The sequence below is a fragment of the Ranitomeya variabilis genome, chromosome 6, assembly GCF_051348905.1.
Source record: "Ranitomeya variabilis isolate aRanVar5 chromosome 6, aRanVar5.hap1, whole genome shotgun sequence".
NCBI classification, from domain to species: domain Eukaryota; kingdom Metazoa; phylum Chordata; class Amphibia; order Anura; family Dendrobatidae; genus Ranitomeya; species Ranitomeya variabilis.
This window is the reverse complement of record NC_135237.1, coordinates 203225457-203369635: the sequence shown is the minus strand read 5'-3', so window position 1 is coordinate 203369635 and position 144179 is coordinate 203225457. Positions and strand designations below refer to the sequence as shown.

The 144179-nt window shown below is 46.1% G+C and overlaps 1 protein-coding gene across 1 annotated transcript; it reads left to right on the top strand.

The window, feature by feature from the left end:
• Positions 1 to 43629: 43629 nt before the first annotated feature.
• On the top strand, positions 43630 to 97914 carry LOC143783250 (uncharacterized). Its single transcript, XM_077271665.1, has 2 exons — positions 43630 to 43784; positions 97534 to 97914. Exons 1-2 carry the CDS (start codon positions 43630 to 43632, stop codon positions 97775 to 97777), a joined length of 399 nt encoding a protein of 132 aa, XP_077127780.1. The 3' UTR covers positions 97778 to 97914.
• The last annotated feature ends 46265 nt before the right edge of the window (positions 97915 to 144179 follow it).

Here is a 144179-nt window from a genome sequence, read left to right as displayed (position 1 = left end):
TAGGAGTTAACCCTTTCACCCGATCTGCAGGGACGCGATCATTCCATGACGCCACATAGATTGGTACCGACTTTCATGACGCCTACGTGGCGTCAAAGGTCGGGAAGGGGTTAAACCAGAGAGGTATGTGACACAAAATAGTTAATAAATAACATTTCCCACATGTCTACTTTACATCAGTACAATTTTGGAAATAATTTTTTTTTTCTAGGAAGTTATAAGGGTTAAAAGTTGACCAGCAATTTCTCATTTTTACAACAAAATTTACAAAACCATTTTTTTTAGGGAACACCTCACATTTGAAGTCACTTTGAGGGGTCTATATGGCAGAAAATACCCAAAAGTGACACCATTCTGAAAACTGCACCACTCAAGGTGCTCAAAACCACATTCAAGAAGTTTATTAACCCTTCAGGTTTTTCACAGCAGCAGAAGCAACATGGAAGGAAAAAATTATCATTTTACTTTTTAGTCACAAAAATGATCTTTCAGCAATAATTTTTGTAATTTCCCAAGGGTAAAAAGAGAAAATGGACCTCAAAAGTTGTTGTCCAATTTGTCCTGAGTATGCTGATACCCCATATGTGAGATCGGACGCCATGTCGCGTTTGGCGAGCACCTGATGTGCCTAAACAGTGGAAACCCCCCACAAGTGACCCCATTTTGGAAACTTGACCCCCTAAGGAACTTATCTAGATGTGTCGTGAGCACTTTTATCCCCCAAGTGCTTTACAAAAGTTTATAACGCCCGGGCGTGAAAAAAAAAACCTATTTTTTCCCACAAAAATGATCATTTAGTCCCCAATTTTTAATTTTCCCAAGTGTAACAGGAGAAATTGGACCCAAAAGTTGTTGTCCAATTTGTCCTGAGTACGCTGATACCCCACGTGGGAGAAAACTACTGTTTGGGTACACTTCGGGGCTCGGAAGGGAAGTAGTGACGTTTTGAAAAGCAGACTTTGATGGAATGGTACGCGGGCATCATGTTCCGTTTACAGAGCCCCTGATGTGCCCAAACAGTAAAAAAAAACCCACATTTTGTAAACTAGACCCCCAATGAACTTACATAGATGTGCCCCCTTTTTGGAACTAATCTACTGTTTCCTGTAAAGTAAGGCTGGTTTCACACTTGCGTTTTGATCTGCAGCGTTTTAGCGCTAAAAAACGCATGCGTTTTTTTTCTATACTTAACATTAAAAACACATGCGTTTTTGAGCATGCGTTTCGACGCGTTTTCGGCAACGCATGCGTTTTTTGACGCGTGCGTTTAGTTGCAGAAATGCAACCTGTAGTAATTTCTAGCGGCGTTTTTTTGCTGCAAAAAAATGCATTGCTGCCTATGTAAACGCATGCGTTTTTAAGCACATGCGTTTGCATGCGTTTTTAAACGCATGCGTTTCTATAGAAAAACACAAGAAAACACAAAAAAAACAAGAAAACCCTAACCCTAACCCTTGGGTTACTAGGGATCCTAACCCTAACCCTAACCCTAAGGTTAGGATCCCTAGTAACCCTAGGGATCCTAACCCTAACCCTAACCCTAGGGATCCTAACCCTAACCCTAACCCTTAGGGTTAGGGTTAGGATCCCTAGGGTAACGGTTAGGGTTAGGGTTAGGATCCCTAGTAACCCTAGGAATCCTAACCCTAACCCTAGGGATCCTAACCCTAACCCTTAGGGTTAGGGTTATTTAGGGTTAGGGTTAGGGTTAGGATCCCTAGGGTTATGGTTAGGGTTAGGGGTAGGGTTAGGGTTAGGATCCCAAGGGTTATTGTTAGGGGTAGGGTTAGGGTTAGGGTTAGGTTTAGGGTTAGGGTTAGGATCACAAGGGTTATGGTTAGGGTTAGGGGTAGGGTTAGGGTTAGGGGTAGGGTTAGGGTTAGGGTTTAGATCCCTAGGGTTATGGTTAGGGTTAGGGTTTGGATCCCTTTATCACCTTGATGGTGGGGGGTGGCTTATCAGTGACCTGGTGACCAGGACATTCTTCTAATAAAAAGCTACCCCTAACCCTAGGGATCCTAACCCTAACCCTAACCCTAGCTAATTCTATTAATAGTGGGTTTTCTAGTTGATTTTGATTGGCAGCTGTCACACACTTCTCAGCATGCTTTTCAAAAACGCAAAAGCAGGAAAAAACACATGTAAACGCGTCAAAATGCCGCGTTTTTTTTTCTGCATGCAAAAACGCGTGTGTCTAAAAAACGCAGCGTTTGCATGCGTTTACATGCGTTTTTTCACCACCTGCATTTTTTTTAAAAACGCTGCAGATCAAAACGCAAGTGAGAAACCAGCATAAATTAGTAGTGCATGGAGGTGTGGTACAATTTGAGGCATTCCTTCATACACAGGTGTCATGGTTCCCAATGGCAAGGGAACGTAAAAAACACATAAGTAACGAACGAGCTCTCGGGTGATGGAAACTCGAGTTGACCGTGAGCTAAATCTACCACACAACTAACAGTAGCCAGGGAGCATACCTACGGCTTCCTATATGCCACGTGCCAGCCGGAGGACTAACTACGCCTGGTAGAGGAAGAAACAGACCTGGCTTACCTCTAGGGAAATACCCCAAAAGATGATAGCAGCCCCCCACATGTAATAACGGTGAATTAAGAGGAAAAGACATACACAGTATGAAAGTAGATTTAGCAAAGAGAGGTCCACTTTCTAGATAGCAGAAGGATACAAAAGAGGACTTCACGGTCAACTGAAAACCCTTTCAAAAAACCATCCTGAAATTACTTTAAGACTCCTGTGTCAACTCATGACACAGGAGTGGCAATTTCAGCCCGCAAGAGCTTCCAGCTACAGAGAATCACAAAAACTGCAAACTGGACAATAGGTACAAAACAAAAGGACAAAGTCCACTTAGCTGATCAGCAGACTAGTAGCAGGAACATGCAACCGAAGGCTCTGGTTACAATGATGACCGGCAAGGAAATGACTGGAGAGCAAGGCTAAATAGGAAACTCCCAAACACTGATGGAAGCAGGTGAACAGAAGAAGCAAAGTGCAAACAAGTCACCAGTACCACCAGCAACCACCAGGGGAGCCCAAAAAGCGGATACACAACAGTACCCTCCCCTTAAGGAGGGGGCACCGAACCCTCACAAGAACCACCAGGGCGATCTGGATGAGCCCTATGAAAGGCACGAACCAAATCCGAGGCATGAACTTCAGAGGCAGTTACCCAAGAATTATCCTCCTGACCATAGCCTTTCCATTTAACCAGATATTGAAGTCTCCGTCTGGAAATACGGGAGTCCAAGATCTTCTCCACGACGTACTCCAATTCACCCTCCACCAGCACAGGAGCAGGAGGTTCAGTAGAAGGAACCACCGGTACCTCATATCTCCACAACAACGACCGATGGAACACATTATGGATAGCGAAAGATGCCGGGAGGTCCAAACGAAAGGAAACAGGGTTAAGAATCTCCAAAATCCTATAAGGACCGATGAACCGAGGCTTAAATTTGGGAGAGGAAACCCTCATAGGGACAAAACGGGAAGACAACCACACCAAGTCCCCAACGTGAAGGTGGGGACCAACACGACGACGACGGTTAGCAAACTGCTGAGTCCTCTTTGAAGTTTGCCGCTAAGGCGCACTCATTCCACTGAGTAAGCACAGACCACCTACGAAATTTTTGGCAGTATATCTCTGCTTCATCTTGCCCTTGAGATAGGGCTATCAAAGCTTTTTCAGCTTGAATCTCCAAATTAGGTTCCTCATAAAGCAACCCTAAAGCCAGGAAAAATGCATCCACATTGAGCAACGCAGGATCCCCTGGTGCCAATGAAAATGCCCAATTTTGAGGGTCACCTCGCAGCAAAGAGATTACAATCTTAACCTGCTGGACAGGATCTCCTGAGGAGTGAGGTCTGAGAGAAAGGAATAATTTACAATTATATTTGAAATTCAAAAACCGAGATCTATCTCCGGAAAACACCTCTGGTGTAGGGATTTTAGGTTCAGAAATAGGAGCATGTATAACAAAATCTTGTAAATTTTGAACCTTCGTAGCAAGATTATTTAAACCTGCAGCCAAACTCTGGACATCCATGTTAAACAGCAAAGGTCAGAGCCATTCAAGGGTTAAGAGGAGGTAAGAAGCAGCTAGACAGCAATTAAGGGCTAGGCAGCAAAACTCTGAGGGAAAGAAAAAAAAAAAAATTTCCCTTCAACACTTCTTTTTCTCCTGCTTCAGCCCAAACAATTAACACTTTGTTGGCCGGTCATACTGTCATGGTTCCCAATGGCAAGGGAACGTAAAAAACACATAAGTAACGAACGAGCTCTCGGGTGATGGAAACTCGAGTTGACCGTGAGCTAAATCTACCACACAACTAACAGTAGCCAGGGAGCATACCTACGGCTTCCTATATGCCACGCGCCAGCCGGAGGACTAACTACGCCTGGTAGAGGAAGAAACAGACCTGGCTTACCTCTAGGGAAATACCCCAAAAGATGATAGCAGCCCCCCACATGTAATAACGGTGAATTAAGAGGAAAAGACATACACAGTATGAAAGTAGATTTAGCAAAGAGAGGTCCACTTTCTAGATAGCAGAAGGATACAAAAGAGGACTTCACGGTCAACTGAAAACCCTTTCAAAAAACCATCCTGAAATTACTTTAAGACTCCTGTGTCAACTCATGACACAGGAGTGGCAATTTCAGCCCGCAAGAGCTTCCAACTACAGAGAATCACAAAAACTGCAAACTGGACAAAAGGTACAAAACAAAAGGACAAAGTCCACTTAGCTGATCAGCAGACTAGTAGCAGGAACATGCAACCGAAGGCTCTGGTTACAATGATGACCGGCAAGGAAATGACTGGAGAGCAAGGCTAAATAGGAAACTCCCAAACACTGATGGAAGCAGGTGAACAGAAGAAGCAAAGTGCAAACAAGTCACCAGTACCACCAGCAACCACCAGGGGAGCCCAAAAAGCGGATACACAACACACAGGCCATTTTTTTCGGGGCAGGTGTCGCATTGATAAATGGTGTCCTTGCGTATTCCCCTTTTGTAACACACTCGGCACCTTTTTCGCGACTTACCTCTTTTTCCAGTTTGCGGGACCTCCCCCGGGAAATGCTGACCTGGTACGATACGAGCACCTTCAGTTCTGGAAGTACTGGGGCCCGCTCCTTCCCTCGTGCCAAATATCAGGGCCTTAACCGCTACCTCCTGGAACTGAAGGTACGACGTATCGGTGTGGCGTGCACATCGTGACAGCAGGAAAGCGTTGAGCATTGGCATTTGTACGATGTACACGGACAGCTTTTTGTACCACACCTTGGCCTTTCTCAAAGCACTGTACGGTTGGAGGAGTTGATCAGAGAGATCAACACCCCCCTGTGTTTTGGTTGTACCCCAGTACACAGTCAGGTTTGCTGACCTGTGTAGAGGTACCCCGTACAGTGCTGAGGGAACTGCCATCACCGTGTATGGTGGTCAAGAGACAGACATCCCTCTTGTCCTTGTACTTGACCACCAGTAGGTGGTCGCTACATTGGGCTCTGCTCTCACCTTTTCTAAGCATCTGCCCAAGTAGCATCTTTGGAAGGCCTCTCTGATTTTTGCAGACAGTACCGCAGGCTGCGGTACCTCGCGCAGAGAGGGATTTGTAGAGTGGGATGCTGGAATAAAAGTTATCAGTGTAGAGGTGAAAACCTTTATCCAGCAGTGGGTGCACCAAATCCCACACAATTTTCCCACTCACTCCCAGGATAGAAGGACACTCAGGCGGTTCAATCCTGGTGTCCTTCCCTTCGTAGACTCTAAAGCTGTAGGTGTACCCTGAGGTACTCTCACACAGCTTGTAGAGTTTGATTCCGTACCTGGCCCTCTTGCTGGGCAGGCATTGATGGAATCTGAGCCGCCCCTTAAAATGAACCAAGGACTCATCCACGCAGATGTCCCTTTTGGGCACATACACTTCACCAAACTTTTTGTTGAAGTGTTCGATGACCGGCCGAACTTTGAACAGACGGTCAAAGTTGGGGTCATCTCGTGCGGGACACTGTGCATTATCGGAATAAAGCAGGAACTTATGGATGGCCTCAAAATGCGTTCGGACCAGGACCATTCGGAACACTGGAGTGTTGTATAAAATATCAACACTCCAATATTGCCGAATTTCTGGCTTCTTCAGGAGCCCCATATGAAGCATCAGGCCCCAAAACTGCATCATTTCAACGGCGTCTACAGGAGACCAGTTAGAATATGATGAACCGGTGTTTTGCTCCAAAAATTGATGAGCGTACAAATTAGTTTGCTCCACCATGAGGTTAACAAAATCCTCAGAGAAAAAGACTTTGAAAAAGTCTATTTCTGTGAGGCCGGTGGTGTCAAACCTGATTCCTGATTCTGCCACAAAATCAGAAATCAGTGGCTTGTAATTTTCGGGGGGTGAGGTCCATACGGGGTCCGAAGAGGGGCGCGCTGGTTCATCTTCAGGAGTGAGCCCTGCCTCATCTTCATCTTCATCAATGATGGGCACTGCTTCTGTCCTGCGGCGTCTGTGTGGCGGTTCCGCAGGGCCGGAGGAGGAAGATGAGGAGGGGGAAGAGGATGAGGAAGAGGATGAGAAAGAATCAGAAAAATAAAGAAAAGTGGGATCCTCTCCCTCGCTATCAGTGTCTGAGGCAAGGAAAAAATATGCCTCCTCCGCTGAATAGCGCTGTTGGGACGAACTGGATGAGCGGGACATTTTTTTTCTTGAGTATGGTGCTTTTGTGTACTTTATTGGTAACTATGTGTACGTGTGGGGGGGATAGTGTTTGGTGCAAACTATTCTGAAAAAAAAAGCTAAAGGAAAAAGAAAGCAAATGGGGAGAAAAAAATACCTGTGAAAGGAAAAGTCTAAAACAGCAGGCCCTAGCTCTGATAAGTGAACCGCGTCACTTATCAAATTTTGGCGCCTGCTGGGTGTGCGAACGGGGATGTGAAAAAGACGGCAGGCACGAGAGCTCTGATAAGTGAACCGTGTCACTTATCAGAGTTCGGCGGCTGCTGGGTGTGCGAACGGGGATGTGAAAAAAAAAGAAAAGGGGAGGCACAGATTAGACGCGGCGGCTGGGGGAGCGCAATGGGATGGGGGAAAAAAAAAAAAAGAAAAGGCACGAATTAGATGCAGCGGCTGGGGGAGCGCACAGGGATGGGGAAAAAAAAAAAAGAAAAGGGAAGGCACAGATTAGACGCGGCGGCTGGAGGAGCGCAAGGGGATGGGGAAAAAAAAAGAAGAAAAGGCACGGATTAGACTCAGCGGCTGGAGGAGCGCAATGGGATGGGGGGAAAAAAAAAGAAAAGGCACAAATTAGATGCAGCGGCTGGGGGAGCGCACGGGGATGGGGAAAGAAAAAAAGGAAAGGGAAGGCACAGATTAGACGCGGCGGCTGGAGGAGCGCAAGGGGATGGGGAAAAAAAAAAAGGCACGGATTAGACGCAGCGGCTGGGGGAGCGCACGGGGATGGGGAAAAAAAAAAGGGAAGGCACAGATTAGATGCGGCGGCTGGAGGAGCGCAGGGGGATGGGGGAAAAAAAAAGAAAAGACACGGATTAGATGCAGCGGCTAGAGGAGCGCACGGGGATGAGGGGAAAAAAAAGAAAAGGGGAGGCACAGATTGGACTCGGCGGCTGGGGGAGCGCAAGGGGATGGGGGAAAAAAAAAGAAAAGGCACGGATTAGACGCAGCGGCTGGGGGAGCGTACGGGGATGGGGAAAAAAAAAGTGAGCACGAGTGTTGATAGGTGAACTGTGTCACCAATCAACGCTCGGCAGCGCTAAGGGGGTGAAAAAAAAGCGAGCACAAGTGTTGATAGGTGAACTGCGTCACCAATCAACGCTCGGCGGCTGCTAAATTTGGGCACGGATACGGCGCAAGGTGGAGGGGGATGGGGGAAGGGGGGATGGGGCAAGGGGGTGGGGCAAGTGGGAAGGGGGGATGAAGAGAGATCGGGCCGGGATCGGGGTATCAACACTTACGGTTTGTAGTCTCTCTTCTTTCTTCTCTCTTCTTTCTTCTTTCTTTTTTCTTTAGCAAGAATTGTGGTGTCACAGGCTACTGTGGCACCACAAGTCTCAGCACAGGAGGGGATCTCGCAGCGTGACCGCTCTGAAGGAATCCTCACCAAGTGTGAGGATTCCTTCAGAGCAGTTACACAGGTCAGGGGCAGGTGAGACAGGTCACAGAGCGGTCACACCGCTGCTGTGACCTGTGATTGGTGGGATCGATGATCACATTGATCCCACCAATCAGAAAAGGCCCTGGTGACGCTGGTGTTGCTAGGCACCAGCCTATGATTGGAGCTCACAACTCCGATCATAGGCAGGTCACTGGCAGGTCACCAGCAGGTGACCGGCAGGTCACCATCAGGGCACAGCGCGGTCACACCGCTGCTGTACCCTGTGATTGGCGTGATCATATCGATCGCGCCAATCAGAGTGGAAGGATTCGGAGCAATGGTAGGGGATCCGGAGCCATGGCAGGGGACACGGGGCTGCAGAGCGCGCAGGTACTGGCAGGGCACAGAGCGGTAACACCGCCGCTGTGCCCTGCGATTGGCGCGATCGATGTGATCGTCGATCGCGCCAATCCTGGGGGGTTTGGGCCCATGCCTGGCGTTGCCAGGCACTGGCCTAGGATCGAGTACAGCGGTACTCGATCCTAGGCTGGGACCTCACTGTTTCAGCCAAATTGATTGGCTGAAACAATGAGAAGGGCTGCAATTGGCTGCTCAGAATTGAGCAGCCAATCACAGCGATCGGGAGGCCGAGGGGGCGGCGACAGACCCTAGGATGCCGACACCATCTTCCTCCAGGTTAGATGGCGTCGGAATTTTAATGCGATCACTGCGACTTAAGTCTCATGTACAGCACCATGGAATTAATGGTGCTATATAAATAAATAATAATAATAATAATAATTAAAGGGCATGACGTACTATTCCATCCTTGGGAAGTAGAGCCCACCCCACATGGATGGAATAGTACGTCTAATGACAGAAAGGGGTTAATATTAATGTTCGCCTTTCTTCTGCATATCATCCTCAGACGAATGGTCAGACCGAACGAACCAATCAGACTTTGGAACAATATCTGCGATGCTACATCTGCTATCTTCAGGATGATTGGTTGGAGCTACTTCCTTTAGCAGAATTCTCCTACAACAATTCTCAGAGTCATATATATACACTCACTGGCCACTTTATTAGGTACACCTGTCCAACTTCTTGTTAACACTTAATTTCTAATCAGCCAATCACATGGCGGCAACTCAGTGCATTTAGGCATCTAGACATGGTCAAGACAATCTCCTGCAGTTCAAACCGAGCATCAGTATGGGGAAGAAAGGTGATTTGAGTGCCTTTGAACGTGGCATGGTTGTTGGTGCCAGAAGGGCTGGTCTGAGTATTTCAGAAACTGCTGATCTACTGGGATTTTCACGCACAACCATCTCTAGGGTTTACAGAGAATGGTCCGAAAAAGAAAAAAAATCCAGTGAGCGGCAGTTCTGTGGGCGGAAATGCCTTGTTGATGCCAGAGGTCAGAGGAGAATGGGCAGACTGGTTCGAGCTGATAGAAAGGCAACAGTGACTCAAATCGCCACCCGTTACAACCAAGGTAGGCCTAAGAGCATCTCTGAACGCACAGTGCGTCGAACTTTGAGGCAGATGGGCTACAGCAGCAGAAGACCACACCGGGTACCACTCCTTTCAGCTAAGAACAGGAAACTGAGGCTACAATTTGTACAAGCTCATCGAAATTGGACAGTAGAAGATTGGAAAAACGTTGCTTGGTCTGATGAGTCTCGATTTCTGCTGTGACATTCGGATGGTAGGGTCAGAATTTGGCGTAAACAATATGAAAGCATGGATCCATCCTGCCTTGAACGGAGCATCTTTGGGATGTGCAGCCGACAAATCTGCGGCAACTGTGTGATGCCATCATGTCAATATGGACCAAAATCTCTGAGGAATGCTTCCAGCACCTTGTTGAATCTATGCCACGAAGAATTGAGGCAGTTCTGAAGGCAAAAGGGGGTCCAACCCGTTACTAGCATTGTGTACCTAATAAAGTGGCCGGTGAGTGTATATATATATATATATATATATATATATATATATATATATATATATATATATATATACGTAATCAAAAAGCACCAGTTTATAGTAAACCTGAGAGTATAAAACTCTCCCCGGATGCCCCATGGGCATCCACTCAGCTGGACAACTCCAGAAAAGTTGAAACAGAAAAAAATGGAGTAAACCAGTCCCAAACAACATATTTAAGAAACAGATCCAAAACAAGTACAATTACAGTTATATGAAAAAGTTTGAGCACCCCTATTAATCTTAAGCTTAATGTTTTATAAAAATTGTTTTTTTTGCAACAGCTATTTCAGTTTCATATATCTAATAACTGTTGGACACAGAAATGTTTCTGCCTTGAAATGAGGTTTATTGTACTGACAGAAAATGTGCAATCTGCATTCAAGAGAGTTATATCTGCTGTATGCACTATATATCAAACAGGAAAGTAGAACAAAGGAGACATGACGGTACGTCAGGTTACATGTGGTTTAACCGGAGTTCATCCCTAAAGGATGCACACAATATATATATCATTAAGTCCAGGGACTAGTCAGGAGCTCAGCAGAGCATCATGGAAATCCATATGATTGGAAAATAGATTTCCCCAAGAACCTGCCTTCAGAGTGTATTTTAAATGAAAGGGAGTGATACCAGTGTGAGACATGTAATGACTAGTGATGAGCGAATACATTCAGCACTATTCATCACTCGCACAAATAGTTTAGTATACGGGCTATTCATTCCTCGGCGAGTAATTTCATATTCGCCTTGGTATATGGGAGTGACCCGCCCAGCATGTTTAGCACTTTATTTGAAGCCAATGAACATGCTGAGCTGGCTTGCCAAACACAGTAATGGCGGTGCCATCTTTGGTGTGGCATTACTGTGATTGGCTGGCCTTCCAGCATCATAGGGACTATTTAAAGGCTGCTGGTACCATCTTACGCACATTGCAGATGGAAACAGCATAGGGAGAGCATAGTTTGAGCATAGGGAAAGTGAAAGTAGTGCAGGGAGAGTGATAGGAGGTTATAGTGAGCGTTATTTATTCCTAAAAGCTCTTTTAAGAGCTAAAGACTGTCAATATTACTTTTTTTGTTTTTTAGGTGGGGATTTAGTAGTGAGAGATATAGTAACAAGGAAGGAGGGAAGGTGGTTGAAAGGCAGGCAGGAACCTGGGTGTTCTGATCATTGCAATTACATTCTGCAGCTCTCTGCTATTTTTCACTTAAACTACATAATATTTGTAATAATCTAGAGTAATAATATTTACAGATGATCGTTTGTGACAACTTATCAGGGGCAATAATCTTCATTACTCTGCATTTGCAGCATTATAGCAAGCTGATTGCCAAAAATTCTTAATTTTCTTTTGTTCTAAAAAATAGCGTACCTTTATCTAGCAGTTGTTTGACTGACGTAATATGGGTACAGAGTATTGTACGTGACAATTTATCAGGGGCAATAATTTTCATTACTCCACATTTCCAGTGTGTTGGCAAGGGATTCGATAGGGATATAAGTTTCACCATTGCACAATGTGTCAAGTTTTCACAAAGTTAAAAACATTAGCCACGTGGGGTATACATACATGTCCACTAAGTAGTTTTTGCCGAAGCAGGAGGAGGAGGAGGTGATTTCATGAACAAAATGAGTTTGAATGGTAAGGGATGGATGTTAAGACAACTTCCCAATTAAAAACTTTTGGGCTGCTTTTACATTATGTTGCTGTCAACTGTAGGGCTTACAAAGTCGGAGGAAATCCAGTTCTCATTGAACTCTTTTTTATTACATACCGTGCTGTCTTATTAGCTGCATAATGCAATGATGGCTGATGAAGCATGGGAAAGCTTCTTTTCTAATGGAGGAGCTGATGGACTTGTCATCTGGTCACAAACTTCTCCATCAGCATTCATTTTACATCTAACAAGAGAGGGGACTATGTAATTAAAGAGGGTGCAGTGAATAATAAAACTAACAAGAATACACTATGTAAGAGACAGTACTGTACATAACAGTAGAGGAAGCTATATAATAAGGGATGACACCATATATAACTAGAGAGGATGGTCCATAATAAGGGACGATGTTATACATAATAAAAGAAGAAACTGTGTAACTAAGGATGGTGTTATACAGAATTAGTGAGTACACTATATACTAGGAGACTGTGTTATAAATAATAAGTATGTTCACTCTATACTAAGGGACTGTGCTAGACATAATAAGCGATAATAATGTCTTCCTCCAACTCCCCCTGTTCCTAAGTCTATTATAAGTTTCCCTTCCTCCCATCCCAATGTCCCACACCCCTCATTATCCTCCTCCCCCGCATCCCATTATTGTCTTCTCCCATCCCATCATTGCCCTGTTCGCCACCTCCATCATTGCCTTCTCCACCACCACTATCACTGCTTTCTCCCCCACCACCCCATATCATTGCCCATTCCACCTTCTCCATCATTTACTCCTCCCCTCCACCCCATCATTGTCTTTCCCCCCACTACTCCCATCATTGCCCATTCCACCACCTCCATCATTTCCTACTCCCCCACCACCCCCATTATTGCCCTTTCCACCACCACCATCATTGTCCTTTCCACCACCACCACCATTGCATTCTCCCCCACCACCCCATCATTGTTCTTTCCACCACCTCCATCATTGTTTTTTTCCCCACCACCCCATCATTGCCCTTTCCGCCACCTCCATCATTGCTTTCTCCCCTATCACCCCATCATTGCCCTCTCCATAACCCCCATTATTGCCCTTTCCACCACATCCATCTTTTCCTCCTTCCCGACCATTATCTGTTGAAGTGATTATTGTTATTCTTTAATGTCTTTTATTGTCTGCACAAGTCCCCTGTAAAATGTAAAGTGCTGTGGAATATTTTGGCATTATAGAAATACAATTTTTATTTATTACTATTAATATTATTATTATTATTATTATAATAATAGGTTGAATTATAGCGTGTGGGCAGGTCACAAATCAGTCGGTGACAAGGAAAATTAAAGTGCTGCTGCAACAAATCTAGTCCGCAGTAAGCCTGAGATGACTTTCGGAAATGTACGCTGACATGCCGTACCTTGGCAAGTAGGTCTGGCAAGTCATGGTATGTCTTTAAAAACCACTGTACAACCAAGTTCAGTACGTGGGCCATGCATGGACCATGTACCAGCTTGCTGAGCTTTAAAGCGGCCACCCAGTTACACCCATTATCCCACACAACCAGACCTGGTTGGAGGTTCAGCGGGGAGAGCCACTGTTTGGTCTGCATTGTGAGCTTTATCACCTAAACAGATGAGCTTCAGCAGAGCATGCTGCTGCTTTGCCAAGGCAGTGTTCCAGACCTCCCAGCTGGGGAGTGATGGGGAGGATACTTTCGGTGAGAAGGAGAAGAGACAGGAACTGTAATACAATGAGACTGAAGCCCTGATAGGATTTGGGGCCGCTGTTCTTGGTGTGGGTAAAATTTGTGATGTTCCAGTCTCCGACTCTTTCCCAGACTACACCGGGTTCAGCCAGTGTGCCATAAGGGAAATGTAGGGGCTCTGTCCACAAGAGCTTGTTGTCACGCTCACGCCCTGACTGGTGGGCGTGAGCTCGGGAGGTTTGTGGCCCCACTGTGCCACAAACCAGACTACCCTGGAAGGGGCGTGACAATGACAGCTGCCTGGGTTTTCACTAGAGCCTCTGATGGTGAGGTCAGGCTTGTGCAGCAGGCAGCTGCCAGGTGCTACTCCAGGGTGGTGTCTGGCTATGGCTGCTGATCCCACTTGGGAGACAGGAACACCAGGATTGGTGCGGGCATCAGGCAGGACTGGCAGAAGAGCACGGCTGAAACTCAGATGAGTAGGCTGGCACGGCTAAGACACAGGGCTGGCAGCGACGCGGCAGAGAACACAGGGCTGGCAGAGACACGGCAGAGAACACAGGGCTGGCAGAGACACGGCAGAGAACACAGGGCTGGCAGGGATGGCAGGAAACACAGGACTGGCTAGGATGGCAGGAACACAGGACAGGAAAGCACGGCAGGACTGGAAGAAACACTGGATTGGAAGGCACGGCAGAGAACACAGGACTGGTTGATGTGGTTCATGAAGGAACAGGTAGGGACCTGTTCACACAGGAAGTGCAGGAATGGATATGAAATATGAAGGAACAGGTAGGGACCTGATCACATAGGAGGTGCAGGAAAGGAAACAAGCAGAAAGGAATGAGGTATGAAGGAACAGGTTGGGACCTGTTCACACAGGAGATGTAGGTACGGAAACAAGCCAGAAGGAAAGAATGAAGGAACAGGTTGGGACCTGTTCACACAGGAAGAGAACCGCAAGGCTGCGAATAGGAATGGCAGAGCAGCAAGAGATAGTGTAGCAACAAAAGATAAGCAGAGCAGAACTGCAAGGAATACGGAGAGTAGCTGCAGCGAGAGGTTTCTGCAGCAAAGCAGAGCAGAGCCACAAGGAATGTGGAGAGGAGCTGCAGCAAGGGATAACTGCAGCAGCAGAAGCTAAGCAGAGTAGAAAGGAGCAGAACCGCAGGAGTGCGGAGCAGAGGTAAAGCCACAAAGGTACAGAGCAGGCAGAGCCGCAAGAGTGCGGAGTGTAAGCAGACTGAGAACACGAGGAAAGATACAGCAGGGAAGGAAGCCACAGACAAGGAGAGCGAGATAAGACTAAGTTCAGACAAGGAACTGGAACAAGACAAGAAACAAGGACAAAGACACAGGGACCAGGATATTCTGCCTCCTGGAGGGCGGACACATTGCACAGGCCCAGACCACTGGATGGAGCTGCACTAAATACTGGAGGCCTCCTGGCAATTGGTCAGGAACAGATTAGACAGATGCACTTGATTCCTATAAGAACCAGAGAGTTCAGGTGCCGCCCCCCTATGCACACAGCCACGAAGCATGCATAGAGCAGAGACACAGAACATGGTGCTGGCATGAAACAGAAACCACATCATGACCTGGAGCAGTGGGTAAGATAGTGTGAGAGATGCGAGGCCATGCCGTGATGCCAGCAGAGTTGTTACACTTGTCCACATGTCTGTAGACCTTCCCTTAGACTGTGTTGTCCAGAGCATGGCCAGTATTGTGTGACATGACTGCTTATGTAACACATTGATGGCACACCGGGAAAAATAGCGTCAGATGGTAATCAAGTACTGTGGAGCTGCCACCGCCAAGAAGTTGCGAAAAAAACTCTGTTCCCACAAGTCAAAACATTTCCAGTGCTAACAATCTGGGTATGTGGGTGCTTAGCATTTTGGCCTGTGGGTGGGTCTATATTTATGCTGTTTGTTAAATGTTTGTGGCAGGGACAAGTGAACTCTGCGCTGGGACAACGAACTGGACATGGTTGCTGACTGTTGTGTCTGTGCAACTGCAGGTTGTGGGTAAGAAGCGTTAGCACCTGCTTCATGGACAGCAGATTGGGAAGGCCGTAACACAGGGGAAGGTGCACTGGTTTCACCATCAGACACAGATTTTGTACCCAGGTGTGAGGGACGAGGGAGACACCATTTTGATTTATTAATTTCAGGCCAAATATATTATCCAGACTTCTCCCTCTCCCCATGCTCCTGAACTGTGGCCCCCACCCATGGGATAAATACACAATTTCTCAAAAGAACAGGACCTTGCTATATGGCCAGAGAATTTGAGGCTATGTGTTAATTAATGCGAGGAGGAACAGAGCTGGGACCCCTGTTGCCTTTTGTGCAGGTCATCCAGCTATCAATTGAAGCCACAGACGGAGCAACACCAACTCATAGAGATGAATTATGAGAGTACAACGCATCTCAGGGTAACTGTTATGATCTGGTGGCCTAAGAGCGGCATGAGACGTACTCTGGAGAATGTGGTAACTGTACTGACCGCAGACCCTGGACTTAACACAGCAACTAGAAGTAGCCGTGGGATGTACCTACCAATCCTAGACACCTTGTCATAGCCGGAGGACTAATTAACCCTATAGATAGAAAAGGGAAAACTATCTTGCCTCAGAGAAAATTCCCAAAGGATAGGCAGCCCCCCACAAATATTGACTGTGAGAGGAGAGGAAGGAACATACACAGGCTGAAAACAGAATTTAGCAAAGGAGGCCAATCTAGCTGGATAGAAAAGAAAGGACAGAGAACTATGCGGTCAGTATTAAAAATACTAAGAAATGTCCACCACAGATAACACAAAAAAAACTCCAAATCTAACTAAAGACTTGGAGGGTAAATCTGCCTCTCCAGAGATTCCAGCTCGGCTGCATAAATCCTTACACAGATTAAGCTGGACAAGAAAAAACATGTAATGCACTGAACAATGAGGCCCACAACATGTGGGAAGAAAAAGAAGCAGAACTTATCTTGAAGAAATGAACTGCAAGCAGGGGCGACCAGGAAGGAATGTGAATCCTCCAGAAACAATGAACAACTGGCACTCACCAAAGGGTGAGGCCAGACTAAATAGCCCCGTCCGAAGTGGACGCACCTGATGACTGCTGTGAAGGACAAACAGCAGCACTACCACTTATAACCACCGGAGGGAGCCCAAGAGCAGAACCCACAACAGAATTCACAACAGGTAACTTCCAATATACCACTAGAATTTTGGGAACCCTCCACACACACACTTGAGTCTCATCATTCTCTTGCTGTCCCAGACACTGAACTATCGAGACTACAGCTCCAGAACCACTTAGCTGACCCAAGTTTAGATTCTCCATAGCTGTCAAGCCCCAATAAACCCGTTGAGATGTAAGTAGTCCCGTTTGGAGTTCCCACTAGGAAGTTATGACCCATCCTAGATATTGGGAATTATTTTAGCATGGAGGTCAGGGGAGAAGATTTCTGTTGAGCCCAGAGGGGTGGTGGAAAATATGGGAGGGGTGAGCTAAGGGTTAAAAACTAGCCACACACCTTTAGCCACTGTAATTGTTCTTCCTCGGAAACCGCGTCACATAATGCGTGGAGATGGACTGGAAACTAAGTAAGTACCTGTGGACTCGAGTGCTTTCGTAGATCCACATGATAAGGACCAGTAACATGACGCATACAGCTAACTACAATCCCATACCTGTAGCCTAACTTTATATATACTTCCTGCTGTAATATCTGTATATTTCTCTGTATATATTTGTATTATCTAGTGTGCCTTTCGGCAATTAAAATACCAATTAATTTTGGGCTGTTCTTTTACTTCGAATCCCGATTTCCCACGTCCGTGAGTCTGGCTAGTACTTATAAACCATCTTTGGTTGGTTTCAGACCCAATATAAGCTTGCTAACGGACCGGGCTTATATCTAACGAGGAACAAGTGGCAGCATACCGTTCTGTGGTTACTGGGGGATTCTGGCCGTGACGGACCGGAGGTTATGTATATATTCCTGGCTTGAAATTGGTGATATATACCACCCTCAGTGCAGAGAGCCTCGATAACAGTACGTAACAGGGCAGCTTCTCCGGCAACTACTTATCCTAGGTGCAGTTCCATGACTGACCTGAGGGTAATGGGGGAACCAGAGAGCTGCGACTTTGTAAACTCCTTCACAGATTGGTGACAGCAGTGGGATATCTGTATCCCCCAGCTCTAGCTCATCACACCAGGTGTTCCGCCCACCTACTGTGGTGCTTGACTGCCATGTGCTTTTGCATGCTCATGGTGCTCAGGTTGACAGTGTTCTTGCCTCTTCTTAGCTTGGTTTGGCAGATGATGCAAAGTTGTTTTGTCTGAAGGAATTTCAGAAAAACACTGCCATACACACCCTTGGTCTGTTATCTAGCCAAGTGTGGTGGGCTCTGTGCAATGTAAGCCTGCAAAGGCAGGGTACTCTAACCTCTGTATCAGTCTGTTAGGCTGTGTGCACACATAGTAGATTTTTCACGTTTTTTTCACATTTTTTCGCTATAAAAACACTATAAAAACGCAAAAAACAAACTCATATATTATGCATCCCATCATTTAGAATGCATTCTGCAATTTTTGTGCACATGATGCGTTTTTTCCACGAAAAAAATGCATCGCGGTAAAAAACAGAGCATGTTCATTAATTTTGCAGATTTTTTGCGGATTTCCCACTATATTATTGCATTGGGAACCTCCGGAAAAAATCCACAAAAAAAACGCACCAAAAACGCGGTAAAAACACGGTAAAAAAACATGAGAAAAATGCATGCAGATTTCTTGCAGAAAATTTCCTGTTTTGCTCAGGAAATTTCTGCAAGAAATCCTGAACGTGTGCACATAGCCTTATTGTTATTGTTAGTTTGTTTACTGTAACTGATATCTGTAATTTGTATATAACCCCTTCTCATGTACAAAACATGGAATCAATGGTGCTATATAAAAAAGTAATAATAATAATAACAGTTGACAGAGTTTTCCTTCTGGTCAAACCACTATCTCTTCTTGCCTGTTTTTGTGCTATGGACCAATCCTTGTCTGCACTTCTGTGTGATTGGATTGGATTGGATCCGTGGCCTCATCATCGACTACGTCATCTTCCAATTCCTCAATCTGATCATCCTTCTGAGTTGCGATTTTAGACTAACCTGAAGGGAACTGTGCTGTATGAGTATCCCCCACTTCTTCCGACATCAATTGATCTTCCCCAACGTGGCTTTCACCTGGCCTTGGGTGCTCAAATGTTTGGGCATCACTGCACTCCACCTCCTCATGACTCTCTTTAATGGTGAACATTGTGAGGCCTGACAAATTACAATAGAAAGTAAACAGTTCCTCAGAGTGGCCAGCATTGGGGTCATATGTCTCCTGGGACTCTTGATGGTGGGAGGAAGGAGGACCAGGTTGAGGATTCCGAAGCCCAGCCTCTTGGCTACTGAGACTGAACCATGTGGAAGACTTTGTGGTGCTGCTTGTCAACACACTGGAGCCTTTTGTCTGACATTCAACCCACAACATCCTGGCAATTGTCTGGGTTCATCAGTGGTGTACCGTGCTGACTACATTTTGACAGGAAACTAGAATGAGATCCAGTCACCTTCTGGTCTGTAACACGGCCTTGGCGGGCTCCACCAAATCCATGTCCCTTAACGTCACCTTTTCTCATATTGAATGCTTTATGCTTTTATAGAAAAGATTCCTGGGGGGGCGTGGCCGAGCTTTGGATGGCATTGGCTGCTTAGTGCAGGAGCTCCAGCAGAGATCGGCTTCATCTTGGCACAACAAGGTGAAAAATCACTCTGGAAAGCCCTAAATAAGTTACCTGGTGACCTGAGGACACAGTGATCCAAACAGTGTGGGGCAAGTCGGTGAGAAGGAGCTCCCCAAGAAAGGTGACTGCATATTTCTCCCAGGAACAGATACTGAGTGCAGCCTCTAAAATGGCTGCAGCTTCTTCTTCCCCAGCTCCTTCTTCCTGCTCATCAAGGGGGGCCAACGTGCAGGGGTGAGGAGGCACAGATAGATATCCCCCTTACACAAAAAACAATGGAGGCTTGCTGAAGTCCCTGAGACAAGAGCTCCAATTTGATCTGAAAGCAACGATATCAGACTTTAAGGAAGAGCTGCAGGAGCTGGGCACTAGAACTGATCATCTGGAGCAGACACTGGCAGGGCTTGCTACATCTCATAATGAACTAATAGATGCTAATGAGGCTTTAGAAAATCCTGGACCTTGAGGACAGATCTAGGAGGAACAATATTCGCATTAGGCTGGGTTCACATTGCATCAATGGCAATGCGCTGACGGCATCCATTACACAGCAGCACTAACGCTATGTAACGGATGTGTTAGTGTACCCATTGACTGCCACTCTGTAGCGCATCGCTAACGCATGTCATAAATGGCATGCATTAGCGATGTGCATCGCTAACGCATGTCATAAATGGCATGCATTAGCATTCTGTGAAGGACCCTCGGACGCGGTCTGCAGCTTTTCCGGAAATAAAAAATTGGAAGTCAGGCCGCACCCTAAATTAATAACGTCTCTATGGACAACAGGGTGCCCGTCCACACCAGGGGATCCATCCCAGTATAAAGTCCAAATGCAAAAGAAGAAACGGACAGCACCACAGCAATTGTGACAGAACAGCTTACGTGTTTATTCTGCCATCTGCAACGTTTCGGTCCTGAGACCTTTATCAAGCATAGTGAAAAGACCATATAACCACCATTATATAGCATCTGACCCAACCCATCAATTAACTAGTAACCAATGGGGTAGCCATGTGCAATTAGAAAAAACGACATTAAATATAACAGACATATACACAGTAAAGAACAATAACCAATAACCAGCCCTCTGTATATACTAACTACTAACATAGTTCAACCTACTCTGATCGTTCTCTACTATTGAATTGCGCCCATAAATCCACATAAACATCCCCAGAGTCCATGGTGTAAACAACACCAATCGCACCAATCAGAGCATAGCATCAGTGATTGCCATAGCAGCATGGGAGTGTTCATAGCGGTAACAGTCCAATCAATTCTCCAGCTCTCGCATCATGTGACCGCCATCTCCCCAGCATGCAATGTTCAGCGGTTTCCGGGTCCATCAACGATATCGTAGGTGGAGCATCTGCGCTATCGCGATCGCATAATGCGATCTTTAAAAGGCACTAGCGTTGGTGCAGTCCGTTTAACGCATGCATTGAACTGATTGCACCAACGCAATGTGAACATAGCCTTAGAGGCATTGATGAATCTACTCCTGACAGAGACCTGCCAGGTCTCCTGCAGAGCTTTATACAAGCATGAGCCTGGTAATGTCGAGCAATTGGGGTAAGGAGACCTAACCAACCCCCGCCCACCATTGACATTCCCCTTGCCGCATGCCCATAACCTTAAATAATAACCACGTACAACAAATTCTTTGGAATATTATCAGCCACAGCAGCCTTTTTATTCAACATAAACAAACATACATTGAAATATACATCCATTAAACTTTAAACTAGGAGGAGACCTTGTAGCTCCCAGGAATCTAGTGATCAACACAGCATAGCACGAATGTTATCAAAACCAAATTACTCCCAGCCGTTCCCACACTGGCTCGGGAGCGCCAAAAACCCCGGTGGGTTCACTGTTCACGCTAAAATTCCAGGGGAACCGACCACCCCTGCCGGAACCCACCCAAGTCACCAGATCCAAAACAAGTTGAACTCTAAATACAGAGGAGCCATAAGCCAATGGATCCCCCAACCCGATTTCCACCAACTCCAAGGACTGCACCCAGCCACCACGGCCACAATGACCCCTGATGACAGAAAAAACCTACCATCAAGAACAAAACACCACCAACTAAAATAACTGCAAACAATTAGGCCGGCGTCACACTGGCGAGTTTTACGGACGTAAGAGCGCAGAAATTACGTCCGTAAAACTCGCAAAATAAACGGCACAATTATTCTCTATGACCCAGCTCCTATCAGCTGTATATTACGGTTCAGTATTATACGGCTTTCTACGGCTGTACAAAATCGCAGCATGCTGCGTTTGTCAGCGCATTGCGCAAAAAAATCGCCAATGAAAGTCTACGGGGGCGAGAAAAATACGGATTCCACATGGACCAGCAGTGTGACTTACGAGAAATACGCAGCGGTGTTAGTGAAAAGTCGGTAATTCAATTGCCGGCTTTTCATTTCTCCTGCACAAACCCGAAAGGATATGAGACATGGTTTGCATACAGTAAACCATCTCATATCCCCTTTTTTTTTGCATATTCCACACTACTAATGTTAGTAGTGTGTATGTGCAAAAGTTTAGCGCTGTAGCTGCTAAAATAAAGGGTTAAATGGCGGAAAAAATTGGCGTGGGCTCCCGCGCAATTTTCTCCGCCAGAATGGTAAAGCCAGTGACTGAGGGCAGATATTAATAGCCAGGAGAGGGTCCATGGTTATTGGCCCCCCCGTGGGTAAAAACATCTGCCCCCAGCCACCCCAGAAAAGGCACATCTGGAAGATGCGCCTATTCTGGCACTTGGCCACTCTCTTCCCACTCCCTGTAGCGGTGGGATATGGGGTAATGAAGGGTTAATGCCACCTTGCTATTGGAAGGTGACATTAAGCCAGATTAATAATGGAGAGGCGTCAATTATGACACCTATCCATTATTAATCCAATTGTTTGAAAGGGTTAAAAAACACACACACACATGATTTAAAAGTATTTTAATGAAATAAACACAGCGGTTGTTTTAATATTTTATTGCTCTCTCAATCCATTTGCAGGCCCTCGCTTGGCAAAATAATAAACGCACAAGATACATACCCTCAGCTGAACCGTCACGTCCCACGATGTAATCCATCTGAAGGGGTTAAAATAAGTTACAAGCAGGAGCCCTGCTAATGCAGCTGTGTGCTCGTAATTCCCCGGCGAATGAATGAAATGTAGGTCATTGACCTACATTTCCTTCAGTCGCGGTGATGCGCCCCCTGGTGGATGTCCTCATATGACCTGGAGCGTGGGAAAAACTTCCCAGGCTGCAGTTAATGAGAACATCCAGCAGGGGCGCATCACCACGACTCAATGTAAGTACAGATCCAGCTTTCCTTTCAGCACCCGGGGGATTACAGACACGAGCGAGTGGTTTATCGCAGCTCGTGCCTGTAATATTAGTTAACCCCTTAAGATGGATTACCTTGTGGGACGTGACAGTTCAGCTGAGGGTATGTATCTTGTGCGTTTATTATTTTGCCAAGCGAGGGCCTGCAAATGGATTGAGAGAGCAATAAAATACTAAAACAACCGCTGTGTTTATTTCATTAAAATACTTTTAAATCATGTGTGTGTGTGTTTTTTAACCCTTTCAAACAATTGGATTAATAATGGATAGGTGTCATAATTGACGCCTCTCCATTATTAATCTGGCTTAATGTCACCTTACAATAGCAAGGTGGCATTAACCCTTCATTACCCCATATCCCACCGCTACAGGGAGTGGGAAGAGAGTGGCCAAGTGCCAGAATAGGCGCATCTTCCAGATGTGCCTTTTCTGGGGTGGCTGGGGGCAGATGTTTTTAGCCACGGGGGGGACAATAACCATGGACCCTCTCCTGGCTATTAATATTTGCCCTCAGTCACTGGCTTTACCGCTCTGGCGGAGAAAATTGCGTGGGAGCCCACGCCAATTTTTTCAGCCATTTAACCCTTTATTTTAGAAGCTACAGCGCTGAAATTTTGCACATACACACTACTAACATTAGTAGTGTGGAATATGTAAAAAAAAAGGGATATGAGATGGTTTACTGTATGAAAACCATGTCTCATATCATGTCGGGTTTGTGCAGGAGAAATGAAAAGCCGGCAATTGAATTACCGACACTTCACAGATATCGCGCTGAATGAAATCTAAATACAGAATATATATATATATGTGTCTCAATGACATATATACAGTATATATATATATATATATATATATATATATATATATATATATATATATATATATATATATATATATATATATATGTTTTCCCGAACATTTGAGCACATAAATCCATTAGATGTTGGTTTTGCAAGCCTGCGCGAAAATCTCGCAGTACGGATGCCATACGGATTACATACGGAGGATGCCATGCGCAAAATACGCTGACACACCCTGACTACGGATCAATATTTGGGGAACATTTCTCCGTATTACGGCCGTAGTATGGACGTATAATACGTGGCGTATTGTATTACGCCAAGTGTGACGCCGGCCTTAGGGCGGGAGGGCGGGACACCCGTTACCCAGAAAGCGGGAACTGGCTAGGCCACACCCCCCATCACCAGTTAACTCTCCTGATTCCCCCTAAGCCCCCACCTATTAACCCTAACCCCTCCCTCCATCCCATGGTCATGATGTCCTCCCCTTACGCCACGGGGGGAGGGACGGCTCAGCTCCGGCCATTACTTTACCCTGGTAATGAGCAATTGGGGTAAGGAGACCTAACCAACCCCCACCCACAGTTGACATTCCCCTTGCCGCATGCCCATAACCTTAAATAAAGACCACGTACAACAAATTCTTTGGAATATTATCAGCCACAGCAGCCTTTTTATTTAACATAAACAAACATACATCGAAATATACATCCATTAAACTTTAAACTAGGAGGAGTCCTTGGAGCTCCCAGGAATCTGGTGATCAACACAGCATAGCGTGAACGTTATCAAAACCAAATTACTCCCAGCCGTTACCACTCTGGCTCGGGAGCACCAAAAACCCCAGCTGGTTCACTGTTCATGCTAAAATTCCAGGGGAACCGACCACCCCTGCCGGAACCCCCCCAAGTCACCAGATCCAAAACAAGTTGAACTCTAAATACAGAGGAGCCATAAGCCAATGGATTCCACAACCCAATTTCCACCAACTCAAATGACTCCACCCAGCCACCACAATGAGGGACTTTGAGTACCTCAAAGACCCGAGACCCCACCAAAACGAAAAGCTATGGCCTTCTCCACACCTTCCTGCAAACCAAGCACCCAAAAATCAATCCCAACCGCATTTAAATGCACCCCGTCTGCCAGCCAGAATGCCCAATTCCCCTTCTCCAATTCAAAATGTCTCACGGCAACTCCACCATTTCTGGCCACAAACGCTGACACAGAACTGTAATTCTGGCCTTGTTAATTTTGTCCAACGACCGCATATTCCTCCAAAATTTTTGTGGTACAATCTCCAAAAAAAACACCGATAATCCAGGATATACCCGAGTATTACTGTGCTCGGTGTACTCGGCGAGCAGCGAGCATTGTCGCGATTATTCGGCTGGAGCTCGGGTCTCCTCCTTTTAATTTTGGCACTTTTTAGAGCGCCAATCAACATGCAGGGATTGTCTGCCATGCAATGTAATACCACAGCCATCTTTGTTGTGGCATTACAGTGATTGGCTGGCCGCACAACATCAACAGGTCTATAAAAGACCTGGCGCCGCCCTGCTCGCCGCATTCTGCTCCGGTCTCAGCTAGTGTAGGGAGAGCTGCTGCTGAGATAGGGTCAGATTTTTTCTTTTTTTAGTTAGTGTGGGTCTAATAGTGTTTAATCCACAAATAGTGATAAACCAATAGTCCTTTTTAGGGCTAATTCGGGAGACATACAGTAGATTAAAGCGCTAGGTAGGCAGGAGAGTCTATGTGCACATATCCATATCAGTGCAAGGCGTGCAGGCACTGTATGTGAGTATCTAGATCTCACTGGATACATCAAAAGGCTCCATTACTGTCTGCTGCTGCGCATTTTTTATATATGTAGCTGCAAGTATCTGTGGCTAGGATTTTTTTTTTGCATCTTATACCTGCTAATTTTATTACAAAGAAATCCATAGCCCTTTTTTCTACATTTATTTGCTTAGTCACACTGCAGACTACAGCCAGGTCATTTCAATACAAGAGCTGGAAAATCTAACAATTTAAAACGTTTTTTTTGTCCCAGGCATCAGATATGAGTGCGCAGAAAATTCTGGCCTTTTTTTGGACTATAGTATTTTTTGGAGTGTCTTACAACAAATGGTGTCTTTTTGGACACCATTTTGCTGATCAAAAAATCTGTAGCTGGGCCAAAAATATTTAGCTACAGTTCTTATATTTATCACTGTGATTTGTACACCACACGCATCACATATCATTGCACTAAATATTTTACAATTTTAGTACTCCAATTTTTTTTGTAGTGTCATAGCCTACTTATTGACACAATTTTGGTGGGACAAAAAAAATCAAGGCCTCATTTTGATCAGTCTGTTATCTCCGTCTGACGCCCGATCTATCTGTGGTCTCCAAATCCTTGCTTTTCAGGCATACATTCTAATTATTTGTCTTTCTGCTACCCTTGTTCTATACAGTATTTTGTAGTTAAAATTTAAAAAAAAAAAAAAACAGGCCATATATTGAAACAGTCTGTTATCTCAGTCAGACGCCTGGTCTATCTGAGGTCTTGTGGTCTCCAAATGCTTGCTTTTCAGGCATACATTCCAGGTTTTTATCTGCTACCCTTGGTGTATGCAGTATCTTTTTGTTAACTGCTACAGCGAGTCAATGTTTTTATAAGGGTGTCTATGATCCCCATAAAATATTTTTTTAAATTTACCCCATGGGGAAATGTTTGTCAGCCCAGGCACTTAGTGTTTTGGCATTACGAGTCTAGGAGACCCATTCATTTGTGATGGGAGAGGTTTTTTTAAGGAGGCCCTCCCTCATGTTTCTTCCAAGGGGGGATTGAGGTGCATGCAAATTTGGGTCAACGCAGCCATTGCATTCAATGCATAAGGAAACAGTATGGCAGGACCAACTGAAGAATGTGAAGTGGGTTTTCCTGTGGCCATCCAGTACCAGGGTTCAAAGGCTTCTTGTTGTGCATATGACTTGGTAACAGGGCAGACCTTTCAGTCAATACATAAGAAAACAGTTTAGGAGTGCAAAATGAATAATGTGAAGAGGGTTTTCCTGTGGCCATCAGTAACTGGGTTCAAAGGATTCTTGGACTGCATATGACTTGATAGCAGGGCAGGCCTTGCATTCAATGCAACATTTTTTCAGGAAGTCCTCATGTACCTCTTGTGAAAGGGATATTGGGGTGTGTCGTAATTCATGGAAGCCAAGCCACTCACTCCATAGTCAATAACAGCATAGGAGACCGACTGTTTAATAATGGCCACTTAAGAATATTAATGCCGCCTGATGCTTCCCTAAAAAGAGGCATTGTGACTAGGGTTGAGCGACTTTCATTTTTTAAAGATCGAGTCGGGTTTTGTGAAACCCGACTTTGTCCAGAGTCGAGTCGAGTGCAGTCGGCCGATTATCGCTAAAAGTCGGGGATCGACCGAAACACGAAACCCAATGCAAGTCAATGGGGAAGCATAGTCGGCAGTGAGTGGAGGCCAGGAAAACACCTACAGTGCCCATTTTAATGCCAAAAACATCCATTCTTGTTTCTGAAGCTTGTCAATCTTAATTAACTTTATAATAATAGTTGTTCATTGGAACTTGGGGGTCATTTGGCTAAAGTTGTGGGGGTTAGGGCTGGTTCAAGGTTTTAGTGGGCCCAGGAATCGTGGACTACGTCACGGCGGTGGAGCAGGGAGAGGTAAGTATTTCAACGTTGCAAGTGCTGTGATCCTGAGCAAGCAGGGGGGGCCCACTCGTTGGCATTGGCACTGGCACAGGGCCCCTCAAAGTACAGCGGTGTGTTTGCATGGCGGGGGCGCCTCCCACCAGCAGCGACACTTTTGCGTACTCTGAGGGGCCCTGTGCCAGTGACGTCGCCAACGAGTATGCCCCCCCCACCTGATGAAGGAACCTGCACTTTCATCTGCACCTTCCTCTTTGTCCCTGTGTAAGGTGGTATAACATGCGGGAAGGGGAACCTTACTTTCAGCAGGGTCAGATTCTGGCTGTGTAGAGTGCAAGGGGAATGTAGTGGTCTAGGTCAATGTACCAGCAGACTCATCTAGCAGTGGCTGGGCAATGGGCAGGATGAGGAGGAAACAGATATAGGGCCAAAGAATAAAGTAGGCTAAATGCAGTTCAAAATTGGTAACAGGACTAAACAGGCGGCATTGCTTTGTTCAGTGGAGTAGTAAACCCAGGAGCAGCAGACACTGTTTTAAGGGCCCAAACACACTAATAGGCCAAATGCAGTTTAATATCTGATACTTTAGGCCAAAAGTCAGAAGGTTGAAGCTCAGCTTTATACAGTGGAGAACAACACCAGGGAGCGGCAGACACCGTTAGTAGGCCGTAACCAAAGTTGAAGGCCAAATGCAGTTTAATATCTGATACTATAGGCCGAAAGCCAGAAGGTTGAAGCTCAGCTTTATTCAGTTGAGGACAAACACCAGGGAGCGGCAAACACCGTTAGTAGGCCGTAACCAAAGTTGAAGGCCAAATGCAGTTTAATATCTGATACTATAGGCCGAAAGCCAGAAGGTTGAAGCTCCGATTTAGACAGTGGAGAACAACACCAGGGAGCGGCAGACACCGTTATTAGGCCGTAACCAAAGTTGAAGGCCAAATGCAGTTAAATATCTGATACTATAGGCCGAAAGCCAGAAGGTTGAAGCTCAGCTTTATTCAGTTGAGGACAAACACCAGGGAGCGGCAGACACCGTTAGTAGGCCCTAACCACCAAGTTTTTAAAAAACAGCACTTAATGAGAGCCAGAAGGTTGAAGCTCAGCTTTATTCAGTTGAGGTCAACACCAGGGAGCAGCAAACAGAGGTATTATGCCCCAACCAGCACTTAAAAAAAAAAAAAAAAAATTAGAGCCAGAAGGTTGAAGCTCAGCTTTATACAGTGGAGAACAACACCAGGGAGTGGCAGACACCGTTAGTAGGCCGTAACCAAAGTTGAAGGCCAAATGCAGTTTAATTTCTGATACTATAGGCCGAAAGCCAGAAGGTTGAAGCTCTGATTTAGACAGTGGAGGACTATTTGAATTAGGGACTGCAGACAGACTTAGTAGGCTGTCCCCTGTGGACCATGCATCCACCACATTAACCCATTGCGCCGTAATGGACACGTAATCTTCCATGGCCATGCCTTCAGGTCCATGCGTCTGTTGTCAGGTGCACCTTTGTACTCACAGATTGCCAGAGTGCATGGACAATGCGGTTTTTTACATGCTGGTGGAGGGTTGGGATGGCTTTTCTTGCAAAAGGAGTGTCGACTGGTTAGCTTGTAGCGTGGTACAGCGTAGTCCATCATGGCCTTATTAATAGTAAATAAAATATATAACTAGGCTCTATGAACTTTTAAATAGGTTCCAGGGGTACACGGGCAGCATTGGTGTGGTCAGTGGAGGAGTATTGCAAGAAGGGACCGCAGACAGGCTAACGAAGGCCTAACATAACAAACAATAGGCTCATGGCAGTTTTAAATTGGTTACATGGATACACAGGCAGGCACTCCAGGCAGCATTGTGGTCAGTGGAGGAGTATTGCAAGTAGGGACCGCAGACAGGCTAACAAAGGCCTAAAATAACAAATAGTAGGCTCATGGCAGTTTTAAATTGGTTACATGGATACACAGGCAGGCACTCCAGGCAGCATTGTGGTCAGTGGAGGAGTATTGCAAGTAGGGACCGCAGACAGGCTAACAAAGGCCTAAAATAACAAACAATAGGCTCATGGCAGTTTTAAATCGGTTACATAGATACACAGGCAGCTTTGTGGTCAGCGGAGGAGGAGTATTGCAAGAAGGGACCGCAGACAGGCTAACGAAGGCCTAACATAACAAACAATAGGCTCATGGCAGTTTTAAATTGGTTACATGGATACACAGGCAGGCACTCCAGGCAGCATTGTGGTCAGTGGAGGAGTATTGCAAGAAGGGACCGCAGACAGGCTAACAAAGGCCTAAAATAACAAACAATAGGCTCATGGCAGTTTTAAATTGGTTACATGGATACACAGGCAGGCACTCCAGGCAGCATTGTGGTCAGTGGAGGAGTATTGCAAGAAGGGACCGCAGACAGGCTATCAAAGGCCTAAAATAACAAACAATAGGCTCATGGCAGTTTTAAATCGGTTACATGGATACACAGGCAGCTTTGTGGTCAGCGGAGGAGGAGTATTGCAAGGAGTGTCTGACACAGTTAGTACTCCCAAAAAATAAATAGATGTTAATGTCTCGCAAAACAACAATAAATTAAAAAAGGGTGGCATGCTTAGGTACAGGGGTGGGCTCATCTGCAGAGTTTATGACAAAGTAATTTGGCAGTAAATTACTATTTACTGGTGTCAATATAGGACACTGACCCAGACTACTTTAACTAGCATCATCGATGTCAACAAATTGGTATTGTTTGTCAGGGCCAGGCATTGAATGATGTCAGCGCATAGGCTAAACATTGGTGGAGCTGTGCGAGATAATTTTGAATGTGGTAGAGCACAGTTTGAGCTGGGGGGGGGGAACTCTCTTGTGGCCGGCAGTACCACCCCAGGGCCCCTCATGTTACAACGGTGTGTCTGACGTTGGGTGCGCACCACCACCGCCAGAGACACTACATTGTACTATGAGGGACCCAGTGGCAGTGCCGTCGACCAAAAGCGGGCACACCCACCTCTTCAGACAAACAGCACTGTAACGGGTTCTTGCGCCAAGTGGCGAGGCCCCGTGGGGGGAGTTTTCCCATTGGGGGAGGTGTAAACATGTCGTATGCTGGACAAACAGCTGCTGCAAATTAAGAGATTTGGAACACTCAGTAAGACCAGTCCACAAGCAAGCAATTTTTATAGGAAAGCTAGGCGTCAGCCGGGAAAGGTGGGGCAAAATAATTTGAAATCCAGGAGTGGTTCATTTTAATGAATGTGAGATCATCCACATTTTGGGTAGCCAGACGAGTCCTTTTTTCGGTTAATATTGAACCAGCAGCACTGAATACTCTTTCTGATAGCACACTAGCTGCTGGGCAAGCAAGCTCCTGCAATGCATATTCTGCCAATTCAGGCCAGGTGTCTAATTTGGATGCCCAGTAATCAAATGGGAATGACGGTTGAGGGAGAACATCGATAAGGGATGAAAAATAGTTAGTAACCATACTGGACAAATGTTGTCTCCTGTCACTTTGAATAGATGCTGCAGTACCTGTCCTGTCTGCAGTCATTGCGAAATCACTCCACAACCTGGTCAGAAAACCCCTCTGTCCAACGCCACTTCTGATCTGTGCACCTCTAACACCTCTGCCATGTAGCCCCCTGCAGCTTGTGTGAGAACCATCACCGGCGCTGTGTGCTGGGAATGCCTGAATCAAACGGTCTACAAGAGTAGCTTGTTTGGTTGCTAATATTTGTTTGAGGTTCTCATGTGGCATAATATTTTGCAATTTGCCTTTATAGCGAGGGTCAAGGATGCAGGCCAACCAGTAATCATCATCGCTCATCATTTTTATAATGCGTGTGTCCCTTTTGAGGATACGTAAGGCATAATCCGCCATGCGGGCCAAAGTTCCAGTTGTCAAATCTGCGGTTGTGCTGGTTGGAGGGGCAGTTACAGGCAAATCTACGTCACTTGTCTCCCTTAAAAAAACAGAACCCGGCCTTGCAATGCCACTAATTTCTGTTGGCCCAGGAGAAGCTTCCTCATTCAAAAAGTACTCATCCCCATCATCCTCCTCGTCCTCCTCCTCCTCCTCTTTGCCTGCTACCGCGTCCTCTACACGGCCCTGACCAGACAATGGCTGACTGTCATCAAGGCTTTCCTCTTCCTCGGCTGCAGACGCCTGCTCCTTTATGTGCGTCAAACTTTGCATCAGCAGACGCATTAGGGGGATGCTCATGCTTATTATGGCATTGTCTGCACTAACCAGCCGTGTGCATTCCTCAAAATACTGAAGGACTTGACACAGGTCTTGTAGCTTCGACCACTGCACACCTTACAACTCCATGTCTGCCATCCAACTGCCTGCCCGTGTATGTGTATCCTCCCACAAAAACATAACAGCACGCCTCTGTTCGCACAGTCTCTGAAGCATTGTCAGTGTGGAGTTCCACTTTGTTGCAACATCGATGATTAGGCGATGCTGGGGAAGGTTCAAAGACCGCTGATAGTTCTGCATATGGCTGGAGTGTACGGGCGAACGGCGGATATTCGAGCAAAGTCTGCGCACTTTGAGGAGCAGGTCGGGTAACCCCGGGTAACTTTTCAGGAAGCACTGCACCACCAGGTTTAAGGTGTGAGCCAGGCAAGGAATGTGTTTCAGTTGGGAAAGGGCTATGGCAGCCATGAAATTCCTTCCGTTATCACTCACTACCTTGCCTGCCTCAAGATGTACAGTGCCCAGCCATGACTGAGTTTCATTCTGCAAGAACTTGGACAGAACTTCCGCGGTGTGTCTGTTGTCGCCCAAACACTTCATTGCCAATACAGCCTGCTGACGCTTGCCACTAGCTGTCCCATAATGGCACACCTGGTGTGCAACAGTGGCAGCTGCGGATGGAGTGGATGTGCGACTGCGGTCTGTGGAAGAGCTCTTGCTTCTGCATGAGGAGGAGGAAGAGGAGGAGGGGGGGCGAACGCCTACAGCAAACTCTTTCCTTGACTGAGGGCTAGGCAGAACTGTCCCAATATTGCTGTCCCCTGTGGAGCCTGCATCCACCACATTCACCCAGTGTGCCATGATGGACACGTAACGTCCCTGGCCATGCCTACTGGTCCAGGTGCACCTTTGTAGTCACAGACTGCCTGAGTGCATGGACGATGCGGTCTTTAACATGCTGTTGGAGGGCTGGGATGGCTTTTCTAGAAAAGAAGTGCCGACTGGGTAGCTCGTAGCGTGGTACAGCGTAGTCCATCAGCGCTTTAAAAGCTTCGCTTTCAACTAACCGGTAGGGCATCATCTCTAATGAGATTAGTCTAGCAATGTGGGCGTTCAAACCCTGTGTACGCGGATGCGAGGATGAGTACTTCCTTTTCCTAACAAGAGTCTCATGTAGGGTGAGCTGGACTGGAGAGCTGGAGATCGTGGAACTAGCGGTGGTGCCGGTGGACATGGGTGTCTGAGAGAGGGTTGGAGATGGTATTCTTGCCGGTGCCCTACATGCAGTGTTTCCTACTGCAAACCTGGTGATTCCCTGACTGCTTTGGCCTGGCGATGAAAGCTGCACAGATACTGCAGGTGGTGCGGGAAATGTTGTGTTGACAGTGAGGGAAGGGATGTAGCGTTGCTGACTAGCTTCATTGGCCGAGGGTGCTGCAACCTTTAGGGACGTTTGGTAGTTAGTCCTGGCTTGCAAATGCATGGTGGATTAGTGTTTATGCATGCAACTTGTATTTAGACTTTTAAGATTCTGACCTCTGCTTAAGGTAGTTGAACATTTTTGACAGATGACTTTGCGCTGATCATTTGGATGTTGTTTAAAAAAATGCCAGACTGCACTCTTTCTACTATCGGATACCTTTTCAGGCATTGCAGACTGAGCTTCTTTAACCGGATGGCCACGCTGTTATGGTTACCCCAATGACCACGGGAAAAAAATACAAAACGGACTAGCTCTCGGGTGATGGAAACTAAGGTCGACCGTGACCTGAACCTGACCCAACACTTACAGTAGCCGGGGGATGTACCTACGATGCCCTAGACACCACGCGCCAGCCGGAGATCTAACTACCCCTATAAGAGGAATATACAGGCCTACCTTACCTCCAGTGAGGAACCCCAAAAGATGATAGTAGGCCCCCACAGATATTGACGGTGAGTTCAGAGGAAATGACATACGTAGGATGAACAGCAGATTTAGCACAGTGAGGTCCGCTTACTAGATAGCAGAAGGACAGGAAAGAGTTACTTCACGGTCGACCTAAAAATCACTATTCAAAAACACCATCCAGAAATTACTTTAAACTCCAGTGACAACTCATGCCACTGGAGTAGTAATTTTCTGTCCACAAGAGCTTCCAGCACTGAAGAGTCACATTGCAGATAGCTGGACAAAAATAGCAAAACAAGAAACAAAATTCAACTTAGCTGAACTGGAACTTGAGGCAGGTGAATGCAACAGAATGCTACTAGCACATTGTTGGCCGGCATGTGACTAACAGCCAAGCAGCCTTAAATAGGAAACTCCCCAAGAGGGTGGCGACAGGTAATCAGAGATGGAGGAAGGCACATAAGAGACACTACCATAACAGACCACCGGGGGAGCCCACAAACCGAATTCACAACAGTACCCCCCCCTTAAGGAGGGGGCACCGAACCCTCACCAGAACCACCAGGGCGACCTGGATGAGCACTATGAAATGCACGAACCAAATCGGGAGCATGAACATCGGATGCTGTCACCCAAGAATTATCCTCCTGGCCATAACCTTTCCACTTAACCAGATACTGAAGTTTCCGTCTGGAAACACGGGAGTCCAAGATCTTTTCCACCACATACTCCAATTCACCCTCAACCAACACAGGAGCAGGTGGATCAGCAGAAGGAACAACCGGTACCTCATACCTCCGCAATAATGACCGATGGAAAACATTATGGATATTAAAAGATGCTGGGAGGTCCAAACGAAAGGACACAGGATTAAGAACCTCCAGAATCCTATAAGGGCCGATAAACCGAGGCTTAAACTTAGGAGACGAGACCTTCATAGGAACAAATCGAGAAGACAGCCACACCAGGTCCCCAACACAAAGACGAGGACCAATACGCCGATGACGATTAGTGAACTGTTGAGTCTTCTCCTGGGACAACTTCAGATTGTCCACAACCTGTCCCCAAATCTGATGCATCCTATCAACCACAGCATCCACTCCAGGACAATCCGAAGACTCCAATTGACCGGACGAAAACCGAGGGTGAAACCCTGAATTACAAAAAAATGGAGAAACCAAAGTGGCAGAACTAGCCCGATTGTTAAGGGCAAACTCTGCCAATGGCAAAAAGTCAAGCCAATCATCCTGATCAGCGGACACAAAACACCTCAAGTAAGTCTCCAAGGTCTGATTAGTACGCTCAGTCTGGCCATTAGTCTGAGGATGGAATGCAGACGAAAAAGACAAATCGATACCCATCCTGGCACAGAACGTCCGCCAAAATCTAGACACAAACTGAGTACCCCTGTCAGACACTATATTCTCAGGAATACCATGCAAACGCACCACATTCTGAAAAAATAGAGGAACCAACTCAGAGGAGGAGGGCAATTTGGGTAAAGGTACCAAATGAACCATCTTGGAAAAACGGTCACAAATCACCCAGATGACAGACATCCTACGAGAAACCGGAAGGTCAGAAATAAAGTCCATAGAGATGTGCGTCCAAGGCCTCTTAGGAATAGGCAAGGGCAACAACAACCCACTGGCCCTAGAACAGCAGGGCTTGGCCCGAGCACAAACATCACAAGACTGCACAAACATGCGCACATCTCGAGACAAAGAAGGCCACCAGAAGGACCTAGACACCAAATCCCTGGTGCCAAAAATTCCAGGATGACCTGTCAACGCGGAAGAATGAACCTCCGAGATAACTCTACTGGTCCAATCATCAGGGACAAACAGTCTACCAGGCGGACAGCGATCAGGCCTATCCACCTGAAACTCCTGCAAAGAACGCCGCAGGTCTGGGGAGACAGCTGACAATATCACCCCATCCTTCAGGATGCCGGTAGGTTCGGAATCACCAGGCGAGTCAGGCTCAAAACTCCTAGAGAGGGCATCCGCCTTCACATTCTTGGACCCAGGCAGATATGACACCACAAAGTTAAATCGGGAGAAAAACAACGACCAGCGCGCCTGTCTAGGATTCAGACGCCTGGCCGACTCAAGATAAATTAGATTCTTGTGGTCAGTGAGGACCACCACCTGGTGTCTAGCACCCTCAAGCCAATGACGCCACTCCTCAAACGCCCACTTCATGGCCAGAAGTTCCCGATTTCCCACATCATAATTTCGCTCAGCGGGCGAAAACTTTCGGGAGAAAAACGCACATGGTCTCATTACTGAGCAGTCAGGATCTTTCTGCGACAAAACTGCACCTGCTCCGATCTCCGAAGCATCCACCTCAACCTGGAACGGAAGTAACACATCAGGTTGGCGCAACACAGGAGCGGAAGAAAAGCGGCGCTTAAGCTCTTGAAAGGCCTCCACAGCCGCAGAGGACCAATTAGCAACATCAGCACCCTTTTTGGTCAAATCAGTCAAAGGTTTAGCAATGGCAGAAAAACCCGCTATAAATCGGCGATAGAAATTAGCAAAACCCAAGAACTTTTGCAGACTCTTCAAAGAAGTAGGTTGCATCCAATCACAAATAGCCTGGACCTTGACAGGGTCCATCTCCATAGATGAAGGGGAAAAAATATATCCCAAAAAGGAAATTCTCTGAACTCCAAAACTACACTTTGAGCCCTTTACAAAAAGAGAATTAGCTCGCAAAACCTGAAAAACTCTCCTGACCTGTTGAACGTGAGATTCCCAGTCCTCCGAAAAAACAAGAATATCATCCAAATACACAATCATAAACTTATCCAGATATTCACGGAAAATATCGTGCATAAAGGACTGAAAAACGGAAGGGGCATTTGCGAGACCGAAAGGCATTACCAAATACTCAAAATGGCCTTCAGGCGTATTAAATGCGGTCTTCCACTCATCCCCCTGCTTAATCCGCACCAAATTATACGCACCACGTAGATCGATCTTAGTGAACCACTTAGCCCCCTTTATACGAGCAAACAGATCAGTCAGTAAAGGTAACGGGTACTGGTATTTAACTGTAATCTTATTCAAAAGTCGATAGTCGATACAAGGTCTCAATGAACCATCCTTTTTACCTACAAAGAAAAATCCTGCCCCTAGTGGAGACAACGAGGGGCGAATATGACCCTTTTCCAAGGATTCTCTGATATACTCCCGCATAGCAGTATGTTCAGGTACAGACAAATTAAACAAGCGACCCTTAGGAAACTTACTACCGTGGATCAATTCAATAGCGCAGTCACACTCTCTGTGGGGAGGGAGAGAATCAACTTTAGGCTCTTGAAAGACATCATAAAAATCTGACAGAAATGCTGGGATCTCAGAGGGAGTAGATGAAGAAATAGGAACCAAAGGTGCATCCCCATGAATACCCCGACATCCCCAGCTCAACACAGACATAGATTTCCAGTCCAAGACGGGATTATGAATCTGTAACCATGGTAATCCAAGCACTAAGACATCATGTAGGTTATATAATACCAGGAAACGAATAATCTCCTGATGGTCTGGGGTAAGACGCATAGTCACTTGTGTCCAATATTGTGGTTTATTGCTAGCCAAAGGTGTAGAATCAATACCCTTCAGGGGAATAGAAACTTCCAACGGCTCCAAATCAAACCCACAACGCTTGGCAAAGGACCAATCCATGAGACTCAGAGCGGCGCCAGAATCCACATAAGCATTCACAGTCACAGATGATAAGGTACAAATCAATGTCACGGACAAAAGAAATTTTGACTGCAAGGTACCTGTAGAAAAAGATTTATCAACCTTTTTATCAACCTTATTTATACGTTTAGAGCATGCTGATATAACATGAGCTGGATCTCCACAGTAGAAGCACAATCCATTTTTGCGCCTGTAATTTTGACGTTCGCCTCTAGACAAAACACGATCGCATTGCATATGCTCCAATGCCTTTTCAGAGGTCACCGCCAAATGGTGCACAGGTCTTTGCTCAGAAGACACCGCCATATGGTGCACAGGTTTTTGCTCAGAAGATACCACCATATGGTGCACAGATTCTTCCTCAGAAGACCCCGCCATATGGTGCACAGATTTGCGCTCCCGCAAACGCCGATCAATCTGGATAGCCAATTTCATGGCATCATTCAGACCTGTAGGCACAGGGAACCCCACCATGACATCCTTCACGGCATCAGAGAGACCTTCTCTGAAATTAGCTGCTAAAGCGCACTCATTCCATTTAGTAAGCACCGACCATTTACGGAATTTCTGGCAGTATATCTCAGCTTCATCTTGTCCTTGGGAAAGAGCTATCAAGGCTTTCTCAGCCAAAATCTCCAAATTAGGTTCTTCATAAAGCAACCCCAAAGCCTGAAAAAACGCATCTACATTTAACAACGCAGGATCCCCTGGCGATAATGCAAATGCCCAACTTTGTGGGTCGCCGCGCAGTAGAGAGATAACAATTTTAACTTGTTGAGTCTGATCACCAGCAGAGTGAGATCTCAGAGACAAAAACAATTTGCAATTTTCTCTGAAACTCAAAAACCGGGATCTGTCTCCGGTAAAGTATTCAGGCAGAGGAATCTTAGGTTCAGACATTGGAGCACGTATAACAAAATCTTGTAGGTTCTGTACTTTTGTCGCAAGGTTATTCAAACCCGCAACTAAACTCTGTGGATCCATGTTTCAAATGGGTGTAACCCAAGCATTCAGAGGTTAAGAGGAGAGGAGAAAAAAAAAAAAGGCTGAAGACTGCAGTTTAAGCAAGGAATACAAATGATCAAACTAAGGTGCACTTTCAAACACAGAAAAAAAAAAAAAACCTTTTCTTCTCCTTCCTACTTTAGTGCATATTTTAACACATAGATTTTTTACGGGCCGGCCAAACTGTTATGGTTACCCCAATGACCACGGGAAAAAAATACAAAACGGACTAGCTCTCGGGTGATGGAAACTAAGGTCGACCGTGACCTGAACCTGACCCAACACTTACAGTAGCCGGGGGATGTACCTACGATGCCCTAGACACCACGCGCCAGCCGGAGATCTAACTACCCCTATAAGAGGAATATACAGGCCTACCTTACCTCCAGTGAGGAACCCCAAAAGATGATAGTAGGCCCCCACAGATATTGACGGTGAGTTCAGAGGAAATGACATACGTAGGATGAACAGCAGATTTAGCACAGTGAGGTCCGCTTACTAGATAGCAGAAGGACAGGAAAGAGTTACTTCACGGTCGACCTAAAAATCACTATTCAAAAACACCATCCAGAAATTACTTTAAACTCCAGTGACAACTCATGCCACTGGAGTAGTAATTTTCTGTCCACAAGAGCTTCCAGCACTGAAGAGTCACATTGCAGATAGCTGGACAAAAATAGCAAAACAAGAAACAAAATTCAACTTAGCTGAACTGGAACTTGAGGCAGGTGAATGCAACAGAATGCTACTAGCACATTGTTGGCCGGCATGTGACTAACAGCCAAGCAGCCTTAAATAGGAAACTCCCCAAGAGGGTGGCGACAGGTAATCAGAGATGGAGGAAGGCACATAAGAGACACTACCATAACAGACCACCGGGGGAGCCCACAAACCGAATTCACAACACCACGCTGTCCTCCAACTGCTTTTGGTTTTGCCACACGTTTTTTGCCAGATACGGGCCCGGCAGATGGAACCTGTTGTGATGTTGATGCCTGCTGCGGCTCCTCCTCCTCCGCTTCAGAACTACTGCCGCCTGCACCCTGTTCCCCCAATGGCTGCCAATCGGGGTCAACAACTGGGTCATCTATGACCTCCTCTTCTATGTCGTGTGCAACTTTGTCTGTGTCACCGTGTAAGCCGGTGGTATTGCGTTTGTGACGGGGCACCATAGTCTCCGCTGGGTTTGATTCTGCCTCAGTACACTGCGAGGGCAATGTTCTGGTCTGAGTCAAAGGAACAGCATAGTAATCTGTCTGTGGCTGTGCATCTGTGCACTCCATGTCCGATTCAACTTCGAATGGGCATGGCCTGTTAACTGTTTCAGTGTCTAACCCAGGAACGGTATGTGTAAAGAGCTCCATGGAGTAACCTGTTCTGTCGACTGACGCATCCTTCACTGTTGTTCTGGGTAAATGACACAAGGAAGCGACTTGTTCCTGACCGGGAGCATCCACTGACGATGCACTGCTCTGACATTTGGCACTTTCCGAGGAGGAGGCGAAAGAGCTAGAGGCAGAGTCAGCAATGAAAGCCAATACTTGTTCCTCCTGCTCCGGCTTCAAAAGTGGTTTTCCTACTCCCAGAAAAGAGAGCGTTTGAGGCCTTGTGTAGCCAGACAACGAACCTGGCTCAACAACTCGAGACTTAGGTGCTGTACTGCTTTTACCACGACCACCTGATGCTCCACCACCACTACCATCATTACCAGCTGACAATGACCGCCCACGGCCACAACCTCTTCCACTAGACTTCCTCATTGTTTGCAAAATGTAACCAAAGTAATGCTATTTGTTACTGTAAAACAACTTATAAGGTGAACTTAAACTTCTGTAGGATTTATATATACCTTTATAGGTGCCTGACACTGAAAGGAAAATCAGGCCCAATGTTACACACTAGGTTTTCTGTGCCCCAATAATTTGAGACAGATGGCACACACAGGACCAGCACTCAAGCAGAAATGCCAATCTTAATCTCCCACTAATTTTTTTTTTTGAAAAGGGAGAATGTACCCAAAAAAAAAAAAATGGCCAAGTATTACACAGTGGTTTTCGGTGGCACACAATGAGAGACAGATGCCACACACAGGACTGGCACAGAGGCAGAGTTGCCAATATTTATCTCCCACTAATTATTTTTTTTTGAAAAGGGAGAATGTACCCCCCAAAAAAAAATGGCCAAGTATTACACAGTGGTTTTTGGTGGCACACAATGAGAGACAGATGCCACACACAGGACTGGCACAGAGGCAGAGTTGCCAATATTTATCTCCCACTAATTATTTTTTTTTTAAAAGGGAGAATGTACCCAAAAATAAAAAAATTGCCAAGTATTACACAGTGGTTTTCGGTGCCACACAATGAGAGACAGATGCCACCCACAGCAATGGCACGGAGGCAGACTTGCCAATATTTATCTCCCATTAATTTTTTTTTTTGAAAAGGGAGAATGTACCCCCCCCAAAAAAAATGGCCAAGTATTACACAGTGGTTTTCGGTGGCACACAATGAGAGACAGATGCCACACACAGCAATGGCACGGAGGCAGACTTGCCAATATTTATCTCCCACTAATTTTTTTTTTTTGAAAAGGGAGAATGTACCCCCCCAAAAAAAAATGGCCAAGTATTACACAGTGGTTTTCGGTGGCACACAATGAGAGACAGATGCCACACACAGGACTGGCACAGAGGCAGAGTTGCCAATATTTATCTCCCACTAATAATTTTTTTTGAAAAGGGAGAATGTACCCAAAAATAAAAAAATTGCCAAGTATTACACAGTGGTTTTCGGTGCCACACAATGAGAGACAGATGCCACCCACAGCAATGGCACGGAGGCAGACTTGCCAATATTTATCTCCCACTAATTTTTTTTTTTTGAAAAGGGAGAATGTACCCCCAAAAAAAAAAAAATGGCCAAGTATTACACAGTGGTTTTCGGTGCCACACAATGAGAGACAGATGCCACACACAGCAATGGCACGGAGGCAGACTTGACAATATTTATCTCCCTGCAGTTATCTCAGAAAAGTATGGCAGGCAGCTATAAAAAGGACTGCTGCACACAAAAGTGTGGACAAACACACAAGATAGCTGTGCAGAAAGGAAGGAAAAACAGGATTTGTGCTTTCAAAAAAGCAGTTGGTTTGCACAGCGGTGTACACACAGGCACAGCAACGCAGCTATCAGGGTCAGGGAGCCTTCTAGTGCAGCCCAATGAGCTACAGCGCTAAGGAAAAAAAAATGTAGCTTCCACTGTCCCTGCAAACAAAAGGTGGTGTTGGACAGTGGAAATCGCTACAGCACAAGCGGTTTGTAGCTTTATGTACCCTGCCTATCACTATCCCTGCTTCTGAAGAAGCGGCAGCAACCTCTCCCTACGCTCAGATCAGCAGCAGTAAGATGGCGGTCGGCGGGAACGCCCCTTTATAGCCCCTGTGACGCCACAGAAAGCAAGCCAATCACTGCAATGCCCTTCTCTAAGATGGTGGGGACTGAGATCTATGTCATCACGCTGCCCACACTCTGCGTCCACCTTCATTGGCTGAGAAATGGCGCTTTTAGCGTCATTGAAATGCGACTTTGGCGCAAAAGTCACGTACCGCATGGCAGACCCCACACAGGGATCGGCTCGGTTTCATGAGACGCCGACTTTGCAAAAAGTCGGCGACTTATGAAAATGAACGATCCGTTTCGCTCAACCCTTATTGTGACTTTAAGCGTACCTCCTTCATAAATGAAACAAGATGTGTCCATATGTGTCACACACTACATGGCCAGCTAGGATTTTTAAATGTTACAATGACATTTCCCAGTGAATGCATTTGTATTGGTTGAAAGCAATGTTAAAGTTGAAAAACGCATAAAAAACGCTGCGTGTGAACATGGCCCTAGTGGTGGAGGAACATTTTGGTCTGGGGTTAATTATTTTACCTTATGTACAAGTCATTACCCTGGAAAGGATGTGCCTTAACATATTTCCCAGCAAAATCCATTTTGGCTTTGTTTTTGTATGTTTTTGGTGCACCTGTAAAAATGTCGTGAAACTCTGACAACATTGCTTACAGCTGTGACCTAGGAGTCAGAACTGCTTCCAGGGGTGATCCCCATGATGTTCCCTTGTTACTTGAGCAGTGTTTCAATCATTTTCCGATGTTTTTAGACCTTAAAAGGACCCCCGGGGGGGAATCAGGGTAAAAATACTCGAGTTTCCCATAGACTTACATTGGGCTCGTTGCTGGGTCGTGTACCCGAGTATTACAATTTTCCCAACCCGAGCAACGAGCACCCAAGCATTTTATTGCTCTCCCATCACTATTATTTACTCACATTAACAATTTGGAACAAATCAGCAAGAAAAACCCCACTCCACAATTGTCCTAAAAAATAACGGAACATAGAATGAGGCTGCGTGCTCTACTTTTATTCCAGTACAAAAAAGCTCTTAAAAAATCCAAAACAAAATATTATGCAATGGGTGATAGAGCAGGAAAGATTTTATGTAGGAGAATCAAAAAAGGGGAGATAAGAAATAGGATTGCATACTTGAATAAACCTGATGGGACAAAAGTACTAAATCCGATTGACATTGCTAAAGAATTTAGGCAATTGTATTATTCACTATACAACCTGAAAGAGGATCCCCATACAGTTCAGCCTAATTCACAAGAAATTGGTAACTTCCTAGAAAGAATCTCTCTCCCCAAATTATTAGCTAAGCTATGTGATCTAAAACTCCCCTATCTATCATTGAAATAGAACAAATAGTCCGTTCTACTATAAAATCCTCTGCACCAGGCCCGGATGGATTTTCTAACACTTATTATCATTGTTTAGTCAAAACTTTAGCTCCTTACCTTCTAAAAACTTTCAATTTTTGGAAATTAAGTTCTTCAATAAGCCATGAAAACCTTGAAGCAGTAATCACAACCATTCCTAAGCCGGGGAAGCCCCCGAATACTCCTGGCAATTATAGGCCTATCTCCTTAATAAACTGTCATCTAAAAGTATTCTCTAAAATCCTTGGGACCAGAATAATGTCAGTTCTTCCCTCTCTGATAGTTCCTGGATTTGTCCCTGGGAGACAAGCCAAGGACGGCACTAGAAGAGTGATAGACTTGTTGGAGATAGTGGAAACTAGTAAACTCCCCGAAGTACTGCTGTCTCTTGATGCAGAGAAGGGGTTTAATAGAGTGCACTGGGGTTATATGGGAGAGGTTCTGGATAAGTTTTGATTTGTGTGAGATATTAAAAAGACTATATTTGCCCTATTTTCTAATTCGAACATGGTGGTGGGTGCATCTGACTTCACCTCATACCGGTTTGTGATGTCTAATGGCACCCGGCAGAGCTGCCCTCTTTCGCTGGTGTTCTTTGCTTTGCTAATGGAGCCGCTGGCAAAGGCTCTTAGAACCAGGGGCGCCGCTATCATGAGGCCACTTGAGTCGGTTACCTCAGGCGGCCACCTGCTGATAAAAAGGGGGCGGCTTCTGCGGGGGGCCGTTCTTTCAGATGCTGGCTTGTGCCTGCATTTGGCCGCGCTTCTCTCCGTGACATCCTGCTATCCTCCTGTTGTGCCGCTGCCCCCCTTCATACTGGGGGAATATGCACTCTGATTACAGTTCTGGTGTGTGGCTTTTATGCTCCGAGGTCAGCAACTCAGAGAGGGGAGGTGTCCTGCAGGAGAACACTGGCCAATGAACGCTGACACATCACTGACAGAAGAGCTGATCAGTGCTCCTGTCCTCCTGCATGGCGCCTCTTTGAAGGGAAGAACTGAGAGCCTTGAAATAAGATCAGAGCAGCCACCTGTGCTGGAAGATACCAAGGAGAAGCAGCTCCAGTACACAAGGTGACAGATCTCCTGCTGGGCAATCCCGGCAGAGAGAGTGGGTGTGGGGCTCAGCTGCTGCGAGCAGGGGAAGCTGCACATGCACACCAGCCCTCACCCCTGTAGTACAGAGGAGTGTGTGTCTCCATGTGTCTGTGTGTGTGTGTGTTTTGTGTTGTGTGTGGGTTGTCTCTCTGTCTTTGTGTGTAGGTTGTGTCTCTGTGTGGTGTGTGAGTTCTGTCTGTGTGTGTCTGTGTGTGGGTTGCGTGTCTGTGTGGGTTGTGTGTGTCTGCTTGTGTGTGGGTTGCATGTCTGTGTGTGGGTTGTATCCCTGTGTGTTGCATCTCTGTGTGCTTGTATGTGTGTGTCTGTGTGTGGGTTGCGGGTCTGTGTGTGTGTTGCGTGTGTGTCTGCGTGTGTGGGTTGGGTCTGTGTGTGTTGTGTCTCTGTGGGTTGCTTGTCTGTGTGTCTGCTTGTGTGTATGTGCGTGTCTGTGTGTGGGTTGCATATCTGTGTATGGGTTGTGTCTGTGTGTGTGGGTTGTCTATGTGTGTCTGTGTGGGTTGCGTATCTGTGTGTCTACTTGTGTGTGTCTCTGTGTGCCTGTGTGGGTTGCGTGTCTGTGTGTCTACTTGTGTGTGTCTCTGTGTGTGGGTTGCGTGTCTGTCTGTGGGTTGCGTGTCTGTCTGTGGGTTGCATGTCTGTGTCTGCTTGTGTCTGTGTGTGGGTTGCGTGTCTGTGTGTGGGTTGTGTGTCTGTGTCTGCTTGTGTGTGTGTCTGCTTGTAAAAACAAAATAGGCTGACAGCACTCACTGTTAGGTAGAGCACTCGTTCCACATCCAGGGAACCGTCCTGGATACAGCCAACCAGAAAATGTATTGAACAGCGCTCAATCATGCTTGATAAAGACCATGTTATGGTCGAAACGTCGCATTGAACCATGGCTTGAATAAAGTTCGTTTTTAAAGATTTTCTACACCTGGATTGAGCGCTGTTCAATACATTTTCTGTGTGTCTGCTTGTGTCTGTGTGTGGGTTGTGTGTGTGTGGGTTGCGTGTCTATGTGTGGGTTGCGTGTCTGTGTGTATACTTGTGTGTGTCTCTGTGTGTGGGTTGTGTGTCTGTGGGTTGCGTGTCTGTGTGTGGGTTGCGTGTCTGTGTCTGCTTGTGTCTGTGTGTGGGTTGCGTGTCTGTGTGTGGGTTGTGTGTCTGTGTCTGCTTGTGTGTGTCTGCTTGTGTCTGTGTGTGGGTTGCTTGTGTGTGGGTTGCGTGTCTGTGTGTGGGTTGCGTGTCTGTGTGTGGGTTGCATGCCTTTGTGTGGGTTGCGTGTCTGTGTCTGCTTGTGTGTGTGGGTTGCATGTCTGCTAGTGTGTGTCTGTGTGTGAGTTGCATGTGTGTGGGTTGCGTGTGTCTGCTTGTGTGTGTGTCTGTGTGGGTTGGGTGTCTGTGGGTTGTGTCTTTCTGTGTGGTGTGTGGGTTGTCTGTGTGTGTCTGCATGTGTCTGTATGGTCTGTCTGTGGGCTGCGTGTCTGTCTGCTTCTGTGTGTCTGTGTGATTGTCTTTGTGGGTTGCGTGTCTGTGTGTCTGCTTGTGTGTGTCTGTGTGTACGTCTGTGTATGTGTGTGTGGGTTGCGTGTCTGTGTGTGGGTTGCGTGTCTGTGTCTGCTTGTGTCTGTGCCTATGTGTGTGGGTTGCGTGTCTGTGTGTGGGTTGCGTGTCTGTGTCTGCTTGTGTGTGTCTGCTTGTGTCTGTGTGTGGGTTGCGTGTCTGTGTTTGGGTTGCGTGTCTGTGTGTGGGTTGAGTGTCTGTGTCTGCTTGTGTCTGTGTCTATGTGTGTGGGTTGCGTGTCTGCGTGTGGGTTGCGTGCCTGTGTCTGCTTGTGTGTGTGTCTGCTTGTGTCTGTGTGTGGGTTGTGTGTGTGTTGCGTGTCTGTGTGTCTGCTTGTGTGTGTGTCTGTGTGGGTTGCGTGTCTGTGTGTGCGTTGTGTCTTTCTGTGTGGTGTGTGGGTTGTGTCTGTGTGTGTCTGTATGGTCTGTCTGTGGGTTGCGTGTCTCTGTCTGCTTCTGTGTGTCTGTGTGATTGTCTTTGTGGGTTGCTTGTCTGTGTGTGCTTGTATGTGTCTGTGTGTACGTCTGTGTATGTCTTTGTGGGTTGCGTGTCTGTGTGTCTGCTTATATGTGTCTGTGTGTACGTCTGTGTATGTGTGTGGGTTGCGTGTCTGTGTGCGTTGTGTGTCTGTGCGTGGGTTGTGTCTCTGTCTTTGTGTGTAGGTTGTGTCTTTCTGTGTGGTGTGAGAGTTCTTTCTGCGTGTGTGTGGGTTGCGTGTCTGTGTGTGTTGTGTGTGTCTGCTTGTATGTTTGGGTTGCATGTCTGTAGGTGTGTTGTGTCTCTGTGTGTTGTGTCTCTGTGGGTTGCGTGTCTGTGTGTCTGCTTGTATGTGTGTCTGTGTGTGGGTTGCGGGTCTGTGTGTGGGTTGCGTGTGTGTCTTCGTGTGTGGGTTAGGTCTGTGTGTGTTGCGTCTCTCTGGGTTGCTTGTCTGTGTGTATGTGCATGTCTGTGTGTGGGTTGCGTGTCTGTGTGTGGGTTGTTGGTGTGTGGGTTGTGTCTGTGTGTGTGTGGGTTGTGTCTGTGTGGGTTGCGTGTCTGTGTGTCTACTTGTGTGTGTCTCTGTGTGTCTGTGTGGGTTGCGTGTCTGTGTTTGGGTTGCGTGTCTGTGTCTGCTTGTGTCTGTGTGTGGGTTGCGTGTCTGTGTGTGGGTTGCGTGCCTGTGTCTGCTTGTGTGTGTCTGCTTGTGTCTGTGTGTGGGTTGCGTGTGTGGGGGTTGCGTGCCTGTGTGTGGGTTGCATGTCTGTGTCTGCTTGTGTGTGTGGGTTGTCTGTGTGTCTGCTTGTGTGTGTGTCTGTGTGTGAGCTGCGTGTGTGTGGGTTGTGTGTGTCTGCTTGTGTGTGTGTCTGTGCGTGGGTTTTGTCTTTCTGTGTGGTGTGTGGGTTGTGTCTGTGTGTCTGCGTGTGTGTATGGTCTGTCTGTGGGTTGCATGTCTGTGGGTTGCGTGTCTGTGCCTGCTTCTGTGTGTCTGTGTGACTGTCTGTGTGGGTTGCATGTCTGTGTGTCTGCTTGTGTGTGTCTGTGTGTACGTCTGTGTATGTGTGTGTGGGTTGCGTGTCTGTGTGGGTTGTGTGTCTGTGCGTGGGTTGTGTCTCTGTCTTTGTGTAGGTCGTCTTTCTCTGTGGTGTGTGGGTTGTGCCTGTGTGTGTCTGCGTGTGTGGTCTTTGTGGGTTGCGTGTCTGTGTGTGGGTTGCGTCTCTGTGTGTGGGTTGCATCTGTGTGTGGGTTGCGTCTCTGTGTCTGCTTGTGTGGGTTGCGTGTCTGTGTGGGTTGTTTGTGTGTAGGTTGTGTCTTTCTGTGTGGTGTCTGTGTGTGGGTTGCGTGTCTGTGTGTGGGTTGTGTGTCTGTGTGGGTTGTGTCTGTCTTTCTGTGTGGTGTGTGGATTGTGTCTGTGTGTGGGGGTTGTGTGTCTGCGTGTGTGTAGTCTGTCTCTGGTGTGTGGGTTGTGTCTGTGGTGTGGGTTGTGTCTGTGGTGTGTTTGCCTGTGTGTGTGGATTGTGACTCTCTGTGGTGTGTGGGTTGTGTCTCTCTACGTGGTGTGTCGTTGTGCTTGCGTGTGTGTGTTTTATCTCTGTGTGTGTGGGGGGCTGTGTATGTTTGTGCGTTTAGATATCTTGCGAGAATACTGAGGTGTGTATATATATACACTTGTCCTGCAAGCATTTTCTGTGTATATGATGTGTACCTGCTTTGCATCTGTTATATAGCATGTGTGTACTAAGGACATGTATGATGTGCGTGACTATATGATGTGTATGTAATGAGCATGTGTTGTCCAGTATATGTGTGCTGTATATAATGTAATTTAACCCCTTCATCACCTTTGACGTTCATATACGTCAAAGGTTGTATCCTTGCCTTTGATACAATCTCGTACACTGGCAATATAATATATGGAGGACTAGGGGGGTGCATTACAATATATTGATAAATATGGGGTGCATTCTAATATATGGAGGACTATGCGGGGTGCATTATACTATATGGAGGCCTATGGGGAGTGCATTATAATATATTGATGACTATGGGCTGTGCATTATAATATATGGAGGACTATGGGGGTTGCATTATACTATATGGAGGACTATGGGGGGGGCATACTATATGGAGGACTATGGGGGTGCATTATACTATATGGAGGACTATGGGGGTGCACAGAGGCTAGGCTCACCCCTACTTAGAACAAATCCAAGCATACATGGAGTCCGTGTGGGAGATATGGACCATGTGGTGGGATTGTATGCAGATGATGTGATATTATCTCTCACCACTGTGGAGGAGTTCCTGGTGGGTGTCATGGACACCTTAGCTGAATTCTCCAGAATCTCATATTACAAATTAAATGCCACAAAGTCTATCATATTCCCCATAATTATTACACCTTTGGTAAAGGATAGAATACTAGAGCATTTTTTCCTTTAAGTGGGAGGAATTACATATTTGGGAATTAAAATTACAAAATTTGAAAATCTAATTAGGTTGAACTGTGAATCGCTGATTTTGGAAGTTTGTGGGGACTTGGAAAGGTACACTCTTCTCCCACTGTCCTGGGTTGCCAGAATACAAATGGTAAAAATGATGTTTCTGCCTAAGATTACCTACTTGTTTAGATGTCTCCCCCTCAAACTTACAACTAGATGGATAGGGCTCCTACAATCCCTACTTGATAAGTTTATTTGGAAAAACAAAAAAACAGGGTGGCAGTCGGGGCTCTGCATTTCCAATATTACCATGGTGGCATAGGTGTACCAAATCTATCTTTGTACCACAAGGCAGCCATACTCGAGGTCGCAAAGGATTGGTGGGCTGGGGATCTTAATTATAGATGGCTCCAAATAGAAAGACCGTTTGCTCCAAACAGGTCTACTAGACTTTTGCCAGAGATCGAGCTACTAAAGCCTCTGAATTCGAGTTTTCCCTTTTATACCATGTCTTCGTTGATTTCTTATTGGAATAATCTTGATAGAACAGTGATAAAATCCTTATTTAAATTCATTTCTGTAAAAGCGATAAAAGCACACATCTCTGGGTTGTCTCTAGACCTGTGGGTGAAATCAGGTGTAAGCACCCTTGACAAACTCTTAAATGGCCCTGTGTTCCCTTCCTTTGCAGATTTGTCCCAACTTTACAAGATTCCCAAAACATGCTTGTATCAATACCTCCAAATTCGTCATGTTATCCATTTGTATACATTTCCAGCTCGGTGGAGTCCTGACCCATCAGACATTATACAGAAATACTTTAAAGTAGAATACCCAAATGAACATGGATTGTCTCTGTTTTATAGGACTCTTAATTCGTCAGTGGAGATGGTCAAACTCCCCTATATGAATGTCTGGGAGGAAGCACTCTCTTTCTCATCCACCCCCGAACACTGGTGGATTGTGGCCACATTTACTCAAAGGCACTCCTCCTGCATTAATCATCTTGAACAACTAAAGAAGATACATATGAACTGGTATCTGACCCCTTAGAAAATTTCCAAATTTAACAAATCATATTCCTCACTATACTGGAAGGGATGTGGGAAATAACGGGATCTGGGTCATGTGTGGTGGTGATGCCCCAAGATAAGAGGATTGTGGAATCGAGTGGCAGACTTAATTAGGACATTGATAGGTTTCCCTTTAACCCTAGAGGGCCCTTGGCAGTCTTAAATATTGGGTTGGACCTCCTTCCCCCACACTTAGTTCCAGTCATCACCCATGTTCTAACAGCGGCCCGTCAGAGCTTGGCAAGGCACTGGAGGGAAACTACTACCGCCACACAGGAGGAACTCATTGGTAGGATATAGGGTTGAGCGACTTTCATTTTTTTAAGATCGAGTCGGGTTTTGTGAAACCCGACTTTGTCCAGAGTCGAGTCGAGTGCAGTCGGCCGATTATCGCTAAAAGTCGGGGATCGACCGAAACACGAAACCCAATGCAAGTCAATGGGGAAGCATAGTCGGCAGTGAGTGGAGGCCAGGAAAACACCTACAGTGCCCATTTTAATGCCAAAAACATCCATTCTTGTTTCTGAAGCTTGTCAATCTTAATTAACTTTATAATAATAGTTGGGCATAGGAAATTGGGGGTCATTTGGCAAAAGTTGTGGGGGGTAGGGCTGGTTCAAGGCTTTAGTGGGCCCAGGAAACGTGGACTACGTCACGGCGGTGGAGCAGGGAGAGGTAAGTATTTCAACGTTGCAAGTGCTGTGATCCTGAGCAAGCAGGGGGGCACACTTGTTCGCATTGGCACTGGCACAGGGCCCCTCAAAGTACAGCGGTGTGTTTGCACGGCGGGGGCGCCTCCCACCAGCAGCGACACTTTTGCGTACTCTGAGGGGCCCTGTGCCAGTGACGTCGCCAACGAGTATGCCCCCCCACCTGATGAAGGAACCTGCACTTTCATCTGCACCTTCCTCTTTGTCCCTGTGTAAGGTGGTATAACATGCGGGAAGGGGAACCTTACTTTCAGCAGGGTCAGATTCTGGCTGTGTAGAGTGCAAGGGGAATGTAGTGGTCTAGGTCAATGTACCAGCAGACTCATCTAGCAGTGGCTGGGCAATGGGCAGGATGAGGAGGAAACAGATATAGGGCCAAAAAATAAAGTAGGCTAAATGCAGTTCAAAATTGGTAACAGGACAGGACTAAACAGGCGGCATTGCTTTGTTCAGTGGAGTAGCAAACCCAGGAGCAGCAGACACTGTTTTAAGGGCCCAACCACACTAGTAGGCCAAATGCAGTTTAATATCTGATACTATAGGCCCAAAGCCAGAAGGTTGAAGCTCAGCTTTATTCAGTTGAGGGCAAACACCAGGGAGGGGTAGACACCGTTAGTAGGCCGTAACCAAAGTTGAAGGCCAAATGCAGTTTAATATCTGATACTATAGGCCGAAAGCCAGAAGGTTGAAGCTCAGCTTTATTCAGTTGAGGAAAAACACCAGGGAGGGGCAGACACAGTTAGTAGGCCCTAACCACCAATTTTTAAAAACACAGCACTTAATGAGAGCCAGAAGGTTGAAGCTCAGCTTTATTCAGTTGAGGAAAAACACCAGGGAGGGGCAGACACCGTTAGTAGGCCCTAACCACCAATTTTTAAAAACACAGCACTTAATGAGAGCCAGAAGGATGAAGCTCAGCTTTATTCAGTTGAGGACAAACACCAGGCAGGGGCAGACACCGTTAGTAGGCTGTAACCAAAGTTGAAGGCCAAATGCAGTTTAATTTCTGATACTATAGGCCGAAAGCCAGAAGGTGGAAGCTCCGATTTAGACAGTGGAGGACAATTTGAATTAGGGACTGCAGACAGACTTAGTAGGCTGTCCCCTGTGGACCATGCATCCAACACATTAACCCATTGCGCCGTAATGGACACGTAATCTTCCGTGGCCATGCCTACAGGTCCATGCGTCTGTTGTCAGGTGCACCTTTGTACTCACAGATTGCCAGAGTGCATGGACAATGCGGTCTTCTACATGCTGGTGGAGGGTTGGGATGGCTTTTCTCGCAAAAGAAGTGTCGACTGGTTAGCTTGTAGCGTGGTACAGCGTAGTCCATCATTAATAGGCCTTATTAATAGTAAATAAAATATATAACTAGGCTCTATGAACTTTTAAATAGGTTCCAGGGGTACACGGGCAGCATTGGTGTGGTCAGTGGAGGAGTATTGCAAGTAGGGGCCGCAGACAGGCTCACAAAGGCCTAAAATAACAAACAGTAGGCAGTCATGGCAGTTTTACATCGGTTACATGGATACACAGGCAGGCACTCCAGGCAGCATTGTGGTCAGTGGAGGAGTATTGCAAGTAGGGGCCGCAGACAGGCTCACAAAGGCCTAACATAACGAACAGTAGGCAGTCATGGCAGTTTTACATCGGTTACATGGATACACAGGCAGGCAGCATTGTGGTCAGTGGAGGAGTAATGCAAGTAGGGACGGCAGACAGGCTATCAAAGGCCTAAAATAACCAACAATAGGCTCATGGCAGTTTTACATCGGTTACATGGATACACAGGCAGGCAGCATTGTGGTCAGTGGAGGAGTATTGCAAGGAGTGTCTGACACAGTTAGTACTCCAAAAAAATAAATAGATGTGAATGTCTCGCAAAACAACTATAAGTAAAAAAAGGGTGGCATGCTTAGGTACAGGGGTGGGCTCATCTGCAGAGTTTATGACAAAGTAATTTGGCAGTAAATTAGTATTTACTGGTGTCAATATAGGACACTGACCCAGACTACATTAACTAGCATCATAGATGCAAACAAATTGGTATTGTTTGTCATTGCCAGGCATTGAATGATGTCAGTGCATAGACTAAACATTGGTGGAGCTGAGCGAGATAATTTTGCACGTGGTACAGCACAGTTTGAGCTGGAGGGGGGGGGACTCTCTTGTGACCGGCGGTACCGCCCCAGGGCCCCTCATGTTACAACGGTGTGTCTGACGATGGGTGCGCACCACCACCGCCAGAGACACTACATTGTACTATGAGGGACCCAGTGGCAATGCCGTCGACCAAAAGCGGGCACACCCGCCTCTTCAGACAATCAGCACTGTAACGGGTGCTTGCGCCAAGTGGCGAGACAACGGCCCCATGGGGGGATTTTTCCCATTGGGGGAGGTGTAAACATGTCTTATGCTGGACAAACAGCTGCTGCAAATTAACAGATTGGAACACTCAGTAAGACCAGTCCACAAGCAAGACCTTTTTATAGGAAAGCTAGGTGTCAGCCGGGAAAGGTGGGGCAAAATAATTTGAAATCCAGGAGTGGTTCATTTTAATGAAGGTGAGATCATCCACATTTTGGGTAGCCAGACGAGTCCTTTTTTCGGTTAATATTGAACCAGCAGCACTGAATACTCTTTCTGATAGCACACTAGCTGCTGGGCAAGCAAGCTCCTGCAACGCATATTCTGCCAATTCAGGCCAGGTGTCTAATTTTGATGCCCAGTAATCAAATGGGAATGACGGTTGAGGGAGAACATCGATAAGGGAAGAAAAATAGTTAGTAACCATACTGGACAAATGTTGTCTCCTGTCACTTTGAATAGATGCTGCAGTACCTGTCCTGTCTGCAGTCATTGCGAAATCACTCCACAACCTGGTCAGAAAACCCCTCTGTCCAACGCCACTTCTGATCTGAATCAAACGGTCTACAAGAGTAGTTTGTTTGCTTGCTAAGATTTGTTCGAGGTTCTCATGTGGCATAATATTTTGCAATTTGCCTTTATAGCGAGGGTCAAGGATGCAGGCCAACCAGTAATCGTCATCGCTCATCATTTTAGTAATGCGTGGGTCCTTTTTGAGGATACGTAAGGCATAATCCGCCATGTGGGCCAAAGTTCCTGTTGGCAAATCTGCGGTTGTGCTGGTTTGAGGGGCAGTTACAGGCAAATCTACGTCACTTGTCTCCCTTAAAAAAACAGAACCCGGCCTTGCAACGCCACTAATTTCTGTTGGCCCAGGAGAAGCTTCCTCATTAAAAAAGTACTCATCCCCATCATCCTCCTCGTTCTCCTCCTCCTCTTCGCCCACTACCGCGTCCTCTACACGGCCCTGACCAGACAATGGCTGACTGTCATCAAGGCTTTCCGCTTCCTCGGCTGCAGACGCCTGCTCCTTTATGTGCGTCAAACTTTGCATTAGCAGACGCATTAGGGGGATGCTCATGCTTATTATTGCGTTGTCTGCACTAACCAGCCGTGTGCATTCCTCAAAACACTGAAGGACTTGACACAGGTCTTGTAGCTTCGACCACTACACACCTGACAACTCCATGTCTGCCATCCAACTGCCTGCCCGTGTATGTGTATCCTCCCACAAAAACATAACAGCACGCCTCTGTTCGCACAGTCTCTGAAGCATGTGCAGTGTGGAGTTCCACCTTGTTGAAATGTCGATGATTAGGCGATGCTGGGGAAGGTTCAAAGACCGCTGATAGTTCTGCATACGGCTGGAGTGTAAGGGCGAACGGCGGATATGCGAGCAAAGTCTGCGCACTCTGAGGAGCAGGTCGGGTAACCCAGGATAACTTTTCAGGAAGCACTGCACCACCAGGTTTAAGGTGTGAGCCAGGCAAGGAATGTGTTTCAGTTGGGAAAGGGCTATGGCAGCCATGAAATTCCTTCCGTTATCACTCACTACCTTGCCTGCCTCAAGATGTACAGTGCCCAGCCATGACTGAGTTTCATTCTGCAAGAACTCGGACAGAACTTCCGCGGTGTGTCTGTTGTCGCCCAAACACTTCATTGCCAATACAGCCTGCTGACGCTTGCCACTAGCTGTCTCATAATGGCACACCTGGTGTGCAACAGTGGCAGCTGCGGATGGAGTGGATGTGCGACTGGGGTGTGTGGACGAGCTCTCGCTTCTGCATGAGGAGGAGGAAGAGGAGGAGGGGGGGCGAACGCCTACAGCCAACTCTTTCCTTGACCGTGGACTAGGCAAAACTGTCCCAATATTGCTGTCCCCTGTGGACCCTGCATCCACCACATTCACCCAGTGTGCCGTGATGGACATGAAACGTCCCTGGCCATGCCTACTGGTCCATGCATCTGTTGTCAGGTGCACCTTTGTAGTCACAGACTGCCTGAGTGCATGGACGATGCGGTCTTTAACATGCTGTTGGAGGGCTGGGATGGCTTTTCTACAAAAGAAGTGCCGACTGGGTAGCTCGTAGCGTGGTACAGCGTAGTCCATCAGCGCTTTGAAAGCTTCGCTTTCAACTAACCGGTAGGGCATCATCTCTAATGAGATTAGTCTAGCAATGTGGGCGTTCAAACCCTGTGTACGCGGATGCGAGGATGAGTACTTCCTTTTCCTAACAAGAGTCTCATGTAGGGTGAGCTGGACTGGAGAGCTGGAGATCGTGGAACTAGCGGTGGTGCCGGTGGACATGGGTGAGTGAGAGAGGGTTGGAGATGGTATTCTTTCCGGTGCCCTACATGCAGTGTTTCCTACTACTAACCTGGTGATTCCCTGACTGCTTTGGCCTGGCGACGAAAGCTGCACAGATACTGCAGGTGGTGTGGGAAATGGTCGGCTTACAGGGAGGGAAGGGATGTAGCGTTGCTGATTAGCTTCATTGGCCGAGGGTGCTGCAACCTTTAGGGACGTTTGGTAGTTAGTCCAGGCTTGCAAATGCATGGTGGATAAATGTCTATGCATGCAACTTGTATTTAGACTTTTAAGATTCTGACCTCTGCTTAAGGTAGTTGAACATTTTTGACAGATGACTTTGCGCTGATCATTTGGATGTTGTTTAAAAAAATGCCAGACTGCACTCTTTCTACTATCGGATACCATTTCAGGCATTGCAGACTGAACTTCTTTAACCGGATGGCCACGCTGTCCTCCAACTGGTTTTGGTTTTGCCACGCGTTTTTGGCCAGATACGGGCCCGGTAGATGGAACCTGTTGTGATGTTGATGCCTGCTGCGGCTCCTCCTCCTCCGCTTCAGAACTACTGCCGCCTGCACCCTGTTCCCTCAATGGCTGCCAATCGGGGTCCACAACTGGGTCATCTATGACCTCCTCTTCTATGTCGTGTGCGATTTCGTCTGTGTCACCGTGTAAGCCGGTGGTATAGCGTCCGTGACGGGGCACCATAGTCTCCGCTGGGTTTGATTCTGCCTCAGTACACTGCGAGGGCAATGTTCTGGTCTGAGTCAAAGGAACAGCATAGTAATCTGGCTGTGGCTGTGCATCTGTGCACTCCATGTCCGATTCAACTTCTAATGGACATGGCCTGTTAACTGTTTCACTGTCTAACCCAGGAACAGTATGTGTAAAGAGCTCCATGGAGTAACCCGTTGTGTCTCCTGACGCATCCTTCTCTCTTGTTCTGGGTGAAGAAGACAAGGAAGCGACTTGTCCCTGACCGGGAGCATCCACTGACGATGCACTGCTCTGACATTTGGCACTTTCCGAGGAGGAGGCGAAAGAGCTAGAGGCAGAGTCAGCAATGAAAGCCAATACTTGTTCCTGCTGCTCCGGCTTCTAAAGTGGTTTTCCTACTCCCAGAAAAGAGAGCGTTCGAGGCCTTGTGTAGCCAGACAAGGAACCTGGCTCAACAACTCGAGACTTAGGTGTTGTACTGCTTTTACCACGACCACCTGATGCTCCACCACCACTACCATCATTACCAGCTGACAATGACCGCCCACGGCCATGACCTCTTCCACTAGACTTCCTCATTGCTTGCAAAACGTAACCAAAGTAACACTATTTGTTACTGTAAAACAACTTATAAGGTGAACTCAAACTTCTGTAGGATTTATATATACCTTTATAGGTGCCTGACACTGAAAGGAAAATCAGGCCCAATGTTACACACTAGGTTTTCTGTGGCCCAATAATTTGAAACAGATGGCACACACAGGCCCAGCACTCAAGCAGAAATGCCAATCTTAATCCCCCACTATTTTTTTTTTTTTCTGGGAGAATTTACCCCCCCCCCCAAAAAAAAGGACAAGTATTACACAGTGTTTTCGGTGCCACACAATGAGAGAGAGATGCCACACACAGCAATGGCACGGAGTCAGACTTGACAATATTTATCTCCCACTAATTTTTTTTTTTGGAAAAGGGAGAATTTAGAAAAAAAAAAAAAAAAGGACAAGTATTACACAGTGTTTTCAGTGCCACACAATGAGAGAGAGATGCCACACACAGCAATGGCACGGAGTCAGACTTGACAATATTTATCTCCCACTAATTTTTTTTTTTGGAAAAGGGAGAATTTAGAAAAAAAAAAAAAAAAAAAAGGACAAGTATTACACAGTGTTTTCAGTGCCACACAATGAGAGAGAGATGCCACACACAGCAATGGCATGGAGGCAGACTTGACAATATTTATCTCCCACTAATTTTTTTTTTGGAAAAGGGAGAATTTAGAAAAAGAAAAAAAAAGACAAGTATTACACAGTGTTGTCGGTGCCACACAATGAGAGAGAGATGCCTCACACAGCAATGGCACGGAGGCAGACTTGCCAATATTTATCTCCCTGCAGTTATCTCAGAAAAGTATGGCAGGCAGCTGTAAAAGGACTGCTGCACACAAAAGTGTGGACAAACACACAAGATAGCTGTGCAGAAAGGAAGGAAAAACAGGATTTGTGCTTTGAAAAAAGCAGTTGGTTTGCACAGCGGCGTACACACAGGCACAGCAACGCAGCTATCAGGGTCAGGGAGCCTTCTAGTGCAGCCCAATGAGCCACAGCGCTGAGGAAAAAAAAATGTAGCTTCCACTGTCCCTGCAAACAAAAGGTGGTGTTGGACAGTGGAAATCGCTACAGCACAAGCGGTTTGTGGCTTTATGTACCCTGCCTATCACTATCCCTGCTTCTGAAGAAGCGGCAGCAACCTCTCCCTACGCTCACATCAGCAGCAGTAAGATGGCGGTCGGCGGGAACGCCCCTTTATAGCCCCTGTGACGCCGCAGAAAGCAAGCCAATCACTGCAATGCCCTTCTCTAAGATGGTGGGGACTGAGATCTATGTCATGACGCTGCCCACACTCTGCGTCCACCTTCATTGGCTGAGAAATGGCGCTTTTAGCGTCATTGAAACGCGACTTTGGCGCGAAAGTCGCGTACCGCATGACAGACCCCACACAGGGATCGGCTCGGTTTCATGAGACGCCGACTTTGCCAAAAGTCGGCGACTTATGAAAATAAACGATCCGTTTCGCTCAACCCTAGTAGGATATGTTGTTTGGTTCATTTGATAAAGCAAAAAGAACAAGTCAGTCGCCAGTGGGAGATTTGTGAGGTTTCTGGACTGGCGTTAGCTCACACTTTAAGATGGTCTTCATATTTTTCCTGGTTTTTCTGGTCTTCTCATAATTAGATTGGTCAGATTGTTATATAAAAATGTTTACAACAAAGCTCCTAAAGCTCCACTATCCATTAATTTACCTTTTGTGTACAATCCTGGCTGCCCCTTTCCTTCTGTGTGGTCATTTCTTTCACTCTCTTCTCCTATAATATTCAGTTTAAAATTGGTTTGTACTAGTGGTGATTATTTGAACACGACTGTTATACTGATATAATTGTGTAAACAAGTTATTTCTGTTATAAGATTTAATTGAATAAAAATTTATTGAAAAAAAAATTCCTGGTTTTATTTTTGACAAAATTCAAATTTGCATGTTTTAGCTGGCATTGTAAAGTGATGGGGAATATGTATTCCACTATATTGCTAACTATTTTGCATGAGGGAGGGTCCTCCCAAATGTAGGAGTGAGAGCCCTCACAAATGTTAAAGGAAAAAATAAAGCCATAATGCTCCCTCCCACATACGCTAAAGAAGAGGTATAATTTTTTTAAATTTCTTTTATTTTTCATTACATACATGTAATTATGAAGGAAATAATGTTTCTTAGCATTGTTCCCTTTAAAAAAAATGTCTTAGTTTGGTTTAGTAGGTCTTTTTAAAAATCCGTAAAACCGGTGCAATAGTCTAACAACATTATTCCCAGATACCATTTATGAGTAAGAAAGGCAAGCAGGCATCTTCTTCATGCTGTTCCCATTTAGGCTGGAGTCACACTAGTCTGTAATACGGACGAGTGCTATGTGATAAAAAATCGCATAGCACTCTGACCAGTATTTCTCTATGGGGCAGCTCACATCTTCCGTTTTTTTCTCATCCGTATTACACTTGTGAGTGAAATCGCAGCATGCTGAAATTGTCAGCGTATCTCAGCTGAGAATCACCAATGCAAGTCTATGGGTGCGAGAAAAAATCGCACAGCACACGGACCATCAGTGTGACTTGCGAGAAATTCTCAGGCATTGGGCAGGTGACCGGAAAGGCTCAGCCATTATTTGCTCATTTTGCAAGTGTGTGAGAAAATCTCACCATACGGATGAGATACGGATGACACACGGATACTTTTTTGAGAAAAAAAAGCATCCTGGCATTGCACACGGATGAGATACGGATCACCATACGGAGAACATTTGTGCGATTGTCAGCAGACAAAATCGGACTGATTTTTTATACATTTTGTGTGACTCCAGCCTTAGTTTTAGCTCTTTCCCATCAATTTCAGCTTTTTTCCCATGCCCCCATGTTTGTTGGTTCCAGCTAAAAAATATTCGGCTTTCCCATGGACTTGCATTGGATTTGTTATTTGGTACAAATACACGGGTATTAGAAATTATTTTTGCCTATTTTCCTGAATCCAATTATTTTACTATTCGATCATCACTAGTAATGACTAATAGTTATAATCACACAGAGCAGTGAGGTCAGAAGTGCAAACTGTCAGTCATTATATGACTCTAACTGTTAACCTGTGTCTGACCCCATAGATCTTTACAGCTCATTTAGATACTAAGAAAAATTTGGATTTCTCTGGAATAAAACATCGGATCTCAGATATCAAGATATTATTTTATTCAACTTCATATGAGCTGTATGCCCACTTAGATGGCTTAGGAGGGTTGTTGATCTTAGGCTACAGTCACATTACCAGTATTTAGTTAGTATTTCACATCAGCTTTAGTAAACCAAAACCAGGAGTGGGTCAAACATGCAGAATTGGTGCAAGTGTTTGTATTATATTTTTCCTCTGACAGTTCCAGTCCTGATTTTGGATTACAAATACTGATGTAAAATGCTGACCAAATGCTGATAATTAGTGATGCGCGAACGTGCTCGCCACTACTCGTTACTCGCCCGAGTATCAGTGTACTCGCCGAGCACCGAGCATTTCCGGGATTACTCGGTGGGAACTGGTGTCTCCACCCAGCATTTTTGGTGGACTTTAGAGACCCAATCACACTGCAGGGATTGTCTGCCAGGCCATGGAATGCCGCAGCCATCTTTGTTGTGGTCGTGCAGTGACTGGCACAGCATCATCACGAGTATAAGAGACCAGGCGCCGCATTCCCGGATTCAGCGAATGTAGGGAGAGCTGCTGCAGAGATAGAGTCAGAATTGTGGTTTTAATAGTTACTGTAGGTCAGCAACTGTTAAATCCACAACTGCTGAGAAACCAACAGTCCTTTTTAGGGCTAATTTGTGGGTCCCGAGATTGAAGCGCTAGGTAGGCAGGGCACAGCATATCCACATCAATGCAAGGTCTGCAGGCACTGTATGTGTGTACATAGCTCCAACTGCATCCCTCCCAAAGCTCCATAACTGTCTGCTGCTGCTTATTTAGTATATACCTAGTTGCAGTTTTCATTTTTTTTTCCTTTTTTCCAAAAATTCACCCCCCAAAAAAATATACAGTCTGTTCTGTAAGACTGATGCCTGTTTAAAAATCATAGTTTGTCAGACATACATAGCATAGTTGTGTGTGCTAGCCTTGTGCCACTGTTTTTTTTTTTTTTTTAATTCATCCAAAAGCCCCCAAAAAATTAATACAGTCTGTTATGTCAGGCTGAGTCCGGTGTATCTGTTTTTGAAAAACCATATTTCCACAGGCATACGTAGCATAGTTCTGTGTGCTAGCCTGGGTCAATTTTTTTTTTGTTTACATTCACCAAAAAGCAAAAAACAAATTAATACAGTCTGTTAAGTCAGACTGAGTCCTGGTGTATCTGTTTTTGAAAAATCAAATTTCCGCAGTAGCATAGTTCTGTGTGATAGCCTTGTGCCACTTTTTTTCTGGTTTTAAATTCACCAAAGAACAAAAAAGGCCTCATATATCTGCGTGCTCCAAGTTTGGGCATTTTAGGCTGGTTTTTCACTGATTTGCTGTCTGTGACTCTACTTATATTCAGCACTATTTTGCATTTTAAAAAATGCAGGCCACATATTTGGCAGTGTGGTATTTCTGTGATAGGCCTCATATATCTGCATGCTCCAAGTTTGGGCATTTTAGGCCATTAGTCCAGTTTTTTTCCTGTCTGTTACTTTTCTTATATACAGCACTATTTTGCATTTAAAAAAAGATAGGCCACATGTTTGGCAATGTGGTATTTCCGTGACAGGCCTCATATATCTGGGTGCTCCAAGTTTGGGCATTTTAGGCCGGTTTTCCACTATTTTGGTGTCTGTTACTCTACTTATATAGAGCACTATTTTGCATAAAAGAAAATACAGGCCATATATTTGGCAGTGTTGTATTTCCATGACAGGCCTCATATATCTGCGTGCTCCAAGTTTGGGCATTTTAGGGCGGTTTTCCACTGTTTTGGTGTCTGTTACTCTACTTATATACAGCACTATTTTGTATTAAAAAAAAATAAAAAATACAGGCCACATATGGAACAGTGTGGTATTTCGTGAAAAATACTTCTCTTTCAAGTTGTTATGGCTGCTTCATTACTGTCTTAAATGCTCCAACTACTACTACCACCATCATCATCTTCTGCCTAGAGGCAGTCATTGCGCTGCACATAGAAAGTCTGAGAAGCAGAGTGTGAACTCTTGGGCGGTGTTCTACTCTGTCTCTGTATTTTGAAGGCATTGTCTCCCACCAATAAAAGCAGTACTGCCATAAAGCAAGGAGCCATGTGCCCAATGACCGCCAGATAGCGAGGCACCGTGCGCTCCATTAACGTGAGTACAGCGCACGTGCTCAGTAGAGAGAGACAGTTCATGCTCCGTGTTCAGCTTTTCTAAACAATAATTAAAGGTCACAGAGGACGTTGGTATGGTCAGCAAGGTACTCCCTCTGCATTTTCCCAAATTTGCACTCCTTCTGAGAGTCCACCATGCCTCAGGGCCAGGGCGATGGGAGGGTCTGAGAAAACTCTCCCCGAACTTTGCCATTGTTTCACTACCTCTGCTGGATTGGAGTTGTGTCTCTCTCACCTGTACCCCTTACTTGGCCAACGAACTGGACCTCTTCTGCCAGCGTTTTCAGATGGGAATTTTTTAAATAATTCAGCAAGAAAGGCCCTATGGTCCTCCAACATTGTAGTACACCTGTCTGCTTCTGGAACAAGAGATATAAAGTTCTCCTTGTAGCGTGGGTCTAGAAGTGTCAACAATCAGTATTGCCTGTCACTAGTGTTGAGCGATACCTTCCGATATGCATTGGTATCGGATAGTATCGGCCGATACTGGCAAAATATCGGATCTCGCCGATACCGATACCCGATACCAATGCATTTCAATGGGACGCAAAGTATCGGAATGGTTCCCAGGGTCTGAAGTAGAGAAAACTCTCCTTCAGGCCCTGGGATCATTATTCATGTGTAAAATAAAAAAAAAAAATAAAAAATATGGATATACTCACCTCTCCGGCGGCCCCTGGATCTTACCGCTGTAACCGGGAGCCTCCGTTCCTAAGAATGAGCGCGTGAAGGGCCTTCGATGACGTCGCGGCTTCTGATTGGTCGCGTGACCGCTCATGTGACCGCTCACGCGACCAATCACAAGCCGCGACGTCATCGCAGGTCCTTCACGGGCTCATTCTTAGGAACTGAGGCTCCTGGTTACAGCGGTGAGGTCCAGGGGCCGCCGGAGAGGTGAGTATATGGATATATATCCATATACTCACCTCTCCGGCGGCCCCTGGACCTTATCGCTGTAACCGGGAGCCTCTGTTCCTAAGAATGAGCCCATGAAGGACCTGCGATGACTGATGATTTTATTTTAATTCTTTATTTTACACATGAATATGGATCCGATACCGATTCCCGATATCACAAAAGTATCGGAACTCGGTATCGGAATTCCGATACCGCAAGTATCGGCCGATACCCGATACTTGCGGTATCGGAATGCTCAACACTACCTGTCACCCAAAATTTTGAGAACGCGAGGGTGACGGGAAAGGCAGCATAACTGTTATGGACCTGGTGGTTAGGTGCACCTGGAATGACCTGATGGTTAAACTAGAAGACAGGACCAGCTCTGGGAAGTGGGAACTCTGCTGACCGCAAATCCTAATCCTATAACACACACTCTAGAAATAGCTGTGGAGCGTACCTAACTCTCCCTAGACGCCTCTTCACAGCCTAAGAGCTAACTACCCCTAAAGATAGGAAAATAAGCCTTACCTTTAGTGTTGAGCATTCCGATACCGCAAGTATCGGGTATCGGCCGATACTTGCGGTATCAGAATTCCGATACCGGGATTCCGATACTTGCCGCGTATCGGATACCGGAATCGGAAGTTCCAAGATTCAAAATGCAGAAATTCAGCCAATGAGAATGATTCCAAGTGTGGGCACATCCTGTTTAGCATGGAGGGCATGAAACTACTGGCAAGGCTGTGATTGGCTGCTGAAATGATGTCATGATGCAGTTTAAAAGTCGCTGGCGCCATTTTGCGATCACTCTGCTGTGAATTCAGTTAGTGACAGGACGCTGTTTGCTGACTGAGGGACAGTTTAGAGATAGCGATTTGCTTCTTTGTGCTTTCCAAAGGCTAATTTAGCAACCGCTGTGTTCACCTACTATTCACCTTGCTTTTGCCTTGTAGCGCTGTTTTCACAGCGATCTGCAAGGTCTGTGTGTGTGTGTGTGTGTGTGTGAGTGCAGCCCACTCTCTAGTCTGAGTGCAGCCACATAGGCCATCCATAGCTGGTTGTATTCAGTTCAGGGAGGGTGGTTCATTGCCTCATACTGTTCTTTTTTTTTTTTTTTTCAAGTAGTGTAGTCTGCTGCTAATTTATTCAAAAAAATCCTATTAGTGTCTTTCCACCCGTCTCCAGCTAATTTGTGGAAAAACACTACATAGGATAACGTAGAGGAGGGTTTTTGGGCCTTGCAGCGCCGTTTACGGCTGTCTGCACGGTCTCCGTGTGACTGCAGCTCGCCCTGTAGTCTGTGAGCAGCCGTAGCCTGGTTGTCTCCAGCTCAGGGTTGTTCACTGCGTCATACCGCCAAATCAATTTTCATTTTGTTTTAAGTAGTGCAGGCTGCTGCACATTTTTTCAAAAAATTCCTATTAGTGTCTTTCCACCCGTCTCCAGCTAATTTGTGGAAAAACACTACATAGGATAATGTAGAGGAGGGTTTTTGGGCCTTGCAGCGCCGTTTACGGCTGTCTGCATGGTCTCCGTGTGACTGCAGCTCGCCCTGTAGTCTGTGAGCAGCCGTAGCCTGGTTGTCTCCAGCTCAGGGTTGTTCACTGCGTCATACCGCCAAATCAATTTTCATTTTGTTTTAAGTAGTGCAGGCTGCTGCACATTTTTTCAAAAAATTCCTATTAATGTCTTTCCACCCGTCTCCAGCTAGTTTGTGGAAAAACACTACATAGGATAACGTAGAGGAGGGTTTTTGGGCCTTGCAGCGCCGTTTACGGCTGTCTGCACGGTCTCCGTGTGACTGCAGCTCGCCCTGTAGTCTGTGAGCAGCCATAGCCTGGTTGTCTCCAGCTCAGGGTTGTTCACTGCGTCATACCGCCAAATCAATTTTCATTTTGTTTTAAGTAGTGCAGGCTGCTGCACATTTTTTCAAAAAATTCCTATTAGTGTCTTTCCACCCGTCTCCAGCTAATTTGTGGAAAAACACTACATAGGATAACGTAGAGGAGGGTTTTTGGGCCTTGCAGCGCCGTTTACGGCTGTCTGCACGGTCTCCGTGTGACTGCAGCTCGCCCTGTAGTCTGTGAGCAGCCATAGCCTGGTTGTCTCCAGCTCAGGGTTCTTCACTGCGTCATACCGCCAAATCAATTTTCATTTTGTTTTAAGTAGTGCAGGCTGCTGCACATTTTTTCAAAAAAATCCTATTAGTGTCTTTCCACCCGTCTCCAGCTAACTTGTGGAAAAACACTACATAGGATAACGTAGAGGAGGGTTTTTGGGCCTTGCAGCGCCGTTTACGTCTGTCTGCACGGTCTCCGTGTGACTGCAGCTCTATCCGTTGTCAGTTCAGCCCCCAAAAAATAAATAAATAATAAAGTTCACCAAACACACCAGTTACACCACTTTACATTTGTGTAGGCCACATTAGCTCATATTAAAGTCTAGTCCACACTTTAGAAAATTAGTGTTTCTTATACCTGTTAGGAGGAGTTGCTCAGGAATAAGCACACAAAGCCGTTAGTACTTTTCTGCTTATCTTTATCAGTCAACCAAGATGAAGAAGGCAGTGAGTAAGGCACGTGGGCGTGGGTGTGGGCGCGGAGCAGGGAGGGGACGTGGGGATTCTGTGCCTGCTGCGGGCACCGGTGACTCATCAGCACCCACTTTCACCAGGGAACAGTCATTCATGCGCAGCTTTGTCGCAGAGCGCCGTACACCGCTGCTGCGTGAAGAACAAATTGAAGCCGTTGTCGGATGGATGGCAGCTAATGCATCAACTTCAATTAGTGCCACATCCTCTCAGACACAGAGCACTGGAGAGCAGCCATCTGTCTCTTCACCACCTGCCAAATTGCCCAGGCAGACAGAGAGCCCAGGACAGGAGCCGTCTCTACTTCTGTTCTCTGAATCTCTTGGCTTGGAAACAGGGGGCCAGCCAAGCAGCATTGGAGAAATGGAAGAAGAGGCAGGGTGCAGTGATGCCCAACAGCTTTTTCTCTCTTCCTCTGAAGAGGCGGGTGGGCCAGTGGCTCCGGTCACCACATCGCAGGCCGCATCAGCTGATGATGACACTCAGGTGCCACTTACTGGTGCGTGCTCTGCTGCTGAGACTACTGTTGTGATTTTGCTTTTTGCTCCCTCTAGTGGTCATTAGTGAATTGACTCTGGAGCGTCTGTCTTTTTCTTTATCCTCACCTGGGCTGTTAGTTCTGGGGCGTTGCTATATAAGCGCCTTGGACCTTCAGTTCAATGCCTGGCATCGTTGAAATCAGAGCTAATCTGTTGTGCTCTTGTCCTTTGATCCTGGTTCCTGTATTTCAAGCTAAGTCTTCTTCCTTGCTTTTTGCTTTTGTTTTGTTTTGTATTTTTGTCCAGCTTGTTCCAATCTGTATCCTGACCTTTGCTGGAAGCTCTAGGGGGCTGGTGTTCTCCCCCCGGACCGTTAGACGGTTCGGGGGTTCTTGAATCTCCAGCGTGGATTTTTATAGGGTTTTTGTTGACCAGATAAGTTATCTTGCTTTATTCTGCTATTAGTAAGCTGGCCTCTCTTTGCTGAACCTGGTTCATTTCTGTGTTTGTCATTTCCTCTTACCTCACCGTTATTATTTGTGGGGGGCTTGTATCTTGCTTTGGGGTCCCTTTCTCTGGAGGCAAGAGAGGTCTTTGTTTTCTTCTCCTAGGGGTAGTTAGATTCTCCGGCTGGCGCGAGTCATCTAGCGTTCACCGTAGGCATGATCCCCGGCTACTTCTAGTGTTGGCGTTAGGAGTAGCTATTTGGTCAACCCAGTTACCACAGCCCTATGAGCAGGATTTTTGTATTTCGCAGACTTACACGTTCCTCTGAGACCCTGTCCACTGGGGTCATAACAGACTACCCAGGAGGAGCAGTTGGGGGCAGAGGGTAGTGTAGATGATGAGGTCCTTGACCCATCTTGGCGTGAGGGACAGGAAGGTGGTGGGAGCAGCTCTGAGGAAGAGATTCCCCGGCCCAAAGAGGGAGAGGGAGGGGGAAGACTGCAGATCCTGCAGCCTCCGCTTTGGCACCCGTTAGGAGCATGTCTCTTCCAAAAGCCAAAAAGGGCGCTCCCAAGACTTGCAGTGCCTGGTCCTTTTTTGACACAGTTGCAGATGACATTTGCTATGTCAGATGCAAGGTGTGTCATCAAAAAGTCAAAAGAGGTCGAAATGTCAGCAACCTCAATACCTCCAACATGTGGAAACATGTGCGCAACAGGCACCCGGCGGAGTTAGAAAAACACACTGAAGAGCTAGGCCAACCAACAGCGGCAGCTACCACCTCTTCAGCTCGTGTTGCCTCTTCCTCTAGCTCACATGCAGCTGGTTCGGCTTCCTCCCAGGATCGCCGTGGAAGAACCTCTGGCCCTGTTGTCCAGAGACCCGCTGTAATTCCACCCGCAGCACCACTTTCCCAGTCATCCACACACTCCCAGCCCAGTCTACAGCCATCGGTAGTACAGGCATGGGAGAAAAGGCGGCCTTTCTCGTCAAACCACCCACGAGCACAGGCTCTGACTGCAGGCATTGCCAAACTTCTTTCACTGGAAATGCTGTCATTCAGGCTGGTGGAGACTGACAGCTTCCGTGACTTGATGTCATTGGCAGTCCCACAGTACAATGTGCCCAGCCGCTTTTACTTCAGCAGGCAAGCCGTCCCTGCCCTGCACAAGCATGTGGAGGGACACATAAAACACGCGCTACTGAACGCCGTCAGTAGCAAGGTCCACCTCACCACCGATGCGTGGACCAGTCAACATGGACAGGGGCGATACCTTTCCCTCACTGCCCATTGGGTTAATGTCAATGAGCCGGGTACAGACCGTGCGAGTGGCGCAGGACGTGTCCTGCCCACTCCAAGGATTGCAGGAATCCATTCTGTACGCATTGACTCCTCCTCTTACACCAGTTCCTCAGAATCATCGCTGCAGGAGCCGTCACAGTCCACCTCCACATGGACCCGTGATGAACGTTTACCTGTTACGACCGACATGAGCACAGCCGTGGCCAAACGTCAACAGGCCGTCTTGAAATTAATTTTTTTTGGGAATCGTAGCCACACAGCGCAGGAGCTCTGGAATGCCATCAAGCAGGAGAGCGATGTGTGGTTTGTGCCAGCGAATCTCCAGCCAGGCATGGTAGTGTGTGATAATGGCCGAAATCTGGTGGCAGCTCTGGGCCTCGGCAACCTCACTCACATCCCATGTCTGGCACATGTGCTCAATTTGGTCGTGCAGAGCTTTTTGAGGGACTATCCGGATCTTGATGCACTGCTGCACAAGGTCCGCCTAGAGTGTGCTCACTTGCGGCGTTCCAGCACGGCAAAAGCGCGCATTGCGGCTCTGCAGCGCCGACACCGCCTGCCGGAACATCGCATCATATGTGACCTACCTACCAGGTGGAATTCCACGTTACATATGTTGGAGCGGTTGTGTGAGCAGCAGCAAGCTGTAATGGAGTACCAGCTGCTTCAGGCGCAAAGAAGTCGCAGTCAGCGCCGTACAGACTTCACAACCACAGAGTGGGCCACTATGAATGACGTCTGCCAGGTTTTGCGTCCCTTTGATTATTCCACGCGGATGGCGAGTGCAGATGATGCACTAGTCAGCATGACTGTCCCCCTTATCTGCCTGCTTGAAAAATCACTTCAAGCGCTAAGGGATGATGTTGTGGAAGAGGTGGAGGATGAGGATTCACCATTTCCATCATCTTCTGGACAGTCAGCGCCACGTGGTTCCTCACAAACGCGTAGGCAGGGGACAGTTTGTGAGGAGGATGAGGAGGAGTCAATGGAGGAGGAAGACATCCGTCCAGAGGAGGGAGTTACCGAATTGTCCAGTACTCAGTGTGTACAGCGAGGGTGGGGTGATGACGAGCGGGCAGAGATCACGCCTCCAGCAGGGGACAGCATTTCTTGGGCAGTTGGCAGTCTGCAGCACATGGTGGATTACATGCTGCAGTGCCTGAGAAACGACCGCCGCATCGCCCACATTCTCAACATGTCTGATTATTGGGTGTTCACCCTCCTCGATCCTCGCTACCGGGACAACGTAGAAAGCCTCATCACACCGTTGAACCGGGAGCGAAAAATGCGGGAGTACCAAGACACACTGGTCAATTCCATCATCTTCTCCATTCCAACTGAGAGAAGTGCTGCTAGTGCATTCCAAAGCAGCTCAGTGCGTCCAGGCAGTGGTGGAGGCTCTGCACAAAGAGGGAGCAGAAGCAGTGCCTCTGCCCAAGGCAAGACCAGTATGGCCCAACTGTGGCACAGTTTTCTGTGCCCCCCACAAAAGTCTACACCATCACAGACGGCTCCAGTCAGCAGGAGGCAACGGTTCCGTCAGATGGTGACAGACTACATGTCTTGCCCTCTTGCTGTACTCCCAGACGGCTCTTCCCCTTTCAAGTTTTGGGTCTCAAAGCTGGATACATGGCCAGAGCTAAGCCAGTATGCATTGGAGGTGCTGTCTTGCCCTGCGGCCAGTGTATTATCGGAACGTGTCTTTAGTGCTGCAGGTGGTGTACTAACTGACCGTCGCATGCGACTATCCTCCGATAACGTTGACCGGCTTACTTTCCTGAAAATGAACAAGGCCTGGATCTCGCAGGAATTTTTGCCACTCCTCCTCCTGATTAAATAATTAGGTCACTGTATACGTTATCCAGGTCTCCTGTTGTGTTCATCTTTCTACCACCTGAACTTAAATTCCTGGGCTCCAACACCGCCAGTTGAGGCTCAGAAGTGCCGTCTGCACAGTCAAAACATACGACCCAGTGTTATTGGGTTTCAGTAACGTCAGCTGATCCCCAGCTGTGTAGCCGGCAATGTGTCATGCGACCGCCACGCTGACACAACAACTGAAATGTAAGTGAATCTGTCCCCCCCCCCCAAGGCGTTTGTTACTGAAAGAGCCACCTTGTGCAGCAGTAATGCTGCACAAGGAAAAGGTAGCTATTTTGGTTTAGCTCCTTGCACACGCAGAACTTAACACTTATAAAATGTGTCCACTGATACCGTAAAACCGTCCCGGAGGTGGGACTTTCCTTCGTAATATGACGCAGCACAGCCGTCATTCCTCCCCCCCCGGCGCCGCGCCCCGGCTCCTCAGCGTTGTTTGATTCCGTCCCGGAGCCTGCGCTGTTATGTTATCCCGTGGCCAGGCACACTTAGCGCTGCCTGTCTTCTGGCATCATTTGGTGTCAGGATGGCTGCGCCTGTGCGGCCGCGCTGGCCGAGAGCCCGCCTCGCAGTGTCTTCTGATTTAATCCCACTGGGGGCCTGGGATCCATGGACATGCGCAGTGCATATCTGAACCTCCACCTCTCACTCATCTCCCTATGGCTTCTTCAGACTGTTCGGTGTCAGCTGGTCCCTAATAGCATGCCACGGCCGTGACACCGCACAGTCTTAAGAAGCCGTAGGGAGGGGAGTGAGAGGCGAGGATATGCACTGCGCATGGCCATGGATCCCAGGCCCCCAGTGGGATAAAATCAGAAGACACTGCGAGGCGGGCTCTCAGCCAGCGCGGCCGCACAGGCGCAGCCAGCCTGACACCAAATAATGTCAGAAGATGGGCAGCGCTAAGTGTGCCTGGCCAAGGGATAACATAACAGCGCAGGCTCCGGGACGGAATCAAACTACGCTGAGAAGCCGGGCCACGGCGCCGGGGGGGTAGGAATGACGGCTGTGCTGTGTCATATTACGAAGGAAAGTCCCACCTCCGGGACGGTTTCACGGTTTCAGGGGACACATTTTATAAGTGTTTAGTTCTGTGTTTGCAAGGAGCATGATGAAAAGAGCCACCTTTTCCTTTTGCATCTTTTGTGCTGCACAAGCTGGCTCTTTCAGCTACAAACGCCTTGGGGGGGGGTTAAAGGTTCCCTTTCGACTTTCTCAGGCTTCGGCCTACATTGTGTTCCTCTGCTTTTCCACCTGTCCCTGGGCTCCAACACCGCTAGTTGCCGTCCAGAAGTGCTGTCCGCACAGTCCCAACAGTCGCTCCTCTGTTATTGGGGTTCAGTAACGTCAGCTGTTCCCCAGCTGTGTGTGTGGCAATCCCTCCTACCTCCTCCTACCTCCTCCTCCTCCACCTGTCCCTGGGCTCCAACACCGCTAGTTGTTGCCTGGTAGTGCTGTACGCACAGTCCCAACAGTCCCTCCTCTGTTATTGGGGTTCAGTAACGTCAGCTGTTCCCCTGCTGTGTGTGTAGCAATCCCTCCTACCTCCTCCTCCTCCACCTGTCCCTGGGCTCCAACACCGCTAGTTGTTGCCTGGTAGTGCTGTACGCACAGTCCCAACAGTCCCTCCTCTGTTATTGGGGTTCAGTAACGTCAGCTGTTCCCCTGCTGTGTGTGTGGCAATCCCTCCTACCTCCTCCTACCTCCTCCTCCTCCACCTGTCCCTGGGCTCCAACACCGCTAGTTGTTGCCTGGTAGTGCTGTACGCACAGTCCCAACAGTCCCTCCTCTGTTATTGGGGTTCAGTAACGTCAGCTGTTCCCCTGCTGTGTGTGTGGCAATCCCTCCTACCTCCTCCTACCTCCTCCTCCTCCACCTGTCCCTGGGCTCCAACACCACTAGTTGTTGCCTGGTAGTGCTGTACGCACAGTCCCAACAGTCCCTCCTCTGTTATTGGGGTTCAGTAACGTCAGCTGTTCCCCTGCTGTGTGTGTGGCAATCCCTCCTACCTCCTCCTACCTCCTCCTCCTCCACCTGTCCCTGGGCTCCAACACCGCTAGTTGTTGCCTGGTAGTGCTGTACGCACAGTCCCAACAGTCCCTCCTCTGTTATTGGGGTTCAGTAACGTCAGCTGTTCCCCAGCTGTGTGTGTGGCAATCCCTCCTACCTCCTCCTACCTCCTCCTCCTCCACCTGTCCCTGGGCTCCAACACCGCTAGTTGTTGCCTGGTAGTGCTGTACGCACAGTCCCAACAGTCCCTCCTCTGTTATTGGGGTTCAGTAACGTCAGCTGTTCCCCTGCTGTGTGTGTGGCAATCCCTCCTACCTCCTCCACCTCCTCCTCCTCCACCTGTCCCTGGGCTCCAACACCGCTAGTTGTTGCCTGGTAGTGCTGTACGCACAGTCCCAACAGTCCCTCCTCTGTTATTGGGGTTCAGTAACGTCAGCTGTTCCCCTGCTGTGTGTGTGGCAATCCCTCCTACCTCCTCCTACCTCCTCCTCCTCCACCTGTCCCTGGGCTCCAACACCGCTAGTTGCCGTCCAGAAGTGCTGTCCGCACAGAGCCAAACACCTCGCCAATGTGTTAGTGGGGTTCAGCACCGCCAGCTGTTCCCCTGCTGTGTATACGGCAACGTGTACTGCGACCGCCACGCAGGCACAACAAGTTAAATTTAAGGGAACCTGTCCCCCCCCCCCCAGGCGTTTGTTACTGAAGGAGCCACCTTGTGCAGCAGTAATGATGCAAAGGGAAAAAGTGCCTATTTTCGTGGTGCTCCTTGCACATGCTGATCCTAACACTTATGAAAAGTGTCCCCTCCTACCGTGATACCGTCCGGTTGGTGGAACTTTCCTTTGTGATGTGACGCAGCACAGCCGTCATTCTTACCCCCTTGGCGCCGTGCGCCGCCTCCTCAGCGTTGTTTGAATCAGTCCCGGAGCCTGCGCTGTTAGGTTAGCCCTTGGCCATGCACACATTTTGCGCTGCCCGTCTTCTGACATCATTTGGTGTCAGGCTGGCTGCGCCTGTGCGGCCGCGCTGGCCGAGAGCCCGCCTCGTACTGTCTTCTGATTTAATTCCACTGGGGGCCAGAGATCCATGGACATGCGCAGTGCATATCTGAACCTCCACCTCTCACTCATCTCCCTACGGCTTATTCAAACTGTGCGGTGTCAGCTGGTCCCTAATAGCATGCCACGGCCGTGACACCGCACAGTCAGAAGAAGCCGTAGGGAGATGAGTGAGAGGTGGAGGTTCAGATATGCACTGCGCATGTCCATGGATCTCAGGCCCCCAGTGGGATTAAATCAGAAGACAGTACGAGGCGGGCTCTCGGCCAGCGCGGCCGCACAGGCGCAGCCAGCCTGACACCAAATGATGTCAGAAGACGGGCAGCGCAAAATGTGTGCATGGCCAAGGGCTAACCTAACAGCGCAGGCTCCGGGACTGATTCAAACAACGCTGAGGAGGCGGCGCACGGCGCCAAGGGGGTAAGAATGACGGCTGTGCTGCGTCACATCACAAAGGAAAGTTCCACCTACCGGACGGTATCACGGTAGGAGGGGACACTTTTTATAAGTGTTAGGTTCAGCATGTGCAAGGACCATAATTAAAAGAGCTAAGTTTACCTTTTCCAGCATTAGTGCTGTACACGATGTCTCTTTCAGCTACAAACGCCTGGGGGGGGGATTAAAGTTTCCCTTTCAACTTGCTCCAGTGCAGGCTTCGGCCTACACTCTGCTCCCTCTCCTCCTCCTGCTGACCCTGGGCTCTAACACCGCCAGTTGGGGCCCAGATGTGCTAGCTGCACAGAGCCAAACACCAGCCAATGTGTCAGTGGGGTTCAGCACCGCCAGCTGTTCCCCTGCTGTGTAGCCGGCAACGTGTCCTGCAACAGCCACGCAGACACAAGAACTGAAATTGAAGGAAACCTGTCCCCCCTCCCCCAGGCGTTTTTACGTTTTACAGCCACCTTGTACGACAGTAATGCTGCATGTGTGCAAGGTGGCTCAGAAACTTAATCTCCTTGCCCATGTTGAAGTGAACACGTCTAAAAATGAGTCCTCTGCGACCATTAAAACGTCCCTCAGGTGTGATTTTCCTTTGTATTGACACGCAACAAGCTCCTTGGTAGCGCTGCCCGTCTTCTGGCATCATTGTTTGGCTGGGTGCGCCTCTGCGGCCGCCTTGCCCCACACAACGCCCCTCGGTGTCTTATTTATTTGGACTGCGAGGGTGTGATTGATGGGCATGAACGGTGCATTTCTTCGCCTGTCCCTCATCTCCTTCCGCCTTCCTCAGACTGTGCGGCTTCATGGCCGCGGCATGCGATAAGGGATCAGCTGACGCCGCACAGTCTGAAGCGGGTGTAAGGACCCGAGTGTGAGAGGCGAAAATATGTACTGCGCCAGGCCATGAATCCCAGCCCCGCAGTGTTTAACAATGTTAACACACTGGGGGGCTGGGATGCATGGTCATCGCAAACCGCAACAGCCGACATAACATGATGTCAGAGGATGGTCAGCGCTAACAGCCCAAGGCCAAGGGATAACACAAAAGTTCAGACTCCTGTGCAACAAATAACGATGCTCAGGAGGCCGTGCAAAGCACCAAGGTGGCATTTTTGCCAGCTGTACTGCGTCTCTTTATGAAGGGAACTCACGCCTCAAAATCAGTTTGACTGTATAAAGGGCTAAATGTTATACGTGTTTCATTCAGCGTGTGCAAGGAGCAAAATTAAAAGAGCAACCTTTGACTTGTGCAGCACTACTGCTGCATAAGCTGTGGCTCTTCTACTTTGTAACCCCTGAGGGGGGGTTAAAGGTTACCTTTGAAATTGGTTCAAGTAGGCTTCGGCCTACACTCTGCTCCCCCTGCAGAGCCCGGGCTCCAACACCGCCAGTTGGGGCCCGGTACTGCTAGCTGCACAGAGCCAAACACCAGCCAATGTGTCAGTGGGGTTCAGCACCGCCAGCTGTTCCTCTGCTGTGCAGCCGGCAACGTGTCCTGCAACTGCCACGCAGGCACAACAGACCCAAAGCTGCCGCCAGTGCAGGCTTCGGCCTACACTCTGCTCCATCTCCTCCTCCTGCTGACCCCGGGCTCTAACACCGCCAGTTGGGGCCCGGTACTGCTAGCTGCACAGAGAAAAACACCAGCCAATGTGTCAGTGGGGTTCAGCACCGCCAGCTGTTCCCCTGCTGTGCAGCCGGCATCGTGTCCTGCAAAAGCCACGCAGACACTTGCTCTTGTACCTTCTGCTCCCCATCCTGGTTCCAGTACCATCAGCTGGTTCCGGGCAGAGCCTTTGGCTTAGGTGCCTCCCTCTGGGTATCCGAGTTCCACCAACGTCAGGTGGTCCTTGGTAGTGCTTTCAGGCACGGGTACCTCCTGCTTAGTAACCGGGTTCCAGTAACGTCAGCTGGTCTTTGGTAGTTCCATTGGCTCTTGGACCTTCGGCTACCCATCCGGGTTCCAGCACCGTCAGCTGGTTCTCGGCAGTGTCTTTTGCTCTTGTACCTTCTGCTCCCCATCCTGGTTCCAGTACCGTCAGCTGGTTCCGGGCAGAGCCTTTGGCTTAGGTGCCTCCCTCTGGGTATCCGAGTTCCACCAACGTCAGGTGGTCCTTGGTAGTGCTTTCAGGCACGGGTACCTCCTGCTTAGTAACCGGGTTCCAGTAACGTCAGCTGGTACTCGGTAGTTCCATTGGCTCTTGGACCTTCGGGTAGCCATCCGAGTTCCAGTTCCATCAGCTGGTTCTCGGCATTTTCTCAGCCTTCTTGTACCTTCTGCTGCATTTCCAAGTTCAAGAGACTAAACACGATGACCCGGAAGACCACCCCTAAGATGACAACGACACCAGAGACGACAACCACCGTGATGACAACGACCCTGGAGACGATGACCCTGAAGACCACCCCGATTACGACGACCCCGGAGACGACGACCCTGAAGACCACCCCGATGACGACGACCCCGGAGACGACGACCCTGGAGACAACGACGACCTGGAAGACCGAGAAGCAGAAGAACAAGAGGCTGCAGAACAAAGAGCAGAAGAACATTAAGCATAACACTAAATATCAGAGCCAAAAATATTATCTAAATTATAAGCAGAAGAAGACTAAGCAGTGTATGGGGGTGAGTCCGTTCCTCCTCGTGGTGCCCCTGGATAAAGCCTGATGCTGCAGGCCAAACTGAACGCGCACAAATGTAACTGTTTTGTGACAGGCAGAACGGAAGGTGTAATCTTCAAACTTTTATAGATAACAACTACGGGAATGCCTGTCACAAATAAGAATATGATGAAGAAGTAGAATATGATGAAGATAATAGTAAAATAAAAAGAATATGAACAATGTAACCAAAAAAATAATAGGTAGAAGATGAAGAAGAAGATGAATAAGGTGAAGAAGTTGATGTCAAAGAAGCTGATGATGAGGATAATGAAGAAGAAAGTGTGGGAGAAGTAAAAAAGAAGGTGAAGGGCGTGGAAGTAGTGAAACATCAATATCTGACAAAATAAAAAAAAAATTAACATCTTTCTACCGCCGAACGTCATAAAAAAAAAAAAAAAATCCTGCTATTCTATTACATTGGGCTAAACCTCTGTGCCTTTAATGTCTCCGCCACGTCCCCCAATACATCCTACATTATTCTTAGTTGTTTTCCTTCATGTAGAATGAACCTACAAGTTTATAAAGAGTTTATTTTAATTCCGATATTTTTCGTCCCATTGACTTGCATTGGGATCGGGTATCGGTATCGGATTAGATCCGATATTTTGACGGTATCGGCCGATACTTTCCGATACCGATACTTTCCGATATCGGAAAGTATCGCTCAACACTACTTACCTTGCCTCAGAGAAATTCCCCAAAGATAAAGGCAGCCCCCCACATATATTAACTGTGAGTTAAGAGGGAAGTCACAAACACAGGGATGAAACAGGTTTCACCCAAAACCAAAACACAACAAGGATCCCTAAAATGTAACCTTTATTGATTATAAAAGCTAAAATCAGTTTGCTCCAAAATAAGAGACAATAATGTTAGAAGAAAAAATATTCAAAATGTTAAAAAACTAACTTACCCTATCAGGTATCCTAATTTCTGCTCCCTACCTGACAGCGGAGGTTGGCACCCTAAGTTTCTGCTGTAGGCGCCCCCACTCCTCGACGGCTGGCCCTAATAACCCTACTTACACCCTATATTCCCTAGTAGAGACCTACTCATTCTCAGAAAAAATGAAATAAATATAAAAAATCAAAAAAATGCACAAATGAACAAGAAAAAAGCAAAAAATTGAACTCAGCAAAAAAACAAAATTGTTTTTATCATATTAGACAAAAAGGTCCCTAATAGGGCATAGCAAAACACAATTATTGGATAACAATGCCAATATCTTGTTTAGATGAAAAATATCAGTGTCTCGTTTATCCAACAAATATACAAGCGGGCCACTTCATCTCGCACTGCTCCATATAGTCATGTATAACACGGGTTTTCAAACAATCAAATAACACCCGAGAAGATATGATGTCCTTAATAGGACTACAGCCCACAAAAACAAAAACATCCCCACAGGGGACCACCAGAGCAGATTGAGCAGTCAAAAAATAATAATCACATTCCACAGTATAATACTGTAGCATATGCTTCTACTCATCTGCATCCCAGAAGCGTTGTGGGTCCTGTAGTCATCCAGCTCCGCTGGTCTCCTGCCGGGATATTCTCCCTAGATTGCCCGACGCGTTTCCCCCCCGTGGAAATCCTGGGGGTTCATCAGGGGACATGGAACAATGCCACAAAAAAAGATAGAGATGCAGGAGCATATTCCATACCGTTGCCGTATTATATACCGGTAAAACTTCCTCCACGTGGGAATAGACCACGCCCTCTCCTCGCGCACCCGGAAGTGTGTAATTGGAACGCACAGGCACCGCCGGGCGCCTGATGTGACGTTCCGGGACGCCCTTAATGGATACCTCTGCGCCTGTGTGTAGTAACATACGAAAATGCGTCACTGGAACGCAACTGCGCTCCAGACGCTCCACATGACATGTACCAAGGAAATCACCCTCACTTCATATAGCACGCCACGCCTGCGTGTAGCTATAGCATAGCGGTATACAACGCTGCGGGGCAACGAACTACATAGCCCACTAGAGAATCACGTATGCACACGATCAAACCACCACACATCCGGATACGGGGTATGCGGAGCACACTTTACACAATGTAAATCAAAAGATTTGATCCCCTCACTCCTTATAGAGAGGAACATGTAATACACACAAATTTTTCAATAGATAAACCAGCATTCACCAAGAGGTAAGTATTATTATGCCCAGATACCATCAACTAATACCCATTGGATGCCCAAACCAACAACTTAATGAACCAAACACTCCAAAAAAGAACCTAATAGAATGAACAAACATAGAAGAACAAACTAATACATAAAAAAGGAAATACCCCCATTTATTAAAAGGGTACAAATCTACCCGACAGGTTAAATACTCATAGGGACCCAGATGGTTTTCAGATGAAGCTCGCAAAGGAAATCTGCTCATTGAGGCCCAGAGGGCTCAACGACCTCAACAGATAAATCCATCTCGTCTCCCATTGTAAAATTCTCCTGTCCCAATCCCCCAACCTCACCGAAGGGGAAATCACCTCAATCACCCTATACGGCAACGGTATGGAATACGCTCCTGCATCTCTATCTTTTTTTGTGGCATTGTTCCATGTCCCCTGATGAACCCCCAGGATTTCAACGGGGGGGAAACGCGTCAGGCAATCTAGGGAGAATATCCCGGCAGGAGACCAGCGGAGCTGGATGACTACAGGACCCACAACGCTTCTGGGATGCAGATGAGTAGAAGCATATGCTACAGTATTATACTGTGGAATGTGATTATTATTTTTTGACTGCTCAATCTGCTCTGGTGGTCCCCTGTGGGGATGTTTTTGTTTTTGTGGGCTGTAGTCCTATTAAGGACATCATATCTTCTCGGGTGTTATTTGATTGTTTGAAAACCCGTGTTATACATGACTATATGGAGCAGTGCGAGATGAAGTGGCCCGCTTGTATATTTGTTGGATAAACGAGACACTGATATTTTTCATCTAAACAAGATATTGGCATTGTTATCCAATAATTGTGTTTTGCTATGCCCTATTAGGGACCTTTTTGTCTAATATGATAAAAACAATTTTGTTTTTTTGCTGAGTTCAATTTTTTGCTTTTTTCTTGTTCATTTGTGCATTTTTTTGATTTTTTATATTTATTTCATTTTTTCTGAGAATGAGTAGGTCTCTACTAGGGAATATAGGGTGTAAGTAGGGTTATTAGGGCCAGCCGTCGAGGAGTGGGGGCGCCTACCGCAGAAACTTAGGGTGCCAACCTCCGCTGTCAGGTAGGGAGCAGAAATTAGGATACCTGATAGGGTAAGTTAGTTTTTTAATATTTTGAATATTTTTTCTTCTAACATTATTGTCTCTTATATTGGAGCAAACTGATTTTAGCTTTTATAATCAATAAAGGTTACATTTTAGGGATCCTTGTTGTGTTTTGGTTTTTGGTTGTGTCTAGGATTCCACTAATATTTGTTTTGAGTGGTTTTTTTGATGAAACAGGTTTCAGCAAAGGCGGCCAGACTTACTAAATAGATTGAGGATAGGAAAGGAATCTATGCAGTCAGCACAAAAAACTAAAAAAAGCCACGCAGAGTGTGCAAAAAGACCCCCGCACCGACTCACTGTGCGGAGGTGCCACTCTGCAACCCAGAGCTTCCAGCTAGCAAGGCAATATCATGTTAGCAAGCTGGACTAGAACGTAGCAAGTACTAAGAAATATATTCAGTACACAATGAACAACAAATGAACTAGCAGGGACTTAGCTTTTGCTGGAGTAGACAGGTCATCAGAAAGATCCGAGAGAGATCTGAACAGTACTAATACATTGACAGCTGGCATGGAGTAACGATCTGAGTGGAGTTAAATAGAAAAGCCAGCCTAGCCGCAAACGAGAGCAGCTGAGGAGGCAACCTCAGAGCCAGCAGTTCCACTCACAGCCACCAGAGGGAGTCCACGGACAGAACTCACCAAAGTACCATTCATAACCACAGGAGGGAGTTTGAGAACGGAATTCACAACAGTACCCCCCCCTTGAGGAGGGGTCACCGAACCCTCACCAGAGCCCCCAGGCCGATCAGGACGAGCCAAATGAAAGGCACGAACCAACTCGGCCGCATGGACATCGGAGGCAAAAACCCAGGAATTATCCTCCTGACCATAGCCCTTCCATTTGACCAGGTACTGAAGTTCCTGTCTCGAAATACGAGAATCCAAAATCTTCTCCACCACATACTCCAACTCCCCCTCGACCAACACCGGAGCAGGAGGGTCAACGGAGGGAACCATAGGCGCCACATATCTCCGCAACAACGACCTATGGAACACATTATGGATGGCAAAAGAAGCTGGAAGGGCCAAACGAAACGACACAGGATTGATAATTTCAGAAATCTTATAAGGACCAATGAAACGAGGCTTAAACTTAGGAGAAGAAACCTTCAAAGGGACATGACGAGACGACAACCAAACCAAATCCCCAACACGAAGTCGGGGACCAACACAGCGACGGCGGTTGGCGAAACGTTGAGCCTTCTCCTGGGACAATGTCAAATTGTTCACCACATGAGTCCAAATTTGCTGCAACCTGTCCACCACAGAATCCACACCAGGACAGTCCAAAGGCTCAACCTGCCCTGAAGAAAAACGAGGATGAAAACCAGAATTACAAAAAAAAAGGCGAAACCAAAGTAGCCAAACTGGCCCGATTATTAAGGGCGAACTCAGCCAATGGCAAGAAGGTCACCCAATCATCCTGATCAGCAGAAACAAAGCATCTCAGATAGGTATCCAAAGTCTGATTAGTTCGTTCGGTTTGGCCATTTGTCTGAGGATGGAAAGCCGAAGAGAAAGACAAATCAATGCCCATCTTAGCACAAAAGGACCGCCAAAACCTTGAAACAAACTGGGAACCTCTGTCCGACACGATGTTCTCCGGAATGCCATGCAAACGAACCACATGCTGGAAAAATAGTGGAACCAAATCAAAGGAGGAAGCTAATTTAGGCAAAGGGTACCAAATGGACCATCTTAGAGAAGCGATCACAAACCACCCAGATGACCGACATCCTTTGAGAGACAGGGAGATCTGAAATAAAATCCATGGAAACATGCGTCCAAGGCCTTTTCGGGACTGGCAAGGGCAAAAGTAAGCCACTGGCACGAGAACAGCAGGGCTTGGCCCGAGCACAAGTCCCACAGGACTGCACAAAAGAACGCACATCCCGTGACAAGGAAGGCCACCAAAAGGACCTAGCCACCAAATCTCTGGTACCAAAAATCCCAGGATGACCAGCCAACACCGAACAATGAACCTCAGAGATAACTCTACTAGTCCATCTATCAGGGACAAACAGTTTCTCTGCTGGACAACGGTCAGGTCTATCAGCCTGAAACTCCTGCAGCGCCCGCCGCAAATCAGGTGAGATGGCAGACAGAATTACCCCCTCTTTGAGAATACCAGCCGGCTCAGGAACTCCCGGGGAATCAGGCACAAAACTCCTTGAAAAGGCATCGGCCTTCACATTCTTTGAACCCGGATGGTATGAAACCACAAAATTGAAACGGGAGAAAAACAGCGACCATCGAGCCTGTCTAGGATTCAACCGCTTAGCAGACTCGAGATAAGTCAGATTCTTGTGATCCGTTAAGACCACCACGCGATGCTTGGCTCCCTCAAGCCAATGTCGCCAATCCTCGAACGCCCACTTCATGGCCAACAACTCCCGATAGCCAACATCATAATTACGCTCAGCAGGCGAAAACTTTCTAGAAAAGAAAGCACATGGCTTCATCACAGAGCCATCAGAAGATCTTTGAGACAAAACAGCCCCTGCTCCAATCTCAGAAGCATCAACCTCAACCTGAAAAGGGAGCGAAACATCTGGCTGACACAACACAGGGGCCGAAGAGAAACGACGTTTCAACTCCCAAAAAGCCTCAACGGCCGCAGAGGACCAATTCACCACATCAGCACCTTTCTTGGTCAAATCAGTCAATGGTTTAACAACACTAGAAAAATTAGCGATGAAGCGACGGTAAAAATTAGCAAAGCCCAGGAATTTCTGAAGGCTCTTCACAGATGTAGGCTGAGTCCAATCATAAATGGCCTGAACTTTAACAGGATCCATCTCGATAGTAGAAGGGGAAAAAATGAAGCCCAAAAAGGAAACCTTCTGAACTCTGAAGAGACATTTAGACCCCTTCACAAACAAAGAATTAGCACGAAGAACCTGGAACACCATTCTGACCTGCTTAACATGAGACTCCCAATCATCCGAAAAGACCAAAATATCATCCAAATATACAATAATGAATCTATCCAAATACTTTCGGAAGATGTCATGCATAAAGGACTGAAACACAGATGGAGCATTAGAAAGCCCGAATGGCATCACCAGGGTCTCAAAATGGCCCTCGGGCGTATTAAATGCTGTTTTCCATTCATCGCCCTGTTTAATACGCACAAGATTATACGCCCCTCGAAGATCTATCTTGGTGAACCAACTAGCCCCCTTAATCCGAGCAAACCGAGAAGCCAGCCTAGCTGCAAACGAGAGCAGCTGAGGAGGCAACCTCAGAGCCAGCAGTTCCACTCACAGCCACCAGAGGGAGTCCACGAACAGAACTCACCGAAGTACCATTCATAACCACAGGAGGGAGTTCGAGAACGGAATTCACAACACATAACATAAACTTAGCCATGCATGCAAGACTGCAAACAGTCAATATTTCCGTGTCCTCACCAAGAGGACAACTGACCATGGTCTCCCCCTCCTCCTTGTCCTCAGGCCTCCACGACTTTCGACAAACCTCAGTAATATCATTGCAAATACATCATTGTAACTACATTCCCATGTAGTTTTTATCTCCCCCGCCACTTTGTAGATTGCAAGTTGTCACGAGCAGGATGGTTTTTTTCGGTTTAATTATTGTTATCATTATTACTTAGTGTGGATTGTAAGCTGTCACGAGCAGGGTAGTTTTATTTCTGTTTGATTATTGTTATCGTTGTTACTTAGGACTGTTGTGTTTGAAACTGTAAATATGTTGACTAAATATAAATAACTATAAATATTAATATTAGAACACAGAGAAGAAGGATGGAGATGTTAATTATGGCGTCATTGCCCCTCACCATCTTGGTGAATTCCTCAAAGTTTTGGAGGATGGTACATATGTCTGACATCCATGTCCACTCCTGAGATCTTATGTGAGAAGTTAGAACTGAATACCGACGGCCTTGTTGATGCTGGTAGTCAACAACTGCCGTCTTCTGCTCACAAATCTTTTCCAAAATATGCAGTGGAGAGTTTCAATGCATGGGGAGGATATCACACACCAGTCGGTGAGCCAGAAGCTGCAAGTGCTGCAGAAGCACATCAAGGGCAGATGAAGCTCTTGCTGACTTTCTAAAATGGGTAGGTAGAGCCTCCTTCTTTTCCTAGCAAATTTGGCAGCTCCGTGTCGCTTTTCAGAAAATGTTGAACAATGAGACTAATTACATGGGCCAGGCATGGCACGTGTGTGAGCTCACCTCGACACAGAGCAGCCACCAGGTTCCAGCCATTGTCACACATGACCACAGCTGGCAGTAGGTTCAGCGGTGTCAGCCACAGATCTGCCTGCTCTTTCAGAGCTGTCCACAAATCTTTATCATTGTGCGGCTTGTCATCTAAGCATATTAGCTTCAGCACAGCCTGTTGCCTCTTGGCTGAGGCAGTGCTGCAGTGCTTCCAGCTTGTGACTGATGTGCTACTTGCAGCGATGGAGGTTGAAGAGGAGGAGGTTCAGGAGCTGAAGACTGTGGGGGCAACCCAGATTGACATAGGGCCCGCAATACTCAGGGTTGGTCGGACGTGCACCATCCCAAGGTCAGACTGGGTCTCGGCTTCCACTATGTTAACCCAGTGTGCTGTTAGTGTGATGTACCATCCCTTACCACAAGCACTTGTCCATGTGTCTGTGATTTGGTTGACTTTACCAATAACAGCATATTGGAAATCACAGGTAATGTTTTTGGACACGTGCCTGTGTAATTCAGGGACGCCACACCGTTACAAAAAGTGCTGCATTTTCGGGGCCTCGGGGTGATCCTTGACTCTGCCCTCTCTTTCATTATACATATCCAAGCCCTTGCCTCCTCCTGCCCACTACAACTCAAACAGTTCTAGGATCCGTACATTCCAAGAAACTGCAAAAATGTTTGTGCACGCCCTCATGATCTCCCGCCTCCACTTCTGCAACCTTCTACTGTCTGGCCTCCCCTCTAGCACTCTTGCACCACTCCAATCTATCTTAAAGTCTGATGTCCGAGTAATCCAACTGGCCCTCTGTTACTTGCTGGCCTCTCCTCTCTGCAAGGCCCTTTACTGCCTTCCAATTGCCCAGAGGCTACAGTTCAAAAGCCTGACTAAGACATGCAATGCCTTCCACAACCTGTCTCCATACATCTGTAACATGGTCTCCCAATGTCTGACTGGGACATGGCTTCCTCTATGCTAAACCAGCGTACCGTCAGTGAGATGCACCATCCCTGCCCACAAGCACTTGTCCACGTGTCCATGGTTTGGTGCTCTTTCCCTGTAACAGCATTGTTGAGGGCCCGGGTACATGTGGGACATGTCCTTGCTTGTGTAATGTCGTGACGGCAGAACAGGCAAAATTGTGGTGGCTGGGTAACGAGTACCTTGTGCTGGTCACCGCCATCGGGTTGCTGAAAGCTTAGGTCTCACACAGGCCTAAAATGCAACATTTCGAGAGCAAGCAAACGAGAAATGTGTGAATTTAGTACTGGGATGCTGGCTGCGTATTTCCGTTTGTGTTCAAAGGACTGGGGTATGGACAACTGAACAGTGCACTGGGACAAGAATGTGGACGTGCTTGTTGATGGTGCTAGTTGAGTTTGTGTGCAACTGCAGATGAAGGGCATGAGGCATCTTTGCATGCACCATGGACAGGGGATTGGCTTGCATGCACAACATCAGAAGAAGCAGTGGTATCACCCGCAGACATTGTTCATGGAGCCTTTTGTTCAACCAACAAAGTTGGGTGCTTTGCTGCCATGTGCCTGATCATGCTTGTGGTGGTTAGGATGGGAGTTTTGTTACCCCTGCTGATGCGGGCATGGCCGGTGGTGCAAATGGCCTTTATGGGGTTATCGGCACAGTCTTTAAAAAACAACCAGGCTGTTACGGGGACATTCAGTGTCTCCCTCTCCCACACCACCTCCTCACCTCAACCTCGATCTTTTGGTGTTCCCCAAGGCTCAGTTCTAGGACCCCTATCCTTCTCCATCTACACCTTTGGCTTGGGACAGCTGATGTAATGGCACGGTTTGCAATATCATCAGTATGACGATGACACACAGATCTACCTATCTGTGCCTGATACCTCCTTACTGACCAAAATCACACATCTTCCCACTAATTCATCCTTCTTTTCTGCTTGATTTCAAAAAGTGGACATGGACAAAACCGGATACATCATCTTTCAACCATCTCAGGCTAAATAGACATGAGAGCTGCGTATGCATCATTTGGTACCACTTCAGTAAGAGGGAAAGTTTGCCCAAGAGAAAATGATTCCCAGACATTCATGGCCTTTTTTGCACATTTTTTGCAGCTGTGATCTTCATCTTCTTGGTGTGGATGTGGTAAATTTCAAAGTGGTCATCAATACCATCATCGTCCATATCTCATAAAGAGGAAATCTGGTGTTTCACAGTGTCGTGGTTATCTACATTTAGTGCCATTCTTTTAACAGTGTTGGTTACACTAGAAGAAATAATTGTTGAATGTGACATTTGGATATTATTGGTAATATGTATGGGTGAAGATGAAGAAGCTTGTGCCACTGGTGTGTTTATAGTTACGGATGGTGCACTGCTCTTTAAACTTAGTTTTTCCCAAGCATCCATCATTTTGTTTGGTTTTCCTACAACACTGATCTGCTTTCTCTAATTCAGCATCTCTCGAACATGTTGCACTTTGCCCTTTAGACAGACACATGCGTCTTGGCAACATATTTTTGACAGGTATTTTTTAGGCCGAGTCTAACACGTGCATCTGTTACATAGATGTTCTGATCGGCATGAAACACATTCTGGTAATTGGTGGTGGCTAAACGACTAATCATTGTAGGCTGTGTCCTGGATCTCATACCTCCCATAGCCACTGCTGTTATTAATCATCTACGTTCCCGTTCCTGTCATCGCCATGCCCCTTTTCCTGATCACTTCAATGATTAGTCCGACATATTTTTAGTAAAAACCTGCACCTTCCCAGCAGCAACTGTGTAGGAAACCACTTTCCAGTTTTGCAAAGTGTTTATGATGCCCGTTAACAAATTTTAAAAAAAAAATTAACCCCCCCCCCCCATGGGGACATGTTTGACAGCCCATGCACTTAGTGTATGGGCATTACAAGTGTAGGAGACTCGCTCCTTTAAATTGGGAATAGGTTTTAATGAGGCCTTCCTCTGCCTCTCATCATTTTCCACCACTTGATCACCAGGGTTCATGTGTTGCGCTCTGCTACAGACAGTCAAATTTTTGGCAAGGATGTGTATGATGCCCATAGTATGTTTTTAATAAATGTATCCCCCTTGGGAAATGTTTGTCGGGCTATACACTTAGTGTATGGGCATTATAAGTGTAGGAGACGCAATCCTTTACACTGGGCCTTGGTTTTAATGAGGCCTTCAGCAATTTCTCCTCATTCTCCTCCACTAGATCACCAGGTTCATGTGTTCCGTGCTGCTACAGACAGTCAATTTTTTGGCAAGGGTGTCTATGATCCCCATGAAATATTTTTTAAAAATTAACTCCCCATGAGCAAATGCTTTTCAGGCCATGCACTCCATTACTTATCTCCAACTACATGACCTGAATGAACGTGTTCTGTACTGTTATAGGCCACAGAATTTTGGGCAAGAGGGGCTGTGATGGCAATAGTATATTTTTTAAAAAAGGTACCTCCCATTGGTGAAACAACATCCTTGTTGGCAAAGACTTCATAACATTTGTGTACCTTAAAGAGCTCACTTGAAAAGCTCCTTTTTGTGTTGCCTGGTTGCTCACATTAGACACAATACAATTCATATAAATTTGATAAAGCAATGCTGTTAGTTTGGCTCAGTAGTTCATTACAAATATTTATTTGCCCACTATATTAGTTTCTCTCCTTGAGAACCATAAATTTGGCTGCATCAAATGTACAAATGGCAAATATACAAATGGCGATTTGGAATCCAGATTAAAATACTGTATACCGAATGCATTCAGACAATTACATAGCTGCATTTCTTGTAAAACATTTACAGATGTGACAGACAATGCTCATAGTGACACAATCTTGAAAAATGTTTGTTTATTCACTTCACAAACAGTTCTAAGCCTCTATATGTTTGCTGTTTGTCATTGTAAAACATTAAAGGGACTCTGTCACCTGAATTTGGAGGGAACAATTTTCAGTCATATGGGCGGGGTTTTCGGGTGTTTGATTCACCCTTTTCTTACCCGCTGGCTGCATGCTGGCTGCAGTATTGGATTGAAGTTCATTCACTGTCCTCCATAGTACACGCCTGTGTAAGGCAAGATTGCCTTGTGCAGGCTTTTATATTCTAGGGGTTTATGGCCCCTCGTCTGATGACTCCATGATATCTCTGTTTCATGCAACCTTGAAAGCTGACAACTTGAAGGGCTGGGTGAAACTAGAGTTACTACATAGTGTAAATCACTATATAAGACCAGAGAAACATGACTAAGACAGATGCAAAAATTGGGGTACCTGTACATGTACAAGGTGCTCAAAACTGCATAATTGGGGATGCCCATGCAGTGTAGTAAATCTCCCAATGGTTTTCTGTCTTGGTGTTGCTTCTCTGATATTCCAGATGGATGATGTTTAAAAGCATCTTGGCAATGATGTAAGTACCGTATTTTTTGGCATATAAGATGCACTTTTTCCCCCCCAAAAAAGGGGGGACAATGGGGGGTGCGTCTTATATTCGCAATGCAGGCTTACCGTGGACCGTGGCAGCAGAGGTGCGGTGGCAGAGGTGCGGTGGCAGAGGTGCGGCGGCAGAGGTGTGGTGGCAGAGGTGTGGAGATGAGGAGGCGCAGTGAGCGGGGTCCCTTTCCCCGGTGAGGTGATGCAGCAGCCCGGTAATGCAGCAGAGCTGGGTGAATCCTGTTGTTATCGGTGCGCGCGGCCATCTTCCTGAGGCCGCGCGTGCGCAGATGGAGGTCGCATCTCGGCTTCAGGAAAATGGCCGCCGCGATCCCCATCGCGGCTATTTTCCTGAAACCCCGGGCAGCAGAGACCTCCATCTGCGCACGCGCGGCCTCAGGAAGATGGCCGCGCGCACCGATAACAACAGGATTCACCCGGCTCTGCTGCATTACCGGGCTGCTGCATCACCTAACCGGGGAAAGGGACCCCGCTCAGTGCACCTCCTCATCTCCACACCTCTGCCACCGCGGTAACAACAGGATTCACCCGGCTCTGCTGCATTACCGGGCTGCTGCATCACCTCACCGGGGAAAGGGACCCCTCTCACGCCATACCTCTCACTGTGCCTCCTCATCCCAGCACCTCTGCCAGTAACCACTGCTGCCACCCTCCCATGGACACCAGGCCGTGGCGTCGCCCACCTAAGCAGGAAGGGACCCTGCTCAGGTGCACGCCGTACCGCCTCACCCCACCTCTGCCGACACCATGCCTCCTGTGACCCTGCTCTGCCACCACCAGCCCACAGGTAAGATACTGTAAATTCGGACAATAAGACGGACCCCCATCTTATAAAAAATCTTTTTTTCTGCAATTTTCACCCCAAATTTGGGGTGCGTCTTATGGTCCGGTGCGTCTTATATGCTGAAAAATACGGTATACTGTATGTAGTTAATCTTTATATATATATGTAATCATTATATGTATTTAATCCTTATATGTACTTAACCTTTGTATGTTAACATATACAAAAGTGAAAGGACTCATACTATTCAATCATACTATTCCTTGAATTTTGTACTGTGCAATAAAATTGCTTTGTATTGCAAGTATTAGCCTTCTTTAAAGCTGTATCTGAACCTTAGTGTTAAAAACATGGCAAATATACTGTAATTGCCAAGTTCTCCTGTAAATAATTCTGCAACGAGAGAACCATCATACCATTAAAAAATGCAAGTGGATTTTCATGGGCCCATCCAGTATGTGGGTTCAAAGTTGTAATTGGGTGCATATGACTATGCAGCAGGGCTGGCCTTCCTGCTAATGTGTAAAACAAAGTAATACAGGAGTACAAAATGAATAATGTGAAGTGGATTTTCATGGGCCCATCCAGTATGTGGGTTCCAAGGCGTAATGGGGTGCATATGACTCTGCAGCAGGGCTGGCCTTCCTTCCAATGTGTAAAACAAAGGAGTACGGGAGTACAAAATGAATATTGTGAAGTGGATTTTCATAGGCCCATCCAGTATGTGGGTTCCAAGGCGTAATGGGGTGCATATGACTGACTATGCAGCAGGACTGGCCTTGCTGACAAATTGTAAAACAAAGGATTACAGGAGTACAAAATGAATATTGTGAAGTGGATTTGCATGGGCCCATTCAGAATGTGGGTTCAAAGGCTTATTGGGGTGCATATGAATTGGTAGCAGGGCAGGCCTTGCATTCAATGCAACATTTTTTCAGGAGGCCCTCCTGGACATCTTATGAAAGGGGTATTGTGGTTTGTTGTAATTCTAGGCAGCCCATTCACTCACAGAGTAGGCTACAACAGTCCCTCCTTCATAAAAGAAACAAGATGGGTCTGCTTATGTGTCACACACCACATGGCCAGCTAGGGTTGTTAAATGTTACAATGACATTTCCCAGTGAATGCATTTGTAGTGGTTAAAAGCAATGTTAAAGTTGAAAAACGCTTCAAAAACGCTGCATCTGAACTAAGCCCAAGTGGGGGATGACATTTTCAGTCTGGGGTTAAATATTTGGCCTTACAGGCAAGTCATTAATCTGCAAATGATGTGCCTTAAAATATTTCCCAGCAAAATCCGTTTTGGTTTCGTTTTAGTGTGTTTTTTGTGGCATCGGGAAAAATGGCATGAATCTCGGAAAAATTGTTTAAAGCTGAGAACTAGGAGTCAGGAATGCTTCCCGGGGCGATGTTCCTGTGTCATTTGAGCAGTGTTTCCATCATTTTCAGATGTTTTTAGATCTTAAAAGGACCCCCGGGGGGATTGCGGTAAAAATGCTCGAGTCTCCCATAGACTTACATTGGGCTCATTGCTCGGGTCGAGTACCTGAGTATTCCAATCTACTTGACCCGAGCAACGAACACCCGAGCATTTTAGTGCTTGCTCATCACTACTGATAATGTGATTGTTGCCTTACAGATTCCCTTCAATGGACTTTAGTTACTGGGTTACAGGCATAGTAAAACAAACTGTTTCAACAAAGTTGTAAGCATACCATTGTCCAAAAAATCTTGGTTTACTCCAGCATTAATATTGTCTTTGTTTCTGATGCAACTTCAGCTGAGGCAGGAATATGTGCAAATAAATCAGCAATTTCTGGAGAAAGACAACTATGCAGTAATTCAACCTCAACCTCATTGGCAAATGCTGAGGCATAATTTGCCTTTTGGCAGGCTGGGCTTCTGTAAGATGGAGAGAGAGACTCCATGTCATAAATGTCCTCAGTACATGGTCTCCACCTTAAAGGTGTTGCTTGGTAACTTTAGGGAGGAGAACCAGGCTAACGGTCTCTCCTGCATGTCTGGGCCAGAACCATCGGGGCTGTCACCAGTGTTGCAGGGGGAAGAGATTGCTGACCGCAGCAGTTCAGGGCACTTGACTTATGGGGGTGGGTCCAACATAAATAGCAGTTTGAGCAGGAATACGGGACACTTGGCAGAGACCAAGCTTGTGAGTAGTGAGACTGTTAACTACCTCTTTACGGACCCACGCCCGCTAGCTGTGCCTATACCCCAGCTAGCCAGACTGCTGACACATCCTACCCTCAGCCCAGAGAGACTTCCTCACTGGGTAGTGACCAGGATAGAGTATGTATTTTGGCTCCGCTCACCACCGTGGAGGCATCGCTTAGTCCGATCCTTGCTGTGCCTGCTGAGAACCGGCCCACACCTGTGGCTGTGTACGCTGGACTGTGTGCTTCTACTGCGGCCTTGCTCACTGAACTTTTTGCTTCTTCTTCTGTGCCACCGACCATCGCCTCTACCTCGCCATGCGCACGGATCAGGAGATCACGTGCCAAAGAACCTGGAAGATTCGTCGTTGCAAGGAGAAAGTGCATCGCTCATCTGCGGGACCGGATTGGAGACATCTCGCGCCGCCGAGGGATCTTCCAGCCACCTGCCTCCAGTGCACAGAGACTGATAAGTTAACCTGTTATATATTAGTGCATTTGACTTTCCTCATCCTCCAACAAGATTATTTACCCCCCTGCTTGTACCATTATTGTTCCTATACATAAAGAACCTGTTAACCCTTGTTCTGCCTCCTGTGTATCACTGCATTTTACGGACCCGCTAACATCTTATATAACTAAGATGTAGATGTAGGAAGTGGAGCAGTGAGATACTGTGTTCACAAGTGGTAAGTGAAACTCTCCTATTATATCACCATCTTGATCAGCGCCCAGACACATAGTTACATAGTTACATAGTTATTAAGGTTGAAGGAAGACTTTAAGTCCATCTAGTTCAACCCATAGCCTAACCTAACATGCCCTAACATGTTGATCCAGAGGAAGGCAAAAAAAACCCATGTGGCAAAGAGTAAGCTCCACATTGGGGAAAAAAATTCCTTCCCGACTCCACATACGGCAGTCAGACTAGTTCCCTGGATCAACGCCCTATCAAGGAATATAGTGTATATACCCTGTAACATTATACTTTTCAAGAAAGGCTTCCAGTCCCCTCTTAAATTTAAGTAATGAATCACTCATTACAACATCATACGGCAGAGAGTTCCATAGTCTCACTGCTCTTACAGTAAAGAATCCGCGTCTGTTATTATGCTTAAACCTTCTTTCCTCCAGACGTAGAGGATGCCCTCTTGTCCCTGTCTCAGGTCTATGATTAAAAAGATCATCAGAAAGGTCTTTGTACCGTCCCCTCATATATTTATACTAGATTGTGGCCCGATTCTAACGCATCGGGTATTCTAGAATATGCATGTCCCCGTAGTATATGGACAATGAGGATTCCAGAATTCGTGGCAGACTGTGCCCGTCGCTGATTGGTCAAGGCAACCTTTATGACATCATTGTCGCCATGGCAACCATTATGACATCAACGTCGATACTGTGCCTGTCGCTGATTGGTCGAGGCCCAGGCGGCCTCGACCAATCAGAGACGCGGGATTTCCAGGACAGACAGAAAAACCCTTAGACAATTATATATATATAGATATTAAAATAAGATCACCCCTTAGTCTTCGTTTTTCCAAACTAAACAGCCCCAAGTGTAATAACCTATCTTGGTATTGCAAACCCCCCAGTCCTCTAATAACCTTGGTCGCTCTTCTCTGCACCCGCTGTAGTTCAGCTATGTCTTTCTTAGGCTGGTTTCACATTTGCGTTTTTCCCGCTGCGTTTTAGCGCAAAAAAAGCATGCGTTTTTTTTCCTATATTTAACAATAAAAACGCATGCATTTTTTTGTATGCGTTTTGCCGCGTTTGACGACGCATGCGTCTTTTCTATGCTTGCATTTTGTTGCAGAAATGCAACATGTAGTAATTTCTAGAGGCGTTTTGCTGTCTATGTAAATGCATGCGTCTTTAAACACATGTTTGGTTGCATTTTAAATGCATGCGTTTCAATAGAAAAAAACAAGAATACACACTGATAAGCCACCCCCCAACATAAAGGTGATAAAGGGATCCAAACCCTAACCCTAACCCTACCCCTAACCCTAGGGATCCTAACCCTAACCCTAACCCTAGGGATCCTAACCCTAACCCTAACCCTACCCCTAACCCTAACCCTAACCCTAGGGATCCTAACCCTAACCCTAACACCAACCCTAGCTATTTCTATTTATAGTGGGTTTTCTAGATGATTTTGATTATTGGCAGCAGTCACACACTTCTAAGCATGCGCTTCAAAAACGCAAACGCAGGAAAAAACGCATGTAAACGTGTCAAAACGCCGAGTTTTTTTTACCACATGAGAAAACGCATGCGTCTAAAAAACACAGCGTTTGCACGCGTTTACATGCGTTTTTTTCACCACCTGCGTTTGCGTTTTAAATGCTGCGTTTTTAAATGCAAATGTGAAACTAGCCTAATACACCGGAGACCAGAACTGTGCACAGTATTCTAAGTGTGGTCGAACTAGTGACTTGTATAGAGGTAAAATTATGTTCTCCTCATGAGCATCTATGCCTCTTTTAATACATCCCATTATTTTATTTGCCTTTGTAGCAGCTGCCTGACACTGGCCACTGAATATGAGTTTGTCATCCACCCATACACCCAGGTCTTTTTCATTGACGATTTTGCCCAGAGTTTTAGAATTAAGCACATAGTTATACATCTTATTACTTCTACCCAAGTGCATGACCTTACATTTATCCCCATTAAAGCTCATTTGCCATTTATCAGCCCAAGCTTCTAGTTTACATAAATCATCCTGTAATATAAAATTGTCCTCCCCTGTATTGATTACCCTGCAGAGTTTAGTGTCATCTGCAAATATTGAAATTCTACTCTGAATGCCCCCTACAAGGTCATTAATAAATATGTTAAAAAGAAGAGGGCCCAATACTGACCCCTGTGGTACCTCACTGCTAACCGCGACCCAGTCCGAGTGTGCTCCATTAATAACCACCCTTCATTTCCTATCCCTGAGCAAGCTCTCAACCCACTTACACGTATGTTCCCCTATCCCCATTATTCTCATTTTATGTATCAACCTTTTGTGTGGCACCGTATCAAAAGCTTTTGAAAAGTCCATATACACTACATCTACTGGGTTCCCTTGGTCCAGTCCGGAACTTACCTCTTCATAGAAGCTGATCAAATTAGTATGACATGAACGGTCCCTAGTAAACCCGTGCTGATACTGGGTCATGAGGTTATTCCTCTTCAGATACTCCAGTATAGCATCCCTTAGAATGCCCTCCAGGATTTTACCCACAGTAGAGGTTAAAGGGCCACTGTCATCCCCTCCAGCCGTTATAAACTAAAAGAGCCACCTTGTGCAGCAGTAATGCTGCAGTCTAACAAGGTGGCTCTTTTAGTTTTTGCTTCTGTTATTCCCTCAATAAAGTGTTTTATAATTTTCCCTAAATACCTATCTTTGTACCTGGAGGCAGGTCCGAAGCCTCCTTTGTGAAGCGCCCAACTGCCGTCACTCATCTCTTCTTGGGCGATGGTCGCCGCCCCCGGTGCCTGACTGCGCCTGCGTGGGCAGTGGGGCCACCCTGTTACTGAATCCCCGCCCGCACTGTGTTATGCATTATGCACAGTGCGGGGCTGGGATTCCTGGGCATGCGCACTGCGCTTGTCTGACACTCCCCAGGTCCCCCGACTTTCAGCGTTGTTCTTTGTGGCTGTTCCTAACGTCGGCAAGGAAACCTGTATATTCGGGCAACGCTGGAAGGCGGGGGACCGGGGGAGCGTCTGAACAGCGCAGTGCGCATGCCCAGGAATCCCAGCCCCGCACTGTACATAATGCATAACACAGTGCGGGGCGGGGATTCAGCAACAGGGTGGCCGCACTGCCCGCACAGGCGCAGTCAGGCACCCGGCATCAGTTGCTATGACGGCCAATGAACACTGCGCCTGCCCCAGGCAGGCACGCACAGCGCAGGCGCCGGATTTAAGAAGAACAGCGCACAGGGGGCGGCGACCATCGCCCAAGAAGAGATGAGTGACGGCAGTTGGGCGCTTCACAGAGGAGGCTTCAGACCTGCCTCCAGGTACAAAGATAGGTATTTAGGGAAAATTATAAAACGCTTTATTGAGGGAATAACAGAAGCAAAAACTAAAAGAGCCACCTTGTTAGACTGCAGCATTACTGCTGCACAAGGTGGCTCTTTTAGTTTATAACGGCTGGAGGGGGTGACAGTGGCCCTTTAAGCTTACTGGCCTATAATTTCCGAGTTCAGTTTTTGTCCCCTTTTTGAATATTGGCACCACATTTGCTATACGCCAGTACTGTGGTACATACCCTGTTATTATGGACTCTTTAAAGATTAAAAATAATGGTCTATCAATGACTGTACTTAATTCCTGCAGTACTCGGGGGTGTATCCCATCCGGGCCTGGAGATTTGTAAATTTTAGTGATTTTTAGACGCCGCCGTACTTCCTGCTGGACTAAGCAGGTGACATTTAGTGGGGAATTTTTGTTATCACTGATCATATTGTCTGTCATGGGATTTTCTTGTGTAAATACTGATGAAAAAAAGTCATTTAGCATATTGGCTTTTTCCTTATCCTCCTCCACCATTTCCCCCAGACTATTTTTAAGGGGGCCAACACTTTCATTTTTTAGTTTCTTACTATTTATGTAGTTAAAGAATATTTTGGGATTATTTTTACTCTCTCTGGCCATGAGTCTCTCTGTCTCAATTTTTGCTGCCTTGATTTGCTTTTTACAGACTTTATTTAATTTTCTGTATTTATTTAATGCCTCATCACTACCTACTTCCTTTAATTCTCTAAATGCTTTCTTTTTGTCACTTATTGCGCCCCTTACAGCTCTATTTAGCCATATTGGTTTCCTCCTATTTCTAGTATGTTTATTCCCATATGGTATATACTGTTCACAGGTCCTATCCAGGATGCTAATAAACTCTCCCATTTTCTTTGTGTATTTTTGTGTCTCAGGATATTGTCCCAGTTAATTGCACCAAGATCATCTCTCATCCATTGGAAATTTGCCGTCCTGAAGTTTAGTGTCCTTGTCACCCCTCTACTACACATCTTATTATAGGATACATGAAAACTTATTATTTTGTGATCACTGTTCCCCAAGTGACCCCCAAACCCTTATATTTGCTATGCGGTCTGGCCTGTTGGTTAATATTAGGTCTAGCAGTGCTCCCCTTCTTGTTGGGTCCTGAACCAGTTGTGAAAGATAATTGTCTCTCATAGTTGTCAAAAACCGATTACCTTTGCTGGAAGTGCAGGTTTCTGTCCCCAATCTATTTCAGGGTAGTTGAAGTCCCCCATAATAATGACTTCTCCTTGAGTCGCAGCTTCATCTATTTGCTTTACGAGGATATTCTCCATTGCTTCCATTATTTTTGGAGATTTATAACAAACCCCTATCAGTAATTTATTATTTTTTCCCCCCTCCCCTTATCTCCACCCACAGGGACTCTACATTTTCATTAAATTCACCTATATTATCACGCCGGATGGGTTTTAAGGACGATTTTACATACAGACACACCCCTCCTCCTCGCTTATCTGTACGGTCATTTCTGAAAAGGCTATAGCCCTGCAAGTTAACAGCCCAGTCATGGCTCTCATCCAGCCATGTTTAAGATATCCCCACCATGCCATAATTATGCTCCAACAACATTAATTTTAATTCGTCCATTTTGTTGGCGAGGCTTCTGACATTAGTATACATGCACTTTATGTATCGCTCTGTACCCCTATTCTTTCTTAAATTATTAACTGTTCTAACCCCACCCCCCATGCCACCACCACCCCCAACTTCCTTATTTGTGCCCCAGGTCTCTATCTGCCCTATTTTCCCCTCCTATAAATTGAATACCCTCCCCCCAATCCCTAGTTTAAACACTCCTCCAACCTTCTAGCCATTTTCTCCCTAGCACAGCTGCAGCTTCCCCATTGAGGTGCAGCCCGTCCCTAGCGTAGCGCCTGTAGCCCACTGAGAAGTCGGCCCAGTTCTGCAGGAACCCAAACCCCTCCTTCCTACGCCAATTCTTGAGCCACTTATTAACCTCCCTAATCTCCCGTTGCCTCTCTGGCATGGCACGTGGTACAGGCAGTATTTCAGAAAATACCACGTTGGAGGTCCTTGCTTTCAGCTTGCAGCCTAATTCCCTGAAATCATCTTTAAGGACCTTCCACCTACCTCTAACTTTGTCATTTGTGCCAATGTGCACCATGACCGCTGGGTCAGTCTTTCCACCTGATCAGCGATGTGTCGGACTCGAGCGCCAGGTAGGCAGCACACCGTTTGACGATCCCTGTTTTTGTGACAGATTGCCCTATCTGTTCCCCTAATAATTGAGTCCCCCACTACCAGCACCTGTCTAGCCTGTACTGCTCTCCTATTTCCCTCTGTAGCAGTCACCCCTCCGGCTTTCAGAGGACATACCTGGCTGCAGCAGTGCTACCCCTGTACTGGCACCCCCCTCATCTGTCAACTTAGCAAACTTATTGGGGTGTGCCAGATCAGGACTAGCCTCCCTGGCACTCTTCCCTCTACCCCGCTTTCTGAATGTCACCCAGCTAGCTACTTCACTGTCCTGCAGCTCCATCCTACCATCCCCCCCTCATCTATCCCATTGAGCGTCTGCTCAGTGAGCAGAAGACTCCTTTCCATGTTGTCAATGGATCTCAGTGTTGCCAGCTGCACATTTAGATCCAGAATCTGGGCTTCCAAATGCTCAATGTGCTCACATCTCGCACAGCAGTATGCACCCTCGACCGGCTGATCAAGGACTGCATACATGTGGCAAGATGTGCACTGGATGGCATTAACAATAGTGGAGCACATTTCCTAATGGGGATTGTACCAGACAGAAACGTTAAATAAAAATAAATACAAAGTATTAATAAAATACAGACAGCAATTCAGCAATTCCTCCCTTGGAAGCTCCCTGAATCCAAAGTCACTGAATCACTAGTCACACACTTACCGCCGTTCACACTTACCCTCAGGTCACACTCAGCTTGCTGACACTCGCTAAGCTGAAGATTTAAAGATTTTTTTTCCCCTCAGCAACAATCCACCTTGCTGTTCAATGCTCTACCAAATAGGACTTGAGTCCCAAACAGCTGCCCCTTATAACCTCTTAACCCTCCGTCAGGGGCTACTGATCTGACAGGCGCAGCTCACTTAGTTTCATTTCTCTATTTTCAGTGGTTTGTCTGGGAAACACCATTCTCCCAGTACCTTCCTAACTTTAAAGGCTGTGTGAAACCTGCAAAGCCTCTTGTGCTGCAGAGCTGCAGGAGATCAGATATCAGTGTTTTGGCTTCTCAGGCTCATTGCCCCTGAATGCGTCACACCTTTGACGATTAGAATTTGCTGTTTTTATTCATCCCAATTGTTTTTTTAGCTTGTTTTATGAATAGCTAGTGCTAAATTTGTGGATTTGTCATAGAAGGTTTTGTTAGAAATAAGAGTGTGCTTCTCAGGCACATTGCGCCCTAACACATATTCTCTCTCTTTCTTCAGCTTTTCTTCTGAAATGGCGAGGAGAATATTTGACTTGTCCAATGCCCTTCATGTTGAGCAAGTGCAAAATATACTGCTTGATGATGAGACAGACCCCTTACAGCAAGAAGATTTAGGGGAAGAAAGTGACATTGCTTCAGAAGACAATGTGGAAGAATGTCCAGATGTGCCTGATACAGATCAAGATGGAGAGAGTGAGGAAGATGCTCAAGACATAGAAACATATTACTTTTCTGGTTATTAAACATTTTTTTTTACACCTGATTATGTGTATTCTCATTTATTACATTGCTATTATGGTAACTGATCACATTTAGAGCATTGAAATTTTTAAAAAAGGAAAATATAGCCAATTTTCTAGCCTGTGCCGGACAGGCGCAATGCCCCTAAACTCGTTATGAAACATATTGCCCCTGATGGAGGGTTAATTATGAGCCCCCACCCTAAGTTAACCCCTTGTGAATATAGCTACTCCCAATTCAGCAACTCACACCAATTCACACAGGTATTTGTTAAAGGCTTTCCAAATACCTCTTCACTGAATCACAAGTCACACTTACCACCGTTCACACTTACGCTCAGGTCACACTCAGCTCACTCACACTCGCTAAGTGAAGATTTAATGATTTTATTTTTTTTCCCCTCAGCAACAATCCACCTTGCTGTTCAATGCTCTACCAAAAATCCTCCCACCTTTTCATCACTTTCAAACTTTTGTTATAAGCAAGACAGTTTATTTACTGCACATAAAATAGACAATTTCAATTCCATTTGTTGAAATATATTAATTTAAACTAAAAAAAACCATTTCCATCAAAACCACTCTCATGTTTCACCTTGTTCTGTAATAGAAGTTAAACAAAGGTCCCTTATTTCTGGTCTAAATGACTATAATTCAACAAACAGAGATGAAATCCTGATAGTTATTATTATTCAATTACAGCTTACATCTCGATCAAGCCTGAGCAATCTACGACCTGTGGGCCACATCCAGCCCCCTGGCTGTGCCTGTCCTTCCTGCCGACACCTATAGCCAGGTGCTGGAAAGGGAATCATCCACAATTTTGTTTCTTTTTACAATCGTCACCTCGATTGTATCCCCCTCCCCTCGTCTTCTCATTGGTGAATGCAAGAGCTGCTGAGCTCCTTGTTTAGACAGCTGCTCGAACTTGCGTAAGAGCGTTCAAGAAGAAAGCATGTGTAGGGGATGTGATATTTATTTCATATGTTTAGCCAAATGTCTTTTATTTATGTAATGTGATACTGCTACACTCATTGGTGTATTATCACTTTTGTATTTTGGTACTACTACACTAATAATGTGTATTACTATTCCTGCTAAATGTACATAGCACTTTTCTCCCAACCCCTTTAAGTATATTTAATGTCTTGTAAAGTGTGTATAATGTCCCTGTTATATATAGGGAAAGTAAGTTACCCCAGGTCGGCCACTAGATGGGAGTATATTCTAAAGGGGGAAGTATTACTCTACTTTGGCCACTAGATGGGGGCATTACAGGGTTAGCCTTATAGCACAGTGTTAGGTAGGATAGGATATAGTTAACTTAGGAGGGGCACGGTGGGATATGTAAGTGAGGTCTTCCTGGTCAGTTCAGTTGGGGCCGGATGCCCGTGTAGCTCACTTGGGATGGCTAGCCCAGGGCGACACCATGCCACGCTATGTTCAAGAAGAGTGGGCCCAGCATTTAGCATCCAGGTGGGACAGAACACTGGAGAGAGCACAGCAGCAGAAGAGCTAGCCCATGCAGAGTGGCTGGGGCTGTAACACTGAGGAAGGAGGCTAAGCAGAATGGGAGTAAGTAGTTCAACATGTGGCAATTTTTTTGCGTGGGCAGTGGTTTTCAGATCCAGTGCGAAGTGACTGAGAGCACCCCCACACGAGGCAGAAATTCTGAGCATTGAGGACACTGAGGGACCGGAGGATGCGGTCCATCCTGAGGGCAGGCTTAGTGGAAGAGAGAAGAGGCAAGGGAAAGCATTGCCAATTGTTGTGATTGATTGTGCCCTGGATGATGTCATGCTGAGTAAAAGAGTTGAAGTTAAAGTGAAGCCAGACTGTGACTCTTTATTTGTGAAACTGCTTGCAAGGAGTCCAATACTACTCAGGTGGGACCCTGATGGCACAGAGATGCAGGGCATAGGTATGTAGAGGAAGAGACATTACTATATAGAGGGGGCCAGGGTGCGGTCCAAGGATTGCTATCGGCCATGACTACCTCCCTGGCCCCATCTCACACATGGACTACCACACCCATCTGCTGCTGGTAATGGACAAGTAGTCAGTAGGGTTGAGCGAAACAGATCGGTCATTTTCATAAGTTGCCGACTTTTGGCAAAGTCGGGTTTCATGAAACCCGACCCGATCCCAGCGTGGGATCGGCCATGCGGTACACGATCTTCGCGCCAAAAGTCGCGTTTCATATGATGCTTAAAGCGACATTTCTCAGCCAATGAAGGTGCACGCAGAGTGTGGGCAGCGTGATGACATAGGTCCTGGTCCCCACCATCTTAGAGAAGGGCATGGCCCTGATTGGCTTGCTTTCTGCGGCGTCACAGGGGCTATAAAGGGGCGTTCCCGCCGACCGCCATGTTACTGCTGCTGATCTGAGCATAGGGAGAGGTTGCTGCCGCTTCGTCAGAAGCAGGGATAGCGTTAGGCAGGGTATATTAACCCCCAAACCGCTTGTGCTGTAGCGATTTCCACTGTCCAACACCACCTTTTGTTTGCAGGGACAGTGGAGGCTAGATTTCTGTGCAACAGCTCTGTAGCTTATAAGGCTCCCTGATCGCTGCGTTGCTGTGTGTACGCCACTGTGCAAACCAACTGCTTTTTTAAAAGCACTAATCCTGTTGCTCCTTCCTTTCTGCACAGCTATCTTGTTTGTTTATCCTCATTTTTTGTGTGCAGCAGTCCTTTTTATTGCTGCCTGCCATACTTTTCAGAGATTATTGTAGGGAGATAGTAATTGTATTACGGTCCCTTTTTATTTTTTTAATATCTTCCAGCCACTTTCAGCCCCTGAAATTGTGTAGTGTAAAACAGTGGGCCTGTATTTTTCTGCACTGTCCCACACCTAAGAAGGGAGATTTATATTGAAAATCAGTGCATCTGTGCCAGTGCTGTCTGTGGTATCTGTCATTCATTTTGTGCCACAGGAAATATACTGTGATATAGTGGGCCTGATTTATTCACTTGTCTCCCATATAAAATTAAAAAAAATTTAAATAAAGGGAGACTAATCTTGGCAAATCTGTGCATCTGTGCCAGTGCTGTCTGTGGTATCTGTCATTCATTTTTTGCCACAGAAAATATACTGTGATATAGTGGGCCTGATTTATTCACTTGTCTCCCATACCAAAAAAGAAAAAAAATTAAATAAAGGGAGAATAATCTTGGCAAATCTGTGCATCTGTGCCAGTGCTTTCTGTGGTATCTGTCATTCATTTTTTGCCACAGAAAATATACTGTGATATAGTGGACCTGATTTATTCACTTGTCTCCCATATCAAAAAAATAAATAAATTTAAATAAAGGGAGAATAATCTTGCCAAATATGTGCATCTGTGCCAGTGCTGTCTGTGGTATCTGTCAGTCATTTTGTGCCACAGAAAATATACTGTGACATAGTGGGCCTGATTAATTCCTGCATTCTCCCACACATAAAGAGGGAAATTTCTATTGACAGTGTGTGCATCTACGTGCGTCAGGCCTGTTAGTGGCATATCTGCCAGCCTCTTTCTGCCAATCAAAATGTGTAGTGTAATCCAGTGGGCCTGATTGTTCCCTGCATTCTCCCACACATAAAGAGTGAGATTTCTATTGCCAGTGTGTGCATCTGCGTGCGTCAGTCCTGTTCGTGGCATATCTGCCAGCCTCTTTCTGCCAATCAAACTGTGTAGTGTAATCCAGTGGGCCTGGTTGTTCCCTGCATTCTCCCACACATAAAGAGTGAGATTTCTATTGCCAGTGTGTGCATCTGCGTGCGTCAGTCCTGTTCGTGGCATATCTGCCAGCCTCTTTCTGCCAATCAAACTGTGTAGTGTAATACAGTGGGCCTCATTTTTTCCAGCATTCTCCCACACATAAAAAAGGGAGATTTTAATTCACAACAAGTTTACGTACACATTCTACCTGCTTGTACAGGACCACATAATGGTTGTTAGTTTGGTTTAATTTTTCCAAGAATGAGGAAGTCTGGTGGAAGAGGTCGTGGCTGTGGGCGGTCATTGCCAGCTGGTAATGATGGTGGTGGTGGTGGAGCATCTGGTGGTAGTGGGAAAAGCAAAATAGCACCTAAGTCTCAAGTTGTTGAGCCAGCGTCGTCTGGCTACACAAGGCCTCGAAGGCTCCCTTTTCTGGGAGTAGGAAAACCGCTTTTAAAGCAGGAGCAGCAGGAACAAGTTTTGGCTTTCATTGCTGACTCTGCCTCTAGCTCTTTCGCCTCCTCCTCGGAAAGTGCCAAATGCAAGAGCAGTGCGTCGTCAGTGGATGTTCCCGGTCGGGGACAAGTCGCTTACATGTGTTCTTCACCCAGAACAACAGAGAAGGATGCGTCAGGCGACACAACAGATTACTCCATGGAGCTATTTACACATACCGTTCCTGGGTTAGAAAGGGAAATTGTTAACAGGCCATGCCCATTACAAGATGAATCGGACATGGAGTGCACAGATGCACAGCCACAGCCAGATTATTATGCTGTTCCTTTGACTCAGATCAGAACATTGCCCTCGCAGTGTACTGATCCAGAATCTGACCCTGATGACACTATTAAGCCCCATCACGAACGCTATAGCACCGGCTTACAAGGTGACCCAGAGGAAGGTGCCCAGGACATAGAAGAGGAGGTCATAGATGACCCAGTTGTTGACCCCGATTGGCAGCCATTGGGGGAACAGGGTGCAGGCGGCAGTAGCTCTGAAGCGGAGGAGGAGGAGCCGCAGCAGGCATCAACATTGCAACAGGTTCCATCTGGCAGGCCCGTATCTGGCCAAAAACGTGTGGCAAAACCAAAACCAGTTGTAGGACAGCGTGGCCATCAGGTTAAAGTAGCTCAGTGTGCAATGCCTGAAAAGGTTTCCGATAGTAGGAAGAGTGCAGTCTGGTATTTTTTTAACCAAGATCCAAATGATCAGTGCAAAGTCATCTGTAAGAAATGCTCAAGGACCTTCAGCAGAGGTCAATGTTAAAAATCTAAATACAAGCTGCATGCATAGACATTTAACCACCATGCACTTGCAAGCCTGGACTAACTACCAAACATCCCTTAACGTTGTAGCACCCTCTCACAATGAAGCTAGTCAGCAACGCGACATCCCTTCCCTCACTGTAAGCCCACCGATTACCAAACCACTTGCAGTAAATGTGGCGGTTTCGTCTCAAGGCCAAAGCCGTCAGGGAATCACCAGGTTCGTGGTAGGAAACACTGTATGTAGGGCAACAGCAAGAATACCATCACCAACACTCTCTCGTGGATGGATGGGTGGATGGGCTCACAATTTTTGGCCAAATCTTGTGCTAAGCATCTCATGTGTTTTTTCATAGATTTCACAAGCCAGTATGCTATTCACATTTCATGTACCGCACATTTCCTTGCTTTAGCACAGTAAAATTGAGTGCAGCCATTATCTATTTGCTATGTAAGACTTTTTTTGGTTATGCACCAGTTCAGACTAGATCACTGTTCAGTCAGTTTTCCTATATTTACTATGTACTGTTTTTTCTGACTTGAACGCCCCACCCTTCACCATGCTGTGATTTTAATTACATCCAAACACAGTTGGTTCTAACCTTCCTATAAATGCAGGCTTTACCATGTTATTAGCCATAGGTAAGTGTTCACACTAGGCAGACAGGTTAGTTACCCATCCGATCTGAGATTACCTTGACGTTTGGTGGATGGGCTCACAATTTTTGGCCAAATCTTGTGCTAAGCATCTCATGTGTTTTTTCACAGATTTCACAAGCCAGTATGCTATTCACATTTCATGTACCGCACATTTCCTTGCTTTAGCACAGTATAATTGAGTGCAACCATTATCTATTTGCTATGTAAGACTTTTTTTGGTTATGCACCAGTTCAGACTAGATCGCTGTTCAGTCAGTTTTCCTATATTTACGATGACGATTACTGGTTGGCCTGCCTCCTTGATCCTCGCTATAAAGGCAAATTGCAAAATATCATGCCACGTGAGAACCTCGAACAAATATTGGCCACCAAACAAGCTACTCTTGTAGACCGTTTGATTCAGGCATTCCCAGCACACAGCGCCGGTGATGGTTCTCACACGAGCTGCAGGGGGCAACAGGGCACAGGTGTTAGAGGTTCACAAATCAGAAGTGGCGTTGGACAGAGGGGTTTTCTGACCAGGTTGTGGAGTGATTTCGCAATGACCGCAGACACGACAGGTACTGCAGCATCTATTCAAAGTGACAGGAGACATTTGTCCAGTATGGTTACTAACTATTTTTCCTCCATTATCGATGTTCTCCCTCAACCGTCATTCCCCTTTGATTACTGGGCATCCAAAATAGACACCTGGCCTGAATTGGCCGAATATGCATTGCAGGAGCTTGCTTGCCCAGCAGCTAGTGTGCTATCAGAAAGAGTATTCAGTGCTGCTGGTTCAATACTGACCGAAAAAAGGACTCGTCTGGCGACCTAAAATGTTGATGATCTAACCTTCATTAAAATGAACCACTCATGGATTTCTAATTACTGTATTTTGCCCCCCACCTTTCCCGGCTGACACCTAGCTTTCCTGAAAAAAGGTCTTGCTTTGGGACTGGTGTTCCTGACTGTTCTAATCTCTAAATTTGCAGCTGCTGTTTGTACAGCATACGACACGTTTACACCTCCCTAAATGGCCTAACTCCCCCCACGGGGCTGTGGTCTTGCCACTTGGCGCAAGCACCCGTCAGATTGCCGTTTGTCTGAAGAGGTGGGTGTGCCCACTTTTGGTCGATGGCACTGCCAATGGGTCCCTCATAGTACAATGAAGTGTCTCTGGTGGTGGTGGCGCGCACCCAACGTCAGACACACCATTGTAACATGAGGGGCCCTGGGCCTGTACCGCCGGCCACGAGAGAGTGCCCCCCCCAGCTCAAACAGTGCTCTACCACTTGCAAAATTATCTCTCGCTGCTCCACCACTGTTTAGTCTATGCGCTGAAATCCTTCAATGCCTGGCACTGACAATAACAATTTGTTGACATGTATGATGCTATTTAAAATAGGCAGGGGCCCTGTCCTACTTTTACAACAGTAAATACTTTGCGCCAAATTACAATGTCTGAAAGTCAGCATAGGAGCCCACCCCTGTACCGAAGTATGCCCCCCCCCCTTTTTTTTTTGGCGAAACATTGACATCTATTTACTTTTTTGGAGTACTTACTGTCTGCTGTCCCTCCTTCGAATTGTCCTCCACTGAGCACACCAATCCTGCCTGTGTACCCCTGCCACGTAAAGGAAGCTGCATAGAGCCTATTTTCTTATTTTAGGCCTACTAAGTCTGTCTGCGATCCCTCCTTCAAATTGTCCTCCGCTGAGCACACCAATTCTGCCTGTGTACCCCTGCCACATAATGGAAGCTGCATAGAGCCTATTTTGTTATTTTAGGCCTTCTACATCTGTCTGCGGTCCCTCCTTCGAATTGTCCTCCGCTGAGCACACCAATGCTGCCTGTGTACCCCTGCCACATAATGGAAGCTGCATTGAGCCTATTTTGTTATTTTAGGCCTTCTAAGTCTGTCTGCGGTCCCTCCTTCGAATTGTCCTCCACTGAGCACAACAATGCTGCCTGTGTACCCCTGCCACGTAAAGGAAGCTGCATAGAGCCTATTTTCTTATTTCAGGCCTACTAAGTCTGTCTGCGGTCCCTCCTTCGAATTGTCCTCCGCTGAGCACACCAATGCTGCCTGTGTACCCCTGTAACCTACTTTAAACTGCATAGAGCCTGCTTTCTATTGTAGGCCTACTACCTGTGTCTGTCTCGGCCAGTCCACTCCTTGCAGTTGTCCACTGAACAAAGCTATGCCGCCTGTGTACTCCTGTTACCAATTGTGAACTGCATTTATCCTACTTACTTATTTGTGCCTAGTAACTGTGTAAGCCTGTCATAACAGTTGTCCTCGACCACAGAACCCAGCTATGCCACATGTGTACTCCTTTTACCAATTTTGAACTTAATATAGCCTTCATTTTTATTTTAGGCCTACTTCGTGTGTCAGAGCCACTAATTACACATGCCCTCCTCCGCTGAACCACGCTATGCTGCAAGTGTACTCCACTTACCAATTTTGAACAGCATTTTGCCTAATTACTTATTTAGGCCTACTTATTGTGTCTGTCTCCCATTACAGTTGTCCTCCACTGCACAAAGCTGAGCTTCAATCTACAGGCTCTCATTAAGTAGTTGTTGTTAATATGTGTGGTTGGGGCCTACTAACGGTGTCTGCCGCTCCCTGGTGTTCTCCAGGTTTACTTACCTGAGCTTCAATCTTCAGGCTCTCATTAAGTAGTTGTTGTTAATATGTGTGGGTGGGGCCTACTAACGGTGTCTGCCGCTCCCTGGTGTTGTCCTCCACTGTACAAAGCTGAGCTTCAATCTTCAGGCTCTCATTAAGTAGTTGTTGTTAATATGTGTGGTTGGTGCCTACTAACGGTTTCTGCCTCTCCCTGGTGTTGTCCTCCACTGTACAAAGCTGAGCTTCAATCTTCAGGCTCTCATTAAGTAGTTGTTGTTAAGATAACAGTGCAGTTGGCCTACTATTTTGTTTGGGGCCTACTAACGGTGTCTGCCGCTCCCTGGTGTTCTCCAGGTTTACTTGCCTGAGCTTCAATCTTCAGGCTCTCATTAAGTAGTTGTTGTTAATATGTGTGGGTGGGGCCTACTAACGGTGTCTGCTGCTCCCTGGGGTTGTCCTCCACTGTACAAAGCTGAGCTTCAATCTTCAGGCTCTCATTAAGTAGTTGTTGTTAATATGTGTGGTTGGTGCCTACTAATGGTTTCTGCCTCTCCCTGGTGTTGTCCTCCACTGTACAAAGCTGAGCTTCAATCTTCAGGCTCTCATTAAGTAGTTGTTGTTAATATGTGTGGTTGGGGCCTACTAACGGTGTCTGCCGCTCCAAGGTGTTGTCCTTCACTGTACAAAGCTGAGCTTCAGTCTTCAGGTTTTCGGCCTATAGTATCAGATATTTAACTGCATTTGGCATACTTGTCTGGTTGGGCCCTACTAACGGTGTCTGCCGCTCCTGGGTTTTCTCCTGTTTTGTTTTCTTGAGCTTCAATCTTCAGGCTCTCATTAAGTAGTTGTTGTTAATATAACACTGCAGTTGGCCTACTAGTGTGGTTGGGGCCTACTTACGGTGTCTGGCCCTCAAAGGTGTTCTCCAGGTTTACTTGCCTGAGCTTCAATCTTCAGGCTCTCATTAAGTAGTTGTTGTTAATATGTGTGGTTGGGGCCTACTAAAGGTGTCTGCCGCTCCCTGGTGTTGTCCTCCACTGTACAAAGCTGAGCTTCAATCTTCAGGCTCTCATTAAGTAGTTGTTGTTAATATGTGTGGTTGGGGCCTACTAACGGTGTCTGCCGCTCCAAGGTGTTCTCCAGGTTTACTTGCCTGAGCTTCAATCTTCAGGCTCTCATTAAGTAGTTGTTCTTAATATAACACTGCTGTTGGCCTACTAGTGTGGTTGGGGCCTACTAACGGTGTCTGCCGCTCCCTGGTGTTGTCCTCCACTGTACAAAGCAGAGCTTCAATCTTCAGGCTCTCATTAAGTAGTTGTTGTTAATATGTGTGGTTGGTGCCTACTAACGGTGTCTGCCGCTCCCTGGTGTTGTCCTCCACTGTACAAAGCTGAGCTTCAATCTTCAGGCTCTCATTAAGTAGTTGTTGTTAATATGTGTGGTTGGTGCCTACTAACGGTTTCTGCCTCTCCCTGGTGTTGTCCTCCACTGTACAAAGCTGAGCTTCAATCTTCAGGCTCTCATTAAGTAGTTGTTGTTAAGATAACAGTGCAGTTGGCCTACTATTTTGTTTGGGGCCTACTAACGGTGTCTGCCGCTCCCTGGTGTTCTCCAGGTTTACTTGCCTGAGCTTCAATCTTCAGGCTCTCATTAAGTAGTTGTTAATATGTGTGGGTGGGGCCTACTAACGGTGTCTGCTGCTCCCTGGGGTTGTCCTCCACTGTACAAAGCTGAGCTTCAATCTTCAGGCTCTCATTAAGTAGTTGTTGTTAATATGTGTGGTTGGTGCCTACTAATGGTTTCTGCCTCTCCCTGGTGTTGTCCTCCACTGTACAAAGCTGAGCTTCAATCTTCAGGCTCTCATTAAGTAGTTGTTGTTAATATGTGTGGTTGGGGCCTACTAACGGTGTCTGCCGCTCCAAGGTGTTGTCCTTCACTGTACAAAGCTGAGCTTCAGTCTTCAGGTTTTCGGCCTATAGTATCAGATATTTAACTGCATTTGGCATACTTGTCTGGTTGGGCCCTACTAACGGTGTCTGCCGCTCCTGGGTTTTCTCCTGTTTTGTTTTCTTGAGCTTCAATCTTCAGGCTCTCATTAAGTAGTTGTTGTTAATATAACACTGCAGTTGGCCTACTAGTGTGGTTGGGGCCTACTTACGGTGTCTGGCCCTCAAAGGTGTTCTCCAGGTTTACTTGCCTGAGCTTCAATCTTCAGGCTCTCATTAAGTAGTTGTTGTTAATATGTGTGGTTGGGGCCTACTAAAGGTGTCTGCCGCTCCCTGGTGTTGTCCTCCACTGTACAAAGCTGAGCTTCAATCTTCAGGCTCTCATTAAGTAGTTGTTGTTAATATGTGTGGTTGGGGCCTACTAACGGTGTCTGCCGCTCCAAGGTGTTCTCCAGGTTTACTTGCCTGAGCTTCAATCTTCAGGCTCTCATTAAGTAGTTGTTCTTAATATAACACTGCTGTTGGCCTACTAGTGTGGTTGGGGCCTACTAACGGTGTCTGCCGCTCCCTGGTGTTGTCCTCCACTGTACAAAGCAGAGCTTCAATCTTCAGGCTCTCATTAAGTAGTTGTTGTTAAGATAACAGTGCAGTTGGCCTACTATTTTGTTTGGGGCCTACTAACGGTGTCTGCCGCTCCAAGGTGTTCTCCAGGTTTACTTGCCTGAGCTTCAATCTTCAGGCTCTCATTAAGTAGTTGTTGTTAATATAACACTGCTGTTGGCCTACTACTGTGGTTGGGGCCTACTAACGGTGTCTGCCGCTGCTTTCTGTTCTCCACTGTACAGAGCTGAGCTTCAATCTTCAGGCTCTCATTAAGTTGTTGTTTATATAACACTGCAGTTGGCCTACTATTTTGGTTGGGCCTAGTAACGGTGTCTGCCGCACCTTGGTGTTGTCCTGTGTTATTTTCCAGTGCTTCAATCTTCAGGCTTTCGGGCTAGATTTGTAATATTAAACTGCATTGGGCCTACTAGTGTGGTTGGGCCCTTAAAACGGTGTCTGTCGCTACTGGGTTTTCTACTCCACTGAACAAACCAATGCCGCCTGGTTAGTCCTTTTACCAATTTTGAACTGCATTTAGCCCACTTTATTATTTGGGCCTATATCTGTGTTTCATCCTCATCCTGCCCATTGCCCAGCCAGTGCTAGATGAGTCGTGGTACATTGACCCAGACCACTACATTCCCCTTGCACGCTACACAGCCACAATCTGACCCTGCTGAAAGTCAGGTTCCCCGTCCCGCATACTATACCACCTTACACAGGGACAAAGAGGAACGTGCAGATGAAAGTGCAGGTTCCTTCATCAGGTGGGGGGGCATACTCGTTGGCGACGTCACAGGCACAGGGCCCCTCAGAGTATGCAGAAGTGTCGCTGCCGGTGGGAGGCGCCCCCGCCATGCAAACACACCGCCGTACTTTGAGGGGCCCTGTGCCAGTGCCAATGCCAACGAATGGGCCCCCCCTGCTTGCTCTGGATCACAGCACTTGCAAAGTTGAAATACTTACCTCTCACTGCTCCACCGCCGTGACGTAGTCCACGTTTCCTGGGCCCACTAAAAACTTGAACCAGCCCTACCCCCCACAACTTTAGCCAAATGACCCCCAATTTCCAATGCACAACTATTATTATAAAGTTAATTAAGATTGACAATCTTCAGAAACAAGAATGGATGTTTTTGCCATTAAAATGGGCACTGTAGGTGTTTTCCTGACCCCCACTCACTGCCGACTATGCTTCCACATTGACTTGCATTGGGTTTCGTGTTTCGGTCGATCCCTGACTTTTCGCGATAATCGGCCGATTGCACTCGACGCGACTTTTGAGATAGTCGGGTTTCGCAAAACCCGACTCGACCCCAAAAAAGTAAAAGTCGCTCAACCCTAGTAGTCAGTATTAAATGGCAGCATTGTGTGCTGTGCTGATTAGGTCACAGCAAACTAACACACTTAACTCCCTAACTGTGCAATGAAAACTACAACTGAACTGCAATTTGTGTTCAAGGAAAGCAGCTAAATAGTAGCTGCTGAATTTCACTGGATCTTCTCCTGGCAGCTCAGGCTGGTAAAACACTTTGGCTAAGTATTCATAATGAATACTGGGTCTAAATGTAAGGGGGTTGCAGGATGCCTTTAATACCTCCTGATGTAATGTTATTTACCTAGGCTGCTACATATATATATATATATATATATATATATATATATATATATAAATATAAATATATATATATATATATATATATATATATATATATATACATATATACAAATGTATCGTATGGTAAGTGCAGTATTAAAGTTAGCCCACTAGAGGGGTATGTTAGGTCCATATAGTGATAGTACAGTAAGTAGTTTAATTTAGGAGGGGCTAGCTGTGGGTAAGACAAGAGCATTTCCTGAATGTAGTCAGTAGGGCCAGGGAGCCCAGATAGCCCAGGAGGGCCAGTGAGCCCAGGCAGTCTTGTAGGGCCCTAGAGCCTGGGGCAGCACAGTTCGCCCCATAACGTTTGCAAGATAGGAGCTCAGTCGTCCAGAGCTCGGGAACTGACAAATTGCAGCAACACAGGAACACAGGTGGCTCTATCATGTGGCAGCTTACTAAGTGGGCAGATGCCCTTATGTCTGGTGCTAAGCAGACAGGGGAACTCCTAAGAGTCGTAAAGCTGGAAAAGGAGGATGCTGCAGTACTGGTCAAGATGGTACGATCCGGGAACATGCTGAAGGACATGAGTAAGAGCACAGGGAGAGTGAAGGATGTAAACTGTGTGGAACCCTATGTCAATGCTGTAATTGTTTTGGATTTGCTGAGAAAATAAACCAGCAAAGTTACCTGTTTAAAGTTGGAACTGGACTCTGTCTCTATTTGTATGCAATCATTGGGAGTGAGCCTGCAACAGACCAGAGGTGGCCCTCATGGTTCGGAGATTGGAGAGACAGGTACACTGAAAAAGGGACATTGTTTTCATGTGTCAGATGGCCAGGGTGTGCTCCAGCAGCTGTCATTGTGGGCCATGACTATGGCACTGGCACCCCTCACATAACAGTGAAGGAATCCAACCATCCTGGATTCAGCAGATTTTAATGACCCAGACCCGCTATTTCAGGGCTTTGTCCTGACTTTTAATACCTCTCTCCAGCATTGTCATCGCTCCGTTGATCCTACTTCTCAGTAGTGGGGGTCTGCATCTCTCTGCACTAACATGAATTTAATTGGCTTGTGTGTTATTCTGCTGTGTTGTATTTCCTGTGCAGGAGAGGTAAGGATTAGACCTGTCACAGTTCTCCCTCCTGTGATCAGTGACTTATCAAATCCATTCCATAAACTGCAATAAATATTTCTCACCCTTTGCCCTTCACATCCTGCCCAACATGTGATGTATGGTCGACGTCACACTTAACGTATTAAAAATTGATCCGATTCTCTCGGCCGAGAGTCACACGAGTGTTCTCCATATGGTCATCCGTGTGTAATCCGTTTGTAAAGTGATGATGCGATTTCCTCGCATCTATGTATCCGAATGACATCTATATGCAATGAGATTTTAACATGAGCTTTTGCATACAGCAGTTCTCTGTCATTTACACATCGTTTTAAAGGGAAGGTATCGCGTTTGTAGATCATTAGTAAATCACTGTAATGTAGCATAACATGCTGCTATAACCAAGTTTTAAATGCATGTGAAACTGATTTTGTGTGTTATATGAGTTTAAAGAAGGCACTGGGAGCTCACATCTTGGTTTCACAGCAGTAGCAGGACACTATCAGTGTCATATTATAGCACCCCATAGACATAGGAGATAATAGACCGCCGCTGACCCTATCTCTAACATTGCAGCAGCATCAGCAGCGAGCTGGGCACGCCTCTGTGGGCTGCACAATTCACTGCTGTAGGTGTGACTGGCCGCCATTTTATTATAGCCCAGTGCTATCTGCCGAGCTCCAATTACTCTCTATCGCAGGACAGAAGCACTAACTGGAGCCGGAGAGTGGGGAGTGTGGGTGATTTACCCTGTGCTTCTCTGTACTCCAGGCACTGCAGTCCTGGGCAGACATCCTCTGCTCCTCACATGCTGCCCTGTGTGCTTCTCCTGCTCTGTCTCTGCCTCCTCACACACAGTCCCTGTGATCTCCGGTAAGGTGCATTCACAGCCTGCAGAGAGGGAGCTGACACCTGGAGAGAGAGAGCAGGGCAGCTGACAGGACAGGGATTAAGGTGGGGGAAGGGGGGATGGCAAGAATGTTAGTCACAAAACAGGAGAGAAGTAGCATGCCCACAGCAGGGATCATATATCCTTCCCCCATATATCTGTTCTGTGATCTCCCATAGGCCAGCACACTGCACTCTGTGCTGCAGTCACCCTGCTCCTTCCCCCAGAATTCTGTGACTCAAAGTTACTTTTACCAACACATGCTGGTAAATGTAAAGATTTACCAAAACGCCCAGGTAAAAGTCCAAAATCGTTCGTTTATATGGGATACATCTGACTCAGATGTATCCCATATAAACGAACGATTTTGGACTTTTACCTGGGCGATTTGGTAAATCTTTACATTTACCAGCATGTGTTGGTAAAAGTAACTTTGAGTCACAGAATTCTGACTCTGACCAGCAGATGATGGTGGTAAAAGTTAACTAAACGCACTTTTTATTACACCCTTCTCAGCTACATTTACCAAGAAGCTGTGGTAAATGTGCACATTTACCAACTGCGCTTGGTTAAAGTCAGATGTTCCATCTTCACACCAGATATTTCTGACTTTTACCAACACTGTTGAGAAATGTTAACATTTACCAAGACTTCACCGGTAAAAGTCCAATTTTACTTTTCATTTTGAGCTTTTACCGACGGCCTCGGTGAATGTCCAGATTGACCGGTAAATCCTAGGTTTTACCGTCCTTCTGACTTTACAGTAACATATACACAGCACTATACAGTAAAGAGGTCCACACTATATACATAGAGTATACACAGACACACTGTAATGCAGGATATATTGTGGACCTGTATATACAGTATGGTACTGTGTAGGACAGGAGCTGCAAGAAAGATGCACAGACACACACACACACACAGATCATACTCACCCACCACGACACTGTGAAGACTGAACCACTTCACCTCTGGATCTTCAGTGACTGAAGATCCAGAGTGAAGTCCTGCCGCACTCCGCTGTGGAGAATCCTCTTCTCGGGCTGACATCGTGGCTCCACCTCCTTCCTCGAAGGTAGCTGAACAAACTCTCATCTGATCTAATCTGAGGGAGCGATCATATAGCTGAATAGGTAGAGCTTATATGCTTCTGTTGGGATCAGAGAAGGCTGCCGCATGCCATACGCTAAGCATTGGGTACAGGGAGGGTACTAAGGAAGTCTGGCTAGGCTAGCCAGGTCAGTGGATGCTGACGTAGGTTAGATGCCATGACTCTGCCGCTCTGCGCCAGCCACTGAGATGTAGGACCATAGTCAGGTCCCTACACTTTCAATAGTTTCTATTTTGTTAAATGTTCCTTATCATTAGAAACGGTTCACAGCAAAGAGACGTGTATTTTATATGTTTTGAGATATTTATCCCTATATTGGTGGGAGGCCCCGCTTAGTGAGTGGCCCAGGGCCCGGGCCCCTTGGGCCCCCCCCCCCAAATCCGGGCCTGCTCCCCATGGGTCGCTCTCCCTCCTAGCACTCCTCTCCCCCTGCATGTCTTTCCCCATTACACACACAGCTCAGTGCTGCGACCGCTGGTACTGTCGGTCACAGCACTGCGGGATCATGCTGCCAGATGTCAGCGTGATTCCGCAGCTGACTGTGACCTGCAGTGGTGACCTGCGGTAAAAAAGCAGGCGCGGACCGATGAGACTACTGCTCCCATTGGGCTATGTCTGATGGGAGAGTAGTATCATCTGCCGCTAACTGTGCTCACAGTTTAAAAAAAAAAAAGTTACATTACATACACATTCACATAAAAATAAAAAAAAACATTATACTCATGGCGGCACAGTGATCCACTGCAGAGGGCGAGATTTCATCCTGTCAGTCTATCGCCGGCTGTCTTTAAGAGCAGTCATATCACTGATGTGACTGCTCTCAAAGTGATCAGGATCATCGTGGGACATTATGGATTATCTTCTCGGTGTGCAGGTGAGGAATATTTGTGGTTTATTTTATTTTTGTTGCAGGAGACGAGGGATTCAGGGATTATGCGTTCGGTAAGTATGGTTTAATTAAGATTAAGAAAAAACTTAATTCTGGTTGTGTCTTTATTTACAATACAACTATAGGATTAGTAATGGGTAGGTGTCTTTTATACGCCTCTCCATTACTAAGCTGTGGGTTTGATGTCACCTGACAATAGAAAGGTGACATCAACACCACAAATATGAAACCAACTTCCAACCACTACAGGGCAAGTGGGAAGAGCCGGGCAAAGTGCCAGAAAAGATGCATCTAATAGATGCGCCATTTCTGGGGTGGCTGAGAGCTGATGGTTTTTAGCCTGGGGGGGACAATATCCATGGCCCCTTCCTAGGCTATTAATATCCCGCAGCTGTTTGCATAACCTTTGCTGGTTATTATAGGGGGACACCACTTAATTTATTTTGTTTGGGGTCCCCCATTTTAATAGCCAGTTAAGGCTTAGTATATAGTTGTGCGCGTGTGTGTCAGCATGTGAGCGTCAGCGTCGCACACTCCCCCATAGACCAGGACACTGCTCTCCTGAAATACTCTGTGCTCCCTCCACAGTATATATCTCTCTGTGACCCCCCCATAGACCAGCACACTGCCGTATTGATCACGCATAATGCTGCCATATCTATTTATCACATAATACTCCCATAAAGACCACACATTATACCACCATATATATTTATTACATAATACTGCCATATAGATCACACATGATGCCACCATATATATTTTTTACTTAGTACTGTCATATAGACCACACTTGATGTGGACAAGTATTATGTGTGATCTGTATTATGGCATTATGTGTGATCTATATAACGGTATTATGTGTGATCTATATGGTGGTATTATGTGAGAAGTATATGGCGGTATTATATGAGAACACTATGGCGGTATGTGTGATCTATATGATGGTATTATATGAGAACTATATGGCGCCATTATGTGTGATCTATATGGCGGTATTATGTGAGAACTATATGATGTTTATAGCCTAGGAAGGGATTAATACCAATGGATCTTCCCAGGCTATGAATATCAGCCCGCAGCTGTATATTTAGCCTTTACTGGCTATTAAAATAGGGGGACCCCTCCAAAAAACAGTGTGGGGTCCCCCTATAATTAATAACCAGAAAAGGCTATGCAGACAGCTGTGGGCTGATGTTAATAGCTTAAGAAAGGGCCATGGATATTGCACCCCCCCTTCCCCGGCTACAAACACCAGCTCAAAGCCACCCCTGAAATGGCGCATCTCTAAGATGCGCCAATTCCAGCACTTAGCCTCTCTCTTCCCACTACCCTGTAGAGGTGTCATATGGGTAATATTTGTGGGGTTAATGTCACCTTTGTATTGTAAGGTGACATCAAGCCGGATTAGTAATGGAGAGGCATCAATAAGACACCTATCCATTACTAATCCTATAGTTATTAAGGGGTTAAATAAGCACACAGCAAGAATAAAGTATTTTAATTAAATAAAACACTACACAGTTTCTCATCTTTATTAGTCAGCTAACCGTGCAATGCCCTCAATCTCCTGAAAAAAAAATAAACCAGCAGTATACTCCCTGTTCCCACACACACACATACACGCAGATACACACAGACACCCGCACACAGACACGCACATATTCACAGCTCACACAGTCTCCGCCCACACACTCTTCCTCCTCCCTATCTGCAGCATTTATCGCACGCAACTCCGCAGCAAAACCAAGGATTTTTACACCTGCAGTTTTGCTGCGGATTTGCCTAACTCAATGGTAGTCCATGAGTGCAGAAACGCTGCAGATCCGCAAAAAGAATTGACATGCTGTGGAAAATAAAACCCTGCAAATCAGTGTGTATTTTTCTGCAGCATGTTCCCAATAATTCTCAATTTTCCATTGACTAACATTGGTTGTGCACTACACTGCGGATTTGATGCAATTCCGCATATCCAAAAACACTGCGGCAACGCATCAAAATCATCCAAGTGTCTCACCCCTGCTATTCCATGTGTATCTCTCTCCCCATCATGCTCCATGTGTCTCACCCCTGCTGTTCCATGTGTATCTCTCTCCCCATCATGCTCCATGTGTCTCACCCTTGCTGTTCCATGTGTATCTCTCTCCCCATCACGCTCCATGTGTCTCACCCCTGCTGTTCCATGTAAATCTCTCACCCCATCATGCTCCATATGTGTCTCACTCATCATTCTACATGTCTTGCTCTCCCATCAGTCTCTCTCAGCCATACCAATGTATCTCCCCCCACAATGCCTGGCCATTCACTGCAGACCTGGATCTTCTTCTTATGTTACTGAGGGATGAGTCATGGACAGCTCCACTCAGATAATGCAGCTCCATACATACCACATTTCTTCACTCTTCGTCTGGTCCATGATGCTGCCGAGTCCACTGTGTTCTGCTCCTCTGTAAGCAAGCTGTGCTTCTGATGCAGTAACTGCTGGTGATAGCAGATCACAGGGCAGTCACACACAAAATGGCGCTGCCCTGTGATGCTGCTCTTCAATCTGCCCCAGGGATATTAGACCACCCAAAAGGGGAGGGAAATGGTGATGTCGGCAGTTACTGCCCCAATTTTCCAGCTAACAGTAAAGCTGGTTAGTCTCACTATAGCTGCTTGAGGTCTAAAACAGAAAATGCTCCCCTAGTGGTAAATATATATATTTGTAAGAAAATATATAATATTTTTCATATAGAAATGTTTGCAAACAGTGCAAACATAGCATTAATACATTTTATTTACTATTTTAAGCATAATTTCACAAAAAAACAAACTGCAAGAAAACTGGTGGCACCTTCCCTTTAAAACAAAATATTCTTCAAAACACACACACACATATCTGTATATTAGATAGATAGATTGATTAAAAGCCAGCAAATGATCTGCCTTGTACAGTATAATCACAGAGTGACAGGTTAGAATAGAATAGATAGAATAGAAATAAACACATAGAATACATATGTATATACATGTCATTAACACATATACTGTAGATAATTTATTTGTTGGCTTCTGTAAGATCGCTGCAGGAGCCGACAGGATAGAAGAGATGGTTTACATGCAGTAAATAGATGCAGAATAGGTAGATATATTAGATATATAGATGTCAGTGACCAATCCAATTAGTAGTGTGTGTGTGCAAATTATGGGACATGTATGTAATTAATAAAAGATTTATTTGGAGGAAAAAAATGGTGTGGGCTCCCACCCAATTTTCTGAACCAGCAGAGGAAAAGCAGAGTGCCTGGGGGCTGATATTAACCCCTTCATAAACCCAGCTTTTTTCGGTTTTGCGTTTCCGTTTTTCGCTTCCCTCCTTCCCAGAGCCATAACTTTTTATTTTTCCGTCAATATGGCCATATGAGGGCTTATTTTTTGTGGAGCAAGTTGTACTTTTGAACAACTATAGAAGAAATAGCTGGCCAACAGCACACGAAAAGATGGATGCACGTCCTAATTCCACTGGACCCCCATGGAAAATGTACATACCAGATAAGAAATGAAGGACAGCATCCAGTCCAGGTGAAAGTGTTCACAAACGAATTCCTTTATTTGCCAAAGTGCAACGTTTCGACCCACATGGGTCTTTGTCAAGCATAAAACACATGGATAATGGTGGATTCTTATAGGGGATGGATTACCATACACCAATTCCCACAAAGTATCCACCCACATCAGAAATATCTCTTAAAATTACGCAACAATAAAAATACATATATCACATCTTAAATACATAAGGAATCTCTAAGCAAAATACAAAAAATCGTCATATAATCGGCGGTAGATCCCACATAACAGCCTACTAATGGATCTATCCCTATATCCTTAGTAACCATAAACCAATGGCTACACATATAACATCCACTCCATAAACTTCCCACCTACCAGGTACAACTAAACAACACCATTGGAGGAAAAACCTCCACTATACTAAACAAAAAAACACCAGAAAACAGGCAGAGATGCTTACCTGTTCAAGGCCTCCAACAATTGCACTAACCAGGGTGCACCAGGCCCAAGTAAAGATAGCAAAAACACAGGTGCAAATAATACCGATGCAGCCAACCTACAATCAGGAATTGGCTGCTTGGAGCACCCGTGCACAAAAATAGTCTGTATGTGGCATGTTCACACAGGAATGCAAAGTATATGGTGCAAAGCCTATTAATGACGCCATATATATAGCGGGCTAACCATGATGCATCCTGTGTGAACAGAGGCCACAGTGTACAGAGCCATCTAGGGCCCAGCCGCACCCTGGAAAAATGTACAGTGCACCAAAAACATAACAATGTATGCAAGGTAAACAACCCAACCGGTCACATGTGTAGGATAAACCAATCCACATCGTTGTTGTATTGCACCAATTCCAAATAACAACCAGAATGCACTATGTCCCGTAACAGCCAATCAAATCAGGTTAGTCAGCAGTGTTTACAAACACCAACGTACCAATAGATGAGCTGCTCACCCACGCAGTATGTTCATCTCCTCCAATCAGCCAATGTGCCTCCAACATGTGAGAGCGGTGCTCCATGTCCGTGTGCCGGCGTGCGGACCCATACCGCTCGACCCACATCCGCGCCGTCATCAATGACGCCGCATAGTGAGGGGAGCAGTCCACGCCCACCGCCGCACCACCGCGCATGTGCCCCAGACTCCAAACATTCTAGTATATAGATCCCAAATTGCACATCCAGAGGGGGTATCACAAAAATGCCTCTATAAAGAGACGCATCCCCATGGGAGAGCGTCCCCTGGCCAATTAAGGCAACCATCAATGACCTTTCTAAATATATCTTAAGTGCTTGTATATACATAAGGCCGGCCTGTGTATCAACGTGCGGGCTCACACAGCTCCACCCACCGCAGCGTCACCGCTGATGACGCAACTCAGTGGGGTAAACAATGCAGGCCCACATCCACATCACTGCGCATGCACCCCGGACTCCTAAATCCTCCCAGAGCCGCAAATCAGAGACAAGGCACACCAAATATACTAAGCAAAAAAACTAGTTAAAGCAGACACACAGGACATTTGAACACACATCATGCCGGCTATACACACATAAACAATCAAATATTGGAACCTTATTTAGGCTAGAAAGGGGGGATGGCATATATGTTATATAATATCCAAGATATAGCAATATCCAAAGTATAGCAATCCACCCGTAGAGGCCGTCAGATCACATGTCTTCTGCCAACCTGATAATATATGTATATAAGTCTAAAAAAACAAAAGAAAAGAAAAAGAGAAAAAAACAGAATATATAAAACCCATTAAAAACAATCCAATACTCAGATTAAGTCACAGGATAACCCCAAAGCTACTCAAGATACACAAATTTGGAGATTATAGTCAATGTTTAGACCCCCGGGTTGTAAAGAACCCAATTTAGAGATCCACCTCAATTCTTTTTGCTTTAACATCAAAGTACGGTCTCCACCTCTCCTAACTGGTGGTACCCCATCTATCACCCTAAATCTCAATTGGCTCACAGTATGCCTATTATTGCAGAAATGTTTAGGGACCGGCAACTCCACCATCTTATTTCTGATTGTGCTCTTATGTTTGCCAATACGTATCTTGACCTCTTTTGTTGTCTCACCAACGTAGACTAACCCACACGGGCACACTATCATATAAACCACAAAACTAGACAAACACTTATATCTGCCTTTAATTCTGATCTCTTTCCCTGTATGGGGATGGTAAAAAACCTCCCCTTTGATCATATTACCACAACATGCGCAACCGAGACAGGGGAAATTCCCCTGTCTCGGAGGAGCCAAAGTACTTTGTATAGTGGTCTTACAAGAGCCTATATCTGAGTGTACCAACTTGTCTTTAAAGTTACGTCCACGTTTATAGGAAAAGACAGGGGGGCATGAAAATTCGGCAACATTTGGGAGACCTTTGTTCAATAAATGCCAATGCCTCCTCAGAATCCCACTAATCTGGCTACTGGCAGTATAAAATGTAGAGACAAAGGGTATACACTTATCAACATTTTTAGCTCGCTTCCTGTTAAATTGCTGTCGTGTCCCGTTCATGATTTTACTTTTATATGCCTTCACATCATTGTCATGGTACCCCCTATCCAAAAACTTTCTGCACATGTCATCCAATCTAGGATCTAACAAAGTGTCATCCGACACTATCCTTCTTACCCTCAGCAACTGGCTCCACGGCAGGGACTCAACCATCTTCCTAGGGTGATGGCTATCAAAACACAATAAGCTGTTTCTATCCGTCTCCTTGACATATAGATCCGTCATCAGAGTTGATCCTTCCTTGTACACCATCGTATCCAAGAATTGAACCCGCTCCGATGAGTATGTCAAGGTAAAGTCCAATTCAGGAAAGATACCATTGAGTTCACCCTGAAATTCTAGCAACTCATTCTCATTGCCATCCCATACGACAAAAATGTCGTCGATGTAGCGCCACTAGGCCTGGACATGGGACCAAAACTTGGAACTGTACACATGCTGGTCCTCGAGTACCGCCATGTAGATGTTAGCATAAATAGGGGCCACATTAGACCCCATGGCGGTACCCCTGCGCTGCAGGTAGTAATCATCCCCAAAGAGGAAATAATTCCTCCTGAGGATGAACTCCAGCAGCGAGAGGACCAGCCGTGCACAGTCCTGTCCCACGTCCGAGCCCGAAAGCGCCACACCGACGGCCTCCAGTCCCCTAGAATGTTCAATGGAAGTGTACAATGAAACAACATCAAAGGATGCCAGTACCGTATCAGTAGTCACAGACAAATGTTCGATTTTTCTCAAAAAATCACTGGTATCCTGTATGTATGATTTGGCAGCCATAGCAAACCCACGCAAGACTTTGTCCAGAAAAATGGCCACCTTATTGAAAATAGAGCCTCTGCCAGACACTATCGGGCGCCCCGGTGGATTAAAATAATCTTTGTGGATTTTAGGTAGCACATATATTAGTGGTCTGACAGGGCATTCAACTATAAGGAACTCTGACAGTTTCAGGTCAATGAGACCCTCAAGAAGGGCATCACCGACCAGAGACCGCAGCTCTTCCTGAAAGCGGACCGTAGGGTCATTGGACAATTTACAATAGACCTCTTCATCAGTTAGCTGTCGCATGATCTCCGCCTTGTATTTAACAGTGTCCATCACCACCACCGCCCCACCTTTATCGGCAGCCTTGATAGTGATTGCAGTGTTATTAGAGAGATTATCAACTGCTTTCTTCTCATCAAGTGTCAAATTAGGCTGGTCACGATATCTAAACTTCTTTTTGAGGTTTCCAACATCCCTCTCAACCAACTGTACATAGGCCTCCACAAAATGATTATTAACAGGTGGCTGAAATTTGCTCTTATTATACAGACCCACCCCTTGCAAAGAATAACCCGTTACAGGATCGTCAACCACATTAACCCCATCTTTCTTATCAGAGAAGAATGAAGCAAGACGACACCTCCTGAAAAATGAAAATAAATCCACTTCCACATTAAACCAATCGGGTCCATTTGTTGGACAGAACGACAGTCCCTTCTCCAACACTCTTACTTCTAATTCAGTCAATATGACAGATGAGATATTTACCACCAATGTCTTTTCGGTTAGTTGTTGATCCCCCGTTTCTCCTCTGTGCTCCTCATCTTCATTGTGGTATTGCGTGTCATTCTCTCGTTCTGCGGTGGTCTTTTTCCTTTTGTGCTTCCTACCTCCTCTCCGGCTCCTTCTCTTTGAATAGCACTTTCGGCAGGGCCTCTCCCTAAAAAATGCGTTGAAGTTGACGTGCCTGTATTAGTGTCATCCGCGGAGTCTGATTCACCCGTAGTGAAGCCAAATTGTTGGTTCCTTTCCATCGTACGCTTCTTTCTCCTGGTCTGGAAAAAATTCCTATTCCTCTTGTTTTTAAAGGAAGATGGTTGCTGTCCCATCTGCCAGGAGAAGACACGACCATTTTTGTAATCCTCCGTGTCACGGAACCATTTGGTCCTTTTAGTACCCTCGATATCTCTCCGAAATTTCAACAAGGATTCTTCCAATACATTTTTACAGGAACTTAAATCTTGTGCCGTCAATTGTACAGCTAATTGTTGCTTTAGGTCAGCAATGTTCTTTTGAATAGTCCCTGCTTCCAATTGTAAATACTCAATGTTAAGGAGCATCAGGTCAAAACAAAACTTATTAGTTATGGACTCAAATTTAGTGCAAAACTGCGCATTGTCCGCCATCAATGTAGGGCGCAAATGGGGTCGCAACCCCCGAGGTATCCTCCGTGCTTTATAGTATTCAATCAATGTCGTAGCATGTAATTCAAACGAGATCAATCTCCTTTTCTCATTCTCGTATCTCCTTCTTAACATGTCAGCTGAAGGAGTGCTTAAAAATGCAGCACTAGTCTGCGGGCCTGAGATTATCCTTCTGGCATCATCATCAGTATAGGAAAAAGTAGCGGCAACGTCCAGTTCACCCATTTCTGGACTCAAAGTGGTTTCAATCATCATAGATCCGGTGCACGCCTGCCAAGGTCCAAACAAAGTCTATAGAAGAAATAGCTGGCCAACAGCACACGGAAAGATGGATGCACGTCCTAATTCCACTGGACCCCCATGGAAAATGTACATACCAGATAAGAAATGAAGGACAGCATCCAGTCCAGGTGAAAGTGTTCACAAACGAATTCCTTTATTTGCCAAAGTGCAACGTTTCGACCCACATGGGTCTTTGTCAAGCATAAAACACATGGATAATGGTGGATTCTTATAGGGGATGGATTACCATACACCAATCCCCACAAAGTATCCACCCACATCAGAAATATCTCTTAAAATTACGCAACAATAAAAATACATATCACATCTTAAATACATAACGAATCTCTAAGCAAAATGCAAAAAATCGTCATATAATCGGCGGTAGATCCCACATAACAGCCTACTAATGGATCTATCCCTATATCCTTAGTAACCATAAACCAATGGCTACACATATAACATCTACTCCATAAACTTCCCACCTACCAGGTCCAACTAAACAACAATAAGATGGTGGAGTTGCCGGTCCCTAAACATTTCTGCAATAATAGGCATACTGTGAGCCAATTGAGATTTAGGGTGATAGATGGGGTACCACCACTTAGGAGAGGTGGAGACCGTACTTTGATGTTAAAGCAAAAGAATTGAGGTGGATCTCTAAATTGGGTTCTTTACAACCCGGGGGTCTAAACTGTTATGATCCTGGTGGCAAGGATTGCAAACTGACCTGCTAAGTAACAGAAATCCTTAGGACAAGCTCTGGGGATGTGGGAGCTATACTGACCGCAACCCTGATTCTATCAATACACACTCTAGGCAGCCGTGGAGTGTTACCTAAAATCCTAGACGCCTCATCACAGCCTGAGAAACTAGCTACCCCTAGAGAGAAAGCAAGCCTCACTTGCCTCAGAGAAATCACCCCAAATTTTTAGATAGCCCCCCACAAATAATAACGGTGAGTTAAGGGGAAAACACAAACGTAGAAATGAAAACAGGTTTTTAGCAAATGAGGCCCGCTAACACTAAATAGTAAGAAGACAGCAAGGGATCTGTGCGGTCAGTATAAAATGCTATAAAAAATAATCCATGCAGAGATTACAAGAACCCCCACACCGACTCACGATGTGAGGGGCGCAACTCTGCACCCCAGAACTTCCAGCAAGCGAAAATATTACATATAAGCAAGCTGGACAGAACTCATCATATACAGAGAAACATTTTCAAGGAAATAATGAGCAAACATGAACTAGCAAGACTTAGCTTTTCAGGAGGAGACAGGTCACAAGGAAAGTCCAGAGAGATCAGAACCAGTACTGAATACAACGACAGCAGGCAAAAAGTGAAGGTCCAGATGGAGTTAAATAGAGGCCAGACTAGCAGAAAACGAGGCAGCTGGATTCCAGCTACAGACCCGCAGTAAGCACTAAAGGCCACCAGAAGGAGCCCAAGAACAGAACTCACACAATACCACTCATGACCACAAGAGGGAGCCCGAGAACGGAATTCACAACAGTACCCCCCTCTTGAGGAGGGGTCACTGAACCCTCACCAGAGCCCCCAGGCCGATCCGGACGAGCCAGATGAAAGGCACGAACCAAATCAGCCGCATGGACATCAGAGGCGACAACCCAGGAATTATCCTCCTGACCATAGCCCTTCCACTTAACCAAGTACTGAAGCTTCTGTCTCGAAATACGAGAATCCAAGATCTTCTCCACCACATACTCCAATTCTCCCTCAAACAACACCGGAGCAGGAGGATCAACAGAAGGAACCACAGACACCACATACCTCTGCAATAATGACCTATTGCCCATTATGAATGGGCCCATTATTTGCCCATTATGAATGGCAAACGATGCTGGGAGGTCCAAACGAAATGACACAGGGTTAAGGATTTCTAAAATCTTATAAGGACCGATGAAACGAGGCTTGAACTTAGGAGAGGAAACCTTCATAGGAACGAAACGAGTAGACAGCCATACCAAATCCCCCACACGAAGTCGGGGACCCACACAGCGATGGCGGTTAGCAAAGCGCTGAGCCTTCTCTTGTGACAACATCAAATTGTCCACTACGTGGTTCCAAATCTGTTGCAACCTATCCACCACAGAATCCACCCCAGGACAGTCCGAAGGCTCAACCTGACCTGAGGAAAAACGAGGATGAAAACCAGAATTGCAAAAAAAGGGTGAAACCAAAGTAGCAGAACTAGCCCGATTATTGAGGGCGAACTCAGCCAATGGCAAAAAGGACACCCAATCATCCTGATCAGCCAAAACAAACCATCTCAGATAAGTTTCCAAGGTCTGATTAGTTCGTTCAGTTTGGCCATTCGTCTGAGGATGGAAGGCCGACGAAAACGACAAATCAATGCCCATCTTAGCACAAAAGGACCGCCAAAATCTGGACACAAACTGGGATCCTCTGTCAGACACAATGTTCTCCGTAATCCCATGCAAACGAACCACATTCTGAAAAAACAGCGGCACCAAATCGGAGGAGGAAGGCAGCTTAGGCAAGGGCACCAAATGGACCATTTTAGAAAAACGATCACAAACCACCCAGATGACAGACATCCTCTGAGAGACTGGAAGATCCGAAATAAAATCCATGGAAATATGCGTCCAAGGCCTCTTTGGGACAGGCAAAGGCAAAAGCAAACCACTGGCACGAGAACAGCAAGGCTTGGCCCGAGCACAAATCCCACAGGACTGCACAAAGGAACGCACATCCCGCGACAAGGACGGCCACCAAAAGGACCTAGCCACCAAATCCCTGGTACCAAAAATTCCAGGGTGACCCGCCAACACCGAAGAATGAACCTCGGAAATAACTCTACTGGTCCATCTATCCGGGACAAACAGTCTCTCCGGTGGACAACGGTCAGGTTTATTGGCCTGAAATTCCTGCAGCACCCGCCGCAAATCAGGGGAGATGGCAGACAGAATCACCCCCTCTCTGAGGATACCAGCCGGTTCAGAAACTCCCGGAGAGTCAGGCACAAAACTCCTAGAAAGGGCATCAGCCTTCACGTTCTTTGAACCCGGAAGGTATGAAACCACGAAATTGAAACGGGAGAAAAACAGTGACCATCGAGCCTGTCTAGGATTTAACCGTTTGGCAGACTCGAGATAAGTCAAATTCTTGTGATCTGTCAAGACCACCACACGATGTTTGGCTCCCTCAAGCCAATGTCGCCACTCCTCAAATGCCCACTTCATTGCCAACAACTCCCGATTACCAACATCATAATTCCGCTCGGCAGGCGAAAACTTTCTTGAAAAGAAAGCACATGGCCTCATCATAGAGCCATCAGAGTTTTTCTGCGACAAGACAGCCCCTGCTCCTATCTCAGAGGCATCAACCTCGACCTGGAAAGGGAGAGAGACATCCGGCTTACGCAAGACAGGAGCCAAAGAAAACTGACTTTTCAGCTCCTGAAAGGCCTCCACGGCCGCAGGAGACCAATTGGTCACATCAGAACCCTTCTTGGTCAAATCCGTCAAAGGCTTAACCACACTAGAGAAATTAGTGATGAAGCAACGGTAAAAATTAGCAAAGCCCAAGAACTTCTGAAGACTCTTCACTGATGTAGGTTGAGTCCAGTCATAAATAGCCTGGACCTTAACTGGATCCATCTCAATAGTGGAAGGAGAAAAAATAAAGCCCAAAAAGGAAACCTTCTGGACTCCGAATAGACATTTAGAGCCCTTCACAAATAAGGCATTGGCACGCAGGACCTGAAATACCATCCTGACCTGCTTCACATGGGATTCCCAATCGTCAGAAAATACCAAAATATCATCCAGGTACACAATCATAAATCTATCCAGATACTCTCGGAAGATGTCGTGCATGAAGGACTGAAACACGGAAGGTGCATTAGAGAGCCCAAAATGCATCACCAAGTACTCAAAATGGCCTTCAGGCGTATTAAATGCTGTTTTCCATTCATCGCCCTGTTTTATACGCACAATATTATACGCTCCTTGAAGATCTATCTTGGTGAACCAACTAGCCCCCTTAATCCGAGCAAACAGATCAGACAGCAATGGCAAAGGATACTGAAATTTGACCGTGATGTTATTTAGAAGGCGATAATCTATACAAGGTCTCAGAGAACCATCCTTCTTGGCCACAAAAAAGAACCCCGCACCCAAAGGGGACGAGGACGGGCGAATATGCCCCTTCTCCAGAGACTCCTTTATATAACTCCGCATAGCGGTATGTTCTGGTACAGATAAATTGAAAAGTCGTCCCTTAGGGAACTTACTACCAGGAATCAAATTTATAGCACAATTACAATCCCTATGAGGAGGTAGGGCACTGGATTTGGGCTCATCAAATACATCCTGGTAGTCCAACTGAAATTCAGGGACTTCAGAAGGAGTAGAAGCAGCAATTGACACCAAAGGAGCATCGCCATGAATCCCCTGGCAACCCCAACTTGACACAGACATTGCTTTCCAATCCAGGACTGGATTATGAGCCTGCAGCCATGGCAGACCCAACACGACAACGTCATGCAAATTATGTAACACAAGAAAACGAATCACCTCCTGATGTGCAGGAGTCATGCACATAGTCACTTGAGTCCAGTACTGAGGCTTATTCTTGGCCAATGGTGTAGCATCAATACCCTTTAGTGGAATAGGAAATTGCAAAGGCTCCAAGATAAAACCACAGCACCTGGCAAATCACAAATCCATCAAGTTCAGGGCAGCACCTGAATCCACAAAAGCCATAACTGAGTAGGATGACAGGGAGCAAATCAAAGTAACAGACAAAATGAATTTGGGCTGTACAGTACCAATGGTGACAGATTTAGTGAACCTATTTGTGCGCTTAGAACAATCAGAGATAACATGAGTAGAATCACCACAGTAAAAGCACAACCCATTCTGACGTCTGTGATTCTGCCGTTCAATTCTGGTCAGAATCCTATCACATTGCATAGACTCAGGCTTCTGCTCAGAAAATACCGCCAGATGGTGCACAGGTTTGCGCTCCCGCAAACGCCGATCAATCTGAATGGCCAACGACATAGACTCATTCAGACCCGCAGGCGTGGGGAACCCCACCATAACATCCTTAACGGCTTCAGAAAGACCTTTTCTGAAAATTGCTGCCAGGGCACACTCATTCCACTGAGTGAGCACAGACCATTTCCTAAACTTCTGACAATAAACCTCTGCTTCATCCAGTCCCTGAGAGAGAGCCAGCAAAACCTTTTCTGCCTGGTCTATTAGATTAGGTTCCTCATAAAGCAATCCAAGCGCCAGAAAAACGCATCCACAATTAGTAATGCAGGATCTCCTGGTGGCAGAGAGAATGCCCAATCTTGAGGGTCACCACGTAACAAAGAAATAATAATTTTAACTTGCTGAACAGGGTCAACAGAGGAACGAGGTCTCAGAGAAAGGAATAATTTACAATTATTTTTGAAATTCAAAAGCCTAGATCTATCTCCAGAGAATAACTCAGGAATTGGTATTTTAGGCTCTGACATAGGACTGTGAACTACATAATCCTGGATACCTTGTACCCTTGCAGTGAGATGATCCAGACTAGAGGACAGACTCTGAATGTCCATGTCTGCAGCTGAATTCTGAACCACCCAGAGATTAAGGGGAGGAGAGAGGCTAGCCACACTGCAGAGGAAAAAAAAAAATGAACTCAGGATCTCTCTTATCCCTCTTTTGCGATGCATTAACTCTTTTAAGGCCTGCTGTACTGTTATGATCCTGGTGGCAAGGATCGCAAACTGACCTGCTAAGTAACATAAATCCTTAGGACAAGCTCTGGGGATGTGGGAGCTATACTGACCGCAACCCTGATTCTATCAATACACACTATAGGCAGCCGTGGAGCGTTACCTAAAATCCTAGACGCCTCGTCACAGCCTGAGAAACTAGCTACCCCTAGAGAGAAAGCAAGCCTCACTTGCCTCAGAGAAATCACCCCAAAGTTTTAGACAGCCCCCCACAAATAATAACGGTGAGTTAAGGGGAAAACACAAACGTAGAAATGAAAACAGGTTTTTAGCAAATGAGGCCCGCTAACACTAAATAGTAAGAAGACAGCAAGGGATCTGTGCGGTCAGTATAAAATGCTATCAAAAATAATCCACGCAGAGATTACAAGAACCCCCACACCGACTCACGATGTGAGGGGCGCAACTCTGCACCCCAGAACTTCCAGGAAATATTTTCAAGGAAATAATGAGCAAACATAAACTAGGGGGGCGCCCCCTGAGGAAGTGTTACGAAACGCGCGTCGGGGTACAGGAACGGAGACACGGACATCAGACCGCATGTGAGTGAATCCTTGGCTTACTTTTGCCCTTTACATTTTACATAACTTATAATAATTTGTTATCAGCATGATTGAACAGAGGTAGTGAGCATGAAAATATATGCTGTTTTGCAGCAATTAATTCATTAAGCTCTACTATACTACAGACATCTTTTGAGCCTTATGCACCATGATTAAATTCTATGAGAGGCCATAGCTTTTTTATGGGCAGCTGTATTGCTAATTTTATTCCTCTATCTGTTGTGTCTACTGATGTTATGTGGATTTCTCCGCTCCATCAACATTTGGAGGTTTTTTCTTTGTTAAAAACTATTCTGGTTAATTTTGTAATTACTAATAAACTATTTTCTATACATTTAACATTGTGGCTAAGTCTGGTTGCGTGGTTTGCATGGCAATCTTCGGACTTTATTGGTTGATTTGAGTATATGGATATACACAATGAAATAATAGGGATCAGTATTGGTTGATTTAAAATTTATATACATATATTATCAGGTTGGCAGAAGACATGTGATCTGACGGCCTCTACGGGTGGATTGCTATACTTTGGATATTGCTATATCTTGGATATTATATAACATATATGCCATCCCCCCTTTCTAGCCTAAATAAGGTTCCAATATTTGATTGTTTATGTGTGTATAGCCGGCATGATGTGTGTTCAAATGTCCTGTGTGTCTGCTTTAACTAGTTTTTTTGCTTAGTATATTTGGTGTGCCTTGTCTCTGATTTGCGGCTCTGGGAGGATTTAGGAGTCCAGGGTGCATGCGCAGTGATGTGGTTGTGGGTCTGCATTGTTTACCCCACTGAGTTGCGTCATCAGCGGTGACGCTGCGGTGGGTGGAGCTGTGTGAGCCCGCACGTTGATACACAGGCCGGCCTTATGTATATACAAGCACTTAAGATATATTTAGAAATGTCATTGATGGTTGCCTTAATTGGCCAGGGGACGCTCTCCCACGGGGATGCGTCTCTTTATAGAGGCATTTTTGTGATACCCCCTCTGGATGTGCAATTTGGGATCTATATACTAGAATGTTTGGAGTCCGGGGCACATGCTCGGTGGTGTGGCGGTGGGCGTGGACTGCTCCCCTCACTATGCGGCGTCATTGATGACGGCGCGGATGTGGGTCGAGCGGTATGGGTCCGCACGCCGGCACACGGACATGGAGCACCGCTCTCACATGTTGGAGGCACATTGGCTGATTGGAGGAGATGAACATGCTGCGTGGGTGAGCAGCTCATCTATTGGTACGTTGGTGTTTGTAAACACTGCTGACTAACCTGATTTGATTGGCTGTTACGGGACATAGTGCATTCTGGTTGTTATTTGGAATTGGTGCAATACAACAACGATGTGGATTGGTTTATCCTACACATGTGACCGGTTGGGTTGTTTAGTTGGACCTGGTAGGTGGGAAGTTTATGGAGTGGATGTTATATGTGTAGCCATTGGTTTATGGTTACTAAGGATATAGGGATAGATCCATTAGTAGGCTGTTATGTGGGATCTACCGCCGATTATATGACGATTTTTTTGTATTTTGCTTAGAGATTCGTTATGTATTTAAGATGTGATATATGTATTTTTATTGTTGCGTAATTTTAAGAGATATTTCTGATGTGGGTGGATACTTTGTGGGGATTGGTGTATGGTAATCCATCCCCTATAAGAATCCACCATTATCCATGTGTTTTATGCTTGACAAAGACCCATGTGGGTCGAAACGTTGCACTTTGGCAAATAAAGGAATTCGTTTGTGAACATTTTCACCTGGACTGGATGCTGTCCTTCATTTCTTATCTGATATGTACATTTTCCATGGGGGTCCAGTGGAATTAGGACGTGCATCCATCTTTCCGTGTGCTGTTGGCCAGCTATTTCTTCTATAGACTTTGTTTGGACCTTGGCAGGCGTGCACCGGATCTATGATGGTTGAAACCACTTTGAGTCCAGAAATGGGTGAACTGGACGTTGCCGCTACTTTTTCCTATACTGATGATGATGCCAGAAGGATAATCTCAGGCCCGCAGACTAGTGCTGCATTTTTAAGCACTCCTTCAGCTGACATGTTAAGAAGGAGATACGAGAATGAGAAAAGGAGATTGATCTCGTTTGAATTACATGCTACGACATTGATTGAATACTATAAAGCACGGAGGATACCTCGGGGGTTGCGACCCCATATGCGCCCTACATTGATGGCGGACAATGCGCAGTTTTGCACTAAATTTGAGTCCATAACTAATAAGTTTTGTTTTGACCTGATGCTCCTTAACATTGAGTATTAACAATTGGAAGCAGGGACTATTCAAAAGAACATTGCTGACCTAGAGCAACAATTAGCTGTACAACTGACGGCACAAGATTTAAGTTCCTGTAAAAATGTATTGGAAGAATCCTTGTTGAAATTTCAGAGAGATATTGAGGGTACTAAAAGGACCAAATGGTTCCGTGACACGGAGGATTACAAAAATGGTCGTGTCTTCTCCTGGCAGATGGGACAGCAACCATCTTCCTTTAAAAACAAGAGGAATAGGAATTTTTTCCAGACCAGGAGAAAGAAGCGTACGATGGAAAGGAACCAACAATTTGGCTTCACTACGGGTGAATCAGACTCCGCGGATGACACTAATACAGGCACGTCAACTTCAATGCATTTTTTAGGGAGAGGCCCTGCCGAAAGTGCTATTCAAAGAGAAGGAGCCGGAGAGGAGGTAGGAAGCACAAAAGGAAAAAGACCGCCGCAGAACCAGAGAATGACACGCAATACCACAATGAAGATGAGGAGCACAGAGGAGAAACGGGGGATCAACAACTAACCGAAAAGACATTGGTGGTAAATATCTCATCTGTCATATTGACTGAATTAGAAGTAAGAGTGTTGGAGAAGGGACTGTCGTTCTGTCCAACAAATGGACCCGATTGGTTTAATGTGGAAGTGGATTTATTTTCATTTTTCAGGAGGTGTCATCTTGCTTCATTCTTCTCTGATAAGAAAGATGGGGTTAATGTGGTTGACGATCCTGTAACGGGTTATTCTTTGCAAGGGGTGGGTCTGTATAATAAGAGCAAATTTCAGCCACCTGTTAATAATCATTTTGTGGAGGCCTATGTACAGTTGGTTGAGAGGGATGTTGGAAACCTCAAAAAGAAGTTTAGATATCGTGACCAGCCTAATTTGACACTTGATGAGAAGAAAGCAGTTGATAATCTCTCTAATAACACTGCAATCACTATCAAGGCCGCCGATAAAGGTGGGACGGTGGTGGTGATGGACACTGTTAAATACAAGGCGGAGATCATGCGACAGCTAACTGATGAAGAGGTCTATTGTAAATTGTCCAATGACCCTACGGTCCGCTTTCAGGAAGAGCTGCGGTCTCTGGTCGGTGATGCCCTTCTTGAGGGTCTCATTGACCTGAAACTGTCAGAGTTCCTTATAGTTGAATGCCCTGTCAGACCACTAATATATGTGCTACCTAAAATCCACAAAGATTATTTTAATCCACCGGGGCGCCCGATAGTGTCTGGCAGAGGCTCTATTTTCAATAAGGTGGCCATTTTTCTGGACAAAGTCTTGCGTGGGTTTGCTATGGCTGCCAAATCATACATACAGGATACCAGTGATTTTTTGAGAAAAATCGAACATTTGTCTGTGACTACTGATACGATACTGGCATCCTTTGATGTTGTTTCATTATACACTTCCATTGAACATTCTAGGGGACTGGAGGCTGTCGGTGTGGCGCTTTCGGGCTCGGACGTGGGACAGGACTGTGCACGGCTGGTACTCTCACTGCTGGAGTTCATCCTCAGGAGAATTATTTCCTCTTTGGGGATGATTACTACCTGCAGCGCAGGGGTACCGCCATGCGGTCTAATGTGGCCCCTACTTATGCTAACATCTACATGGCGGTACTCGAGGACCGGTATGTGTACAGTTCCAAGTTTTGGTCCCATGTCCAGGCCTGGTGGCGCTACATCGACAACATTTTTGTCGTATGGGATGGCAATGAGAATGAGTTGCTAGAATTTCAGGGTGAACTCAATGGTATCTTTCCTGAATTGGACTTTACCTTGACATACTCATCGGAGCGGGTTCAATTCTTGGATACGATGGTGTACAAGGAAGGATCAACTCTGATGACGGATCTATATGTCAAGGAGACGGATAGAAACAGCTTATTGTGTTTTGATAGCCATCACCCTAGGAAGATGGTTGAGTCCCTGCCGTGGAGCCAGTTGCTGAGGGTAAGAAGGATAGTGTCGGATGACACTTTGTTAGATCCTAGATTGGATGACATGTGCAGAAACTTTTTGGATAGGGGGTACCCTGACAATGATGTGATGGCATATAAAAGTAAAATCATGAACGGGACACGACAGCAATTTAGCAATAAGCGAGCTAAAAATGTTGATAAGTGTATACCCTTCGTCTCTACATTTAATACTGCCAGTAGCCAGATTAGTGGGATTCTGAGGAGGCATTGGCATTTATTGAACAAAGGTCTCCCAAATGTAGCCGAATTTTCACGCCCCACTGTCTTTTCCTATAAACGTGGACTGTCATGATTCCCAATGGCAAGGAAACATCAGAACACAAAAATAACGGATGAGCTCTGGGTGATGGAATCTCGAGCTGACCGTGAGCTAAATCTACCACACAACTAATAGTAGCCAGGGAGCATACCTACGACTTCCTAGATGCCACGCGCCAGCCGGAGGACTAACTACGCCTGGTAGAGGAAGGAATAGACCTGGCTTACCTCTAGGGAAATACCCCAAAAGATGATAGCAGCCCCCCACATGTAATAACGGTGAGTTAAGAGGAAAAGACATACACAGTATGAAAGTAGATTTAGCAAAGAGAGGTCCACTTACTAGATAGCAGAAGGATACAAAAGAGGACTTCACGGTCAACTGAAAACCCTTTCAAAAAACCATCCTGAAATTACTTTAAGACTCCTGTGTCAACTCATGACACAGGAGTGGCAATTTCAGCCCGCAAGAGCTTCCAGCTACAGAGCGTAACAAAAACTGCAAACTGGACAAAAGATACAAAACAAAAGGACAAAGTCCACTTAGCTGATCAGCCGACTAGTAGCAGGAACATGCAACCGAAGGCTCTGGTTACAATGATGACCGGCAAGGAAATGACTGGAGAGCAAGGCTAAATAGGAAACTCCCAAACACTGATGGGAGCAGGTGAACTGAGACAGCAAAGCACACACAAGTCACCAGTACCACCAGCAACCACCAGGGGAGCCCAAAAAGCGGATTCACAACAGTACCCCCCCCTTAAGTAGGGGGCACCGAACCCTCACGAGAACCGCCAGGACGATCTGGATGAGCCCTATGAAAGGCACGAACCAAATCCGAGGCATGAACATCAGAGGCAGTTACCCAAGAATTATCTTCCTGACCATAGCCCTTCCATTTAACCAGATATTGAAGTCTCCGTCTGGAAATACGGGAATCCAAGATCTTCTCTACAACGTACTCCAATTCACCCTCCACCAGCACAGGAGCAGGAGGTTCAGTAGAAGTAACCACCGGTACCTCATATCTCCGCAACAACGACCGATGGAATACATTATGGATAGCGAAAGATGCCGGGAGGTCCAAACGAAAGGACACAGGGTTAAGTATCTCCAAAATCCTATAAGGACCGATGAACCGAGGCTTAAACTCAGGAGAAGAAACCCTCATAGGGACAAAACGGGAAGACAACCACACCAAGTCCCCAACACGAAGGCGAGGACCAACACGACGACGGCGGTTAGCAAACTGCTGAGTCCTCTCCTGGGACAACTTCAAATTGTCCACCACTTGTCCCCAAATCTGATGCAACCGATCCACCACCGCATCCACTCCAGGACAATCCGAAGATTCCACCTGACCAGATGAAAAACGAGGATGAAACCCTGAATTGCAAAAGAAAGGAGAAACCAAAGTGGCAGAACTAGCCCGATTATTAAGAGCAAATTCCGCCAACGGCAAAAAGGCAACCCAGTCATCCTGATCCGCAGACACAAAACACCTCAAATAAGTCTCCAAAGTTTGATTAGTTCGCTCCTTCTGGCCATTAGTCTGAGGATGGAATGCAGACGAAAAAGACAAATCAATGCCCAACCTGGCACAGAATGTCCGCCAAAATCTAGACACGAACTGGGTTCCCCTCTTAGAAACGATGTTTTCCGGAATACCATGCAAGCGAACCACATTTTGAAAAAATAGAGGGACCAACTCAGATGAGGAAGGCAACTTAGGCAATGGTACCAAATGAACCATTTTAGAAAAACGGTCACACACCACCCAGATGACAGACATCTTCTGAGAAACAGGGAGATCAGAAATAAAGTCCATAGAGATGTGCGTCCAAGGTCTCTTCGGAACAGGCAAGGGCAACAAGAACCCACTAGCCCTAGAACAACAAGGCTTGGCCCGAGCACACATATCACAAGACTGCACAAAAACACGCACATCCCGAGACAGGGAAGGCCACCAGAAGGATCTAGCCACCAAATCTCTGGTACCAAAAATTCCAGGATGACCTGCCAGCGAAGAAGAATGAACTTCCGAGATGACTCTACTGGTCCAATCATCAGGAACAAACAGTCTACCAGGCGGACAACGATCAGGTCTATCCGCCTGAAATTCTTGCAAAGCACGTCGCAGATCTGGGGAGACAGCAGACAAAACCACCCCATCCTTAAGGACACCAGCAGGTTCAGAATCCCCAGGAGAGTCAGGCTCAAAACTCCTAGAAAGAGCATCTGCCTTAACATTTTTAGAACCCGGTAAGTATGAAACCACAAAATTAAACCGAGAAAAAAACAACGACCATCGTGCCTGTCTAGGATTCAGGCGCCTGGCAGACTCTAGATAAATCAGATTCTTGTGATCAGTCAAAACTACCACCTGATGTCTGGCACCCTCCAGCCAATGATGCCACTCCTCAAATGCCCACTTCATGGTCAAAAGCTCCCGATTACCAACATCATAGTTTCGCTCGGCGGCCGAAAATTTTCGAGATAAGAACGCACAAGGTCTCATCACTGAGCAGTCGGAACTTTTCTGCGACAAAACCGCCCCCGCTCCGATCTCGGAAGCATCGACCTCAACCTGAAAGGGAAGAGAAACATCAGGCTGGCGCAACACAGGGGCAGACAAAAAGCGGCGCTTAAGCTCCCGAAAGGCCTCCACAGCAGCAGAGGACCAATTGGCAACATCAGCACCCTTTTTGGTCAAATCCGTCAAAGGTTTAGCAACGCCAGAAAAACCAGTTATAAATCGACGATAAAAATTAGCAAAGCCCAAGAATTTCTGAGGACTTAAGAGAAGCAGGCTGCGTCCAGTCACAAATAGCCCGAACCTTGACAGGGTCCATCTCAACAGAAGAAGGGGAAAAAATGTACCCCAAAAAGGAAATCTTTTGAACCCCAAAAACACACTTTGAACCCTTTACACACAAAGAATTCTCCCGCAAAACCTGAAAAACCCTCCTGACCTGTTGAACATGAGACTCCCAGTCATCAGAAAAAATCAAAATATCATCCAAATACACAATCATAAATTTATCCAAATATTCACGGAAAATATCATGCATTAAGGACTGAAAGACTGAAGGTGCATTAGAAAGGCCGAAAGGCATTACTAAATACTCAAAATGGCCCTCAGGCGTATTAAATGCGGTTTTCCACTCATCCCCCTGCTTAATTCGCACCAAATTATACGCCCCACGAAGATCAATCTTAGAGAACCACTTAGCCCCCCTTATGCGAGCAAACAAGTCAGTCAGCAAAGGCAACGGATACTGATATTTGACTGTAATTTTATTCAGGAGTCGATAATCAATACAAGGCCTCAGAGAGCCATCCTTTTTAGATACAAAGAAAAAACCAGCTCCTAAAGGAGATGAAGAAGGACGAATATGTCCCTTTTCCAGGGACTCCTTAATATACTCTCGCATAGCAGCATGTTCAGGTACAGATAAGTTAAACAAACGACCCTTTGGAAATTTACTGCCAGGAATCAGATCTATGGCGCAATCACAATCTCTGTGGGGAGGGAGTGAACCAATTTTTGGCTCCTCAAAAATATCACGATAATCAGACAAAAATGCCGGAATCTCAGAGGGAATAGATGACGAAATGAAAACCAAAGGTATGTCCCCATGAGCCCCCCGACATCCCCAGCTTAAGACAGACATTGTTTTCCAGTCAAGGACTGGGTTATGAGATTGTAACCATGGTAATCCAAGCACCAAAACATCATGCAAATTGTACAACACAAGGAAGCGAATCACCTCCTGATGGTCTGGAGTCATACGCATAGTCACTTGCATCCAGAATTGTGGTTTATTACAAGCCAAAGGCGTAGAATCAATACCCTTCAGAGGTATAGGGACTTCCAGAGGCTCTAAATCAAACCCACAGTGCCTGGCAAAGGACCAATCCATAAGACTCAGAGCGGCGCCAGAGTCCACATAGGCATCCACGGTAATAACTGATAATGAACAAATCAAGGTTACAGACAGAATAAATTTAGACTGTAAAGTGCCAATTGAAATATACTTGTCAACCTTCCTTGTACGTTTAGAGCATGCTGATATAACATGAGCAGAATCACCACAATAGAAGCATAACCCATTTTTACGCCTATAATTCTGCCGCTCGCTTCTGGACAGAATTCTGTCACATTGCATTTTCTCTGGCGTCTCTTCAGAAGATACCGCCAAATGGTGCACGGGTTTGCGCTCCCGCAAACGCCGATCAATCTGAATAGCCATTGTCATGGACTCATTCAGACCTGTGGGCGCAGGGAACCCGACCATAACATCTTTAACGGCATCAGAAAGGCCCTCTCTGAAATTTGCCACTAGGGCGCACTCATTCCACTGAGTAAGCACAGACCATCTACGAAATTTTTGGCAGTATATCTCAGCTTCATCTTGCCCTTGAGATAGGGCTATCAAAGCTTTTTCAGCTTGAATCTCCAAATTAGGTTCCTCATAAAGCAACCCTAAAGCCAGAAAAAACGCATCCACATTGAGCAACGCAGGATCCCCTGGTGTCAATGAAAATGCCCAATTTCGAGGGTCACCTCGCAGCAAAGAAATTACAATCTTAACCTGCTGGACAGGATCTCCAGAGGAGTGAGGTCTGAGAGAAAGGAACAATTTACAATTATATTTGAAATTCAGGAACCGAGATCTATCTCCGGAAAACACCTCTGGTGTAGGAATTTTAGGTTCAGACATCGGAGTATGTATAACAAAATCTTGTAAATTTTGAACCTTGGTAGCAAGATTATTTAAACCTACAGCCAAACTCTGAGGGTCCATCTTTAAACAGGTGAGATCAGAGCCATTCAAGGATTAGAAGGAGAGAAAGGCAAAGGCTGTAATTAGAGCTGAAATACAACTGATCCAACTATGGAGCAAGCATAGGGGAAAAAAAAAAAAAAATCTACAGACTTCTTTTTTCTCTCCTTTCTTCTGCCAATAACTTTAACATTGGCCGGTCATACTGTCATGATTCCCAATGGCAAGGAAACATCAGAACACAAAAATAACGGACGAGCTCTGGGTGATGGAATCTCGAGCTGACCGTGAGCTAAATCTACCACACAACTAATAGTAGCCAGGGAGCATACCTACGACTTCCTAGATGCCACGCGCCAGCCGGAGGACTAACTACGCCTGGTAGAGGAAGGAACAGACCTGGCTTACCTCTAGGGAAATACCCCAAAAGATGATAGCAGCCCCCCACATGTAATAACGGTGAGTTAAGAGGAAAAGACATACACAGTATGAAAGTAGATTTAGCAAAGAGAGGTCCACTTACTAGATAGCAGAAGGATACAAAAGAGGACTTCACGGTCAACTGAAAACCCTTTCAAAAAACCATCCTGAAATTACTTTAAGACTCCTGTGTCAACTCATGACACAGGAGTGGCAATTTCAGCCCGCAAGAGCTTCCAGCTACAGAGCGTAACAAAAACTGCAAACTGGACAAAAGATACAAAACAAAAGGACAAAGTCCACTTAGCTGATCAGCCGACTAGTAGCAGGAACATGCAACCGAAGGCTCTGGTTACAATGATGGCCGGCAAGGAAATGACTGGAGAGCAAGGCTAAATAGGAAACTCCCAAACACTGATGGGAGCAGGTGAACTGAGACAGCAAAGCACACACAAGTCACCAGTACCACCAGCAACCACCAGGGGAGCCCAAAAAGCGGATTCACAACAGTGGACGTAACTTTAAAGACAAGTTGGTACACTCAGATATAGTCTCTTGTAAGACCACTATACAAAGTACTTTGGCTCCTCCGAGACAGGGGAATTTCCCCTGTCTCGGTTGCGCATGTTGTGGTAATATGATCAAAGGGGAGGTTTTTTACCATATCCATACAGGGAAAGAGATCAGAATTAAAGGCAGATATACGTGTTTGTCTAGTTTTGTGGTTTATATGATAGTGTGCCCGTGTGGGTTAAGGCCCCGTCTCACATAGCGAGATCGCTAGCGAGATCGCTGCTGAGTCACAAGTTTTGTGACGCAACAGCGACCTCAGTAGCGATCTCGCTATGTGTGACACGTACAAGCGATCAGGCCCCTGCTGCGAGATCGCTGGTCGTGTCAGAATGGCCTGGACCTTTTTTTGGTCGTTGAGGTCCCGCTGACATCGCTGAATCGGTGTGTGTGACACGGATTCAGCGATGTCTTCACTGGTAACCAGGGTAAACATCGGGTTACTAAGCGCAGGGCCGCGCTTAGTAACCCGATGTTTACCCTGGTTACCAGCGTAAATGTAAAAAAAAACAAACAGTACATACTCACCATCTGTTGCCCGTCAGGTCCCTTGACGTCTGCTTCCTGATCTGACTGAGCCGCCGTAAAGTGAGAGCACAGCAGTGACGTCACCGCTGCGCTCTGCTCTCACTGTACGGCGGCTCAGTCAGAGCAGGAAGCAGACGCCAAGGGACCTGACGGGCAACAGATGGTGAGTATGTACTGTTTGTTTTTTTTGGTAACCAGGGTAAACATCGGGTTACTAAGCGCGGCCCTGCGCTTAGTAACCCGATGTTTACCCTGGTTACCCGGGTGCTGCAGGGGGACTTCGGCATCGTTGAAGACAGTTTCAACGATGCCGAAGTCGTTCCCCTGATCGTTGGTCGCTGGAGAGAGCGGTCTGTGTGACAGTTCCCCAGCGACCACACAGCGACCGCACAGCGACGCTGCAGCGATCAGCATCGTTGTCTGTATCGCTGCAGCGTCGCTGTGTGAGACGGGGCCTTTAGTCTACGTTGGTGAGACAACAAAAGAGGTCAAGATACGTACTGGCAAACATAAGAGCACAATCAGAAATAAGATGGTGGAGTTGCTGGTCCCTAAACATTTCTGCAATAATAGGCATACTGTGAGCCAATTGAGATTTAGGGTGATAGATGGGGTACCACCACTTAGGAGAGGTGGAGACCGTACTTTGATGTTAAAGCAAAAAGAATTGAGGTGGATCTCTAAATTGGGTTCTTTACAATCTGGGGGTCTAAACATTGACTATAATCTCCAAATTTGTGTATCTTGAGTAGCTTTGGGGTTATCCTGTGACTTAATCTGAGTATTGGATTGTTTTTAATGGGTTTTATATATTCTGTTTTTTTCTCTTTTTCTTTTCTTTTGATTTTTAGGCTTATATACATATATTATCAGGTTGGCAGAAGACATGTGATCTGACGGCCTCTATGGGTGGATTGCTATACTTTGGATATTGCTATATCTTGGATATTATATAACATATATGCCATCCCCCCTTTCTAGCCTAAATAAGGTTCCAATATTTGATTGTTTATGTGTGTATAGCCGGCATGATGTGTGTTCAAATGTCCTGTGTGTCTGCTTTAACTAGTTTTTTTGCTTAGTATATTTGGTGTGCCTTGTCTCTGATTTGCGGCTCTGGGAGGATTTAGGAGTCCAGGGTGCATGCGCAGTGATGTGGTTGTGGGCCTGCATTGTTTACCCCACTGAGTTGCGTCATCAGCGGTGACGCTGCGGTGGGTGGAGCTGTGTGAGCCCGCACGTTGATACACAGGCCGGCCTTATGTATATACAAGCACTTAAGATATATTTAGAAATGTCATTGATGGTTGCCTTAATTGGCCAGGGGACGCTCTCCCACGGGGATGCGTCTCTTTATAGAGGCATTTTTGTGATACCCCCTCTGGATGTGCAATTTGGGATCTATATACTAGAATGTTTGGAGTCCGGGGCACATGCTCGGTGGTGTGGCGGTGGGCGTGGACTGCTCCCCTCACTATGCGGCGTCATTGATGACGGCGCGGATGTGGGTCGAGCGGTATGGGTCCGCACGCCGGCACACGGACATGGAGCACCGCTCTCACATGTTGGAGGCACATTGGCTGATTGGAGGAGATGAACATGCTGCGTGGGTGAGCAGCTCATCTATTGGTACGTTGGTGTTTGTAAACACTGCTGACTAACCTGATTTGATTGGCTGTTACGGGACATAGTGCATTCTGGTTGTTATTTGGAATTGGTGCAATACAACAATAATGTGGATTGGTTTATCCTACACATGTGATCGTTTGGGTTGTTTAGTTGGACCTGGTAGGTGGGAAGTTTATGGAGTGGATGTTATATGTGTAGTCATTGGTTTATGGTTACTAAGGATATAGGGATAGATCCATTAGTAGGCTGTTATGTGGGATCTACCGCCGATTATATGACGATTTTTTGTATTTTGCTTAGAGATTCGTTATGTATTTAAGATGTGATATATGTATTTTTATTGTTGCGTAATTTTAAGAGATATTTCTGATGTGGGTGGATACTTTGTGGGGATTGGTGAATGGTAATCCATCCCCTATAACAATCCACTATTATCCATGTGTTTTATGCTTGACAAAGACCCATGTGGGTCGAAACGTTGCACTTTGGCAAATAAAGGAATTCGCTGTACTTTTGAACAACATCATTGGTTTTTGCATGTTATGTACTCGGGAAAAAAAATTCCAAGTGCGGTGAAATTGAAAAAAAAAGTGCAATCCCACACTTGTGTTTTGTTTGGCTTTTTTAGTAGTTTCACTAAATGTAAAAAAGTGACCTGCCATTATGATTCTGCAGGTCATTACGATTTCATAGACACCAAACATGCCTAGGCTTTTTTTTATCTAAGTAATAAAAAAAAAATCCAAACTTTAGTAAGAAAAAAAAAAAAAAAGTGCAATATTCCGATACCTATAGCGTCTCCATTTTTTGTGATCTGGGGTTGGATGAGGGCATAATTTTTGTGTGCCGAGCTGATGTTTTTAACTATACCATTTTGGTGCAGATTTGTTCTTTTGATCGCCCGTTATTGCATTTCAATGCAATGTCGCTGCGACCAAAAAAACGTAATTCTAGGGTTTCAAGTTTTTTCTTGCTATGCCGTTTAGAGATCAGGTTAATCCTTTTTTTATTGATAGATCGGGCGATTCAGAACCTGGTGATACCAAATATGTGTATATTTTATTTTTGTTATTGTTTTATTTCTGGTCTCCGGTGTATAAGAAAGACACAGCTAAACTAGAGCGGGTGCAGAGAAGAGCGACCAAGGTTATTAGAGGACTGGGGGGTCTCCAATACCAAGATAGGTTATTACACTTGGGGCTATTTAGATTGGAAAAACGAAGGCTAAGGGATGATCTTATTTTAATATATAAATATATAAGGGGACAGTACAAAGACCTTTCTGATGATCTTTTTAATCATAGACCTGAGACAGGGACAAGGGGGCATCCTCTACGTCTGGAGCAAAAAAGGTTTAAGCATAACAACAGACGCGGATTCTTTACTGTAAGAGCAGTGAGACTATGGAACTCTCTGCCGTATGATATTGTAATGAGTGATTCATTACTTAAATTTAAGAGGGGACTGGATGCCTTTCTTGAAAAGTATAATGTTACAGGTTATATATACTAGATTCTTTGATAGGGCGTTGATCCAGGGAACTGGTCTGGTTGTCGTATGTGGAGTCAGGAAGGAATTTTTTTCCCCAATGTGGAGCTTACTCTTTGCCACATGTTTTTTTTTTGCCTTCCTCTGGATCAACATGTTAGGGCATGTTAGGTTAGGCTATGGGTTGAAATAGATTGACTTAAAGTCTTCCTTCAACCTTAATAACTGTGTTTTTTTAATCATATGAATGGGGCGAAAGGGGGGTGATTTAAACTTTTACATTTTTTTTATTTTTTTCATATTTTTTAAACCATTTTTTTTACTTTTGCCATGCTTCAATAGCCTCCATGGTAGGCTAGAAGCTGGCATAGCCTGATCGGCTCTGCTACATAGGAGCGATGCTCAGATCGCTCCTGTGTAGTAGAATTGTTGCATTGCTATGAGCGCCGTCCACAGGGTGGCGCTCACAGCAATCCGGCATCAACAACCATTAAGGTCTTCAATAGAGCTCTGGTTGTCATGCTGACGCATCGCTGAACCTCGATCACATGACAGGGGTCAGCGATGCACTCATTTCTGGCCTGATGGCCAGGAGCACTAGTTAAATGCTGCTCTCAGCGTTTGACAGCGGCATTTAACTAGTTGATAGCAGTGGGTGGATCGTGATTCGTCGGCATGACAACCAGAGGTCTATTGAAGACCTTTATGGTTGTTGATGCCAGATTGCTGTGAGCGCAGGGGATCTGACCTCAGACGTACTATTCCGTCCAAGGTCAGAAAGGGGCTAATAGCCTAGGAAGGGACCATGGTTATTGCCCTCCCAGCTAAAAACATTAGCTCCCAGACATCCCAGAAAAGGCACATCTCTAAGATGCCTGAATTCTGGCACAGCCTTGCTCATCTCACTTGCCCTGTAGTGGGGTAATAGTTGTGGGGTTGATATCACCTTTGTATTGTAAGGTGACATCAAGCCCACAGCTTAGTAATGGAGAGGTGTCAATAAGACAAATCTCCATTACTAATCTTATATTTGTTACATGTTAAGTAAAGACACAGCCAGAATAAAATCTTTTAATGAAATAAAACTCAACACAGTTTTCCCATTTTATTATTACTCCTAATCTATGCGATGCCCCCAAT

What these genes read in the sequence shown, in the direction of transcription:
- LOC143783250 (XM_077271665.1), top strand. Translation starts at nt 43,630, where the DNA reads ATGAACGCTGACACATCACTGACAGAAGAGCTGATCAGTGCTCCTGTC. An exon ending in AAGCAGCTCCAGTACACAAG is followed by an intron (nt 43,785 to 97,533) that starts GTGACAGATCTC and finishes CTCTTTCTTCAG; the next exon opens with CTTTTCTTCTGAAATGGCGA.